This window comes from Anolis sagrei, chromosome X (genome assembly GCF_037176765.1).
Source record: "Anolis sagrei isolate rAnoSag1 chromosome X, rAnoSag1.mat, whole genome shotgun sequence".
NCBI lineage: Eukaryota > Metazoa > Chordata > Lepidosauria > Squamata > Dactyloidae > Anolis > Anolis sagrei.
In genome coordinates, this window is record NC_090034.1 from 44,357,623 (window position 1) to 44,501,801 (window position 144,179).

At 42.8% G+C, this 144,179-nt stretch overlaps 1 protein-coding gene and 1 long non-coding RNA gene across 4 annotated transcripts; one reads left to right on the forward strand and one right to left on the reverse strand.

Annotated features, from left to right (window-relative positions):
• Positions 1-17,059: 17,059 nt before the first annotated feature.
• On the reverse strand, positions 17,060-46,609 carry LOC137097889 (uncharacterized). Of its 2 annotated transcripts, none has more exons than XR_010910500.1 (3): positions 46,389-46,609; positions 21,152-21,273; positions 17,060-17,381 (listed from the first exon to the last, which is right to left on the reverse strand). It is a non-coding gene; the product is annotated as an uncharacterized lncRNA (long non-coding RNA). The 2 variants fall into 2 exon arrangements; XR_010910499.1 differs by having other exon boundaries at positions 21,173-21,273; positions 46,389-46,598.
• Positions 46,610-49,485: 2,876 nt separating this feature from the next.
• On the forward strand, positions 49,486-87,042 carry TBX3 (T-box transcription factor 3). 2 transcript variants are annotated; one of them, XM_060785452.2, is made up of 7 exons: positions 49,486-50,189; positions 55,255-55,522; positions 58,490-58,639; positions 64,961-65,037; positions 68,496-68,653; positions 72,637-73,238; positions 86,479-87,042. In XM_060785452.2, exons 1-7 carry the CDS (start codon positions 49,783-49,785, stop codon positions 86,950-86,952), a joined length of 2,136 nt encoding a protein of 711 aa, XP_060641435.2. In that variant the 5' UTR covers positions 49,486-49,782; the 3' UTR covers positions 86,953-87,042. The 2 variants fall into 2 exon arrangements, with proteins under 2 accessions (XP_060641435.2, XP_060641437.2); XM_060785454.2 differs by having other exon boundaries at positions 58,493-58,639.
• Positions 87,043-144,179: the final 57,137 nt, after the last annotated feature.

Here is a 144,179-nt window from a genome sequence, read left to right on the forward strand (position 1 = left end):
GGGCCGACCAAGGACAAGATGGATGGATAGTATCCTTGAAGTGGCTGGCTTGACTTTGAAGGAGCTGGGCGTAGCCACGGCTGACAGGGAGCTCTGGCGTGGGTTGGTCCATGAGCTCACCAAATGACTGAACGAATAAACAACAGGAGAACGCTTATTTTCATGTGGGATGGAATCTGTCAGATTCACTGGTGTTATACCGCTTTAGTGACATTAAAGAATGGGCGTTCCTATGGGTGGTCTCTAAATGCTCATTGACACGCCCTTTCTTGCCATGATCCTTTTACAGTAATTTTTAAAAATACGTTTATTTTCCAGAATTGTGCAGTTTCAAGAGATCACGACTTCACTGTTGTTGTATTTGGTCCTTTCTTGAAATCTTGCCTTTCCAAATTGCACCATATAACTAGTTTTTAAAATATTTTTTTCCCTTTTTGATTTCAGATTAGATGAAGTACTCGTGCCTGTCTAAGCCCAGTAACATCTTATAATAACTTGATTCTCCTTTACATTTTAGCAGACCACGGGACTTCAGACTTCTGCAATGTCAAAGTTCCCTCTTTTTAGAAAAAGGAAAAAATAAAGTGGAATGGGAGAGTACTGCGCTCACTCATATGATGGCTCAGAACTTGGATGATTTTGGTAGAAATCATTAAAAATAAGAGCATGTGATGGGGTTGGAAATATTATATGATTTCATTTCAAGCACAATGGGATGATACGTTACAGTAAGATGTTCTCTACCACTTTCCGTAACTCATGGGACGAGGTCCTTAGTGAACCACAAGCTAAACATGAGTCAACAGTGTGATGCAGCATCTTTAAAAGCCACTGCAATTCCAGGCCGCCTCAACAGAAATATAGCGTTCAAGGGAAGTCATAATCCCACTCTCGTAATCCCATAGCATTGAGCCACAGCAGTTCAAGTGGTGTCAAACTACATTAAATCCACGGTGTAGATGCACCCCTGGATCTCAGAAGTCCCAGGCTAAAGCTCAAACTATATCCCCTCTCCCTAAGAAGTTATGCAATGAGGAGGAAAGACTGATTTTATATTTTCAAGGGAATGGCTCTGTAGTAATGATTAGAGTTGTGCACAGAACTGTTTCCCTTCATTTCATCTGTTCTTTCATTACCTTTGGGAGTACATAACAGGTCACAGGAGGGCCCCTCCCGATACAAAAATCAGTTTGACACGAAAGCAAGCAGGAGCCGACCCTGGCTCCTCGCCTGCTGTTTGTGAGCACATGGCTCTCCATGCCTCCTTGCTTTGGAAAGAGAGAGAGGGAGAGTGTGTGCCATGCAGACCCAGAAAGGGTACGCACCTGCCTGCAGCTGAATGCCTCCTCTAGAGTAAGCATGAGAACTTGCATCCTTGCCTTGGAAAGAGTGTGTGTGTGTGTGTGTGTGGCATGCAGGCCTAGAAAGCACGTATACCTGCCTGCAGCCGAACGCTTCTCTAGAGTTGAAACAGGTAAGAAGCCTCCTTAAAGCATGCACCTGCTTGCAGCTGAGCACCTCTCCTCTAGAGTAAAACAGCTTTAATGTCAAACATGACAGGAAGGGGAGTCTGGGGAATCCCCCCCCCCATAATGGATCAATAGAAAATGGATCTTTTGGCACCCCAGAGCGAAAACAGATATCTGCCCTCCCAATTTTGGGAGGCTCCCAAAAAATGGATCGGGGTCCCCACCGAAAGCTGGGACACGAAATGGGTCAAGGTTTATCTCAAAAGCACAACCCTAGTAGTGATACGTCGTCTTGCCACAGGTTCCTTACTACCATGAATTCCCCTACAACCCAATCTGTAACAAAGTCTGCAAAAGACAATTTTCCCCTCTTCCTTTCATTCTGTTTATTAGACCAACTCCATTATGTCTTTGCATGTATTAAAGGTCATTTCGCCGAGCTTTTGTGCAACTGAAATAATATGGAGTCAAGAAAATGATGATTTTCATCATTATTATTATTTTATTGCCCACCTCTCCTTGTGGGTAATAATCTATGCAGTTCTGGCTCTTTGGAGGATGGGTGGAATAAGCATCAAGCAAACAATTCCATATATATGAGGGTTGGATGAAAAGTAATGCCTCCACCTTCGTAACTCCTCGACAGATGGCAGTACTGGTATGTGGCAGGTACTGGCTTGTTCAGTAGACTCTCCTCTAAAGTTCCATTTTGGTGGGAAGCCTTAGCATTGAACAGTTTTGTTGTTAGAGTACAAAGTATGGAACCCTGTGCAGATGGTCAGTCAATGCAACTTAAGCAACATGCAGTCATTGAATTCTTGACAACAGAAGGAGTCACCCCAAAGGAGATTCCTCAGAGAATGCAAGCTGTTTATTATGATTGTGTTGATGTGAGTACTGTGTGTCGTTGGGTGAGTAAGTTTAAAGATATTGAGGTGGGAACATCTGACTTGCGTGACAAACAAAGAGTTGGATGTCCTGTGACAGCAACCACTGAGTTTCACAAGCAAAAGTTTGACAGATTGATTCAGGACGATCGTCGTATCACTCAGAGAGAAATTTCAAGCATAATCAGCATTTCACAAGAACGTGTGGATCACATTATTGCTTTGCTTGGCTATCGGAAGATCTGTTCACAATGGGTACCCAGGATGCTGACACCTGAAATGAAAGTGCACAGATTCGAAACTTCAGAGACTGGATTTCACCACTGTACGACATCCTCCATACAGTCCAGATTTAGCACCGTATGACTTCCATCTGTTCCTGATAATGAAAGAAGATCTGCAGGGACATCATTAGGCTTCTGATGAAGAGATTGAGAAAACTGTGAGATGCAGATTGTGGAAACCGAGTGTCGACTTCGTCTGTGATGGCTTCAGAAAACTTGTTCATCGTTGACAGAAATGTATCCAATTATCTGGTGATTATGTGGAAAAGTGATTAGTGGTAGTTAAAGAGCACATTCTAAGGATTATTTCTGCATATGATTTATTAAAATATTCTCATGCAAACCCAAGTAATGAAGGTGGAGGTATTACTTTTCATTCAACCCACGTATGTCTCCCATTTAGTTCATGTTTTCAAAGTACAATATTCTTCCTCCTCCTGAAGTTTAGCGCAGAATGATTCTCACTGGTATCATAGGCCTCCTGCACCCTCTGGCAGGGAAAATGGGTCTTGTTTGCCTTTTCTTTTCCCCAATGACTTGATCTGGGATCAAGCCTTGACTTGCCCTCCCAGTTTAGTTGCTTTTTTTATGTATCATAGAATATAAGCCAGAGGGAGCAGCAGACACCCAACATGAGAATACAATGGATTTACCATGTAGTCCACGTGGCATCTTGAAGGTAAGTAAATGCCTTTGAGCATACAACCTTCTGGTGCATCTACATTGTAGAATTAATGCAGGTTGAACTGCCATGGCTCTAGTGATGGAATCCTGAGAGCTGTAGTATTACAAGGACTTTAGCCTTCCCTGCTAACTCTATGGTTAAGGTTAGGGTTAAAGCTAGGATGAGAGTTAATGTTGGGTAGAAGTACTTTTTTCTTGGCTTGTGAGGTCTTGAGCCTTCTCTGCTCAAGAATGCTGAGGCTTCATCAAACTACAACTCCCATGATTCCCTAGCCTTGAGCCATGGAAATTAGAGTGGCATCACACTGCATTCATTTAACAGTTGAAGCACCCCATGTTGGGTTTGTGACACCTCGTTTTGGGTTGACTTACTAGAGAATTAATCCATTTTAAATCCGGTTTCTGCCTCCTGCAGAATTCTAGGGTTTGTAGTTTAGTGAGGCTGTTAAAGGCTTCGCCCTAAATTAGAGAATTCTTCAGGAAGCAGCAACCAGATTTAAAGTGGATTCATTGTCTAGTGTGATAAGGTCTGACTTTATAAGAATGTTAAATTGTATTTTGATATCTGGCATTTACCATTTCATATTGTGTCCTAGACAGAGCTTGGGAATGTTGATGGTTGAACTACATCTCCCAGAAAGGCCTGCCAGCATGATGATTAACCACCTCTATCTAATCTATCCATCTCTAGTCCCTTTCTCCATGCTTAAAAAAAAAGACTGTGAAGCAATGATAGGGAGGATAAAGATGCTTATCCGATGCTAAGCTTTCCAAGACAAGAATGCATTTCTTAAGGGATGCCTTGATACTGGATCTATCTAGTTGAATTCAGATCAGAGCCTGGGAAAAATCCTTTATGGATTATGCTTCTCCAAATTCTCCAGCCAGTAGCTGCAGAGATCCTACACAATGTAGCCCAAATAACAAAAAGAGGGAGTATTTCCAAGTTCCAGCTGTATTACAACTTACCTGCCATCTGAGGTTCACATTTCTTGCATCTGTAGACTCTTTGAATTCATAAAATAAATGCATTGTTTATTCTTTCAGTGACCCTTCCGCACTACACAATTCTATCACCTTGATTGCCTATAGAAAGATGACATTTGTCAATAGGGGAGGCACTAGAATGTTGTTATTGTCGTCATCCTTAGAATAATAGAATAATAAAGTTGGAAGAGATCACATGAGTCATCTAGTCCAACCCCCTGCCATGCAGGAAAAGTACAATCAAAGCACCCCTGACAGATGGCCATCCAACCTCTGTTTAAAAGCTTCCAAGGAAGGGACTCCCACCACACTCTGAGGCAGTGAGTTCCACTACTGAACAGTTCTTCCTAATGTTCGGTGGAATCTCTTTTCCTGTAATTTGAACCCATTGCTTCTAGTCCTAGTTTCCAGGTCAACAGAAAACAAGTCTACTCCCTTTTCCTTATGGCATCCTTCCAAATATTAGTACATGGCTTTCATGTCTCCTCTCAGCCTTCTCTTCTGCAGGCTAAACAGAGCCAGTTCTTTAAGACACTCCTCAGAGGGATTATTCATGGTCTCAAGACCTTTGATCATTTTAGTTGCCCTCCTCGGGACACCTTCCAGCTTATCAATATCTCTTTTGAACTGTAGTGTCCAGTGAAATGCCAGAGTATTCCAGGTGAGGTCTAACCAAAGCAGAATAGAGATGCACCATGACTTCCCTCGATCTAGACACTAGATTCCTTTTGATGCAGCCAAAATCCATTGGCTTTTTTAGCTGCTGCATCACAGTATTGGCTCATGTTCAACTTGTTGTCCATGAAGACTCCAAGATCTTTCTCACATGGACTGTTGTCAAGCAAGATATTGCGCATCCTGTAACTCTGCATTTCATTTTTAATTCCTAAATGCTGTTGGGTGCAATGGGTTCCTGGGAGCTGTAGTTTGGGGAGGTCCCAGCAGTTGTGGTCAGGGAAAGGGAAAGATGTTGTCCTTTGATCTGTTGTTTTAATTTCTGTTAGATTCCAGTTTGTTTTGTAAGCCGCTCCGAGCCCTAGGGGAGTGGCGGCATATAAGTTTGAATAATAAATAAATAAATAAACTACAACTCCCAAGATCCAATTCAGTATGTCAGGGCAATTCAATTGGTGCCAGAACTGCATTCATTCTACAGTGAAGATGCACTTCAAGGGAAGGGCGAATCAGGTTGGGGTGTGTGGGGAGGGAGACAAGCCCTTAGGGAGACAGGAATGCCTTCATCTCCCCCCCCCCCAAAAAAAATCACCTCAGCCACCAAGAGGAACACAATTTCACTAAGCTGGATTCCTGGGGCATCTGGATAACATCTGTCAACAAGGTCAGGGAGGGGAAGGAGGGGAGGAAGGGGTGCTTCTCTCCCCCCCCCCCAATCTCTATGAGTGCCAAGAGCTAAATAGGAGAGAGAAAGGAGGCCAGAGGAGTCCCATAGCTTTCCCCAGGTGGGGCTCTTTCTACAGGTTTCAAAGGAGGGATGACTGACAAAGGGGTAGGGGGGACAGAGGCAGACTGGGGTGGAATAGGGTGCGTTCTCTTGAGAGTCAACAAAGCCACCAACAAAGCTAATAATTATTGTTATTATTATTATTATTATTGGTTGGTTGTGATTTATTTTTATGCCATTATGGATTTTTATTTTATTGTATTATTCGATGTGACTGATTATTATTATTATATTACTTATTATTTTAATTAATTATTTTATTATTTGATTTGATTATGTATTATTTTTTATTTTATTGTTTATTATGATTCAGTTTTATTATGTGGATGTTTGGTGTTCTTGTTTTAGGTTAGATATAAGTTATTGAATAGGTTACATTTTATTTAACTTTAGGTGTCATGTTATAATGTGTTTTTTTTAATGTTGGGTTCTTTTGTGTTGTGATGATTGTATTTGTTGTTGTATTGAGGCATTGAATGTTTTGCCTTTTCATTTGTTGGAATCCACCCAGAATCCCTTCAGGGAGGATATAAATAAAGTCTTATAATAATAATAATATTTATTTTTATCCAGTGCTCTCTTTTGATTGGACGATTGGATGGTGATTCGCTTTGATCTTTTATTATTTATGTATTTATTTTGGTGTTATTCTTTTCTTTTGTTTTCTTTTCTTAATTTTGGTTTTATCACTTGTTATCTGTCTGAATGTATCTTCCCCTATGAACCATCTTGTAGATTAAGATCTTCTGAGGAGGCCCTGCTCTTCATCCCGCCTCCTTTGCAGGTGTGATTGGTGGAGACGAAAGACAAGACCTTCTCAGTGGTGGCCCCTTGGCTGTGGAACTCCCTCCCCAGTGACACTAGATTGGCCCCCTGCCTCCTGGCCTTCAGAAGGAAAGTGAAAACATGGCTTTGGGATCAAGCCTTTGGAGAATAATTGTAGTGCAATAATAGATATGGATTAAGTGCAATGACCACTGGAGTGGCTCCGGATTACAGTTGTGGATGATGTGGTTTTAATAGTGAATGTAATGGGGGGGTTTTAATGTTTTAATGTTCATTAATTTTTAATTCTTAATTTAAATGTTTACTTTAATTGTATGTGGTGTTAAGGCAGTGTTTCTCAACCTTCCTAATGCCGCAACCCCTTAATACAGTTCCTCATGTTGTAGTGGCCCCTGACCATAAAATTATTTTATTTTTTGACTGTTATAAATCGTAATGTAAATACCTGATATGCAGGATGTATTTTCATTCACTGGACCAAACTTGGCATGGATACTCAATATGCCCAAATGTAAACGCTGGTGGAGTTTGGGGGAAATAGACTTGACACTTAGTAGTTGTTGTTGCTGGGATTTATAGTTCACCTACAACCAAAGAGCATTCTGAATCTCATTAATGATAGAATTTGGGCCAAACTTCCCACACAGAAGCTCCATGACCAACTGAAAATACTGTGTTTTCTGATGGTCTTTGGCAACCCCTCTGATACCGCCTTGTGACCCTCCCCCCCCCCAGGGGTCCCGACCCCCAGGTTGAATACTTGCCTATATGTAAAGCCACCTTGAGTCCCCATCGGGGTTGAGAAATAAATAGGGCAAATAAATAAATAAATAAATTATGATGTTATTTTATGTCTTCTAATGTGTTTGAATATTTTATTTTATTTTTTATTATTGTTGTTGTTTTTTGTTGGTTGGTTGGTTGGTTGACTTGTATCCTGCTTTGTTTCCCTGTTTCTTTGTATCCTGCTTTTGTCACATAGACCTGTCTACACTGTAGAATGATTGCAGTACTAGTTGAAGAAGGCCTTTCCCCTCCCTCTGCCCAAGAGGGCAAACTACAACTCCCAGGATCCCATAGCATTGAGCCCTGGCAGTTCAAGTGGCATTAAACTGAATTCATCCTAAGGTGTAGATGCACCCCAAGACTCAAGACTCTGCTGTTGCCTGAGGCTGCTGGGATTTAGAGTCCTAAATCCTCTCTCTCATTTTCCCTTCACTAGACTTACTGTTGAGTATTAAATCCAGGGTTTTAAGCACATAAAACTCACTCTTGATTACAGAAAAGACCAAAAAAATATTATATAGAGAGGAGAAAGCTTGGTTCCACTCTGACCACCAGAACTTTTGGGATTCTCTCATTATTAAGGTCTTGGGAAGGAAAAGCACAGAGCAGCAACAAGTAGAAGTCCCTGCCTTTTCACTGCCTCCCTTCACCGAGCAATGGTTTCCTCTACTAGTAAAGGGCTGCAGAGGCTTCTGCCCTGAGTGATTTATAGTCCTCCATCAACTGGCTTGGCTCCATGACCTTCCCCTGCTGTGCCCCCCCCCCCCCAAGACCATATTTCTTTTTTCCACTGGGACAGCGATCCAATCATTAGTGATAATGAGAATAGGGGTATTATTTAGTCTCGGTGAGAATGAGAATGTGGGCACCATACTATTACTACAACCAGTAGGACTTAGTCTTTTTATGATTATTACAGGAACAGAAATGCATCAGGAGGTTTCTTTGCAAGACACACCTCACACCGGGGACTCTCTGGGCTCTGTCTTCTCAAAAAGGTCTTATAGATATATATTTCAATTGGGACAGAGATCTATCCCAATCACTGCTGATTATAAGGACATATGGTGATTATCATTATTAATAGTACCATTAGCAGGCCTATGTATTGGGACCCCATGGCCCTGTATCCCCACCGTTCCCCTTCCCTTTACCTTTGATTTTGTTTTTGCTTTCCTTCCCTTCTCTTCCCTTTCTTTTCCTTCCCTTTCCTTCCCTTTTCCTTTCTTTCCCCCCTTTCCTTTCCTTTCCTTCACTCCCTTCCCTCCTTTTCCCTTTCCCTTTCTCTTTCCTTTCCCTTTCCCTTTTCTTTTCTTTATTCCCTTTCCTTCTTTTCCCTTTCTCTTTCCCTTTCTCTTTACTTCTCTTTCTTTTCCTTCACTTTCCTTTTCCCTTCATTTTCCCCTTTCCTTTCCTTTCTTTCCCTTCCTTCCCATCTCTTCCAATTCCCTTGCACTCCCTTCCCTTCCTTTCCCTTTCACTTCATTTCCTTCCCTTCCTTTTGTTCCCTTTCCCTTCTCTTCCCTTTCTTCCCTTCCCTTCTCTTTCCCTTTTCCTTCCTTCTCTCCCTTTCCTTCTCTTCCCTTTCCCTCTCTTCCCTCCTCTTTCCCCATTCCCTTCCTTCTCTCCCTTCCCTTCTCTTCCTTTGCCTTTCTTTTTCTTTCCTTCCCTTCTCTTCCATTTCCCTTTCCCTCCCTTCTCTTTTTTCCCTTCCCTTTCCCTTTCCCCCTTCCTATCCCTTCCTTTCCTTTCTCTTCACTTTCCCGTTCCCCTCCTTTCTCCACTTTCCTTTTCCTTTCCTTTCTTTCCCTTCGTTCTCTCCCTTCTCCTTCCTTCCCCTTCTCTTCCTTTCCCTTCCTTTCCCTTCCCCTTCCCGTTCCCTTCCTTTCTCCACTTTCCTTTTCCTTTCCTTTTTTCCTTTCCTTTCCTTCCCTTCGTTCTCTCCCTTCTCCTTCCTTTCCATTCCCCTTCCTTTCTCCACTTTCTTTTTCCTTTCCTTCTTTCCTTTCTTTCCCTTCGTTCTCTCCCTTCTCCTTCCTTTCCCTTCCTTTTCCTTGCCTTTCCCGTTCCCTTCCTTTCTCCACTTTCCTTATCCTTTCCTTTTTTTCCTTTCCTTCCCTTCGTTCTCTCCCTTCTTCTTCCTTTCCCTTCTCTTCCATTCCCTTCCTTTTCCTTCCCTTTCCCTTCCTTTCTCCCCTTTCCTTTTCCTTTCCTTCCCTTCCTTTCCCTTCTCTTCCGTTCCCTTTCCTCTCCTTTTGCGGCTAAGGCTACCTGTCTCCTCCTGGCAATTACCTATAACCTTTGGCTTCAAGCTTTGCTTCCTGCGCATATATCCATACGGACAGATAGAGATAGATCTGTATTTTAAAGGTCACATTTCCCAGCTTTGCTCCGGCTCCCCATCTCCCGAAGGCAATGCGTCAAGGGTGGGGGTGGGGTGGGGGGGTGTCTCAGAAGGCGACAAGAGCAGCCGAAACATCTTAATTGTTTCACGGGGCCTTTGTTTTTACCGAAGGGAAAGGGAGAAGAAAGAGATAAATCGGAGAGATATCGATCCTCGGAGGAGACCGGCAGGCGCTAAAAGCGAGATGCGAGAGATAGGAGTATCGCATTCCTTCCTGGGCGCAAATGGGGAAGGCCAGCCAGCAGCCTTTCCTTCATCTGGGAAGAGCAGCCTTCGCCGCACTGACTCAGGGCCAAAGGGGGGTCAAACTGGCGGGAGGCGACCCAGGCAGACAAGGCCCAGCTCTGCGAATGAAGTCGGGCCCTGCCCTTATCAGGGAAACCTTTTCTCTCCTCCCACCCACCCCCACACCTTGTGACATTCAAGGTATTTACAGCCCCCATCCCTCCTTATGCATGCCTTGGGTCTGCAGCAAGAGAGAAAAGTGGAGTGCAAATTCATTGAATAATAATAATAATAATAATAATAATAATGCCAAGACACCAAGGAAAATGTTTGAGTTGGGCTGTTATTTATAATATCAATATCAATATTTTTTTAAAAAATATTAACAATACATTATTATTATTATTATTATTATTATTAATTGAAGACACCAAAAATGTTTGGGTTGGGCTGTGTTATTTATAATATAAATATCAATATTTTTAAAAAATATTAATAATACATTATTATTATTATTATTATTATTATTAATTCCAAGACACCAAAAATGTTTGGGTTGGGCTGTGTTATTTATAATATAAATATCAATATTTTTAAAAATATTAATAATACATTATTATTATTATTATTATTAATTCCAAGACACCAAAAATGTTTGGGTTGGGCTGTGTTATTTATAATATTAATAATACATCATCATCATCACCACTATCATTATCATTATTATTACCAAGACACCAAGCAAAATGTTTGGGTTGGGCAGTGTTATTTATAATATTAATAATACATCATCATCATCATCATCACCACCACCAAGACACCAAGCAAAATGTTTGGGTTGGGCAGTGTTATTTATAATACAGGGTTAGTCAAAATGCATAGGCCAATAAGCCATTCAATTGAATGGCTTATTGGCCTATGCATTTTGACTAACCCTGTATTAATAATACATCATCATCATCACCACCACCATCATCATCATCATTATTACCAAGACACCAAGCAAAATCTTTGGCTTGGGCTGTGTTATTTATAATATTAATAATATTATTAATAATAATAATAATAATAATAATAATAACAATAATAATATATTACTACTACTACTACTACTACCCACCACACCAAGCAAAATGTTTGGGTTGGGCAGTGTTATTTATATTAATAATAATAATAATAATAATAATATATTATTATTATTATTCCAAGACACCAAGCAAAATGTTTGGGTTGGGCAATGTTATTTGTATCTGGGACATTGCAATAAATGATAAACTGACAGGAAACATAAAGGTAAAAAGAGATTATAAAAAAAAGATGATTTGGGGAAGAAAATTGATAGAATATGTATATGTAGAAGGTAAGGGGAACAAACCTGTAATAGAAACAACGGATTTTTGGAAATAAATATTGTAATTGGCTCGTCTTGGGTGAAGGGTCAGCACTGGGTGATTGGACAATATGTAATGAAGTGGGAGTATGTAATATTATAGGCATTAAGGCATACATGTTCTGTACAACTTGTTCAGGGGAAGTGATAAGTATAAGAATGTTTAAACACTGAATATGTTAAAACTCCAAGAAATAAAAGTTTAAAATAATAGTAATAATAATAATAATAATAATAATAATAATAATATTAATAATAATAATACATTATTAATAATAATACCAAGACACCAAGAAAAATCTTTGGGTTGTGCTGTGTTATTTATAATATCAATATCGATATTATTAACAATATTAATAGCACATTATTATTATTATTATTATTACCAAGACAGCAAGAAAAATGTTTGGGTTAGGCTGTATTATTAATAATATTAATATCAATATTATTAATAATATGAATAATACTAATATTATTATTAATACTATTAACAATATATTAATAATAAGACACCAAGAAAAATGTTTAGGGTTCGGCTGTGTTGTTATTTATAATATCAATGGTATTAATAATAATAATAATAACAACAACAACAATAACTTATTATTATTATTATTATTATTATTATTATTATTATTACCATACCCCAACAAAAAAAACCCTTTTCTTCTTGGTGTCTTGGTTTTTAGGCCTGTTTCTGGGACTATTTGAGGCACAGATTCCAAAAAAAGTTTCTGAGATAGGGCTATGGGGGGTGGGGGTGGGTAGCGACTGGCACATGGCACATGTTCCTGTCTCACAAACTAGGGAGAAACTGGTTCCATTTTTGGAATCAGGAGGTTAAATATACCTGGAAATAGGGCTAACATTTGAAACAGCAAAATGTGTGTGGGGCCAGTATAAGAATGATGATGATGATGGTAATAATAATAATAATAATAACCCCCCCCCCCCCCCCCCCGCTGTCGAGGAACGTGCCAATGCGAGGCCAACAAAGAGCCCTTTGGGGCAACAGACCTTTGCCCTCCTTGGCAGATTAATTGGGCCCAAGGGCTGGAGAGCATGCTTGACTAAGCCGGGCTTTTGTGAGGGTCCAATTGGAGGCTCCAAAGGGGGGGCTGGCCCCCCGAGCTGAGCCTCATTAGCTCATGGCCGACCCCATCCCGGATTGCGGCCCCTTAATCGAGGCTGACACCCACTGCCTGGCTCTCACGCAGCCCCTTGGCCCGCCCCGACGTTCACACGGGACAGTTATCGCGCGATGGTCCCGATCTGCCAGGGAATGTTGGAGCTGGCCACCTCCTGATCTAGAGTGCATCTACATTGCAGAATGAATGCAGTTATCCCACTTAGACTGCCATGGCTCAATGCTATATGGGATCCTGGGATGTATAGTTTCCCAAAGTCCTCAGCTTTCCCTGGGTACATCTACACTGAAGAGTGAATGCAGTTTGATCCCACTTGGACTGCCATGGCTCAATGCTATATGGAATGCTGGTATTTATAGTTTCCCAAGGTCTTGAACCTTCTCTAGGTGCATCTACACTGTAGAACGGATGCACCTTGACCCCACTTGAAGTGCCATGGATCAATGCTACATGGGATCCTGGGATGTATAGTTTCCCAAGGTATTGAGCTTCCTCTGGGTGCATCTACATTGTGGAATGGATCCAGCTTGACCCCACTTGAAGTGCCATGGCTCAGTGATACATGAGATCGTGGGATGTATAGTTTCCTAAGGTCTTGAGCCTCCCCTGGATACATCTACACTGCAGAGTGAATGTAGTTTGATCGCACTTGGACTGCCATGGCTCAATGCTATATGAAATGCTGGGATGTATAGTTTCCCAAGGTTTTGAGCCTCCTCTAAGTGCATCTACACTGTAGAATGGATGCAGCTTGACCCCACTCAAAGTGCCATGCAATAATGCTATATGGGGTCCTGGGATGTATAGTTTCCCAAGGTCTTGAGCCTCTTCTAGGTACATCTACACTGTAGAACGGATGTATTTTTGACCCCATTTAACCTGCCCTGTCTCAATGCGACGTGGGATCCTGGGAGTTGTAGTTTGGTGAGGCACCAGCAGGAAAAACTTGTGAAACTACAACTCCCAGGAACCCACAGCTGGTGGCAGTTGAAACTGCACCCTAAAGCAGACCTATAGCAGCAATTGCTTGATGGGAACGCTCAGGTAAATCCAGTTGCTTCAGTTAATTTGACTCCCATCGAGATTTAAAAAAGGAATTCGGCCAGGTTTTCTTTTCCTTTCCTTTCCCCCCTTCCCAACCTTTCTGGCCCGCAAACCTAAGAGGAGAATAATTTATTAGCTCTCAGGCCCATCAGAGGAATAAACATTGATTTTATTGACCTAATTATGGACCAAATGACCTCTTCCATCGATCAAGGAAAATGAACTTGGAGAAGAAAATACCCTTCTCCCCCTCCTTTCGCCATAAAGAGGAGGGGGAGCAAGGGAAAGGGTGGAAATTATGTAACTTTTGAGGAAAAAGGGGGGAGGGAAAAGGAGGAGGGAAGGAAAGGTGGAGAGAAGGAAGGAAAGAAAGAAGGGGGAAGGAAGGAGCAGAAGAATGAATTTCCTGAGACATTTGAAAGCCATGTTTAAAGTTATCTCAGGTAGAGAGTGGGGTGAGGAGAAGGATTTGAAAGACTGAATGTTTGAGGAAAAACAAGAGGAGGGAAAGAGGGAGAAAGAAAGGAAGGAGGGAGAAAGAAGGGAGGAGAATATTAGGCAGTAAGAAAAGAGGGAATTTCCTAACTCGTTTCAAAGCCTTTCTTGAAGTTTTCCCAGAAAGAAAGAAAGAACTTTTCTCATGAGGGGATGGGAAGAAGAATAGAAAGTGTATTTCTGAGGAAATGAAAGAGAAGGGAGAGAGAGAACAGAAAGAGAGAAAGTGAAGGGAGGGAGGAAGGGAGGGAGGGAAGGTCTTTCTTTCTCATAAGTGGGTGGGAAGAATAATAGAAAGTATATTTGTAAGGAAATTAAAGAGGAGAGAGGAAAGAAAGGGGAAAGGGAAAGGAAAGGGAGAGAAGGTCTTTCTTTATCGTAAAAGGGTGGGAAGAATAATAGAAAGTGTATTTTTAGAAAATGAAAGAGAAGGGGGGGAGAGAAAAGAAAGAGAAAAGAAAAAGGAAGGAAGGGCTTTTTCTCATGAAGGGGTGAGAGTGAGAGAAAGTGTATTTTTGAGGAAATTAAAGAGAAGGAAGAGAGAGAAAAGAAAGAGAAAAGGGAGGGAGGGAGGGGGGAGGGAGGGCTTTTTCTCATGAAAGGGTGAGAATGAGAGAAAGTGTATTTTTGAGGAAATGAAAGAGAAGGGAGAGAGAAAAAAGAGAGAGAGAAAGGGAAGAGAAAGGGAAAGGGAAGGGGGGAAGGCCTTTCTTTATCTTAAAAGAGTGGGAAGAATAATAGAAAGTGTATTTTTAGGAAATGAAAGAGAAGGGGGAGAGAGAGAGAAAAGAAAGAGAAAATGAAGAGAAAAGGAAGGAAGGAAGGAAGGAAGGAAGGAAGGAAAGGCTTTTTCTCATAAAGGGGTGAGAATGAGAGAAAGTGTAATTTTGAGGAAATGAAAGAGAAGGGAAAGAGAGAAAATGAGAGAGAGAGAAAAGAAAGAGGAGAGGGAGGGAGGAAGAACTTTTTTCTCGTGAAGGGTCAAGAAGAAAGATAAAAAGTGAATTTTTGAGGAAATGAAAGAGAAGGGAGAGAGGGAAAAGAAAGAGAGAAAGGGAAGGAAGGAAGGACTTTTTTCTCATTAAGAGGCAAGAAGAAGGATGGAAAGTATATTTTGAGGAAGTTGGAGTGGAGAGAGAACAGAAAATGATAGAAAGAATGAAAGGAAGGAGAAAGGAAGAAAGGAAGGAGAGAAAGAAAGAAAATACTTTTTGTCATGAAGGAGCGGGAAGAAGAATAGAAAGTGTATTTTTGAGGAAATGAAAGAGAAGGGAGAGAAGAAAGAGAGGCAGGAAGGAAGGAAGGGCTCTTCTCTTGAAGGGGTGAGGAGAAGGAAAGAAAGTGTATTTTTGAGGAAATGAAAGAGAAGGGGAGAGAGAGAAAAGAAAGAGAGGAAGGGAGGGGTGGCTTTCTTTCTCATCAAGGGGTGGGAAGAATAATAGAAACTGTATTTTTGAGGAAATGAAAGAGAAGAGAGAGAGAAAAGAAAGGGAAGGAAGGGCTTTTTTCGTGAAGGGGCAAGAAGGATGGAAAGTGTATTTTTGAAGTGAGAAGAGGGAGAGAGAAAAGAAGGAAGGAAGGAAGGAAGGAAGGAAGGAAGGAAGGAAGGAAGGAAGGAGAAGCTGTTAAAACGACGGAAGGTTTCCCATTTGTACTCTTCTTCAAACTGAAATCTAATGAAGAGGAAGCAGGCGGGGGAATGGAGGGGAGGGGAGGGGGAAATTGCATTGACATTGACTCCGTTTTGCAAACGCCATCTCCGCTGGTGGATTGAGATCCGGTGGGTCAATGGGGCTAAATGAGCATTCAATACACGGCTCCTTCCTTCCCCAGCCCCCTATTTCCGTCGGGAGAGGCACCTGGAGCCGGATGCGACAGGTCTGCCGATGGCATAGAGGGGGCCTCCTGGTCCTCTGCCCATGTATGGCGGATTGGAGAGGGTTTTCTGAGGCAGTGGATTTGCCAGCCCCTTCATCTGAAACGTCGCCTGGGATTGCTTGGCGGTATACCATCCAAAGACTAACCAGGGCTGACCCTGCTTAACTTCCAAAGTCTTTGTGGTATTTCAAAGCAGACAATCTTTCTAGTGGTAAGCGCTGTGGAATACAGCTGCTGCCTGGGAGTCTGCTGGAGTCTCCTTCTCTGGGATTTTTTTTTCTTTCAAGCAGAGGCTGGATGGCCATCTGTCGGGAGTACTTTGATTGTGTCTTCCTGCCTGGCAGAAAGGGGCTTGGGCTTGAATGGCCTTTGGAATAAATCCAACACAGATGGCAGGAATAAATACACCTCTTCAAAAAAAATCAAGGCACAAAATATTAAATAGCAACACCATATATTATTTATTTTACTGAAGACATGAGTTAGTTACAAGGTTCATACATTCCTGTCTTTGCAACGTTCGTCTGGGAAGAGTTGAGAAAGACAATAAGCTACTGGATTCCTTCCTTCCTTCTCTCTCTCCCTCCCTCCCTTCTTTCTTTCTTTTTCTCCCTCTTTTCCTTCCTTCCTTCCTTTTCTTCGTCCATTCTCTCTCTCTTTTCCTTCCTTCCTTCCTTCCTCACCCCTCCTTCCTTCCCCCTTCCTTTTCCCTCCCTTCCTCCATTTTTCTTTCTCTCTCCCCCTTTTCCTTCCTTCCTTCCTTCTTTCCCTCTTTTCCTTCCTTCCTTTCTTCCTTCCCTCCCTCCATTCTTTCTTTCTCTCCCTCTTTTCCTTCCTTCCTTCCCCCTTCTTTCCTTCCTTTCTTTTTCCCTCCCTCCCTCCCTCCCTCCATTCTTTCTTTCTCTCTCTCTCTCTCTCTCTTCCTTCCTTCCTTCCTTTTCCCTCCCTCCATTCTTTCTTTCTTTCTCTCCCTTCCTTCCTTCCTTCCTCCCCTTCCTTTTCCCTTCTTTCCTTCCTTCCTTTTTCCCTCCCTCCGTTATTTCCTTCTTTCTCTCCCTCTTTTCCTTCATTCCTTCCTTCCCTTCTTCCTTCCTTCCTTTCTTCAACAAATAAAAAAAACTTACAAAGTATTAAATAGCAGCACCATATATTATTTATTTCACTGAAGACATGAGTTAGTTACAAGGTTCATACATTCCTGTCTTTGCAACGATTGTCTGGGAAGAGTTGGGGAAGACAATAAGCTACTGGATTCCTTCTTTCTTTCTTTCCCTCTTTTCCTTCATTCCTTCCTTCCTCCCGCCTCCCTCCTTCTTTTCCCCTCCATTCTTCCTCCTTTCCTCCCTTTCTTATGGGAGAGGTGTCTTCCTGGGAAAACTTCAAGAATGGCTTTGAAACGAGCCAGGAAATTCCTTCTCCAGAAAAGCAACGAAGACGTCTTCATTCATTGACCTAATATACGAAATAGTAAATAATATTATATTTATATGCCGCTTAAAAATATATATTCATATATATATATATATATATATATATATATATGCCGCTTTTTATCATCATGATAATATTATAAGATTACATATATACATATATAATAGAAAAATACATTATATATATATATATATATATATATGCTGCTTTTTATAATCATGACAATATTATAAAATTCTATATAAATATATTATAAAATATTCAATATATATTTATATGCTGCTTTTTATAATCACGATAATATTATAAGATTCTATATATACAATATAAATTTATACATATATATCTATATACTTCTTATAAAATATTATAAGATTATACACACACACACATATAATACAAATATGCATTATATACCTATTTATAGGCCACTTTTATAAATAAAAAAATATTGAGCCTCTTGTGCTTCCTTTATTTTATCAGTTTTATACTTATTTAGACAATGTTTTTGTCTCTCTCTCTCTCTCTCTATATATATATATATGATATTATAAGATGGATATATATATATATGATATTATAAGATGGATATATATATATATGATATTATAAGATGGATATATATATATATGATATTATAAGATGGATATATATATATATATATATATATATATATATATATATATATACATTCTATATATTTAGAGGCTGCTTTTTTATAATCATGAGAATAAGATTAAAGACACACACATACCAGTAAGTATTATGTCATTGCTACTATAGAAATGCCTAAGATGTAAGTCCCACTGGGAATCCCTCCCCAAAAGTTTATTCTCTTTTATTTTCAATTGGGAACATTTGGAGGGGGGGGGGGGAGAGTTGTATCCCAGGTATGGGCAAACCCAGGCCCAGGGTCTGGATGCGCCCTTTGGGCTCTTTTCTCGGGCCCTCCTCTCTCTTACCATCCTATCATCCCTCCCTCTCTTTCTCCCTCCTTCCTTCCCTTCCACCCTTTCATCCTCCCTTCCCTCTTTCCTCCCTCCTTCCCTCCCTCTTTCTCCTTCCTTCCTTCCCTTCCACCCTTTTGTCCTTCCTTCTCTCTTCCCTCCCTCCTCCCTTCCCTTCCATCCTTTTGTCCTTCCTTTCCTCCCTCCTTCCCTCCCTCTTTCTCCTTCCTTCCTTTTTCTCTTTCCTTCCTTCTCCCTTTCCTTCACTCTCTCCATTCCTTTTCACCCTTCCTTCTTTCCATCCTTCTCCTCCACCCTCTCTTCCTTCCTTTCTTCTCTTTTTCCTTCCTCCTATCCTCCTGGGAAATGTTTACCTGAGAGAAGAGAAGGTAGAGAGGGTGAACAGGAGAACCATGATTCAAGACGTTAAAGGATGTCCTATTGAGGAGGAGGGGGAAAACTGACTTTCTGCTACTCTAGAGACCAGGGCACAAGGGAGCAATGGGTTCAAATGGCAGGGAAAGAGATTGGACGGAAAAGAGTAGGAAGAATTTCCTAGAGAGTGGCATAGGCTGCCTCTAGTGTGGTGGAGTCTCCTCCTCTGGAGGCTTTTCCGCAGAGGGTGTCTATTGGGAGTGCTTTGGTGGTGCTATACTGCATGGCAGGAGGTTGGACTGGATAGCCCTTGGGGGTCTCTTTCAGCTCTAGGATTCTATATCAGGAGTAGGCACTTGGACTTAGGCGATCCCCAAGATGGGTGTACTGGCGGTGAGTGAGTCCGGTGAGTGAGTCCGTAGGTGACTGTGGAGCCTTATTCTAGATCTGCGTGTTCTCCACAGTGAGGACATTGGTTTCCAGGTGGAAGGCGGTCCCAGCCGGGGTTGGCTTGATGGCCATGTTTCTCTCTTTTGCCCTCCATTCCTGCCTCTTCAAATTCTACAGCACTGCTGGTCACAGCTGACCTCCAAGGGGGAGGATTTCCCAGTTCTCAGTGTCTATGGCAGAGTTTTAAATGTTGGCTTTGAGTCCATCTTTAAATCTCTTTTCCTGCCCACCAACATTCCCTTTTCCGTTCTTGAGTTTGGAGTAGAGCAACTGCTTTGATACAAGGTGGTCGGGAATTGGACATGTGGCCAGTCCAGCAGGAGTTGCATGTGAACTCTATAGATAGTCACGTTTTGCAGTCATATAGCAGGGTTGGGAGTACAATAGCTTTATAAGCAAGCTCCTTGGTATCCCTACAGATGTCCTGGTCCTCAAACACTCTCTGCTTCATTTAGAAAAAAGCTGCACTCACAGAGCTCAGGCAGTGTTGTATTTCAGTGTCAATGTTGACTTTTGTGGAGAGATGGCTGCCAAGGTAGTGGAAATGGTCAACATTTTCTAACGTTATACCATTAAGCAGTATTTGTGGCATTGCAGATGGGTTGGTTCCATCTTGCTTCCAGTGTCATCGGTTGGGAGCAACCCCCAGCACCAATCGCTGCTTTGAGATCAGAGTGAAGAGTGGGGCCATGAAAGCAGTTCCATCTTACCTCCAGTGTCATCAGTTGGGAGCCCCCCCCCCCCAGCACCAATGCTGCTCTGAGATCAGAGAGGGGCCATGAAGGCAGTTCCATCTTGCCTCCAGTGTCATCAGTTGGAAGCCCCCCCCCCCTCCAGCACCAATGCTGCTCTGAGATCAGAGTGAAGAGAGGGGCCAGGAAGGCAGTTCCATCTTGCCTCCAGTGTCATCAATTGGGAGCCCCCCCCCCTCCAGTACCAATGCTGCTCTGAGATCAGAGTGAAGAGAGGGGCAAGGAAGGCAGTTCCATCTTGCCTTCAGTGTCATCAGTTGGGAGCCTGCCCCCCACCCCACCAATGTTGCTCTGAGATCAGAGTGAAGAGAGGGGCCAGGAAGGCAGTTCCATTTTGTCTCCTGCACTGTGCTCATAATATAATATAATATAATATAATATAATATAATATAATATAATATAATATAATATAATATATATTGTATATACATATAGTATTGATAATATTATAATGCAATACAATATACTAATAGTAATATATTATAATTATATATTTTATATTAAATGTAATATTACTAATAATATTACAGTATAATGTTATAGTACAATGTAATATATAATATTAATATTGTGCTATGGTAATAATATCCCCTTCGAGGTGAGAATGTTGTGAATAGTGGGTTGTTGTAGGTTTTTCCGGGCTATATGGCCATGTTTTAGAGGCATTTTCTCCTGACGTTTCGCCTGCATCTATGGCAAGCATCCTCAGAGGTAGTGATGTCTGTTGGAACTAGGAAAAAGGGTTTATATATCTGTGGAATGACCAAGGTAAGAAAATAAATAAATAAATTGGTTGGTGTTTGCTGGACTTTGAGAGGCCGAGCTTCTCCTATGCTTCTGCAAAGGTGTTTAGTGTGTCTTGCAGGTCTTCTTCTGAATGCACACAGAGACGTTGTCATCAGCATATTGAAGTTCTAGGGTCAGGAGTAGGCAATATGGGGTCTCATGGATACATGTTTTCTCTCCCATCCAACATCTCATCCTGACCAAAGCCAACCCGTTTGGGATCCAAACTTTTCCTTCACTTTCTGCCCCAGAAAGAGAAAAGGAAGGGGAGGAAAGGGCAGGGAGGGGGCTTAGGGAGAACCCCCTCCCTCCCTCCCAGCCAACCCACCCCCTCCAGCCCACCATGCAGCCCCCAAGTTACAAAGTTTGCCCATGCCTGGTCTATCCCAAAGAATAGACCAAAATGTGGACATATTCTTATTCAAATGCCTAAATATTGGGACCCTCTCCTTTTCTCTTCTATTTTTGCGGCTTTGGCTACCTGTCTGCTCCTGGCATTTACCTGGAAGCTTTCCATCCTTGGTTTCTTTGCCAACTTTTACCCGTTGGACCCCTCTATCCAGGGACATCCTTTGGGTCCAATCCGGATCCCCGAGGCCTTTTCTGCAAGGAGAAACAAAAGGAGAAGTCGAAGGAAGCGCTTTAGTGAACCAATACAGATCGTTTCTGCAAAGTACAATCCGGAAGGGAGAATCGGAGTGGTAACTGCATTCAGAGGGCAAATGGGAAAACTCTTGCTAAGTGCACCTTTGTGTGCAAAATATTCGCGACACTATAAAAAAATAGAAAAAATAATATAAAAAATATATAATTAATATAAATATATGATCTAGAAAGGCGATCTAAAATATGATATACATATAAAATGTGAAATAAATATAAAAATAATCTAAGAATATCTTAAAATAATCTAAATATAATACAGAAAGGAGATCTAAAATATGGCGTGGATGAAAAATGTGAAATGAACATAAAAATAATATATAAAATAATATGATAATATAAAATGTATAAATATATTAGAATAACATAAATAGATAAAATATATGACATACATCCAATATGAAAACAATAGAAAATATACAAGTAAAATCAAATTTGAAATAAATATACAAAGAGACAAGAAATGTAAAAAGACAAGTCATATAAAATGTGAAATAAATATAAAAATAATATATAAATAATATAATATATAAATATATTAAAATAATATAAAATTATGTAAAATTAATATAGACAAGAGAGACAGAAAGCGTGTGAGAGAGGGAGTCCGTCTATTATTATTATTATTATTATTATTATTAACCACAAGCTGAGAAGAAAGGGCTTGCAATCCTGCGTGGCCCTTTTTGCCTGCAATGAGTCTACACTGACATATAATCCAGTTCCAATCAGATAATTCAGATTTTATATGGCAGTGTAGAAGGGGCCAGAGTTTCTGGAAGCCCAAGGCTGGATATATACATTGCTCTATATCCCAGGATCTGATCCCAGGTTCTCTACTTATCCCAGATTATCTGGCAGTGTAGGAAGTTGTAGTTTGACAAAGTCTCAGCAAACTACACCTCCCAAGGATTCAAAGCACGGAAGTGAAAGTGGTGTCAAACCGCACTAACTCGACAGTTTAGACGCAAAAACAAAACAGAAAAACAACGAAGAAGAAGAAAACAAGTATCCAAACAGCGCGCACAGTCTTTTGTGTAACTTTGTGGAACAAAAAGTCCAACTTTAGTATTTTTACTTATTATGTTTTTTGTACAAAATTCAAGCCAACTCTCCCAGCTCTGTTTTCAAACTCTGCCTGAGGCTGGAAGGAGGAAAGCCTTGGACTAAACCTGTGCCCAATAAATATATAAACAGACGTCTTGTTTCATTCTAGTTTTATAACAATTATTTTAAAAACCGGATCAGAAAAAGCCTGCTGTTCGGGAATCCCATTCGTTCCTGGATCGACTCTCGAAGGAAGGAGAAGTTAAAGTTTGGGGAACAACAAAGGATTCCCCCAGGCAGTAAGAAGCCACACCTTGAAACTGCTAGGCCATTAAATGCTAATCAAGGAGGCCAATGGAAACATTCACACCTACCTCCAACAGACAAGAATTCTTTCTCCCACCCTGGACATTCCACAGATGTCCCACAAACCCAATTTTCCTAGTTTCCAACAGACCTCACAACCTCTGAGGATGCCTGCCATAGATGCAGGCGAAACGTCAGGAGAGAATGCTTCTAGAACATGGCCAGACAGCCTAAGAAACACAGAACAACCCAGTTTGGGGAAAGTCAGAAAGCCCCTTCCTGGCTTTGCCTCTTGGGAGGCATCATAGAATCATAGAGTTGGAAGAGACCTCATGGGTCATCCAGTCTATCCCTCTGCCAAGAAGCGGGAAAATTGCATTCAAAGCACCCCCTCTGTTTAAAAGCTTCCAAGGAAGGAGCCTCCACCACACTCTGGGGCAGAGAGTTCCACTGCTGAACGGCTCTCACAGTCAGGAAGTTTTTCCTCATGTTCAGATGGAATCTACTGTCTTGTATTCTCGAAGGCTTTCATGGCCGGAATCACTGGGTTGTTGTAGGTTTTTTCGGGCTATATGGCCATGGTCTAGAGGCATTCTCTCCTGACGTTTCGCCTGCATCTATGGCAAGCATTCTCAGAGGTAGTGAGACCATGGCCATATAGCCCGAAAAAACCTACAACTCCTTTCTTGTAGTTTGAAGCCATTGCTCTGCATCCTAGTCTCCAGGGCAGCAGAAACCAATCTTGCTCCCTCCTCCCTATGACTTCCTCTCACATATTTATACATGGCTACCATGTCTCCTCTCAGCCTTCTCTTCTTCAGGCTAAACATACCCAGCTCTTTAAACCGCTCCTCATAGGGCTTGTTCTCCAGACCCTTGATCATTTTAGTCGTCCAGCTTGTCAATATCTCTCTTCAATTGTGGTGCCCAGAATTGGACACAATATTCGAGATGTGGTCTAACTAAGGCAGAATAAAAGGGTAGCATGACTTCCCTGGATCTGGACACTAGACTCCTATTGATGCAGGCCAAAATCCCATTGGCTTTTTTTGCCACCGCATCACATTGTTGGCTCATGTTTAACTTGTTGTCTAGGAAGACCCCAAGATCTTTTTCACACGCTCTCGAGCCAGGCATTGTCCCCCATTCTGTATCTGTGCATTTCATTTTTTTTCTGCCTAAGTGGAGTATCTTGCGTCCGTTGTTTTGAACACCAAACAGGCTTTGTTTTGAAAACAACCCCCCAATAAAGTCGCATGCCCGACTCCATTGGCTTTGAAAGATCACCCATGCTTTTCAAATGAGAGAGAAAGGAAGGCTTCCCAACTCTGGGAGGTTTCTATATCTGGAGGGAAGGCTTGGCCCCAATCGTTTTTGGTAGAGAAGGCTCCAGATCGGGTCTAACTCCCAGGATCTCCTTCCCTCTGCTGTCTGAGCGGCTGGCTGCAGTGACTCCCAATCTAGTCGACCCGGTCCAACAAGGTCGACTGGCTTTGGTCAGGTTGGAAAGGCAAGGCTTTATCGGCTCTCCCATCGAGCTGGGTGCTTTGTTGGTGAAGTCGCACCACACCTCTCTTTCCCTTGGCCCCCAAGTCCTCTCCAAAAGAACCCCAACACACCTCAGAGCTGGGCCCAAAGCTCACACAGCAAATCCCGACAGGGAGAAACGTGCTGAGGCAATCTATCCACAGGAAATAATGCACAGTTCTAGGATGGGTTTGAAGAGATGCCCCGTTAAGGAAGGAAGCTTCCTTTCCTGCTAGGACACAGATTAGGGGGTTCAGATTGCAAGGAAAGGGATAGACTTCAACATTAGGAAGCACTTCCTGATCCTCGAAGCTTTTTGACGGTGCTTTGGGGTCTCCTTCAGTGGAGGTGGATGGCCATCTGTTGGGAGGGCTTGGATGGTGTCTTCCTGCATAGAAGGAGGCTGGACTGGATAGCCTGTGGGGTCTCTTCCAACTCTAAGATAGAATTATTATTATTATTATTATTATTATTATTATTATTATTATTGTTCAACCTTAGAGCTGGAAGAGAGTCTTGGAGTCTCCTCCAGTGGAGGAGGGTGGCAATCTGTTGGGAGGGCTTGGATGTTATCTTCCTGCATAAAAGGGGGCTGGACTGGATAGCCCGTGGGGTCTCTTCCAACTCTAGGATAGAATTGTTGTTGTTGTTGTTGTTGTTCTTCAGTCTTAGAGCTGGAAGAGAGTCTTGGAGTCTCCTTCAGTGGAGGTGGATGGCTATCTGTTGGGAGGGCTTGGATGGTGTCTTCCTGCATAGAAGGGGGCTGGGCTGGATAGCCTGTGGGGTCTCTTCCAACTCTAGGTTAGAATTATTATTATTATTATTATTATTATTATTATTATTATACCCCCAAGGGCAATCCAGTCCACACCCTTTCTATGCATTATTATTATTATTATTATTATTATTATTATTATTATTAAATCCTAGAACTGGAAGAGAGGCTTGGAGTCTCCTTCAATGCAGGTGGATGGCCATCTGTTGGGAGAGCTTGGGTGGTGTCTTCCTGCATAGAAGAGGGGTGGACTGGCTAGCCCGTCGGGTCTCTTCCAACTCTAGGATAGAATTATTATTAGTATTATTAGTATTATTATTAGAAGCCACAACAAGATGAGTCCACAGCAGACACTCTGCTGACTGTTGTATTGGATCACACGTCGGACACTTTCCAAGTGTCTAGGACTGTGTGATGTATCTGCGAATAATGCGTGCAGATCCCAGTAAGGTGGCCTTTTGCAGCTGGCAGATGGTAATCTTGTCAGCGCTGATTGTGTTTAAGTGCAGGCCAAGGTCTTTAGGCACTCCACCCAGTGTGCCGATCACCACTGGGACCACCTTGACTGACTTGTGCCAGAGTCTTCGCAGTTCGATCTTTAAATCCTCATATTGTGTCAGCTTTTCCAGTTGTTTCTCTTCAATCCTGCTGTCACCTGGGATTGCAACATCCACGATCCACACTTTATTATTATTATTATTATTATTATTATTATTATTATTAAATCCTAGAGCTGGAAGAGAGTCTTGGAATCTCCTTCAGTGCAGGTGGATGTCCAACTGTTGGGAGGGCTTAGATGGTGTCTTCCTGCATAGAAGGGGGCTGGACTGAATAGCCTGTGGGGTATCTTCCAACTCTAGGAGATGATGATGATTATTATTATTATTAGATCCCAAGGGCTAGCCAGTTCAGCCCCTGCCTATGCATTGTTGTTGTTGTCGTCGTCGTCGTCGTCGTCGTCGAGGGGTTTCATGGCCGGAATCACTGGGTTGCTGTGCGTTTTCCGGTCCGTCTGGCCATGTTCCAGAAGCATTCTCCCCTGACCTTTTGCCCACATCTATGGCAGGCATCCTCAGAAGTTGTGAGGTCTTATGGAAAGTAGGCAAGTGAGATTTGTATACCTGTGGAATAACATCCAGGGTAGGTAGGAGGAAGAACTCTTGTCTGAAGCAGGTGTGAAGGTTGCAACTGGCCACCTTGATTAGAACTAAATGGCCTTGCACCTTCAAAGTCTGGCTGCTTCCTGCCTGGGGGGAATCCTTGGTTGGGAGGTGTTAGCTGGCTTTGATGATTTCCTGTCTGGAATTCCCCTGTTTTTTTAGCTTTGTTTTTTTTTTTATTTACTGTCCTGATTTTAGAGTTTTTTAAAATACTGGTAGCCAGATTGTATTCCTTTTCATGGTGTCCTCCTTTCTGTTGAAATTGTCCACATGCTTATTGTGGATTTCAGTGGCTTCTCTGTGTAGTCTGACATGGTGGTTGTTAGCATGGTGGGGCATGTCTGTGTTCTCAAATAATATGCTATGTCCAGGTTGGTTCATCAGTTTCTTTACTATGGCTGACTTCTCTGGTTGAATCAGTCTGCAGTGCCTTTCATGTTCCTTGATTTGTGTTTGGGCGAGTTGGGTAGACTTGTTCACAGCTGCATGGTATACGGTAGACACCTGCAGAGGTGAGAGGATCCCTCTTGTTCTTTGCTGAAGGTAGCATTTGTTGGATTTCCTTAGTGAGTGTGTAGATAGTTTGTAGGTTGTGTTTCTCCCTCAGCTTCCCTATGCTGTCAGTGGTTCCCTTGCTGTATGAGAAGAACCCATTTCCTCTGGGTGGATCTTTGTCCTTACTCTCATGGCTTGTTCTTGGCCTGTTGGATGTTTTGTTTTGGGGCTCTGGTGATTGATGGATTCGAGCCCTCCCTATCCCAAAAGTGACCTTCTCTCAGAATCCACTTGGGCTGGGAGCTGTCCCACTCTGGGTCTTGCTTGCCCTGATGCTGTTCCTGAGCTCCTTGCCCAATAATGTCTCACTTCCAGACCACGGAGATGGTGCAGTGGTGGCCAGCAATGTCCTCCTGAATGCCATTGTGTTAGTGCAGTTATAGGCAAACCAGATCCGGGGCCAGATGGGGCTTGTTGGACTCTTTTTCTCAGGCCTGCCTCTCTCTCTCCATCCTATCCTATCCTATGATAACCTATGATATTCCTTCCTTCCTTCTCTCTCTTTCCTTCCTCCTTCCCTCCCTTTGTCTTTACTCTTGTGGCTTGTTCTTGGCCTTGCAGCTCTTCTAATGTCTGTGGTGGAGCATCCATTGGACTGTGTAGCCCAGTTGTAGATGGGGGTGAAATGTCAGGAGAGAATGCTACTGGAACATGACCATACAGCCCGGAAAACTCACAGCAACCCATTAGTATTATTAGTGAGGCTGGTGGGGACGGGAAGCAGAGCCTTCTCAGTGGTGGCCCCCCACCTGTGGAATTCACTCCCGGGGGAAATCAGAACAGCACCAACCCTCCTCTCCTTCAGGAGGAGGGTGAAGACATGGCTGTGGAACCAGGCCTTTGGGCAACCAGGCAATTAGACAATGACAACCAAATAAGACAATCAGATGTGTAAGATCGGCAGGATTGTCGAAATGGAACCAAAAACAGATCTTTGAGTTAATGTACACTGATGGATAGGAGGAAGATCCAGGTTTGTATTGTTTTACTGATTTTATCATTTTACTGATTTTATTGGATAATGTTGAATTGTGGGAATTTGTACTGTTATATTTTTGTGATGATTGTTTGTGTAGCAGGCGTCTAAGTGCGCCTTGCAGCTGTAAGCCGCCTGGGTCCCCTTCGGGGTGAGAAGGGCGGGGTACAAGAACCCCAAATAAATAAATAAATAAATAAATAAATATTATTATTAGTATTATTATTAGTATTATTAGTATTATTATTAGTATTACTAGCCGTCCCCTGCCACGCGTTGCTGTGTCCCAGTCTGTGTATATGTGTTTTGTGTGTGTGTATATGTGTATATGTGTGTGTGCATATATATGTGTGCTTTTGTGCATGCGTTGTAATGTATTTTTTGTTTTTTTGGCATTTTAAGTCTCTTCTGCTGTGTTTTTCAGTGTTTTTATGAGTGATGGTCACTCGTTGTCCTGATAGGTGTATTGTGTCCAAATTTCGTGTCAATTCGTCAAGTGGTTTTTGAGTTATGTTAATCCCACAAACGAACATTACATTTTATTTATATAGATTAGGATTATTCGAATTATTATTATTAGTGTTATTAGTATTCTATCCTAGAGTTGGAAGAGAGGCGAAGAAGAGGAGAGCTGTGTAGCTGGAAGGGAATGCCCATTCTATCCAGGGAAGGAGGTCAAACCTACCAAAGGGAGGGGGCTCCTGTCAATCAACCCCAGGGGCTGGGGCACCGTCCAGCTTGAACGCACGCCCTTCTTGTATCCGGAGACACGTTTTCTCAATTTGAGCGCCGTCTCCTTTACCTTCTTGGGTTTCAATTAGAGAGAGAGAAGGAAAAAAGGAACGAGAGAAGGAGGGGATGGTCTCCAAGCAAGGGAGAAAGAGAGAAAGCAAGGAAGAACCCCAGGGAGGGGAGGCTGGGAGATCGTAGCCAAGGGGGCGCTTTCGGGGTTCAAACCACCCCAAAATGTATCGTCGACGGCTTTCATGGCCTGAATCACTGGGTTGTTGTGTGTTTTCTGGGCTGTATGGCCATCTTCCAGAAGCATTCTCTCCTGACGTTTCGCCTGCATCTATGGCAGGTGTCAGGTATCTCAGGAGTCTTCTATGAAGGATGACGCAGAGAAGCACAAGGGGTGAAGATATCATATATCTTTATGGTTTGGAATACAAGAGTCTCGCACTGCTGGCCTCCTATCTAGGCCTAACTACGATGTCATAAATCACTCAAGAATCTTGGTGCCTGGAGGTTGCCCCTTTCCACATTCCAGAGCCCAGTTTTCCTCCCACCTTTGGGCAATTGAGTTTTATGGCTGGTTCATATGCCCTGTCCTCCCTTTTGGCCCATGGCCATGTGCTCTGTGTCAAAGTGGCTGAGCTAGAGATCATGACAGCAGGCAAACTCAGAGGTTGTAAGGTCCTCACAACTTCTGAGGATGCCTGCAATAGATGCAGGAGAAACGTCAGGAAAGAATGCTTCTGGAACATGGCCATACAGCACGGGAAAACACACAACAACCCACCCCCAAAATCTTTCAGGTCAAAAAATAAACGTGGTTTACTCATGAAGCTTAACTGGCTAACCAAATCCTCCCCCCCACCCCCAGCCCCCCCGCCAATGAGAAGCAAAAATTAGAGTCCCTCCAGAATTGCAAGCACATCTCAAAGCCAACCTTAAAAACTCTGGCATAGACACTGAGAACTGGGAAGCCCTGGCCCTTGAGCGCTCCAGCTGGAGTTCAGCTGTGACCAGCAGTGCTGTACAATTTGAAGAGACAGGAATGGAGGGCAAAAGAGAGAAGCCCAGTACAGCTATCTTGGAAGACAATTCTACTCTGACAACGAGGGATCGCCTAACGACAACAATGATAATTCACACTATCTTTACTAATCTTTCTACCAATTGCAATAGCAGCAATAGCTGTCATGGTGGAAGCCACCAAGTTGGTCTACCTGCAGCTGGGGGGGGGGGGGGGGGAGTGACCTGAATTGCAGGTGAAAACTGTGGAAACTGAGGTGTCTCCCACTGCTTAATCTAATCCAGCGTTTCTCAACCTTCCCCTTAATACAGTTCCTCATGTTGTGGTGACCCCCAACAATAACATTATTTTCGTTGCTACTTCATAAGTGCCATTTTGCTACTGTTATGAATCCTCTGATATGCAGGATGGATTTTCATTCACTGGACCAGATTTGGCACAAATATCCGATATGCCCAAATTTGAATACTGGTGAGGTTGGGGAGGGATTGATTTTGTCATTTGGGAGTTGTAATTGCTGGGATTTATAGTCCACCTAAAATCAAAGAGCTTCCTGAACTCCGCCAATGATGGGATTGAACCAAAGTTGCCACACAGAACTCCCATGACCAATAAAAAATACTGGAAGGGTTTGGTGGACATTGAGTTTGGGAGTTGTAGTTCACCTACACCCAGAGAGCACTGCGGACTCAAACAAAGATGGATCTAGACCAAACTTGGCATGAATACTCAACATGTCCAAATGTGAACACTGGTGGAGTTTGGAGAAAATAGACCATTTGGAAGTTGCAGTTGCTGGGATTTATAGTTTACCTACAATAAAAAGAACCTTCGAAGCCCACCATAGAATTGGGCCAAACTTCTTCTGATGGTCTCTGGCCACACCTCTGACACCCCCTTGCAATCCCCCCTCCCCCAGTCCCAGTCTGACCCCAGATTGAGAAACACTGATTAATCCAAGCCCTGCCAAGGAAACAATGGAACAAGAGCAAATAGAAGAAGCTGCGTCAGTGTTAGACCCTGGACTTCATATGAACAAGACTGTGTCTGATGACCAAGTGAAAGCTCAATGAGAGCAAAATCCACAGGCTCCATTGCCTGGATAATGTATCTCCTGTCAATAAGAAGATGTACCTAAGTTTTCAACCCAAATGGTTCAGCAGTTTTCCCTGGTTAGCCTACTCATTGCATGTACAACATGTGCTTTGTAAGTATGGTGTGGGGTTTGGAAGAGAAGTTGGGGGTAAAGGCGCTCATCAGAAGCTTGGTGCATGGGTTGCTGAACTATTTCTGCGATGGGAAAATGCAACAGAAGTTTTCAATAGACACCAACAAACAGAGTCCCATCAGAACAATTTGTGCTTGGCTGAAAACTTCTTGCTAATTCACAGTGGAAAATTTTAATTGGTCATGTGAAAAAGGAAATAAGAAGAAAGCATGAGAAATCAGAAAGAAACTTCTGCCACTTGTGGAAACTATTATCCTTTGTGGCCAAGAACTGGCTGAAAGAGGGAGCAATGATTCAGGACCCATTACCTCTGAATGGTAATGGTGGTATTTTAAGGCCTTGTTGAGATTTCATGCCAGATCAGGAAACAGAAGAAGCAAAGAAAAGAGGAAGGGGGGGGAGGATTTGGAGGAGAAATGGAGATAGTGGAGGGGGAGAAAGAAGTGGATGAGTGGAGAAGGAGGAGGAGGAGAAGGAGAGGAGGAGGAGAGGAGGAAAGAAGAAGAAAAATGGTAGAGGAAAATAAGGAAAAGAAGAAGGGGGGGAGGAGAAATAAGAGAACAAGGATAGCTAGAAGAAGAGGAGGAGGAGGAGGAGGAGGAGGAGGAGGAGGAGGAGGAAGAGGAGGATAAGGAGAAGAGGAAGAGGATGAGGATTGATAGAGGAAAAAGAAGAAGAAGGGGAAAGAGGGAAAGGAGGAAAAGAAAAACGGTAGAGAAAAGAAGAAAAATAAGGGGGAGGAGCAGAAGAAGAGGAGGAAAGTGGTGAAGGAGGAGAAAGAAGAGGAGGAGAAGGAGAAAGAAAAGGAGGAAGATGATAACTGTTATAAGAGAAAAAGATAAGGAAGAAGAAGGGTAGGAGAGGAAGAAGCTTGATAGAGGAGGAGGAGAAAAGATGATTGTTAGAAGAGGAAGGAAGAAGAGGAGGACAGTAAGAGGAGGATTGATAGAGGAAAAAGAAGAAAAGGGGGAGAAGAAGAGGATGAAAGAAGAAGAGGAGGAGAAAGAAGAGAAGGAGAAAGTAGAGGAGGAAGAGGATGATTGTTAGAAGAGAAAGAAGAATATAAGGAAGAAGAACAGTAGGAAGAGAAGAGGAAGAGATGGATTGATAGAGAAAAAAGAAGAAAAGGAGAAGGAGAGGATGAAAGAAGAGGAGAAGGTAGAGGAGGAAGAGGATGATTGTTAGAAGAGAGAGAAGAAGGTAAGGAAGAAGGATAGGAAGAGAAGAGGAAAAGGAGGTGGATTGTTAGAGGAAAAAGAAGAGAAACAAGAAGAAGGGGAGGAGAAGAGGAGGAAAGAGGAAGAGGAAGAGGAGAAAGAAGAGGAGGAGGACTGCTAGAAGAGAAATACAATAAGAAAGAAGAAATGGAGGAGAATGAGAAGAGGAGGAGGAGGAGGAGATGATGAAAGAAAAAGAGGAAGAGGAGAAAGAAGAGGAAGAAGACGAGGATTGTTAGAAGAGAAAGAAGAAGATAAGGCAGAAGGGGAGGGGAGAAGAGGAGGATGATGATTGGTTTAGGAAAAACAATAAAAATAAGAAGAAGTGGAGAAGGAGAAGAGGAGGAAAGAAGAAGTGGAAAAGGAGAAGAGAAAGAAGGGGGGAGGAGGAAAGAAGAAAATTGGTAGATGAAAAAGAAGAAAAATAAGTGGAGGTAGGAGAAGAAGAGGAAGATAGAAGGAGAAGAGAAGGAGGATTGCTGGAAGATAAGGAGGAAGAAGGGAAGGGGAAGGAGTAGATGAGGAGGAGTTGTTGTTTAACCCCCCCCCCTTAAAAAAAGAGATTATCTGCTTAATAGGAGGCTCCAGCTCTTTAGACAACATTAAAATCCTTCTGAAAATTTGGTGCCAGGGAATTGGTATGCTTTGGGGTTTGGGACAAATCTATTACCAGAAGGCTTCTGCTGGTATTTCTGCTGTAGATTCAAATGTCATTGGGCTGAACTGGAAGGACTCTGCGATGATGTGTGCTGGGTTTGAGTATTGGACCGCAACCCTGGGGTTCAAATCCCTACTGGGTCATGAAACCTGCTGGATGACCTTGGGCATGTCACAATCTCTTGGCCTCCAGGCATCTTCTGAATTAATCTTACCAAGGTCAGAGTCACCACAGAGCTGTAAGGGACTACCAGGGCCATCTAGACCAACCCCCTGCCAGGCAAAAATACACAATTCAAGCGCAGAAAGGACTTGAAGGCACACTAGAGCAACAACCAGGAGTGAGACGAGTGCACGCAAACTCTTTTCATGCTCATTATAAGAAACCCTGGTTTTGAGACATCAAAATGCATGTCTTTGTGATGGGTGTATAGACAGACACACATCTCGGAGTCAACTCAGCACACACAAATGCACAGGTCCCTTTATCTCATGGCTGGGTTATCCACCCCATGCTCCTCAGAGACTTCTACAAGTGAACTCATTCTGGATTGCAGCCCAAGACATTTTTGAAATGATGGTGAAATTCTTTGCAGAGTTTGCACATCATCATCATCATCATCATCATCATCATATTAATAATAGCTCTAATAGGCCTCTATCCTGCCCCCTCCCCCCAAAATGTCTTGTGGCCTGTTTAAAAGTGTGGAAAGATTAATTTCAGGGTGCATCTATTCTACACTGTAGAATGAGTGCAGTTGACCTCACTGGGTCAATGCTATGAAATCCTGGGAGTGGTCATTCTACAAGGTTAGTAGCCTTCTCTGCCATGCAATGCTGGTGGCTCACTAAACTACTACTCCCATTGTTCCGTAGCATTGTGCAAGAGCCAGTCAATTGAAATCAAACTGCATTCATTCTACCATCTTCAGGGTAAGCTTTCCTGGCCCAAAGCCTACTCAACTAGACAGAATCAGCTTCTTCTATGCTGCCATATAATCCAAAATATCAAAGCAGATAATTCACATGACCTAGTTTGAACTGGATTCTATGAGTCTACACTGCCATATAATCCAATTCAATGCAGATAATGTGGATTTTTATATGGCAGTGTAGAAGGGGGCTGCCTTCACTTTTGAAACAATGGATGGGGCTCACCAAGGCCAGATATAACTATAGATCTATTTATTTATTTGTTTGTTTTTTTGTTTATTTATTTATTTTTATTCCACTTTTCTCCCATGGGTGGGACTTAAAACAGCAAACAATGATTAAAATAACATAAATTACATGACACAAAAGTAACGTACAACTGATAAACAGATAGCACAATTACATAAACCATAGACAACAAAGTTAATAAATACAAGATGTTCCACTTAAATTCCCTGGGCTTCAGGCCACTGAGGTCGTCCATAAAAATATATATATTTAAAATCCTAAAGCTCTGTTTGTTTATGCCGTATATATGCCTCATTAATATGCCTTACCAGTCACAGCCTGAACATTTCCCATTGTAGGTTATTGGGAAAGGCCTGCTTCCACATGACGGTTCTGACCTGTGCACGAAAGGCTGATTTGATTGCACCTCTTTGGGAAGGGAGTTCCAGAGCTGCAGGGCCACCACCGAAAAGGCCATCTCTCTCATTCCCACCAACCGTGCTTGTGACAGCAGTGGGACCTCTCCTGATGATCTTAGGGCTTGTGTGGGATGGAGGAAATGTGGTCCGTCAAGTAGGCTGGGTTTTAGGGCTTTATAGACTAAAGACAGCACCTTGAATTGTGCTCAGAAACAAACTGGGAGCCAGTGTAGCTGCTTCAGGAGTGGAGTAGTTCTTTCCCTATATCCTGCCCCCATAAGCAGTCTGGCCACTGATCTTTGAACCAGTTGAAGTTTCTGAATGCTCTTCTGGGGCAGTCCCACATAGAACGCATTACAGTAATCTAGTCTGGATGTGATAAAGGCGTGTACTACCATGGCCAGATTGGTCTTTTCAAGGTCAGCACAACTGGCACACAGGTTTTAACTGTGCAAAGTCCCTCCGGGCCACTGCCAACACCTAAAGTTCCAGGGTCAGCGCTGAATCCAGGACTGCGAAACTATGCCTTCAGGGGGAGTGTGACCCCATGTAATACAGATTGCAGCCCAATACCCTGATCAGCCCTATGACTGACCATTAAGTACCTCTGTCTTGTCTGGATCCAGTGTCAACTTGTTTGTTCTCATCCAGTCCATCACAGCTGACAGACACCAGTTTGGGGTCAGAATGGCAACTTTGGCATCAGGTGGAAACAAGTAATAGAGTTGGGTGCCATTTCCATACAAATGGCACCGGGCCTCTGGATGATCTCTCCCAGCGGTTTCATGTAGATGTTAAACAACATGGGGGGCAGTATTGAACCCTGTGGGACCCCACAGGACAAATGCTATGGGGTTGAGCAGGAATCCCCCAGCACCACCTTCTGGATCCGACCCTCTAGGAAGGAACAGAACCACTGTAACACTGTGCCTCCAAGCCCCATTCCCACTAGGCAGTCCAGAAGGATACCATGGCTGATATTATCAAAAGCTACTGAGAGGTCTAAGAGAACCAGGAGAAGATCATTACGTAGATCATCCACCAAGGCAATCAATGCTGTCTCAATTCCATGGCCAGGCCTGAAACCAGACTGGGATGGATCTAGATAATCCATTTCATCTGGAGTTGCAAGGCCACCACATGTTCCAGAACCTTGCCCAAAAGGGGAAGATTTAACAGTGGCCTAACGTTGTTCATTATTGAGTGATCAAGGGGTGGCTTTTTCAAAATAGACCTTACAATCGGAGAGAGCTGAAAATATGGCTCTTCATGCAGGCCTTTGATAAAAGCTAAGACATTAGCTAAACTAGAGGACCAAACAAATTGATATTGACTAGCAATTGAACTTTACTTGTACTTTGGCTGTGGCTGAGATATTTAATGTGGCTGTATTGCCCATTTTGCTTTTTTTGAGTATTTTATTTAAATTGAGTTGAGTTTTATCTTTTGTAAGTGTTGTTTTGTTGTTAATTGATATTGTTATTGTTATAAATGTTGAGATGGTGATGGGATATAAAAAAGGGCCGCTTGACCAGGGACCACTCTCCAACATTAGTACCAAAAGAGTTACGAATCAGTTTTCAGTCAACTTTAGATTCACTTTCGTTCTTTGGGGTGTTGATTCAGAAAATTGCATTGGATAGACCACATCAGCTCTAGTTTCTGATGCAGAACATATGCCATCCAGTAGTCACCATCTGCTCACCCACAGAAAACCATATTTAACAATCTAGAGCTGATGTGGTCTATCCAATGCAATTTTCTGAATGGCACAAAAAAGAGTGGACCTGGAAGGCATTGAACAGGCTGTGCTTTGGTACCACGAGCTATCTTTAAGAAATGGGGCTACAAAGTGGCCGTCCTGAGTCCCCTCTCGGGGTGAGAAGGGCGGGTTACAAATGCAGGAAATAAATAAAGTGGAGTCCATGACATGTGAGTGCAGAGAAGAGAAAACCACAGATCACCTACTACAATGGAACCTGAGCCCTGCTGCATGCACAATGGAGGACCTTCTCACAGCGACATCAGAGGCACTCCAAGTGGCCAGTTGCTGGTCAAAGGACATTTAGCACAATGCCATTTTTTAAACTTTGTGTTTTTAAATGCATTTTAACTATACCCTCAACTTGTGATTAACTGCAAATATATTGTTTTATATGATTTAAAACTGTTTTAATGTATTTTATAACTATTTAAATATTTGGAATTGTACATATCCTATAGCTTCATATGGTTGCCTACTTGTAAGCCACCTTGAGTCCCCTCCAAGGTAGAGAAAGGCGGGGTAGAATTGCCATAAATAAATAAACTTGCTTCTGACACGATAAATAAACAGCACCCCAAATAACCCCAGGAACAGACCTAAAAACAAAGACAACAAGAAAAAATATATTTGGTTTGGTTGTTTTATTATCCATGGATTTTGTTAATGCTCAGCATAATAAGAGGGTTTCATGAGACCAGTAGCTCTTGTTGCAACGATGTAGTAACGGTGAGGTCGCGGACCATATTTTAGTTCTTGTGGTCCATGGACCACAGGTTTGGAACCATTGGTATAGACTCATATAATACCATGAAACTGCATTATATGGCAGCATAGATGCAGCCAGAGTAATAATGGGCCCCAGCCCAGCTAAGGACAGCTGCTGGATGTGAACTGAAATGACTGGGCTCTCCTTCAGAAGAAAAGGGCAAGCAGGCATGTGCCCGAGTGTTGTTCTGGATATAGCAAGGCCTCCCTGCCACCCACTTCCCCACCCAGATTGAGATCTGATCTCCCTCCTCGAAGATGCCTTGATATGTGTGAATGCCAGGGAGGGAGGGGAGAGGTAGAGGAGATCTGATCAGGTGCCACATTCCAGCCTTGGCTTCATATTCCTGTTCCTGGTGTGCCAAGTGTCAGTGCTGCTGCCTCTGGACCCATGGAGCTGTCCTTGGGTCGCTTCCTGCCCTTCCTGGCCGAACCTTAACTGACACAAGGAAGTCCCAGAGACCCCTGGCTCTGAGCTTCTGGAAGGAAAATGTGACACTGAGAGAAAGAAGGGGGGAAACACACACATAGCAACTCCTAACAGGGAAGGAGTCAGGCCTTGTTGGTTCCTTGCATCTGTTCAGTGCCGGGACTCACCTCCAAGCAGCGCCTCTCACTTACAACCTGTCCCAAGGCCAAAAAACAGCACCTGTTTCTTCCTAGCAGAGCTCATAAAATCTGACTTGGAAGACGCCCAGCGCTGGTGGGTTTGCTGGTTTCAGATGGGGAGACAGGCAGTGCGGGTGCCTTTTTTTTTTAATGAGGGAGATCACAAAAAGTGTGAGCTCCCTTTGGACCTGCCCCCTTCCTTCTCTTGAGCTCAGATGTCTGGCCATCTGTTCCTATATACATGTGTGTGTGTATGTATATGTATGTGTCTCTGTGTGTGTGTTGTGTATACACTAGCTTGGGTACCCGGCAGTGCCCAGGTTATTTGAAAAAGGCATTGTTTGTTTTGGGGTGTTCGGTAATATCATTTAGTTAATTAGTAACACTATTTATTAGGAAAAAAACCAGAATGTGATTTTGTTTTTTATGAATACTCCCATTAGAAAATACATAACGATGTGGGTGAACTACAATTCCCAGAATCATGGGTCAATCCACCCCAAACCAGGCCTGTGTGCACAGTTGGCCATGTTGAGTCTGTGTGCCAAGTTTGGTCCAGATCTGTCGTTGTCTAGGTTCAGTGCTCTCTGGATAAGGGTAAACTACCACTCCCAGATTTCCAGGGCAATCACCCCCAAACCCAGCCAGTATTTACAGTTGGCCATGTTGGGTCTGTGTGCCAAGTGTGGTCCAGATCCATCATCAGCTCGGTTGAGTGCTCTTGGGAAACAGGTGAACTACACCTCCCAAAATCAAAGTCATTTCCCCCAAATCCCTGCAGTATGTTCATTTGATCATGGGGCTTCTCTGTGGCAAGTTTGGTCCCAGTCCATTGTCGGACCTCCAGTCTGTTCAGTTGCTGATCAATGTCTCTGTGTTTGCTATGCACCATAGGAAAAGGTGAAGGGAGAGGCAGTGGACAGGGTCATGCGAATTCTACACAAGGAACCCTGGGATGCTTGCCTGTAGTGGAGGAAACACATCAAATCTAGGATGAAATTCTCAGCGAGTGAAAGCATTCCTTGGGTGGTGAAAGCATTCCTTGGGTGGTAGGCCGTAGACTTTGTGGAGGACATTGGCAGCGTTTGGGCTACATGTTCATGGTGCTAGCTATCACCAGCAATGTCAGTTGAGGGAGTGCCTTTGGAGGCTTCTCAGCACTTGGAACTATAGCTTGTTTGTGGAGGCCGGAGGCTGTCTGTGTAAGTGGACACCTCCACCACATACACATTTTTCACTTTCATTATGTGTATAGATAGATATAGTGGGCTTAATTGTCTGTTGTATTTTGTCCTCCTGAATTCATCCAGCCTAATGGAAGACTAAGGTGTGCATCTATGGACCCTTCCAGACAGACCCTATATTCCAGGATCTGATCCCAGGTTTTCTGCTTTAAATTGGATTATATGAATCCACACTGACAGATAATCTGGGATAAACAGAAAACCTGGGATCAGATCCTGTTTGGAAGGGCCTTATGCTACAGAATCCATGCAATTTGCCCCCACTTGAATGGCCAAGGCACACTACTATGGAATCCTGGGAGTTGTTGTTGGACAAGGCCTTCTCAGCCAAGATCATGGGGTCACTGTATCAAGCCATGGCAGCCACAGTGACAAAGAGCCCTGTAGCATCCTCACGGCAAACCAATTTATTATAGCCTGGAATGTTATCCACTTCTGATAGGGACATTGATGCAGCACACAAGAGTGAGTGGTATGCTGGGAGTATATAAACAAAGAGATAATGGGAAAATTCAGGGTAAGTAAGCCTAGAGGAACAGAAGAAGAAGTGAACTATAATTCTGGGCTCCAGGAATTGACTTTTGTGGACCACAGCTCCCAGCATTGGGGATTCTGGAGCTGAAGCCCAAAAGAGGCAGCTTTTCCATTCCCGGAACTGGTCCTGAGCTCTCATTGCCCTCCATGGTTGGTTAAGTTGCTTCCAGGATCCTTAGCTGAGGACTTCTGCTGGACCCTATGACTTTTAGAAAACTGGAGATGTAATTGATTGTCTCATCCAAGTCCTAAGCAGAGCTGGCCCTGCTTAGCTTCCAAGAACAGATGGTTTCTGGTGCCTTTTAGGGTATTTTGTTATGAAAGGAAGTCATTACATGTGTGGCAATCTGACCTGAAGAGATGGCGGTGGTGTCTCCAAAGGCTCTCTAGTTCTGCCTGAGGGCCCTTCCAGACAGGCCTTATATCCAAGTATCTGAGCCCAGGTTTTCTGTTTATCCCAAATTATCTGGCAGTGTGGACTCATATAATCCAGTTCAAAGCAGAAAACCTGGGATCAGTTCCTGGGATATATGGCCTGTCTGGAAAGGCCCTGAGAGGTATGATGGAACACAAACACCACCCTTGTAGTTTTAGCTTGGAGCTTTGAATACATTTTAAGGATTTTATTAATTTTTTAATGAATACCACAGATGTTTAATTCTATTTTAAGGTTTGTATATATTTTGGATTTTTCATTGTATGGAAGATGCTTTTAATGTGAGCCACTTGGAGTCTCCTTTGTGGAGAGAAAAAGCCGGGTATAAAATAATAATAATAATAATAATAATAATAATAATAATAATAATAATGTCTGTGGTATCTGCTGAGGTTTGGTCCCAGCACCCCTATGGATACGAAAAGCTAGGGGTGCTCAAGTCCCATTATGTACCAGTAAAGGATGTCCTGAATATTTACACAGGACAGGAAGGCAAGGCCATCTTAGCTCCATTGAGACCAAAGCCCCTTCCACACAGCTGCATAAAATCCCACATTATCTGCTTTGAACTGGGTTATATGGCTGTGTGGATTCAGATAACCCAGGGCCCTTCCACACAGCCCTATATCCCAGAATATCAAGGCAGAAAAAAACACAATATCTGCTTTGAACTGGGTTATCTGAGTCCATACTCGGATAATGTGGGATTTTCTGCCTTGATATTCTGGGATATAGGCTGTACGGAAGGGCCCTTTCCCCACAGCCCTGTACCCCAGGAAATCAAGGCAGGAAATCCCATTTGAGTGTGGACTCAAATAACCAAGTTCAAAGCAGATATTGTAGGATTTTTTGCCTTGATATTCTGGGATATAGGACTGTGTGGAAGGGCCCTGGATCCCGCTAAGAGCCCTTCCACACTGCCCCTTTATTCCAGGATCTAATCCCACATTTTCTGGGATTATTTGTTGTCTGGCAGATGGTACAGGGTGACAAAGACAAGGACAAACAGAGTGAAGGATAGTTTTTATCCTAGAGCTATGGCTATGTTGAACTCTGTGGTTTCGCATTGATGTGACATTGGAGGCTGTGTGGTGGCAGCGTGGAGGGATGAATGTGTTGTTTTGTGGTGTGTGCAGGGGGTGGGGTATGTAATTTCGTTGTGCAATAGCAAATACAGCTATTCTATTCTTATCCCAAGTTATCTGGCAGTGGGGACTCAGGGCCCTTCCCCACAGCCATGTAACCCAGGGCCCTTCCACACAGCCCTATATCCCAGAATACCAAGGCAGAAAATCCCACAATATCTGTTTTGAACTAGATAAGCTGAGTCCATACTGCCTTATATTTCAGTTCAAAGCAATTTCCTCCAACTTCTGGGAGTTGAAGGCCAGAAAGAATGGGAAGACAAGCTACTGCTGTAGGTCCACTACTTACAGGAGAGCACCACTTTTCACCCAGAGTGAGCCCTCCTCCTCCTCTCCTGATCCAAGGCAAGGGGCTGTTATCTCCCTTTGAAGAGTCTGGGAGACTTGGCTGGAGAGACTGGAGAGTCCAAGCTCAGCCTTATCTCCCGCCTGCCTCACACCTTTCTCTCTCTCCCTCCCTCTCTCTCTTTTGGTTCAACAAAACACATACACATGTGATGTGTTGATCTGATTGGGACTAAACCCCATCAGATCAGATCAGGCCCTCCAAGCCTTGGCCAATGTTTAACTCCGATGGCTCCTCTCTTCCTCCCCGGCTTCCTCCCCCCTTCGCCTTCCCCACTTGCAAATTAATCATCCAGCGCGCAGTCGGCGCCAGGGGAGATTTATCGCACTGGGGGGGGGGGGGGGAGAGGCGGCCTTCGCACCTCTCCCCCTTTGATCTCAGCTTAGCTCGGCCTCCCTTCTCCAGACCAGGCCAAAGCAGGGTCCCTTCACATTGGGGTTGGGGGTACAGCTGTAGGGCCCACGAGGATGAAGTGGGGAAACTGGAGGGGGCACAAAACCCGGTTGGCAAAACCGACTGGGCATACTTTGCTTTTTCCCTTTCTCTTTTTTTTTCTTTCCCTTGTCTTCTTTCTCTTCTTCACTCCCTTTCTTTCCTCCAAACCTTCTTTCCTTCTTTCCTTCTTCCCTCTTCTCCTTCCTCCTGATCCAATAATTTTCTTTATCTCAACTTTTCTCCTCTGTCTCTTCCTTTCTTTGCTGGTTGTTTTCCTTCTATTTCTCTTTCTCCTCCTCCTCTCCTCTTCTCCTCCTCCACCATCTCCATCTCCTCCATCTCCTTCTTCCCCTCTCCTTCATCCATCTCCCCTCCTCCATCTCCATCTCCTTCATCTTCTCCTCCATTTCCTCCTCCCCTCCTCCATCCCCATCTCCTCCTCCATCTCCTCCACCTTCTCCTTCTCCTCCAACTCCTACTCAATCTCCTCCATCTCCTCCTTCTCCTCCTTTCTCTCCCCTTCCTCCATCTCTTCATCTCCTTCATCTCCAACTCTTCCTCCTTCTCCCCTGCTCCACCCCCTCCTCCATCTCCATCTTCTCTTTCACCTCCATCTCCATGTCCTCCTGCATTTCCTCCACAATCTCCATCTCCTCCCCCTCCATCTCCTCCTCCTTCTCTCCTCCTCCATCCCCATCTCCTTCTCCTCCATCTCCTCCTTCATCTCCATCTCCTTCTTCTCCTCCTTCCCCTCCCCTCCTCCATGTCCTCCACCTTCACCTTCACCTCCTCCTCCTTCTCCCTTGCTCCATCCCCTCCTCCATCTCCATTTCCTCCTCTTCCTTCTCCCCTCCTCCATCCCGCCTCCATCTCCATTTCCTCCTTCTCAATCTCCTCCATCTCCTCTTTCTTCTTCCCCCTCCCCCCTCCATCTCCTCCTGCTCGTTCTCCTCCATCTCCATCTCGCCTTCCTCCATCTCTGTCTCCTCCTCCATCTTAATCTTCATCTCCTCCTCCTCCATCTCCTACTTCATCTCCTTCCTCCTCTTCCTCCTCCTCCTCAATTTCCTTCTCCATCTCCGTCTTCATTTCTATCCTACCTTTCTCCCCATAGGGACTCAAGGTCGCTAACAATAACATGACATCACTTTTTCCTCACTCTTTCCCCATCTCCTCTTCTTTAATTGGACTTCTACTCTCCTCTTTCTGCTCCTTCCTGACTTTTTTATTCCTCCCCCTCTTCCTTCCTCTTCTTCCTCCTGGTCATTTTCTTTGTCCCAGCTTTTCTCCTCTCTCTCTTACTTTCTATGCTGGATGTTTTCCTTCCATTTCTCTTTCTCTCCTTCCTCAACAACTTCTTATTCTTCTCCACTTTATTTCTATCTCTCCCCATAGGGACTCAAGGCCACTAACAATAACATGATACCACTTCTTCTCCACTCTTTCTCCGTCTCTTCTTCTTTGCTTGACTGACTGCTTTCTACTCTTGTCTTTCTGTTCCTTCCCTCCTTCTCTCACTTCCTTCTCGCCTTTCTTCCTCCCTCCTCTCTTTTCTTTCCTTCCGCTGGGTGAATTCAGAATTAAAACAGTTTGAGTCCACTTTAACTGCCACGGCCCAAGGCTACAGACTCGTGGAAGTGGTAGTTTTACAAGGTCTTTAACCTAAGAGTGAGAGTGCCTTGCCAAACTGCACACCCCAAGATTCAATGGCATAGAGCCGTGGCAGCTGAAGCGCTATCAATCTGCATTCATTCTGCAGTGTAGATGCGCCTTCCCTTCTTCCCCCTCCCCCTTTCTTTCTGCTCCTATCTTTCTTTTCTCATTTCTTCCTCCTCCTTTCTCCTCTTCCTCCCCTTTTGCTCTGCTTTCCCCTACTCCTTGGAAGGAGAGGGAAGAGGAAGAGGAGAAAGAAAAGGGAGGTGGGGAAGAAGGGAAGAAAAAAAAAGGAAGAAAGAAGCAGATATAAAGGCAGGAGGAAGAAAAGGAATGAAGGAGGAAAACGATACGGAAAGAGTGGAAGGGAGGGAAGGAGGGAGGAATAGAATGCAGCAGTCAAGCAAAGATGAGGAAGTAGAGAAAGAGAGAGGGAGAAGTAGAGAAGGGAGGAGGAAAGAAAAGGAAAGGAAGGGGAGGGGAAAAGGAAAGGAAAGGAAGGAAACCAACCCGGAAAGGAAGAGACAGAAGAAAGAAGTAGAGATAAAGAAGATGAACGCATCAGAAGGAAAGGAAAGTAAGAGAGAGGAAGGAAGGAAGGAAGGAAGGAAGGAAGGAAGGAAGGAAGGAAGGAAGGAAGGAAGGAAGGATGTTGAGCAAAGAAGAGGAAGCAAGCAGAGAAAAGTTTGGCAAAAGCCGAGGAAGGAGTATATGAGCCATAGAAAGAGAGATAGAGAGAAGAAAAACTTGGGGACCTTTGGAGACTAAAGTTTTCTTTCTTTTTTTTAGGGAAAAAACAAACGAGACATACGTTTCTCACTTCTTGGGTGAATATCTTCTCCTCTAAAGGGGAGAGAGCATCCATTTATTCACACCGGAAGCGGAAATTGGTTTTTGGAGGGATATTACATTCTCAGCCCAGGCTGGATCTAACTGGGCCGTATAATGCTGACATTCAAACTGCCTTACATGGAAAGGCGAAGCCATGTGGTGCGTCTGTACTGTCGAAATAAGGCGGGTTGACTCTCCCTGAATGGCCATGATTCAATGCTATGAAGTACTGTGACTTGCAGCCATGGCAGTTCAAGTGTCAAACTGAATTAATTCTAATAACATTATTATTATAATTACAATTAAAATGAATAATGTTATTAGAATTAATTATTATATAATAATTCTAATACTAATTATTAATCATTATGCATTCTACAACCATTATTCATTCTAATAACATTATTAATAATGTTATTAGAATTAATAATTGAAAATGTTTTTATTATTTTATGATTTTTCATACAGTTAGCAATGCATAACAGCACAGACCTTGACATCCTATAACTCACTGTAGATGACTATTTACAGTTTTGGAACAAAGTTTCAAGTTCTGTTTGTACTTTCCTTTTCAATATGGATCATTAGTTTCCTCTTGAATCCCACATATTGTTGTAATAATAATATCCTTTTATTATTAGAATAATAGTATTCTATCATCATTATTAGAATTAATAATAATAACACCTCATAAAGGGGAACAGGGCCAATCAGTCCCCTACCCCACCCCCACCAAAAAAAAGATTACTTGCTTGATTTGGAGAAGTTTCCCCTCTTTTCCCTCCCCTTCGATCGGTCTCCTGTGGGAGTTGTAGTTTTACAAGGTCTTTTCTGCCTCCCCTACATTACGAGGTGTAGTTTGAGGAGCCCTAGCTCTCTTTGGACAGAGAAAGTGCAAAACCTTTGCAAACTGCAACTGCCAGGATGCCAGAGCAGTTCAGGTGGGGGCCAAATCGCATTCATTCTACAGGGCAGCTGGAAGTGAGGCCCATTGGAGTCGAGGGGCTTTACTTCCAAGGGGAGAAAGAGGGCCTTAGGATGCTAGTCTCAGGCTGGCTGTTCTTGAAATAGTTCCTCTTGCGTGGGCTAATGTTTTCCCTTTCCTTCGGAGACTTTTGTTTTGCTGCATTCCCTTCTTTCTCTCTTTCTCCCGGATCTCTTCAAGGGGACTCAAGAAGAGATTTGGAGGAAAGCGACTCACTTTTCCTCGCCGACCCTTCCCCTCCCCTCCTGGCGCCAAAGGGCTCTTAGCCCCGGGCCTCCAGAAAATGCAACTGTCCCAAGAACTAATCGCGTTAAAGGTCCCACTCCTCTCTCAGACCTCTTTTCTGTAGGCTCCTGACACACTCACACACGCACGTGGGAATCATTCTACACGGGTCTTTCCGACCCAGAACCCTTCCTCGGCCTTTGATCCACCAAGGGAGCCCCCTCACCCTTGAGACCCCTAGGCGAAGGTCTCGAATTGAGCTAAAAACAGGAGATTATTATTATTAGCAATAATAATCCATTATGCCACCCTAGACCCATTAATCATCGCTTCCTCCCAACTGATGCCATCCTCCATATCTTATCAATTAAAATAAAGGCAATGTATTATTAATATTAATATTAGTAATATTAATAATAATAGTCCTCGACTCATTTCATGCCATCCTATACCCATTGCTCATTGCTGCCTCCCAACTCATGCCATCCTCCATATCTTGTATATCAATTGAGATAAAGGCAGGATAGTATTAATACTAATACTAATAATAATAATAATCGACCAATTTCATGCCATCCCAGACCCATTGCTCATCACTGCCTCCCAAGTCATGCCATCCTCCATATCTTGTATATCAATTGAGATAAAGGCAGGATAGTATTAATAATAATAATAATAATAATAATAATCGACCAATTTCATGCCATCCTAGACCCATTGCTCATTGCTGCCTCCCAACTCATGCCATCCTCCATATCTTGTATATCAATTGAGATAAAGGCAGGATAGTATTAATACTAATACTACTAATAATAATAATCGACCAATTTCATGCCATCCCAGACCCATTGCTCATCACTGCCTCCCAACTCATGCCATCCTCCATATCTTGTATATCAATTGAGATAAAGGCAGGATATTATCAATAAAAGTTATGGTAATAGTCCTAGACCCATTTCATGTCCTCCTCCATTCATTGCTTATTGCTGCCTCCCAATTTGTGCCCTCCTCGCTTTGGCATCCTCCGAAAGATCCCGTGTGACTGGCAGAAGATCACATCTCCCAAGTCCCCAGCCAGAAGGCACAAGTGCCCACCTCGCTTCTGCATGCCAAGGACTCATTCCCAGCAAACCACTTGGCAACTCTATAATATGCCCTGGCAGAAGGAGGGAGCGAGGACAGGAGCGGGGGGGGGGGGTTAGGGGCACCCAGTGAACACTTCCTGCCACCCTGGAGAAATAAGACCCTTCTAATGCTCCCGTGAGGCATTCCACGCGAGATTTTTGCCCACTCACCTCCGTGGATGTCTCTCTCTAGGCATCTTTGCGCTCTCTAAGGCAAGGCTCTCTGTTGGGAAAGTTGGGGGGGGGGGGGGAGAAAGAGAGAGAGAAAGAGAGAGAGAGAAATGCGAGCGCTCATCCTTCAAGGGGGGGAGAAGGAGGGGAAGGGAAAGCCCACCCGATCGTCCCATCCATCTGGAGGCAAAAGAAAAGAAAAGAGAGATCCTTGAACACATGCCCTTGAAGGAATGTTTTCTCTGAGTCTGCTTTTGGGACGCAATGCGAAATAGAAATCATTCTGATGATTAATTTGCTGTCGAGGTTGATGCACAGTTGAACACTTTTCCATTATTATTATTATTATTATTATTATTATTATTATTGTGGAAGGTTGAAGCACACAAGTGGGAAAGTGGGAGAAATACACGCGGGAGTGTGGAAGAAACTCTCCTCAACCTCCTTTTTCTCTCCTTCTGACTCTTTCTTCCAGGAGGCGAGGAAATGAAAACCCAGCCTAAGGAAATAATAATAATAATAATAATAATAATAATAATAATAAGTCAGCCTAAGCCATTTAGAATCCATATTCAAGGGGAATGTGTGCATCTTGGTCAGGCCCCTAGCCAGGATTTCGTTTGGGGGGGGGGGCTAAATTTTTTTCAGGTGGGGTTTCGGGGGGGGGGCTGAGTCTGAGTGAAAGAGGGTCTAGCCTAGCAAACCTTTTGTATCGTTACCCCAATACCCCCATGCATACGGGATATATTGAGTATGGTGATCAGATCATTATATGAATAAACATAACAGTTTAAATAATGCACCAGTAAGGCCTTTTCGCGAACCACCATGAGAATTTCGGGGGGGGGGGTGTGAAGCCCCTCAAGCCCCCCCCCCCCCACATGCCTGATCTTGGTGTTCTAACATAGTCCTTCACACCAAAATACTACTACAAAATAATAATAATAATAATAATAATAATAATAATAATAATAGGTCAGCCCGAGCCACTTAGGTCCCACGTTGTGTTCCAACACAGACCCCCACACCAAAATACTATTAATACTACTACTACTACTAATAATAATACCGTAATAATAACACTATGTAATATAACAATATAATGTAATAATAATATAATAATATAACAATACAATAATACAAAAAACCCACACCAACATACTACTACCACTAATAATAATACCGTAATAATAACACCATGTAACACGGTTTTTGTTCCTGGGTTAGAAATGTCATTTCCTAATTGGTTCTATCATAACATCATGGAAAAACGTTGATTCAACTGCACGAACTTTGTCTTCGCGGGACATCCTGCTCGAGCACATTTGGCTCTAGCTTTTCAACGACCATCTCGTTGAGTCTCTCAACCAATTCAGCCTCGTTTGGGGAAGTTCCCGGAGTGGAAAGGCTCCTTTCGAAGTCAAGACCGCTCAGTGAAACAGGAAAGAACACTTTCAAACCAGGAACAGATTTTTTTAAAACTTACACAATGTCATCATAATAATAGCTCAACCCGAGTCACTTATTTAAGGAGAATGCGTGCTTCTTGGTGTTCCAACACAGACCCCCCCCCCCCAATACCAAAATAATAATAATAGCTCAGCCCGAGCCAGGTGTATTTAATTTATTTAATGGGAATGTATGCTCCAATACACACCAAAAGAATAATAATAATAATAATAATAATAATAACAATAATATACCTCTAATATCCTAGGCCCTTGGGAACAGCCTCATATTCAGAGAGGAATCCCAGACACTTGGACGTAATAGTGCATGTGTGCTGTGTTGTTATGTAGATGCATCTATATAATATAATATAATATAATATAATATAATATAATATAATATAATATAATATAATATAATATAATATAATATAATAAGAAGAGACCCCCCACACCAAAATACTATTACTAATAATAGTTATACGCTAATAATAACACTATGTTTTTATTCCTGGGGTATAAATGTCATTTCCTAATTGGTTCTAATAGTGCAAGTGTGCTGGGTTGTTATGTATATGCATCTATATAATAATTATATTATATTAATAATGTAATAATTATATTATATTGTATCATATTAATATAATAATATACTTATATTGTTATATAATACAATAATAATAATAATAATAATAATAATAATAATAATAATAATAATAATAATAATAATGGATAACCAGGGGGGTGAGAGAAAGAAACTTCAACTCTGTTTGTAGAAAGTGTTGGAGAAGTTTCTTTCCCCCACTCCCTCCACTGCTGGGGGCTAATCTGGGGTTTCTTGGGCGCCCCCTAGAGGCGTCTGCTTTGGCGGCTCGCGCTGTTCCTCTCGCCTTCACTTGCTGCCTTTGGCTCTAGCAGCGGCGGCGGCTGTTCCCGGCTGTTCCCTCCCCTCGACCCCCTCCCTCGCCTCCTCCCCTCCCTCGCCTGTGCTCCTGTTGACATCTTCGCTGGGGCTCCGGCGGCGTGACCGCGTCCGACACCTTCTCTCTCTCTCTCTCTCTCCCTCTCTCTCTCTCTTTCCTTCCTTCCTCCCCCCACCCCAGAACTCGGCCGGGTTCCCCCTCCGCGCGAGCTGTCAAAACCACGCCTATGGAGCCACACAATTGGTCCGAAAGCGTCAAAGAGCCAATCAAGGATGCCGCCGCTGCCCTCCAACCTCACACGCGGCGGCCATACAATCCGGAGCGAGGCAGCGGCGGAGCGAGAGAGGCACGCGTTGACCCACGGCGAAGGAGCTCTCCTCCTGTGCCTCCTCGTCCCTCCTTCTCTCCCTTCTACTACTTCTTCTTCTTCGGCTCTCTTCCTCCGCCGGAGACGAAGGGAGCCAGCCAGAAGCAACCGCGCGGCCTTTTGGAAACGGCCAAGATCTTGACTGCTCCTCGCTTTTTCTTTTCTTCCCCTCTGCTTTGCGAGCGAGGCTCGAAAGGCAACAAGAGGGAAAGGAAGTTAAAGCAGGGCAAGGCTTCAAGTCGGGGAGGGGGAAACGGAAGCTTCGGGATCTGGAGAAGAGAGAGGCGAAGGAAGGAAGGAAAGGAAGGAAGGAGGGCAGGAAGGAGGAAGAGCTCTGCGACCAAAGAGAGAAGATTTGATCCAATTCCTTCGACTTTCCCCGAAGTCCCTGCGAGTGTGATGCCTTTGTCGCGGAGTGTTTCGGTTCTTTAAATCCGGGAGGAGGCTTGAAAGCGATTTGCCCAACTTGCCATGCTTTCCAGCCGGGACTTAAGTTCGAGTCCCGCGTTTGGGAGGTTGTAGGAAAGCTTCCTCCTCTTCCCCAGCCTGCCTCCTTCCTTCCCTCCTTCCTTCCTTCTTTGCGTCTTCGCTGCCTTCCTTCCCGCTTCTGCTGCGCCTCCTATGAGCCCCCGAGGCCGTCCTGGCGGGGCCTGCCCATGAGAGAGCCCGTGTGGTTGCCCCCCGGCTCCAGCATGGCCTACCACCCCTTCCTGCCCCACCGGGGCCCGGACTTCGCCATGAGCGCCGTCCTGGGCCACCCGCCGCCCTTCTTCCCGGCCCTGGCTTTGCCCCCCGGCGCCGCCACCGCCCTCTCCTTGCCCGGCGCCCTGGCCAAGCCCCTCATGGAACAGCTGGTGGGCGCCGCCGACGCCGGCATGCCCTTCTCGGCCCTGGGCAGCCAGGCCGCCGCCGCCGCCGCCCACCTCCGAGGGCCCCTCAAGAGCCTGGAGCCCGAGGAGGAGGCGCCCGTCGAGGACGACCCCAAAGTCCACCTGGAAGCCAAGGAGCTCTGGGAGCAGTTCCACAAGCGGGGCACCGAGATGGTCATCACCAAGTCCGGCAGGTAAGGCCCAGCCAGGGGCAGAGAGAGGTGCCGCTCAGCCCCAAACCTCACACCCACACTCACACCCCCTAAAGGTCCAGGTGGAAACTTCGAAATCCACCTAGCTAGCTACCCGTCTATTTAAAGGTCTAACTACCTTACCATGTATCTATCTATCTATCTATCTATCTATCTATCTATCTATCAGCATATTTATTTAAATATCTACCCAACTACCTACCTACCTACCTACCTACCTACCTATCTATCTACATGTCTATTTAAATATCTACCTAACCACCAACACATCTATCTACCTATCTATCTGTTTAAGGGTCTACCTACCTTCCTACATAGCTATCTGCATATCTATCTAAATATCTACCCAATTACCTACATATCTACCTACCTACCTACCTACATATTTAAATGTCTACCTACCTTCCTGCGTATCTATCTGCATATCTATTTAACTGCCTACATATCTACCTACCTACCTACATATTTAAATGTCAACCTACCTTCCTACATATCTACCTACCTACCTTCCAACACATTTAAATGTCTACCTGCCTACCTTCCTACATATCTATAGATATATCTATATATCTATCTACACGTCTATTTAAATATCTACCTAACCACCAACACATCTATCTACCTACCTACCTATCTATTTAAAGGTCTACCTACCTTCCTACACATCTATCTGCATATCTTTTTAAATATCTACCCAAATGCCTACATATCTATCTACCTAACTACCTACCTATTTAAATGTCCACTTACCTTCCTATCTATCTGTCTGTCTGTCTACCTATTTTAAATGTCTACCTATCTTCCTACATATCTATCTGTCTATTTAAATATCTACCTAACTACCTACATATCTACCTACCTATCTATAATAATAATAATAATAATAATAATAATAATTTTATTTTTACCCACCTCTCCCCAGGTGGGTTACAAAACAACTAAAAACATGAACATTGCAAAAATTCAACAAATATACATATTTCTATTTAAAAAATCCACACTAAAACTGCATTTCTATAAAATACATATTAAAATACACAAAGCCTTCCTTCCTTCCTACATATCTACCTACCTACCTCCATATCTATTTAAATATCTACCTAACTACCTACATATCAACCTACCTACATGTCTACCTACCTATTTAAATGCCTGCCTACCTTCCAACTTATTGATCTACATGTCTATTGAAATATCTACCTAACTACCTACCTGTCTACCTACATTTCTACCCACCTGTTTAAATGTCTACCTTCCTTCCTACATATCTACTGAAATATCTACTTAACTACCTACATATATACCTAGATACCTACCTGCCTACATATCTATCTTCCAACATATCTATCAATCATTTATTTACCTACTTATCTATTGAAATATCTACCTAACTACTTGTGTAAATAGGTGTGTATACCTACATATCTGTCATTTATCTACATACATATCTATTAAAATCTGTACCTACCTACTTACCTATCAAGCTATCTCTTTTATTTGTATTTCTTAACTGGCTTTCTATCCCGCCTTCTTCCCCATAGGACTTAAGGCGGCTAACAATAACGTGAATACAGAAATCATCACCATAAAGCACACAATTAAATATGTGTGCCATGGATATAAACTTAAAATACCGTATCTATCTATCCATCTATCTATGTATCTACATCTCTCTCTTGGTAGGAGCTTTCTAGCCCTTCTGGTTCTCCAATATTTTATTTTTTTTTGAAGGGGAGGGATCAGGGATTGACCTGGGAAAAGCCTGGCCTGGTTCACCCGAGGCCACTCCACCTGGTGCCTTTCCACCCGAGGAAACCCTGGGGGGGGGGGGTATCTCCCAAAGAAATCTGTCTCTCTCTCTCTATGGGATCTCTCTCTAAAAGTCATACATCTTGGGGGAGAGCTTGGAAGCCCTACCACCTCGCCATAGAACTTTCCAAGTTTTTTTTGGGGGGGGGGGGTTAACCTGGGAAGAGCACAGAGTGAGCAAGAGAGGGATGCCTTCCCGCGCATGCGCACTAGGACGCCCTCCTCTCCCCCTTCTCTTGGCTGGAAGGAGACACTTTGGCTGCAACCTGCCCTCTCGGGTGCCCAACCGGGTTGGAGAGCGAGTGTTTCCACGCTCATACATACACACACACGTATATGCACGTGTAGTCTCCTTCCATGTCAACATCCCCATGGAAAGTCTGCAGAAAGTCCACATTCAGGTTGAATGCCCTTCAAAAACTCCAGATAGTAGATAATATAATCTCCTCTCCAGATAATGTGTCCTTAAAATCTCCAGACTAAAGGCATTGAAAGATCTCCAGATAGTATAGCCTTGGAAAGTCTCCAGATTGTGTGCATCTGGAGACTTCTAAACAAAACACAAACCTCCTTATGTACTGTCCAAGGCTTTCATGGCCTTGGACAGTACACTGGGTTGTTGTGAGTTTTTCGGCCTGTATGGCCGTGTTCCAGAAGCATTCTCTCCTGACGTTTCGCTTGCATCTATGGCAAGCATCCTCAGAGGTTGTGAAGTCTACTTACCTTCCAGACCTCACAACCTCAGAGGATGCCTGCCTTAGATGCAGGCGAAACGTCAGGAGAGAATGCTTCTGGAATACGGCCACACAGCCCAGAAAACTCACCACAACCAAACCGCCAGATCTCATGCATCTAAACGTCTACAAATTGTATACATTGAAATACATCGGGGAGATAGGGCGGCCTATAAATAAATTATTATTATTATTATTATTATTATTATTATTATTACATGCATTGAAAACTCTCCAGATTTTATGCATGTAGCCTCCTCCAGGCGATCTGTCTCTATAAGAAACTCTCCAGACTGGAGGCCTTCGGTCTTTTCGGCACCGAAAAAGCTCCAGATGTTAGCTCAAGCCTCCAGATCTTAGCTCAAGGCTCCAGATAGTATACATCAAAAGCGTCCAGGTTTCTGGCATGGAGAATCCCCAGACGCCATGCATCTAAATGTCTCCAGATCTTCTGCAGGGAAACTCTCTCCAGAGAGGGAAAGTTCCCGGTTTTGTGCAGGCAAAGTCGCCGAAATCCTCAGACGAAATCTCTGCGCCTAAAACTCTCCAGATTGTATGTCTGGAAACTCCTATGATGCCTCCTAAACCCACCCCAAGGTTGTATTCCTATACAACCTGGGGGGGGGGGGGGAAGGAATCCCACGGCAATGAATGGGACGGGCCTCCCAAGAAAAAAGGGAGACAAGACAGAGGCGGCAAAGCTCCTTCAAACTCCCGAAAGGCCTGTTTCGGAAGCCTTTTTCCTTTTGGAAATTGGAACTTTACCCGCTGGAAATCTGCTCTGAAATCGCCCCTTTTTTTGTCCAAATCCTATCCCCAAAAGGGGGGGGGGACGTGTGCACTTTCCAACAAACAGGTTTAGAATCCACGTGGTTTGTACGTGTTTTTTGTTTGTTTGTTTTTTTGCGTGGTTTTCAGGCGAAACTCTGTTTGGGGCCCACAATTTGCAACCATTCTAAAAATAATGTATTCAGGCGAAACTCGGTTAGGGGCCCACGGTTTACAATCATTCTAATAATAATAGTAGTAGTAATAATTATGCATACATATATGTGTGTGTGTGTGTGTGTATAATTATTATTATATATTCAGGCGAAACTCTGTTTGGGGCCCACTGTTTGCAACCATAATAATAATAATAATAATAATAATAATACCAGCAACAACAAAAAAAACCAGGCACACACCACGTGTCATAACATAACATAATATAACAATGACATAATAATATGGTATAGTATAGTATAGTATAGTTTTATAATATAATATCACAATGACATTATGGTGTGGTGTGGTGTGGTGTGGTGTGGTATAGTGTGGTGTGGTGTGGTATTGTATGGTATGGTACAGTAATAGAATAGAATAGAATAGAATAGAATAGAATAGAATAGAATAATGGCATAATAATATGGTATAATATAGTATAGTATAATAATATAATATCACAATGACATTATAGTATGATGTATGGTATGGCATGGTATGGTATGGTATAGTATAATAATATCATATAACAATGGCATAATAATATGGTATGGTATAGTATAATAATATAATATCACGATGACATCATAATATGGTATGGTATATAATAATAATAATAATAATAATAATAATAATATAGTAATGTCATAATAAAATAATATAGTATCGTATAATAATATAATGTAATATAATATCACATTATGGTATGGTATATTATGGTACGGTATGGTATGTATAGTATGGTATGGTATAGTATAATAATATAATATCATGATGACATAATAATATGGTATAGTATAGTATAATAATAATATAATATAATATGGTAATGGCATAAAAATAATATAGTATAATAATATCGTGTAATATAATCTAATATATAATCATCGCTCAGATAAGTATCCAAAATTGCTTCTTTTGCTTCTCTTAAACCGCTTGAAAGTGTGTTCACTGTCCTTAAAGCGGGCCTTATCTTGAGAGGCCCTATTGCAACAAGGGACATTTCTCCTCTCCAATGTCTCCTTTCCCTGGTGGTTATTAACTTCTAAAACTACCCCACCCCCCAAAAAACACGAGGAAAATACACGCCGAACATTTCCGGAAACACGGCTCGGAAAGAGAGAAAGCAAAACAATCCAACTCCAACTCGTCCCTGAACCTTCGGGAGACTTTGGATCCTTGGGCAAAAGTTTCCCCAAGCAGGATCCGGTGGGATTATGGACTCTTTGTGCTTCTTTTCCCCCCTTTCCCTCCCCTTCTGTCTAATCTAGCTTCAAACTTCAAAGCAAGTCAGCAAACTCTTGAGAAGGAAATCCCTCGCTTTGGCTTGTTTGGGAGTCAGTTGGTTTCTTTCCCTCTCCTATTTGTTCAACATCCAGATGTCATAGGCTGGAGCGTTGATCTTGCCAGGGCTTCATTGTACGAGAAAGGAGAGGAAAAGATGGGGGAAAGTGGGGGGAAAGGGATGGGGAAAGGCTCCCTGTCTCCTCCTGATCTCCTTGCTTTCCGCCTCTCTGCAGGAGAATGTTTCCTCCCTTTAAAGTCCGCTGCACCGGCCTGGATAAGAAGGCCAAGTACATCTTGCTGATGGATATTGTGGCGGCCGACGATTGTCGCTACAAGTTCCACAATTCCCGCTGGATGGTGGCCGGGAAAGCCGACCCGGAGATGCCCAAAAGGATGTACATCCACCCGGACAGTCCGGCCACCGGCGAGCAGTGGATGTCCAAAGTGGTCACTTTCCACAAGCTCAAGCTGACTAACAACATTTCGGACAAGCACGGATTCGTAAGTGTTTTCAAATTATATTGGGAAAGGAAATCGGTATTATTTATTTTAGTATTATTATTATTATTATTATTATTATTAATAATAATAATAATAATTTGAAAGTGTTATTGTAAGGGAAAAGATAAAGGTTTCCCCCTGACATTAAGACCAGGGGGTTGGTGCATTATAAAACTTCATTATTATTATTATCAATAATAATAATAATAATAATTTGAAATTGTGTTATTATAAAACTTCATTATTATTAATAATTTGAAATTGTGTTATTATAAAACTTCATTATTATTATTACTAATAATAATTTGAAATTGTGTTATTATAAAACTTCATTATTAATAATAATAATAATAATTTGAAAGTGTGTTATTATAAAACTTCATAATAATAATAATATATTGTCGAAGGCTTTCTCCGCCGGAATCACTGGGGTGCTGTGCTGTTTCCGGGCTGTACGGCCAACGCGTTCTAGCAGCATTTTCTCCTGACCTTTCGCCTGCTTCTGTGGCTCTGAAGATGCGAAAGGTCAGGAGAAAATGCTGCTATAACTTGGCCATACAGCCCGGAAACCACACAACACCCCAATAATAATCGTACTTGGCTTTATTTTGTGTTATCTTACTTTACTGTTTTGTTCTGTTCTCTTTTACTGTACTTTTTATTTTATTTTATTACTGTATGTTACTATACTTTACTGTACTGTTCTGTTCTGTATTTTACTTTATTTTATTCTCCGCTGTGTTTCGGCCTTCCCGCCCAGCCGCCTTCCGCTGAGGCCTAAGCCACAGCGACATTCGCCTTGAGAGTTCCCAAAACTGTTTGGTTGGGGAAGGAGGGGGGCGAAGGAGGAGGGAGGGGAACCCCTGACCCCTTCTTTTGACCCCTTCTCTTGGCCTCTTGCTGTCTTTGCCCTCGCGGGTGTGTATCTACTGCCTCTCTTTTCGAGGGAGAAGCAGACGTTAGGGAGAGGGAGAATAATCGAAAAGACCCTTCGGGCTGTAAATCGAAACCGGCTCCCGATCTCTCCCTTTGCCCTCCTTTGGCCGAGCCCCCGTTTAGATGAAGGGCGGAAAAGATGGAAGAAAAGAACTCCCCCCAAAGAGTGTGTGTGTCTATAGCTATATCTGTGTGTAGGTCTGTATGTGTATATGCATACACACATATATCTGTATGTATATATATGTAATCTATATATGTGTGTGTGGTCTATATACCTATATATGTTATCTATATGTGATCTCTCTATATATGCATATATAATGGGATCTACACATGTGTCTGTGATATACATATATATGTGTGCATGCCCGATCTATATGTGTCTGTATGTGATATATATATAATAATCATATAAACCTATATATCATTTTATGTGAGATGTGTATTATATATGTGTGTGTGAGAGAGAAAGAGAGAGTGAGATATATAAATAAATAAAACAAAACAGTACAGTAAAACTGAACAGAACCAAACAGTAAAGTAAAATAAAACAAAATAAAATAAAGTGTGATTGTTATTGGGGTGTTGTGTGGTTTCCGGGCTGTCTGGCCATGTCTTAGCAGCATTTTCTCCTGACCTTTCGCATCTTCAGAGCCACAGAAGCAGGCGAAAGGTCAGGAGAAAATGCTGCTGGAAGGCTTTGGCCGTACAGCCCTGAAACAGCACAGCACCCCAGTGATTCCGGCAGGTTTTATACATAGATATAGATATGGATATATGGATATATAGATATGTGTGTGTGATGTATATGTATATGTATGTATATATCACTCACATACAAAGGAATCCTATTTAGATTAAGGAAGGAAAGAGGGGGGAAAGTTAGCACCACCCCCCAAAGAGGAATGTATGTTTATGTCTGTATGGGATATGCCTATCTGTCTGTCAATCCATCTATCTATCTAGTATCTATCTATCTATCTATCTATCTGCATGTGATATATGTCTGTATGCGATTATTTTATATATGTGTGTGTATTTATGTATATGTATATGTATACACACACACATACACACATACAAACAAATTCCATCAAGATGGAAAAGAGGGTGTCAGGAAACTCCTCAAAGTTTGTGTGTGTGTATGTATGTATGTGAGATAAATATGTGTGTGATATATGCAATATGTGTATATGGGATCTCTCTCTCCCTCTCCCAAGAACTTTAACTGAAGAACTCGGTCAGTGCCAACTGGGTCAATAGAAATAGAAAGTCCATAACTAACTAGTTGTCATAACTAAAACACGAGGGTGGGGTGGATATCGGCCGTGTAGTGTTCGTTACTTCTGAGTGCTAAAATCAAGCTAGATAGATAGATAGATAGATAGATAGATAGATAGATAGATAGATAGATAGATAGAGGGCAGGCGAGGAAAGCTGGGTGTGGAAACTGCTGCTTGAATTGAACTCCTGGAAACTAAGCCAAGTTGTGGGGGTTTCCCAAATCCTCCCAGAGCCCAGACTCCATTTTCTGCACCCTTGAACTTGCAAAATGGCAGGAAAGGAGTGTGAGGGGGGGGAAAAGGGTGGGGGGAGAGAGAGAAAGGAAGAGAGAGGGAGAGAGAGGGGGAAGCACTCATCTCCAATCCCAAATCCCCTCAGAGACAACTGTTTGACTTCCAAACAGACCTCCAAGTTGCCTCCCTAGATTGCAAATCCGGAACTTCCTTTCCAACTCTTGGCTCTTCTTTACTGACTAGAATCGGAGAGATGGAAAAAGTAACTTTGGCGGCCAAAGAATTGGCGCAAGGAGGTCACTAGTGCTGGCCCTTTCTTGGGAAAGAGGGAAGGAAGGAGAGGAGGAAAGGGAGAGAGAGTGTCATGGCATGCAGGTCTTCTCAGGAGTCCGAAAGAGACCTAGTGCAGGACATATAGGTTCGGAAGGAAGGAAAGAAGGCCAAGGCGGCGCTGGGGGGGAAACCGGCTGCTTTTTCCTGAGTCCAGCTCTCTTTTTTCCTGTGTCCCAAGCAGACCATCTTGAACTCCATGCACAAGTACCAGCCCCGGTTCCACATCGTCCGGGCCAACGACATCCTCAAGCTCCCTTACAGCACTTTCCGGACCTATGTGTTCCCGGAGACCGAGTTCATCGCCGTGACGGCTTACCAGAACGATAAGGTAAAAAGGGGGAAAGTGGATTGGGTGCCGCGTGGAAGCGGCCACGGCGGTCTCCTGCTTCGGATTGGTTCTAGAGGGGCCCATATGTCCTGCATCTCAAAAACCAGAGCTGATGGGGGGAAACTGGGGACATTTTTGGAATCAGCAGGTCAAATAGACCCAGAAACAGCGCTAGCGTTAAAGGTCCCTAAAATAGGTGTTCCATACTAATAATAATTGATGTTTATTAATATAATAATATTTATTAATATAATACTATATACAATATTATATATATAGTATAATTATATTATTATCATTATTTTATTATTTATTTATAATATATTTATTATTATATTAATGAATATAATTATATTAATAAATTCTATTATACAATATCACATATATATATAATATAATTATGATAATAACAATGATTATTATCATGTAAAAAGGTAAAGGTTTTCCCCTGACATTAAGTCCAGTCGTGTCCATGATTATTATGCTATATTATATTATATTATATTATATTATTAATAAATATTATTGTTATTATATTTGATACACAACAAGCTTAGTACACAACAAACAAGATCACTACCCTGGATTTTGTATTGGATCACATGTGGGATGATGATGATGATGATTATTATTAGACTGAAGAACTTAAGAGTGGTTAGAGTCCACCTCTTGGGAAAGAAAGTTGGAAGCACCTAAAATATGTGTTCCATAGTTGTTGTTGTTATTGTTGTTGTTGTTGTTGTTATTATTATTATATAATATAATTATTATAGTGATAAATATTGGTATATTAATAAGTATTATATTAATAAATATTCTTGTTATTATATTTGATACACAACAAGATTAGTACAAGGCAAACAAAATCACTGGAACAAAAACAACAACAACAACAATAATAATAATAAATATTATTAGACTGAAGATCTTAAGAGTGGTTCTGGCAGTAAGAGTCCACCTCTTGAGAAAGAAAGTTGGAGGCACCTAAAATATGTGTTCCATAGTAGTAGCAGTAATAATAATAATAATAATAATAAGACATTATTATTATAGTAATAAATATTGGTATATTAATAAGTATTATATTAATACATATTATTGTTATTATATTTGATACACAGCAAGTTTAGTACACAGCAAACAAGATCACTATGCTGGCTTTTGCATTGGCTCACACGTCGAACAATTATTATTATTATTACTATTAGTATTATTATTATTTGACATGCGTGGTTCTGGCATGTCAGAGTCCACCTCTTGGGAAAGTCGCCCAGCTCCAAGGTAAATCCTCCAACCTCCCCCCCCCCCACCCACCCCCGGTTGGCAACCCACGCGTCTCTGTTTCTTATTAACTTTCCCCTCTTGCTCTTAACGCGTTTGAGTTCATAATTGTTTGACCTGCGTGTGTGCGTGGAACCATCCCCAGCAAAAGGCACCAACTCTCTTCGAAGGAGGGTTTGCATTGGTTTTCAGAGACTATATGCCTCCAGAAAGGAACCCAAACCCACTTTAATATCCTTGGGAGTCTGGAGTCTCCGACATTTGTGGTCGTGGATTCAAGGGGATCGTGGACATTGCCAAAGTTTGTGGTTTGGTTGAAACTTTGGGGAAACTTGGCAGCGGTGTGCTTTGGCAAAGGGGGAGAGGCGGCTACATCATGCTGCTAGGTGGGTTTCCTCGCCTTGAAATCCATGGGATCCGGGGAGGCTGTCAGGGGATCAGGACCCATGGATTGGGGAGGATCCAAAAGTACTGTCTGTTGGGGGAGAAAATGTCACCAGCCGCAGGGAGAGAAAGGGTTAACAAATGGCCTTGACCGGATTATTATTACTAATATTAATAATATTAATAGTGTTATTAATAATAATAATGCAGCAAAGCCTATTTGTTAACCCTTTCTCGCCCTGCAGCTGGTTCAATTTTCAATGTCGAGTCATATCGACAATACAATATATTAATATTGTATTAATATATTATTAGTATTAATAATATACTAATATAATAATATATCATAATATGAAAAATAGAACCAGCTGCAGGGAGAGCAGCATATATTATTATAATAATGGCAGCACTAATATTATTATTCATGTCATGCCATATTATATCATATTACTGTATCAATATATTAGTATTAATAATATATTACTATATGTCATAACATGAATAATAATAATAATGCTGCTATTATTAATAATAAAAATCGCATTGATATTATAAATTATTATATTGTTACTATTATGATTTATTATAAATTATTAATATTATTTATAATGTTTTTTTCGTGTCAGGAGCGACTTAAGAAACTGCAAGTCGCTTCTGGTGTGAGAGAATTGGCCCAGGGGACGCCCGGATGTTTTGATGTTTTACCATCCTTGTGGGAGGCTTCTCTCACGTCCTGCATGGGGAGCCTCAGTCCTGCCAGCACAAGGGTTTAACCCATTTCGAGGGGGGGGGGCTATATATAATTTATAATATAATATAATTTTTATAATATGTATAATATTATATCTATAAATAATAATCCATTAATTAATAATAATCAATTTATTATTAATCCATTTATTCCTGCTTCTTGGCAGGGGGTTGGACTGGATGGCCCATGAGGTCTCTTCCAACTCTATGATTCTATTATTATTAATAATAATCCATTTATTAATAACCAGCCGTCCCCTGCCACTCTTGCTGTGGCCCAGTCTGTGTATATGTGATTTGTGTTTGTATGTATGTGTCTATGTGTATATAAATGTGGTTTTGCGCCTACGTTTTAATGGGGTTTTTTTGCCTTTTAAGTCTCTTTTGTTGTGTTTTTCTGTGTTTTTATGAGTGATGGTCACTCATTGGCCTGATAGGTGTATTGTGTCCAAATTTGGTGACAATTCGTCCAGTGGTTTTTCAGTTATGTTAATTCCACAAACGAATATTACATTGTTATTAATAACTAGCCGTCCCCTGCCAGCGTTGCTGTGGCCCTCATGGGGTTTCTGTGTGGGAGGTTTGGCCCAATTCTATCATTGGTGGGGTTCAGAATGCTCTGTGATTGTAGGTGAACTATAAATCCCAGCAACTGCAACTCCCAAATGTCAAGTTTCTATTTTCCCCCAAACTCCACCAGTGTTCACATTTGGGCATATTGAGTATTCCTGTAGAGTTTGGTTCACAGTGATCTCTGGATGTAGGTGAACTACACCTCCAAAACCAAAGGACACTGCCCACCAAACCCTTCCAGTATTTTCTATTGGTCGTGGGAGAACTGTGTGCCAAGTTTGGTTCAGTTCCATCGTTGGTGGGGTTCAGAATGCTCTTTGATTGTAGGTGAACTATAAATCCCAGCAACTACAACTCCCAAATGACAAAATCAGTTTTTTGAGTGAAGGACATACATTGGGTTGTTAGGTGTCTTGTGTCCAAATTTGGTGTCAAATCGTCCAGTGGTTTTTGAGTTCTGTTAATAATAATAATAATAATAATAATAATAATAATAATAATAATAATAATAATAATAATCCATTTATTACCCGCTTCTCCTTGCGACTCGGAAGAAAAATCCGAAAGGGCAAAGGAAGGCCCGCTGTTTGGCGACTTTCACCTCTCTAAGCATCACTTTTACTTCTTTCAGCCCCCAATCCACGCGTGTCCGGTTTTCATGGCGTGGGAGAGAGGTCTCGCGTGGATCTCTCTCCAAGCATTGGGGAGTTTGAGGCCGTACTAGAACGCAGGAAGGAAGAGTCTCTTCTTCCCACTTTGGAAGAAACTATCCACTTTGGGAATATATATATATATATATTTAGGGGAAAGCAAGATTAGATCTGGATCTGGTCCTTGAGGAGGAAGGCCAAAGGGATATTTTTTGGAAGGCAATTCCATCCAGCCTTTTTTAATGATCGCAAGAGGGAGACCGCCGTTTCTTTTGCGGTTTCCTGCGAGGAGGTCAAAGCGTTTCAAGGGGAGCCGAACTTTTCCTCGAGAGCCAGGGCCAGGCGTTCCAGTCATACTTTGGGAGAAAGCAGGAGGGAGGGGGAGAGAGAGAGAAGCCTCTCTACTTGGATTCGAAAGGGAAAAGGCAACCTTTTGGCTCCTGCTCGGGCTTTCGGGGTCTCCCCACGCCAAGCTCCGACGTAAGCGGGGTTCCTTTGGCTCGGCTCTTGGCTTTTTCTTGGCTTTGGACAGAGAAGCCGGCTGGACTCCGCTTTCCCTCCTTGGACGGCTCAGGAGAGCCACCCACTGGCTTGGCGCTCCATGCCGCTTTGCAAAGCCTGGCCCGCTTGACCAGCGCAGGAAGGAACGCAAGGGGAACGGCCCTGGCTCAAGGCAGTGGTCGCTTTGTCACATCAAGGAGGAGCTCCCTCTGTCAGCTCCAACTCCCCATGAAGGGACATGAGAGAAGCCTCTCACAAGGATGATAAAACATCAAAACATCCGGGCGTCCCCCTGGGTAACGTCCTTGCAGACGGCCAATTCTCTCACGCCAGAGGCGACTTGCAGTTTCTCAAGTCGCTCCTGACACGACCAAAAAAATTAATAAAAATAAAAATAAAATCTTGAGCTCTCTCTGCCAAAGAGTGTGGGTACCTCACCCAAGTACAACTCCCAAGAGCCCTGGCAGTTCAAGGGGTGCCACGCTGCCTTCATTTGGCAGAGTAGAACCAAGCAAAGGGTGCCTCTACACTCTAGACTTAACGCAGTTTGAGACTCTATGCTGTGGAATCCCAGTATCGATCACCCTTCTCTCCTTTAGGAAGAACCTCAAAACCTTCCTGTGTGAAACAGCTTTTAACTAATGTTGACAGGAGCCTGGAGCTGCCTTTTAATCATTTTCACTCTTTCTATGATTTTAGTTCTTTGGGAATTTGACTGGTTTATTATTATTTAATGCTAATTTTATGTCCTTTAGGACGGTGGGGGGTTTATTTGATGGACTTTTGTTTGATGGTGGTTTTTATATTTGTGTGTAGTTGCTGCTGAGTCTTTGGAGAAAGGCGGTGTAGACATGTCCCAAATAAAGAAATGCAATAATATAAGAGCTGTAGTATTGCAAAGTGTTTCATCTTTTGGGTTAGCCCAAAAAGTTAGGGTTAGGTTACAGATGGGGTTAGGGTTAAGGTTTGAGTTAGAATTAGGGTTAGAGTTAAAGGTTAGAATTAGAGTTAAAGTTGGAGTTAGAATTGGGGTTAGAGAAAAGGTTAGGCTTACACTTAGAGTTAGAATTGGGGTTAGAGTTAGAGTAAAGGTTAGAATTAGAATTAGGGTTAGAGTAAAGATTAGGGTTAGAGTTAAAATTAGAGTTAAAATAAGAATTAGGGTTAGAGTTAGAATTAGGGTTAGAGATAGAGTAAAGGTTAGAATTAGAATTAGGGTTAGAGTAAAGGTTAAGGTTAGAGTTAACGTTAGAGTTAGAATTATAATTAGGGTTAGAGTTAAAGTTAGAGTTAGAATTAGGGTTAGAGATAGAGTAAAGGTTAGATTTAGAATTAGAATTAAAATTAGGGTTAGAGTAAAGGTTAAGGTTAGAGTTAAAGTTAGAGTTAGAATTAGGGTTAGAGTTAGAATTAGAATTAGGGTTAGAGTTAAAGTTAGAATTAGGGTTAGAATTAGAGTAAAGGTTAAGTTTAGGTTTGGAATTAGAGCTATAGTTAGAGTTTGAAGTAAGAGTTAAGGTTAGGGTTAGAATTAAAGGTTAAGGTTAGAATTAGAGTTAAAGGTAGAGTTAGAATTAGGGTTAGAGTAAAGGTCAAGTTTAGGGTTAGAATTAGAGTTAGAGTTAGCTATGGTTAGGGTTAGAGCAAAGATTAAGGTTAGAATTAGAGTTAGATGTAAAGGTAGAGTTAGAATTTGGGTTAGAGTAAAGGTAAAGTTTAGGGTTAGAATTGGAGTCAAAGTTAGAGTTTGAATTGGAGTTAAGGCTATTGCTAGAATTAACGTTAGACGTTCAATTACTGTTAAAGGTGAGGTTTAGGATTAGAATTAGAGTTAAAGTTCGAATAAAGTGTATAAAGTTTTGCTATTTAATAGAGTTTGAATTAGGGTTAGAATTAAAGGCTAGGGTTAGAATTAGGGTTAGAGTTAGAGTGAAGGTTAGAGTCAGAGTTTGAATTAGTTTTAGAGTGAAGGCTATAGTTAGAATTATGTAAGCAGGAAGTGTTTTTCTTCCAACCAAATGGCTCAGGGAGCGTGGATGCCTCGCCACACTCCCAACTCCCAGGATAAATCCTAACATTGAGTCTTGGGTGAAAATCCGAAGTCTTCGGCTAAGTTTGCAAGAAAAGCAAAACACCCAAGACTCGGACTTTTCCGACTCTTGTTTTGTTGTCTCCTAAACAGATCACACAGTTAAAAATCGACAACAACCCTTTCGCCAAAGGCTTCCGGGACACAGGGAACGGGAGACGAGAGAAAAGGTAAACCATATCTATGTTAAGGAAAGTTTCAGTCCTGACTCGAATTTTCTCTGGTTTTGCAAAACTTTTTTTCGCTGGAGAGACCCGTTTGAACATTGGGCAGATTTGCTTTTGGTTTCTTTTTCTTTCTTCGTGCTTTTGGTTTCTTTTTCTTTCTTTTTTCTACTCTTCACTCCCACCTCAATTGTAGTCCTCAATGCTATGGGATCCTGGGATTTATAGTTTGTCCAGGCACGTTACTCTTTGGCCAAGAAATTTTAAGACCATGTCAAGCTACAAATCCCGGGATTAGAGTTGGAGATAATGCTAGATTTAGAATTCGGATTAGAGTTAAGATTAGGGTTAGACGTAGTTTTAAAGTTAACATTAGAATTAAGGTTAGAGACAGTTAAAGTTAAAGTTGGAGATAGAATTAGGGTTAAAGACAGGGTTAGAGTTAAAGTCAGGGTTAGATTTAGAGTTAAAGTTAAAATTAAGGTTACAGTTAGGATTAGAAACAGGGTGAGGGTTAAAGTAAGGGTTGGAATTAGGGTTAGAGTTAAGGTTAGAATTAATGTCAAAACTGGGATTAGAATTAGGGTTAGAAACAGGGTTAGAGTTACAGTTAGGGTTAGGGTCAGAGTTAGAATTAATGTCAGAGTCAAAACTGGGGTTAGAATTAGGGTTAGAGTTACAGTAAGGGTTAGAATTAAGGTTAGAATTAATCTTAGAGTCAAAATTGGGGTTAGAATTAGGGTTAGAGACAGGATTAGAGTTACAGTAAGGGTTAGAATTAGGGTTAGAATTAATCTTAGTCAAAATTGGGGTTAGAATTAGGGTTAGAGACAGGATTAGAGTTACAGTAAGGGTTAGAATTAGGGTTAGAGACAAGGTTAGAGTTACAGTTAGGGTTAGGGTTACAGTCAGAGTTAGAATTAATTATAGAGTCAAAATTGGGATTGGAATTGGTGTTTTAGAGACAGGGTTAGAGTTACATACAGTAAGGTTTAGAAATAGGGCCAGAGTCATAGTTTGGGTTAGATTTGGGGTTAGAGTTAGGGTTAAAGATTGAGTTAAAATTGGGATTAGCATTAGGGTTAGGTAGGTAGCGCTTGGAGCCACAGCAGTTGAAGTGGTGTCAAACTGCATTCACCTCATCCTGTAAATGTACCCCTTGTGTTTGCCTTCACTTTTGTCCAAACCCTGTTCTACATTCTCTGTGGAAATGTCGAATTATTACAAGGCTAAAATGATATATATATGGGGAATTAAAAGAAAGTAATGTTTTTGTGGTGTGAGGGGTGGGACATACTTGCATTGGGTACCAATGGTCTGCTGTTGTCTCCATGCTTTGGAGAAAGTCCTCCATTTGGCTCTGCCTACAGCTTGCCACCCAAGGGGGAAATCTTCCCTCCAAAGCCCTCAGGGCGATTGGAAGACACGTGTTTGTAATATGGCACAGAAAAGGAAATGCGGAACAGATAAAGGGGTGGGAAAGCTTGGGCGGTGGTTTCCCAACGTGATTTGGAGTTCCGAAGCCATTGCACTCCCTTGATCACAAGCACATTGGGATTGAAGTGCTTTCCAAGGAAGAAATGTGGCGGAACATCAGTTAGCAAAGGAAACAGAGGGCAGGAATCTGCTTCTGGCTTGCTTTCTTGTTTGGGATCGTGCCTTGGATTGCCTACAGATTGTGCAAGTCACCCTGAAATGCAAATGCGTTCAGTGCTCTGAGCGGATGGGGTTTCGTAATTCAAACAGGATTTCAAACCAATCCGCTGCCTTTGACAGTGAAGTGGAAGACATCTACACTGTTGAATTGACACGGTTTGGCACCAGTAGAGTCATTGGACCTGTAGTTTGGGGAGGTGCCAACACTCTTTGCCAGAGACAGCTACAGACCTTGCCAAACTCCAGCTTCTGGTAATAATAATAATAATAATAATAATAATAATAATAAATAATATTATTATTATTATTACCCACTTTATCTCTCCCGAAGGAGGCTCAAATTTAAAATATACCAACATGCAAACATTAAAACAGAATGAAACCTAATAGTATTATTAAAATTCACAGTTTAAATCCATGAAAACATATTCCAAGCCAAAAAGCATAGCACTGGTCATCTAGTGTTTTGGACTTCAGCTCCCAGCATGCCTTGGCCAATCATCAGGGATCCTGGGAGTTGAAGTCTGAGGCCACTTTGGAAGACACTGGGTTAGAATCAATGTCAAGAGTTAAGGTAAGGGTTAGAGTTAGGACTGGAGTTAGGGTTGAGTTAGGATTCGAATTAAAGTTTAGGTTAGAGTTAGATTTGGAGTTAAGGTTTAAAGTTAAGGTTCGAGTTAAAGGTAGAGTTAAACTGGAGTTAATAATAGTTTTAGGGTTAAAGTTAAAGTTGGATTTAAGGTTAGGATTAGCTGTAGAGGTAGGGACAGAGTTAAGGTTGGGGTTTGGTTTAAAGTTAGGGATAGAACTGGAGTTAAGGTTAGAGTTAAGGATAGGATTAGGGATAGTTAGAACTGGAGTTGGAGGTTAGAGTTGGAGTTAGATTTGGAGTTAAAGTTTGGTTTAGAGTTAGGGTTAGGGTTAGGAAAAGAGTGAAAGTTATGGATAGGGTTAGAATTGGAGTTAATATTCTAGTTAGAGTTAATATTAGGGATAGAATTAGATTTGCAGTTAAGTTTAGAGTTAAAATTAAAGTTAGGGACAGAGTTAGATTTAGAGTTAAAGTTAAGTTTAGAGTTAGGGTTAACGTTAGGGATAGAGTTAAAGTTATGGATAGAGTTAAAGTTGGGGATATAATTAGATTTGGAGTTAAGTTTAGACTTAGAGTTAAAGTTGGGGATAGAGTTAGATTTAGAGTTGGAGTTAAAGTTCGAGACAGAGTTAGATTTGGAGTTAAGGTTAGAGTTGGAGTTAAAGTTAAAGTTGGGGATAAAGTTAGATTTTGAGTAAAGTTTAGAGTTAGAGTTAAAATAGGGGATATAATTAGATTTGGAGTTAAGGTTAAAGTTATGGATAGAGTTAGATTTGAAGTTAGAGTTGGGGATAGAGTTGAAGTTAGGGATAGTAAGAATTGGAGTTAAGTTTAGAGTTAAAGGGGGATAGAATGAGTTTTGGAGTTAAGGTTAGAGTTAAAGTTAGGGATAGAGCTAGACTTGAAGTCAAGGTTAGAATTAAAGTTAGGGACAGAGTTAAAGTTAGGGATGGGGTTAGATTTGGATTTAAGGTTAGAGTTAGGGATAGAGTTAAAGTTGAGTTTAAAGTTAGGGTTCAAATTAGGGATAGTTAGATTTGGAGTTAAGGCTTGAGTTAGGGATAAAGTAGGGCTAGAGTTAGATTTGCAGTTAAGGCCAGAGTTCGGGGCTAGAGTTCGATTAGGACTTTAGGTGAGGGTAAGGGGTAGAGTTGGAAGGCGACTTCCCTCGCTTGGAAGGGGCCTTATTCCCGTGCTTCTTGCCTTGGCTCCTTAGGAAGCAGCTGACCCTCCAGTCCCTGCGTGTCTACGACGAGAGGCAGAAGAAGGAGGCCGGCACTTCGGACGAGTCTTCGAGCGAGCAGACGGCCTTCAAGTGCTTCGCCCAGTCCACCTCCCCCGCCATCTCTGCCGTGGGCACCTCCAACCTCAAGGGTGAGAGACACCCCCTCTTCATCTTTCCCAGGCTTTGCAGAACTGGTTTGGGCTGCAAGGCATCTGGCTGGGAGGGGGGACAGGGACGGAATGCAATGGGGGCGGGGGGGGGGCAGGAATTCGACCCAAAACGCAGCCAGACGCTGGAAACCCAAATCCACTCCTCCCCTGGCCTTTTCCTCCCCCCCCCCCCCCAGCCCACATCTGTATTTGAAGTGTAATTCGAAGCAAAGGAACAGAAACAGACTCCAGGGCAAAAGTTCAAAATGAAGACCGCGCCATTAATATTCATCTTGGAATGGCTTATTAAAAGTCTTTGGCCCTCAAGTCTCCGGGCTGCAAGGCAGGAAAAGGCAGAAAGGCTGGATCAATTCAGAGTCAAATTAATCCTCGATCGATTTTTCCTCCCTCCAGCCTTTCCTTTCCTTTCCTTCCTTCCTTCTTTTCTTCTTTCCTTGTAGTTCCTTTCCTTTCTTGTCCCTTCCCTTATTCTTTTCCTTTCCTTCCTTCCTTCTTTCTACTCTTCTTTCCTTCCCTTATTCTTTTCTTTCCCTTCCTTTCTTCCCACTTTCTTTTCTTCTTTCCCTTTCTTTCCTCTTTTTTCTGCTTTTTTGTCCCTTCCTTCCTTTGTCCCCCTTTCTTTTCCGTCCTTCCTTCTTTCCTTCCTTCTTTTCTTCTTTCCCTGTAGTTCCTTTCCTTTCTTGTCCCTTCCCTCTGTCATTTCTTTTCCTTCCTCCCTTCTTTCTACTCTTATTTCCTTCCCTTATTCTTTCCTTTTCCTTCCTTTCTTCCCACTTTCTTTTCTTTCCTCTTTTTTCTGCTTTTTTGGACCCTTCCTTCCTTTGTCCCCCCTTTCTTTTCCTTCTTTCCTACCTTCCTTCCCTCCTTCCTTTCCTTTTTCTTTTCTTTTCTTCTTTTCTGTCCCATCTTTCCTTCCCTCTTTCTTTTCTTTTCCTTCCTTCCCCTATTATTTCCTTTTCCTTCCTTTCTTCTCACTTTCTTTTCTTCTTTTCTTTTTTCCTTCATTCCCTCCCTCCTGCTTTCTTTTCTTTCCTTCCTTCCTTTCCTTTTTCTTTTCCTCTTTCCTGTCCCTTTCTTCTTTCGTTCCCCCCTCACTTTCTTTTCTTTTCCTTCCTTCCTTCCTTCCTTTTTTCCCTCCCTCCTTCCTTCCCTCTTTCTTTTCTTCTTTCCTGTCCCTCCCTTCCCACTCTTCCACTTACTTTTCTTTTCCTCCCTCCCCTTATTCTTTTCTTCTTTCATTTTCCTTCCTTTCTTCCCACTGTCCTTTCTTCTTTCCTTTCTGCTTTCCTGTCCCTTCCTTCCTTCCTTCGTTTTCTCCCTCCTGCTTTCTTTTCCCTCCTTCCTACCTTTCTTTCTTCCCTCTTTCCTTCTCTTTCCTTTCTTCTTTTCTGTCCCTTCCTTCCTTCTCTCCCTCCCACTTTCTTTTCCTTCCTACCTACCTTTCCTTCTTCCTTCTTTTCCTTTTCTTTTCTCCTTTCCATTTATGTCCTGTTCCTTCCTTGCTTCCCTCCCTCCTTTCCTTTCCCTTCCTCCCCTCGCTTTCTCTTCTTTTTCTTTCTTCTTTCCCTCTTTCCTTCCTTCTCTCTCAGAAGTCAGTTCAATGGAATGTACTCTCACGCAAGCTATGAACCCTATTAATTTTTTCATTGGGCTTTTAAAGGAGTAAGAGTTAGTTTGGCTTGTTCCTTCCCCTGAAACGTAGACCCCCTTCTACACTGCCACAGATTCTCTGCTTTGAAATGGATTATATGGCAGTGTAGACTCATATAATCCAGTTCAAAGCCGATAATGTGGAGGATGTGCGTTGATAATCTGGATTGTATGGCAGCCTTAGCTTCCAAAAGTTTCTGTTCAGGCTTTAGAAACAAGAGTTGAAACACCTAAAGAAAAAGTGTCCAATACTAGAGACAAGCCAGATCCCTTTCCCAACTTTTCTCCCACTGAAAAGCGGGAACCGTTCCAAGAACAGAAAGGATAAATTAAAACCTGAATAAATATTGTTTTAATATATATATTTGTGGAAATTAATGCTGTCCTTCCCCTGAACCTTACCTTTCCTCTCTTTTGGATTGAAAACATGTTCTTGGAACCATTTGAGTAGTAGCAGTAGTTGTGTTGTTGTTGTTATATTACTATTATTCTATTATCATATTATTATTATTTCCTAATGTTGGAAGCTGCTTTGGGTCTCAATCAAGAGAGGAAACCCTGGATAAGAATATATTTTATATTGGTGATTTTAAGTTGTATTATTTTTCCTAATGTTAGGACCCAGTTTGGGTCTCCATCCATGATGATGATGATGATGATGATGATAATTAATAAAGATTTAAAGTTGTAATTTATATAATAATATATTGTAGGTGTATATTGTATTTTTCTTAATATCATGCTATAATAATATAATATAATCATAAATTGTAGATATTAAATTGTATGTTTCTTAACATAAAACAATAATATAACAATTATATATTGCAGATTTGTATTTTACTTAATATAATATAGGATTTGTATTTTACTTAATATAATATAGGAAGAAGAAGATGTGTAACAAACTTTTGTCAAATTTTCTGTTCTTTCTTGTTTGGTTGTGCTCTCCTTACTTTGAAAGGAGTTGTTCAACTCCATAAACTCTTCGAGATGCTTATTGGAAAGCTAGAGCAAAATGTGCTAGAGCAGGATGTCCAAAGTTTGTGCAGTTGAATAAACTTTCCCATGTTGTTATGATAGAACCAATTAGGAAATGACATTTATAACCCAGGAATAAAAACCGTGTTACATAGTGTACATAGGGTATTATTATTATTATTATTAGTAGTAGTAGCAGTATTTTGGTGTGGGGTCATATATTATTATTATTATTATTATTATTATTATTATTATTATTATTTAATTATATAGATACATGTACATAACAACATAACACACCTGCACTATTAGGTCCAAGTGTCTGGGATTCCTCTCTGAATCTCAGGCTCTTCCCAAGGGTCTAGGATATTAGAGGTATCATATTGTTGTTACTATTATTATTATTATTATTATTATTATTATTACTATTATTATCCTAGACCCTTGGGAAGACCCCAATATTCAGTATATTATTATTATATTAAAAGGAGCCCCCAGTTGCACAGTGGGTTAAATCCTTGTGTCAGCAGGACCAAAGACCGATAGGTCGATAGGTCGGAGGTTCCAATATGGGAGAGAGTGGATGAGCTCCCTCTGTCAGCTCCAGCTCCCCATGCGGGGACATGAGAGAAGCCTCCCACAAGGATGGTAAAACATCAAAACATCCTGGCGTCGCCTGCCTGGGCAATGTCCTTGCAGACGGCCAATTCTCTCACACCAGAAGCGACTTGCAGTTTCTCAAGTCACTCCTGACATAATAATGATAATGATGATGATGATGATGATGATGATGATGATATAGATACATGTATATAGCAATACAGCACACATGCTCTATTAGTTCCAAGTGTTTGGAATTAATCTCTGAATATAGGGCTGTTTCCAAGTACCTAGGATATTAGAGGTATTTATTATTACATTATATTATTATATAGACGTTTACATAGGAACACAGGACAAATGCACTATTCGGTCTAAGTGTTTGGGTTTCGTCTCTGAATATTGGCCTCTTCCCAAGGGCCTAGAATATTAGAAGTATATTATATTATTATATTAATATTAATACGAATATTATATTATTATTTTGCTGGGTGTTATGACTCGGACTGAGCTATTATGATGATGATATTATGTAATTTTTTTAAAAAAATACTCTGTTCCTGGTTTGAAAGTGTTCTTTCCTGTTTCATTGCGAGGCCCTGACTTTGAAAGGAGTTGCTCTACTCCAGGAACTTCCCCAAAACTAGGGTGAATTGGTTGAGATGTTCATTGAAAAGCTATATGTCCCGCGAAAACAAAGCTTCCTAAACTTCGGGTTTTCTGCTTTTCAGACCTGGGCGGCAGCGACGGGGAGAGCGACTCGGAGAGCAAAGAGGACCTCTCGGAGGCCAGCGACGCCGGGAAGATCTCCACCACCACGGCTTCCTCGGGCGGGGAGACCCGGGAGAAGGGCAGCCCCGCCAAGGCCTCCTCCTCCTCCTCCTCTTTCTTCGGCGTCTCCAAAGCGGCGCCGGACTCCCGGCACAGCCCGGCCACGATCTCCTCCAGCACGCGGGGCCTGGGGGCCGAGGAGGCGCGCACGCCGCCGCTGAAAGAGCCCTGCCCGCCTCCGCTGGCGCTGCCGAGCGAAAGCACCGCCGCCGCTTCTGTTGCCGCCCCGACTCACTTGCCCGCCTTGGCCGCCTTTCCACCCAGCCTGGGCAGCCCGCCCTTCTTCGGCCCGCTGGGCAACGGGCCGCCGCCGCTGCTGCTGCACCCGGGCCAGTTCGCCATGGGAGGGGCCTTCTCCGGCATGGCCCCGCTCCTGGCTACCGTCTCCGGCGCCTCCGCCCTGCCCGGCCTCGACAGCTCCGCAGCCATGGTCACCGCCGCCGCCAACGCCGCCGCCGCCGCCCTCCCCTTCCACCTCCAGCAGCACGTCCTGGCCTCGCAGGTGAGGAGCCACCGGCAGGGCACCGGGCCCCTGCCATTGCCTGCCCAGCCCACCCAACAGAGGGCCAGCCAGGCTGTCCGAGAATGAAAGGGTCCCCAAGTCCAGCCCCCTTTCACTATGAAGGGAGACACCATCCGAGCCTTCCAAACAAAGGACCATCCAGTCTGTCCTAAACTGATACATTCCTGGAGTTGGAAGGGACCCCAAGGGCCATCCAGTCTAGCAGAGAGACACCACCCGAGCCCTCCCAACAAAGGACCATCCATTCTGTCCTAGAATGATACAATCCTGGAGATGGAGGGGCCCCCAAGGGCCATCCAGTCTAGCCCTCTGCCACCATGCAGGGAGACACAATGCGAGTCCAACCAACAAAGGACCATCCAGTCTGTCCTAAAATGATAGGATCCTGGAGTTAGAAGGGACCCCAAGGGCCATCCAGTCAAGCCCTCAGGGAGACACAATCTCAGCCCACCCAACAGAGGGCCATCCAGACTGTCCTAGAATGAAACAATCCTGGAGTTGGAAGGGACCCCAAGGGCCATTCAGTCTAACCCTCTGCCACTTTGCAGGGAGACAACATCCGAGCCCTCCCAACAGAGGGCCATGCAGACTGTCCTAGAATGATACAGTCCTGGAGTTGGAAGGGACCCCAAGGGCCATCCAGTCTAGCAGAGAGACACCACCCGAGCCCTCCCAACAAAGGACCATCCATTCTGTCCTAGAATGATACAATCCTGGAGATGGAGGGGACCCCAAGGGTCATCCAGTCTAGCCATCTCTCACTATGCAGGGAGACACAATCTGAGCCCACCCAACAGAGGGCCATCCAGACTGTCCTAAAATGATAGGATCCTGGAGTTGGAAGGGACCCCAAGGGCCATCCAGTCTAGCCCTCTGCCACTATGCAGGGAGACAACATCCGAGCCCTCCCAACAGAGGGCCATCCAGACTGTCCTAGAATGATACAATCCTGGAGTTGGAAGGGACCCTAAGGGCCATCCAGTCTAGCCCTCTGCCACTATGCAGGGAGACAACATCCAAACCCTCCCAACAGAGGGCCATCCAGACTGTCGTAGAATCATACAATCCTGGAGTTGGAAGGGACCCCAAGGGCCATCCAGTCTAGCCCTCTGCCACTATGCAGGGAGACACCATCCGAGCCCTCCCAACAGAGGGCCATACAGACTGTCCTAGAATGATGCAATCCTGGAGTTGGAAGGGACCTCAAGGGCCATCCAATATAGCCCTCTGCCACTATGCAGAGAGACAACATCCGAGCCCTCCCAACAGAGAGCCATACAGACTGTCCTAGAATGATACAGTCCTGGAGTTGGAAGGGACCCAAGGGCCATTCAGTCTAACCCTTTGCCACTATGCAAGGAGACACAATCTGAGCCCACCCAACAGGGGGCCAACCAGACTGTCCTAGAATGATGCAATCTTGGAGTTGGAAGGGACCCCAAGGGCCATCCAGTCTAGCCCTCTGCCACTATGCAGGGAGACAACATCCGAGCCCTCCCAACAGAGGGCCATACAGACTTTCCTAGAATGATATAATCCTGGAGTTGGAAGGGACCCCAAGGGCCATCCAATCTAGCCCTCTGCCACTATGCAGGGAGACAACATCTGAGCCCTCACAACAGAGGGCCATCCAAACTGTCGTAGAATGATACAATCCTGGAGTTGGAAGGGACCTCAAGGGCCGTCCAGTCTCTGAAACACATCCAGAGGATAAGATTTCATTATTACTATCATTATTATATCATCCTAGATTTGGAAGGGACCCCCAGGGCCAGCCAGCCCAGCCAGTATTCAGGAAGACACGATCCAAGCCTCCCAACAAAGGACCATCCAGTCTATCATAGAATGATACAGTCCTAGAGCTGGAAGGAACTCTAAATCCAGCCCCCTTCCGCTATGCAGGGGGACACCATCCGAGCCCTCCTAACAGAGGACCATCCAGTCCGTCATAGAATGATACAATCCTGGAGTTTGAAGGGACCCCAAGGGCCATCCAGTCCAGTCCCTTTCCACTATGCACAAGGACACAATTTGGGGTCTCTCAATCCTAGAGTTGGAAGGGACTCCAAACCCCTTTCCACTGTGTAGAGAGACTTCATTCCAGCCCTCCCAAGGGCCATCCAGTCCAGCCCCCTTCCACAATGCAGGGGGGCACCATCCGAGCCCACCCAACAGAGGGCCATCCGGACTTTCCTAGAATGATACAATCCTAGAGTTGGAAGGGACCCCAAGGGCCACCCAGTTCAGCCCCCTTCCACTATGCAGGGAGGCACCATCCGAGCCCACCCAACAGAGGAACATCCGGACTATCATACAATGATATCATTATGCAGGGAGACACCATCCCAGCCCTCCCAACAAAGGGACATCCACACTGTCCTAGAATGATACAATCCTAGTTGGAAAGGGACCCCAAGGGCCATACAGTCCAACCCTCTTCCACTATGCAGGGAGGCACCATCTGAGCCCACCCAAAAGAGGGCCATCCAGACTGTCCTAGAATGATACAATCCTAGAGTTGGAAGGGACCCCAAGGGCCATCCAGTCCAGCCCTCTTCCACTATGCAGGGAGGCACCATCTGAGCCCACCCAAAAGAGGGCCATCCAGACTGTCCTAGAATGATACAATCCTAGAGTTGGAAGGGACCCCAAGGGCCATTCAGTCCAGCCCTCTTCCACTATGCAGGGAGGCACCATCTGAGCCCACCCAAAAGAGGGCCATCCAGACTGTCCTAGAATGATACAATCCTAGATTTGGAAGGGACCCCAAGGGCCATCCAGTCCAGCCCCCTTCCACAATGCAGGGGGGCACCATCCGAGCCCACCCAACAGAGGGCCATCCAGACTGTCCTAGAATGATACAATCCTAGAGTCGGAAGGGACCCCAAGGGCCACCCAGTTCAGCCCCCTTCCACTATGCAGGGAGGCACCATCCGAGCCCACCCAACAGAGGGACATCCGGACTATCATACAATGATATCATTATGCAGGGGGACACCATCCCAGCCCTCCCAACAAAGGGGCATCCACACTGTCCTAGAATGATACAATCCTAGTTGGAAAGGGACCCCAAGGGCCATCCAGTCCAGCCCCCTTCCACTATGCAGGGAGACACAATCCGCACTCACCCAACAGAGGGACACCCAGTCTTTCCTAGAATGATATAATCCTAGAGTGGGAAGGGACCCCCAGCCCAGCCCCCTTGTGCTATGAAGGGTGACACCATTCAAGCCATTTCAACAAAAGACCATCCAGTCTGTCCTAGAATGATACAATCCTGCAGTTGGAACGGACCCCCAGGGCCATCCAGTCTAGCCCCCTTCCACTATGCAGGAAGACACAATCCTAGCTCACCTAACAAAGGACACCCAGACTGTCCTAGATTGAAAGAATCCTAGAGTTGGAAGGGACCCCAAGTCCAGTCCCCACTCCACTATGCAGGGAGATACAATCTGAGCCCACCCAACAGAGGGCCATCCTGATGGTCCTAGAATGATATAATCCTGGAATTGGAAGGGACCCCAAGGGTCATCCAGTCTAGCCCCCTTGCACTATGCAGGGAGACATCACCCAGCCCTTCCAACAGTGTGCCATTCAGCATCTACTTAAAGACATCCAGAGGATAAGATTTCATTATTACTATGATTATTATACCATCCCAGATTTGGAAGGGACCCCCAGGGCCATCTAGTCTAGCCACTATGCAGGGAGACACCATCTAAGCCCTCCTAACACAGGGTAATCCACACTGTCCTAGAATTATATCGCTCTAAAATTGGAAGGGACCAAAAGGGCCATTCAGTCCAGCCTCCTTCCACAATGCAGAAAGCCCCCTCCTCCTCCTCCAAGTTGTTGATAGTTTTTATTATACTGATACAATCCTAGAGTTGGAAGGGACCCCCAGGGCCATTCAGTCCAGCCCACTTCTATACAGAAAGTCACTAACCAATCCCCTCCAACAGAGGGCCACCCAGCCTCTGTTAAAAAAACAACAGAAAACTAAATCACTATTATTATTCTACCATCCTAAAGTTGGAGGAGACCTCGATGCCCATCCAGTCCAGTGCCCTTCTGCCAGGAAAGCCACAATTCGAGCCCTCCCAACAGAGAACCATTGAGACTATCCTAGAATGATTCAATCCTAAAGTTGGAAGGGACCCCCAAGGCCATCTTCCACTATGCAGGGAGACACCATCTGAGCCCTCCTAACAGAGGGCCATCCACACTGTCCGATAATGATACAATCCCAAAGTTGGGAGGGACCCCAGTGCCATCCAGTCCAACCCCCCCTCCACTACATAGCGAGAGACCATCCGAGCCCTCCTAACAGAGGGCCATCCACACTGTCCTAGAATGATACCATCCTAAAGTTGGAATGGACCCCAAGGGCCATCCAGCCCAGACCCCTTCCACTATGCAGGGAGACACAATCCAAGCCCTCCTAACAGAGGGCTATCCACGCTGTCTTAGAATGATACCACCCTAAAGTTGGAAGGGACCCTCAAGGGCCATCCCAGCCTCCTTTCATTATGCAGGAAGACTCAATAAAATTTCACCCGACAGCCATCCAGCCTCTACTAAGACCTCTAGAGAAGGAAACCCCATCATCATAATCATCATCAAAGTTGTTGATTATGGTTTTTATTATACTGATAAAATCCTAGAGTTGGAAGGATCCCCAAGGGTCATCCACTCCAGCCCTCTTCTGCTATGCAAGAAGGGTCGAGGTGAAAATTGAACTCAATAAAGATGCTAAGCTGCCTAGGAGTAGGCTATACCCCATGTCGGTGAAGGAGATGGAGGAGCTGAGGAAGTACATTGATAAGAACTTAGCACGAGGGTTCATAGTACCGTCTGAATCCCCATTGGGGGCCCCAGTGCTATTTAGGCACAAAAAGGACGGCTCGTTGAGGTTGTGTGTGGACTATAGGGGGCTGAACGCAGTAAGCACGACCAACAATTACCCATTGCCTCTTACCCATTGCCTCTAACCAAGTCGAGACTGTCACGGGTGTTTACATCGCCCAAACACTCCTGACAGATGGCTGTCCAGCTTCTGCTTAAACCCCTACATAGAAAGAGACTTGATCATTATTTTATTATTTTACCATCCTAGAGTTGGAAGAGACCCCTAGGCCATTCAGTCCAACCCTGACCATCAAAGTCCTTCTGACAGATGGCCATCCAGCCTCTGCTTTAAAAACCCCAGAGATGAAGACTCCCTCTTTAAAAATTATTATTATTATTATTATTATTATTATCACATTTTAGAGTGGGAGAGACCCCAAGGACCATCCAGCCCCTCCTTAAAAACCTCCAGAGAAAGTAACTTTATCATCATGATCATTATTATTATTAATTGTGATGATTATGATTTTTATTATACTGATACAATCCTAGAGTGGGAATGGGCCTCAAGGGCCATCCAGTCCAGCCCCTTCTATTCAGGAAGACACCATCCAAGCCTTCTTGGTAGATAACCATCCAGTGCCTGCTTAAACACCTACAAAGAAGGAGACTCTTTTATTTATTTATTACTAGCTTGGGTACCCGGTGGTGCCCGGGTTATTTGAGAAATGCATTGCTTGTTTTGGGGTGTTTTGGGGTGTTAGGTAATATCATTTAGTTAATTAGTAACATTATGTATTAGAAAAAAGACAGTCTTTGATTTTGTATTTTATTAATGCTTCCATTAGAAAAGAGGTAACGATGTGGGTGAACTACAGTTCCCAGAATCGTGGGTCAATCCTCCCCAAACCAGGCCTGTATGCACAGCTGGCCATGTTGGGTCAGTGTCAAGCGTGGACCCTATCCGTCATTGGCTGGGTTCAGTACTGTCTGAATAAGGGTGAATTACAACACCCATATGCCAAGTCAATCACTCCAAACCCTGCCAGTATTTACAGTTGGTCATGTTGGGTCTGTGTGCCAATTTTAGTCCAGATCCAATGTCGGATGAGTTCAGTGTTCTCTGGGTGCAGGTGGACTACAACTTCCAATTATCCAAGTCAATTCCCACAAATCCCTGCTGTATGCTCAGTTGGTCATGGGGCTTCTCTGTGGCAAGTTTGGTCCTGGTCCATTGTCGGGGGGGGGGGGGGGGGGTCACAGTTTCTCTGGATGCAAGTGAACTAAAACTCACGAGGGCAATCACCCCCAAACTCTTATGGCAGAAAGAGGTTGGACTGAATGGCCCTTGGAGGTCTCTTCCTACTTTAGGATTCTGTTGTTGTTGTTGTTGTTACTACTATTATTAAGCAGAGGCTGAAAGGCCATCTGTCAGGAGTATTTTGATTGTGCTTTTCTCTTATGGAAGACAGAGTTTGGATTGAATGGCCCTCGGAGGTCTCTTCCTACTTTAGGATTCTGTTGTTGTTGTTGTTATTATTATTATTATTATTATTATTATTATTATTAAACAGAGGCTGAATGGCCATCCATCAGGAGTATTTTGATTGTGTTTATCCCTTATGGCAGAACGGGGTCAGACTGAATGGCTCTTGGAGAAGTCTTCCTATTTTAGGATGCTATTGTTGTTGTTGTTGCTGCTATTATTATTATTATTATTATTATTATTATTATTAAGCAGAGGCTGAATGGGCATCTGTCAAGAGTGTTTTAATTGTGCTGTTCTTTTATGGCAGAAGGAGGTTGTACTTGGAAGTCTCTTCCTACCTTAGGATTCTATTATTATTATTATTATTATTATTATTATTATTATTAAGCAGAGGCTGAATGGCCATCTGTCAGGAATGTTTTGATTGTGCTTTTCACTTCTTGAAAAAAGAGGTAGGACTGGATGGCCCTTGTAGGTCTCTTCCTACTTTAGGATTCTATTATTGTTATCATTATTAAGCAAAGGTTGAATGGCCATCTGTCAGGAGTGTTTTGGTTGTGCTTTTCCCTTATGGCAGAAGGAGGTTGGACTGGATGGCCCTTGCAGGCATCTTCCTATTTTACTATTCTATATTATTATTATTACTATTATTAAGCAGAGGCTGAATGGCCATCTGTCAGGAGTCCTTTTCCCTTATTGCAGAAGGAGGTTGGACTGGATGGCCCCTGGAAGTCTCTTCATACTTTAGGATTCTATTATTATCATTATCATTATCATTATTATTAAGCAGAGGCTGAATGGCCATTTTTCAGGAGTGTTTTGATTGTGCTGTTCCCCTATTGCAGAAGGAGGTTTGACTGGATGGCCCTTGGAGGTCTCTTCCTATTTTAGGATTATTAAACAGAGGCTTAATGGCCATCTGTCAGGAGTGTTTTGAATGTGCTTTTCCCTTATGGCAGAAGGAGGTTGGATTGAATGGCCCTTGGAGGTATCTTCCTATTTTACTATTCTATATTACTATTACTACTACTACTACTACTACTACTACTATTAAGCAGAGGCTGAATGGCCATCTGCCAGGAATGTTTTTCCCTTACTGCAGAAGGAGGTTGGACTGGATGGCCCCTGGAGGTCTCTACATACTTTAAGATTCTATTATTATTATTATTATTATTATTATTATTATTAATATTATTATTATTATTATTATTATTAAGCAGATGCTGAATGGCAATCTGTCAGGAGTGTTTTGATTGTGCTTTCCCCTTATGGCAGAAGGATGGTGGACTGGATGGCCCTTGGAGGTCTCTTCCTACTTTAGGATTCTATTATTATTATCACTATACCTCAGAGGCTGAACGGCCATCTATCAGTAGTGTTTTGATTGTGCTTTTCCCTTATGGCAGAAGGAGGTTGGACTGGATGACCCTTGGAGGAGTCTTCCTATTTTAGTATTCTATATTATTATTATTATTATTATTATTATTATTATTATTATTACTATTACTGAATGGTCATCTGTCAGGAGTGCTTTTCACTTATTGCAGAAGGAGGTTGGATTGGATGGCCCTTGGAGGACTCTTCCTACTTTAGGATTCTATTATTATTATTATTATTATTATTATTATTATTATTATTATTAAGCAGAGGCTGAATGGCCACCTGTCAGGATGTTCCCTTATGGCAGAAGGAGGTTGGACTGGATGGCTCTTGGAAGTCTCTTCCTACTTTAGGATTCTATCATCATCATCATCATCATCACCATCATCATCATTATTATTATTAAGCAGAGGCTGAATGACCATTTGTCAGGAGTGTTTTGATTGTGCTGTTCCCATATGGCAGAAGGAGGTTTGACTGGGTGGCCCTTGGAGGTCTCTCCCTTTTTTAGGATTATTAAACAGAGACTTAATGGCCATCTGTCAGGAGTGTTTTGATTGTGCTTTTCCCTTATGGCAGAAGGAAGCTGGACAGAATGGCCCTTGGATGTCTCTTCCTGCTTTAGGATTATGTTGTTGTTGTTGTTTTTCACTTAGGCGATCTCTCCTAGTCTGAGGATGATGATCCTCCAAGTGTAGTGTCTTGCCGGTGGGTCCATAGGTGGCTGTGGAGACCTATTCTTGATCCGCATGTTCTTCTACACTAAGGACATAAATTTCCAGGTGGAAGGCATTTCCAGTCAGGATTGGCTTGACGCGCCTTCTTCTTAGCACATTTTCCCCTTTCACCCTCCATTCATGCTTTTTCAAATTCCACATCACTGCTGGTCACAGCTGACCTCCACTTAGAACACTCAAGGGGCCAGGGCTTCCCAGTTCTCGGTATCTATGCCACAGTTTTTAAGGTTGGCTTTAAGCCTATCTTTAAATCTCTTTTTCTATCCACTGACATTACCTTTCCCATTCTTGAGTTGGGATATAGTAACTGCTTTGGGAGACTGTGATTGGGTATTTAGACAACGTGGCCAGTCCAATGGAGTTGATGGCGTAGGTGCATCGCTTCAATGCTGGTGGTCTTTGCTTCTTCCAGCACGCTAACCTTTGTCCGCAATGCTGATGGAATGTTCCAGGCGTTGAGTGTGATGTCTGTAGACAGTCCACATTTTGCAGGCATATGGCAGGGTTGGGAGGACAACAGCTTTATAAGCAAGCACCTTGGACTCCTTACGGATGTCCTGATCTTCAAACACTCTCTGCTTCATTTCAAAAAATGCTGCACTCGCAGAGCTCAGGCGGTGTTGTATTTCAGTATCAATGTTAACTTTAGTGGAGAGGTGGCTGCCAAGGTAGCAGAAATGGTCAACATTTTCTAATGTTACTCCATTAAGCTATATCTCTGGTATTGCAAGAGGGATTGCCTAGTGACTGCTGGAAGAGCACTTTGGTTTTCTCGATGTTCAGTGATAGGCCAAGCTTCTTGTATGCTTCTGCAAAGGTGTTTAGAGTGGCTTGTAGGTCTTCTTCTGAATGCTCACAGACTACATTGTCATCAGCATATTGGAGTTCTATAATGGATGTTGTTGTGACCTTGGTTTTGGCTTTCAATCTGCTGAGGTTAAACAGCTTGCCATTTGTCTGATAGATTATTTCCACGCTGGTTTGGCACCTGATTCCACCTTAAATGAGTCACTTTGGGAGCCATTGCTATCCAAGACTGTTGCCATAATGTCATCATGGAGGAGCCACAGGATGTTCACAATTTTTTCAGGGCACCCGATTTTTTGAGGATAGTCCAGAGAGCATTGTGATTTACTGTATCAAATGCCTTTGCAAGGTCAGTGAATGCCATGTACAGAGGTTGAATTTGTTCCCTTCATTTTTCTTGGAGCTGTCGTGCAGTGAAGATCATGTCCACTGTTCCTCTGGAGGGGTGGAAGCTGTTCTGGGATTCTGGGAGGGTGTCTTCCGAAACAGGTAGAAAGCGGTTTGCAAGGATTCTTGTGAGCATTTTCCCAGTGGAGGTTAGAAGGAAGATACCTCGATAGTTTCTGCAGTCTGTTCTTTCCCCCTTTTTTTAAAAAGGGTGATGATGGTGGCATCTTTGAAATCTGCTGGGATTTTCTTGGTCACCCACACTTTTTCAATGTGCTGGTGGAGTTGTTGTGTCAGCTCAGGTCCACCCTCTTTAAAGATTTCAGCAGGGATCCCATCAGGTCCGCTGGTTTTGTTTGTTTGCTTGCTTGTTTGTTTGTTTGTTTATTTGTGTTGTTGTTGTTGTTGACTGATGGCATTGCTGACTTCCTCCAAACTAGGCAGAGCTGCATGCTTTTTCCTGGTTTGTTGTTGCGGGATTTGTGAGAGAACCTCTTCGGCCACGTTGGAGCTGTGATTCAGGAGGCTGTGGTAGTGGTCTTTCCAATGTAGTGCAATTGATTCTTTGTCTTTCAAAAGTTTGGTTCCATCTGATGAGCGTAGAGGGTGTAGGCCATGATTTCTTGGTCCAGAGATGATCTTTGTGGCTTTAAAAAAAATCCCTGAAGATCCTGGATGTCTGCCAGGTGTTGGAGTTCTTCAGTCTTTTTTGGCCACCAGATGGTCTTGAGTTCTCTGGTCCTTCTTTGGACCTCAGCTTTTGCACTAGAGTAGATCTTTTACTTAGCAGCGCAGTTGGTGTCTCTCTGCCATGTTTGGAAGGCTTTCCTTTTCTTATTAATTAACTGCTGGATCTCCTCGTAATTTTCATTAAACCAGTCTTGATCTTTTTTAGTTTGGTATCCAATGGTTTCTTCCCAGGCTGTGATGATGGAAGTCTTTCATTTATTCCAATGTTCCTCAATATTTTCAGGGTGTTTTATGGGTAGATGATCCTTTAGTATTGTCTGGAGAAGGGCTCTTTTGGAGGGTTCTTGGAGGGCTTAGGTGTTTATTTTTTGTCCTCGATGGATTGTCACCTTGTCATGGTGAGGGGGTTTGCATGTTCCAATGAACCTGCAGGCATAACCACCGGAGTCATGTACTCCAGGAGGGGCCACAGGGGAGGATCCATACCAAGAACAATTATTATTAAGCAGAAGCTGAATGGCCATCTGTCATGAGTGTTTTGATTGTGCTTTTCCCTTATGGCAGAAGGAGGTTGGACTGGCTGGCCCTTGGAGGACTCTCCCTACTTTAGAATTCTATTGTTGTTATTATTGTTATTATTATTATTATTATTATTATTATTATTATTATTATTATTATTTAGCAGAGGTGGAATGGCCATCCTTCAGGAGTGTTTTGATTGTGCTTTTCCCTTATGGCAGAAGGAGGTTGGGCTGGATGGCCCTTGGAGATCTCTTCCTACTTTAGGATTCTATTATTATCATTATCATTATTAAGCAGAGGCTTAATGGCCACCTGTCAGCAGTGTTTTGATTGTGCTTTTCCCATATGGCAGAAGGATGTTGGACTAGATGGCGCTTGGGGTTCTCTTCTACTTTAGGATTCTATTGTTTTTCTTGTTGTTGTTGTTATTATTTAGCAGAGGCTAAATGGCCATCCTTCAGGAGTGTTTTGATTGTGCTTTTCCCTTATGGCAGAAGGAGGTTGGACTGGAAGGCCCTTGGTGGTGTCTTCCTATTTTAGAATTCTATTATTGTCATTATTATTATTATTATTATTATTAATGGCCATCTGTCAGGAGTGTTTTGATTGTGCTTTTCCCTTATGGCAGAAGAAGGTTAAGAAGGTTGGACTGTTTGGTCCAGAGCTGTCATTCGTGTGTGTGTGTGGGGGGGGGGGGGGAATCTTTGGTCTGTGGAACTCAGATATGAATGGTTGAAGGTACCGCAAATCCCATCATCCGTTGTCCATACTCCCCCAAACATATATATATATATATTTATGATTTATCACTCTGCTTTAATTATGTTTAATTGGTATCAACAAAAATACATCCTGCATATCAGATATTTGCATTACAATTCATAGGTAAAGGTAAAGGTTTTCCTCTGACATCAAGTCCAGTCATGTCAGACTCTGGGGGTTGGTGCTCATCTCATTTTCTAAGCTGAAGAGCCGCCGTTGTCCGTAGACACTTCCAAGGTCACATGGCTGACATTACCGTCCCGCCGGAGCAGTACCTATTGATCTACTCACATTTGCATGTTTTCTGCCAGTGTAGACTGTTAGGTTGGCAGAAGCTGAGGTTAAGTGGGAGCTCATACCGCTCCCCAGATTCAAACCTGCAATCTTTTGGTCAGCAAGTTCAGCAGCTCAGCAGTTTAACCCACTGCGCCACCGGGGGCTGCTGCGTAAGAGTAGCAAAACAACAGTTTATGAAGTAGCAATTAATCAAATTTTATGGTTGGGGGTCACCACAACATGAGGAACTCTTATCAAGGGTTTGCTGCATTAAAAAGGTTGAGAAGCACTGGTGTAGTCTCCCAAAAGGGGGGGGGGGCAGGATTGCATTGATTCTAGAGTGCAGAACAGGCATGGGAAAACTCCCCCCCCCCCCCCAGGTGTTTTGGACTTCAACTCACACAATTCCTAACAGTGTCAGGCCCCTTCCTTTTTCCCCTCAGCCGCTTAAGCTGATGAAGGGGGAAAGAAATGGGTCCGAGGCAGTTAGGCAGCCGCAGGAAAGGACCCGAAGCAGTTACGCATCCTCAGGAAAGGGCCTGAGGCACTTAGGCATCCTTAGGAAAAGGTCTGAGGTAGTTAGGCATCCTCAGGAGAGGGCCTGAGGCAATTAGGCATCCCCAGGAAAGAGTCTGAGGTACTTAGGCATCCTCAGGTAAAAGCCTGTGGCAGTTAGGGATCCTCAGGAAAGAGTCTGAGATAGTTAGGCATCCTCAGGAAAGGGCCTGAGGCAGTTAGGCATCCCCAGCAAAGGGCCTGAGGCAGTTAGGCATCCCCAAAAAAGGGTCTGAGTCAGGCAGCCCCAGGAAAGGGCCCGGGGCAGTTAGGCAGCCTCAGGAAAGGGCCTGGGGCAGTTAGGCAGCCTCAGGAAAGGGCCTGGGGCAGTTAGGCAGCCTTAGGAAATGGCCTGAGGCAGTTAGGCAACCTCAGGAAAGGGCCTGAGGCAGTTATGCATCCTTAGGAAAGGGTGTCTGAGGTAGGCATCTTCAGGAGAGGGCCTGAGGCAGTTAGGCATCCCCGGGAAAGGGTCTGAGGCAGTTAGGCATCCCCAGGAAAGGGCCCGAGGCAGTTAGGCATCCCCACAAAAGGGTCTGAGGCAGGTAGGCATCTTCAAGAGAGGGCCTGAGGCAGTTAGGCATCCCCAGGAAAGGGTCTGAGGTACTTAGGCATCCTCAGGAAAGGACCTGGGGCAAGTAGGAACTGTGGGAGTTGAAATCCAAAACACCTGGAGGGCCGAAGTTTGCCCACGCCTGGTTCAGAGGTTCCCAACTGTATCCCACCGCCAGCATGGCCCTAACCGGTGTCTTGTCTTTCCTTGCAGGGCTTGGCTATGTCTCCCTTCGGCGGCCTGTTCCCCTACCCGTACAGCTACATGGCCGCCGCTGCCACCGCCGCCGCCGCAGCAGCTTCCTCCTCGTCGTCAACGTCGTCGCCCTCGTCGGGCGCCGGGAGCCCCGTCCACCGGCACCCGTTCCTCTCGGCGGTGCGTCCCCGCCTGCGCTACAGCCCCTACTCGCTCCCGGGGCCCCTGCCGGACAGCAGCGGCTTGCTGGCCCCCGCCTTGCCGGCGTCCTTGGGGCTGTTGGGGGAAGGCAAGGCCTTGGGGGTCCCGCCTTGCCCGGGGGGCCCCTCCGCCTTGGAGGCCGCCGCCTCCTCCGCCGCCTCCTCCTCCGGCTCCTCACTCTCCCTCTCGCCCAAAGCGGACAAGGAAGGCGCCAGCGAGCTCCAGAGCATCCAGCGCTTAGTCAGCGGCTTGGAAGCCAAGCAGGACCGAGAGAGGAGCGGGTCGCCTTAAGGCGGGAAGGAAAGAAGGAAGGAAGGAAAGGACCCCCCGCCCCCCAAAAGGAGAGAAAGAAGGCCGTATTCCTTTCTCACCTCTGTGGCCCCCTTTTGGCGTGAAAGGAAAGGGGGACCCCCTTGCAAGCTGCTATTTTTTTTAAAGGGGGGAGAGTTGGTAACCTCTAGAGGAGTGTATTGGGGCCCCACTAACCCCCCCCCTCCCTTTTTCACAATCCCTCTCTCAAAGGACTTTTGCCTTTTCCCTGTTTTGTTTTCAATCCAAAACCAAGACAATATACACATGTTTTCTTTTGAGGAAAAGAATTTTTGACTCTGATTTTCCTTTTTTTAAAAAAATAATGAAAAAATAGCAAAAACGTTTATCTTTGGTCCCATCCACACTGCCTTTATAATGCGGATTGAACTGCTTTCTATCCTCAGTATAGACCTGGCATAGGCAAACTTGGGACCTCCAGGTGTTTTGGACTTCAACTCCCACAATTCCGAATTGTGGAAGTTGAAGTCCAAAAACACCTGGAGGTCCCAAGTTTACTCATACTTGGTGTAGACGCATATAATCCAGTTCCATGCAGTCTAAGTCTTCATGAGTCACATAAGTCTACACTGAGCTTAGAATGAGAAATCCAAAACCAAGACATTTATCTGATGGAGGAAAAAAAGTCCCTTTGTCTTTGGCCACCTCTACACTGCTATATAATGCAGTATAACTGCATGGAAGTGGATTGTATGAGCCTATATTGCCATGTAATGCAGTTCAATCCACCCCAGGCTGCATTATATGGTAGAGGCCTTCCTTTTGAGCTCCAGGGTTTGTTGTTATTTTAACTCTCAAATTGAGGCTGGATCTACACTGTCATGGGGAGGGGGGAGGGGGGGTATAAAGAAATAGAATAATAGAATGCAGTTTAACTGCATCAAATGAAGTTATAGGGTAGTATGGGCTCATATCAATCCGTTCAATGTATTATCTGGCAGTGTAGACTCATACAATCCAGTTCAATGCATCATATGGCATTGTGGACACATACAACCCAGCTCAATGCATTATCTGGCAGTGTAGACTCATACAATCCAGTTCAATGCATCATATGGCATTGTGGACTCACACAATCCAGATCAATGCATTATCTGGCAATGTAGACTCACATAACTCAGTTCAATGCATCATGACAGTGTAGACTCATACAATCCAGCTTAATGCATTATCTGGCAGTGTAGGCTAGCATAGTTCAATTCAATGCATGATATGGCATTGTGGACCCATACAACCCAGTTGAATTTATTATATGGCAGTGAAGACTCATACAAACCAGTTCAGTGCATTATCTGGCAGTGAAGACTCACATAATTCAGTTCAATGCATCTTATAACAGTGTAGACTCATACAATCCAGCTCAATTAATTATCTGGCAGTGTAGACTCATGTCATCCAGTTCAGTTCATTATCTGACAGTGAAGACTTATATCTTCCAGTTCTATGCATCATATGGCAGTGTAGACTCACATAATTCAGTTCAATGCGTCTTATGGCAGTGTAGACTCATACAATCTAGTTCAATGCATTATCTGGCAGTGTAGACTCATACAACCCAGCTCAATGCATTACCCGAGAGTGTAGAGGCAAAAGCGGGCTCCTCTCAACCACTTTTGTGGGGCAGAAAGAAGCGACTGTCCCCTTTGAAACGCTCCCCAATGGCTGCTCTGTGCCTTTCTGTTGCAGTCCCCTTGTTCTGTCTATTATTTTTGTGAGAGTTTGGTCGTTGCTTTTGTCGTGGTTGAAATGCTTGCTGGAAGGGGACGTTTCCAAAACATATATTCCCTCCTCCTTCTCCACTGCTTTCCTCTACCCCCCCCCCTCCCCAAACAGAGGGGTCTCTCTCTCTCTCTCTCCCCTTCCAAGAGGGCCACGTTTGGATTATGATTCTTTTTGACCTAGAAAACAGAATGGAGACAAAAAGTGGACGCTGTGGATCTGCGGTGTGGGTCGGGGGACAGTATTTATAGCACGGATGACTTGTAAATAAGGGGCGTCTGGAGACTCGGGAACTAATTTCTTGCGCTTTTTTTGTTTGTGTGTGTTTTTTTCCTCCCTCTAATTTATTGATCCTTGTATATATGTCTGTAAATATACGGAGGTTGGTTTCGGAGTCAGTTTCATTTCAAAGTCAAGAATGGAAAGTCGGGAAAAGGAAGCCCCACCGTTGCCCCAAAACTAGTCAAACAACACACACCAAACTCCACCCTGGAAAGAAAAAGAAAAAAAAAGGAGAATGGCTTTTCCACCTTCATTGTCATGTCATTGAAATTTTATTTGGGGGTGGGAGGGAGGGAGGGGGGAGCATGCAGAATACAGTAAAATAAAATAAAATGGGGGGGAGGGGGGAGGACAGCCTGGACATCCGAGGATTGTACCATAGTGTTATTGTGAAACTCTCCCTTATTCTACGACCACCGTTGGGTAGAAATGATTCAATAAATATCTTAATGAAAGACCAAAAGTGATTTATTGATTCTTCATTTATTTTTTATTTATTGGAGTCGGGCTCCTGGTTGTCTCCTTCCTTTGCCAGTAAGTCAGGCCTGATGAGCCTCTTATATTATTATTAACCGTATTATTAATAGGAATATAAGTATTGTTAATAATATTACTGACATTAAGATTCTTATTAAGTGAAATACTATTGTTAATACCCCACTTTCTCTCTCTTGGTTTTGAGTGCCATGGCATCTTGAGAGCTATACTTTTGCAAAGTCCTGGGGGTTGTAGTTTTATAAGGTCCTGGGAGTTGTAGTTGTACAAAGTCCTGGGGGTTGTAGTTTTGCAAAGTTCTGGGGGTTGTAGATTTATAAGGTCCTGGGAGTTGTGATTGTACATAGTCTTGGGAGTTGTAGTTTTGCAAAGTCCTGAGGGGTTGTAGTTTTAAAAAGTTCTGGGGGTTGTAGCTTTATAAGTTCCTTGGAGTTGTGGTTGTACAGAGTCTTGGGAGGTTATAGTTTTGAAAAGTTCTGGGGGTTGTAGCTTTATAAGTTCCTTGGAGTTGTGGTTGTACAGAGTCTTGGGAGTTGTAGTTTTGCAAAGGCCTGGGGATTGTATTTTTGCAAAGTCCTGGGGTTGTAGCTTTATAAGGTCCTGGGAGTTGTAGTTGTACAAAGTGTTGGGAGCTGTAGTTTGGCAAAGTTCCGGTGGTTGTAGTTTTATAAATTCCCAGGAGTTGTAATTTTGCAAAGTCTTGGGCCTTCTCTGCCCAAGAGAGCGACTGTCACTCCAAACTACAATTCCCAGGATGCCATGGCATTGCCTAATACGGTGTCCATCCACATTGGACAGTGTCTGTTTGACTCGAAGCCGCTCCAAAATGAAAACAATTCAACCTAGGAGTCAGGCTAGATGTATACTGCCCAATAATGCAGTGTAGACCCATGTGATATGGTGTGGATTGCACTGAACTGCATCATACGGGTCTGCACTATTCGTATAATGCCCTTCAAACTGCATTATCTGGCAGTGTAGATCCATCTGGAGTTTAAAAGCACTTAAAAATGTTAAAACCATTAACACCCTATACACGTCCTCTCTGGCTTCTTCTTCAAGACGCTCTTTTTTTCTAAACCAACCTGGATCAAAAGATCTTCCTAGCCAACTCTCTCTCTACCTACCTATCACACCATTGTTCCTTATCTGTTCAAGCTCACATTGGAAAAGCCAACTCTCCCTATGTATTTGAAAGCGAATTGTTCGACTTGCAAATAGATGCAAATAAATTTGAATTATGCAAATTGGAGGCACACTCCATCACCTCTTTATGTAAAAGGAAGGGGCGGGCAACCCTAAATGTATCGCTGGGAGTTAATTGGGGTTGACTACCAGTTTAATATTATCCATATTAATAATATTAAACTATTAATAATAATAATAATAATAATAATACAATCATGATCATTTCCCAGGTTAGACTTGATGATGATGATGATGATGATGATGATCATCATCATCATGATCATCTCCCAGGTTAGCTTGTTAATATCATCATCATCATCATCTCCCAGTTTAATATTAATAACAATAATGATAACCCAAATTAGCCTGCTAATAATAATAATAATAATAATAATAATAATAATAATATCCCAGAATAATAATAATATCCCAGATTAACCTATTAATCATCATAATCAGGTTAGCCTGTTAATAATAATAATAATAATATCCCAGATTAACCCATTAATCATCATCCTCAGGTTAGCCTGCTCATCATCATCATCATCATATCCCAGATTAACCTATTATTCATCATCCTCAGGTTAGCCTATTAATAATCATGCATGTTCTCATATTTATTTATATTCCATTTTTATCTCTTGATTAAGACGCTGAGCAGATGCAATTTAAAACCCACAACATAAAAACATTAAAATAGAAATAATAATAATAATAATAATAATAATAATAATAATAATATCCTTTCCCCTAATCTGACAATCCTAAATACACTTAGCTGGACATTTAATAGAATTGAATCCCAGTTAAGCATGACTACAACTACTACTAACAATAATAATAATATTAATAATCATCCCAGGTTAGTCTAAGTAAGTAAAGTAAGTAATATTAATAATAATAATAATAATAATAATAATAATAATAATAGCATTTTCCTTAATCTGGAACTCAAGGCTACTAATTATTATTAATAATATTCATCATCATCATCCCAGGTTAGTCTAATAACAGTAATTATAGTAATAATAGTAATAATAACATAAAATCGCATGGCTAAAAACTGGCATGGCTAAAAACTGGGACATATATATAAGGATTATAACCCACATTGAACGTTTGTTGGCGTTGTTCCCAGCCAAGCGGAGCCTGGTTTGCCTTAACGCGGGAGAAAACCTGGCAAATACAGTGTGAACGCCGATTCTAACCGGCTTCTGTTCCTCATCTAGTGTTTTCTTCCCCATTTCCAGAGAAGAAAAGACTTTTAGAGTAACTTGGAGGAAGGGGAAATCCTCTGATATCAGGGAATTAATGGCGTGGGGCATAGAAAGGGATCCCTTCCGGGCTTCGGGGAAGAAAGGGATCCCTTCCGGGCTTCGGGGAAGAAAGGGATCCCTTCCTCCATCTTCTTCGAACTTTTCTGCAATTCATAAAATGGATCCCAGAGCAGCGCGCCGTTGAGAATTCCCATCAATGGGGATTAGAACGTTCGGCGCCTACCAATCAGCGCCGAAAGGCCGAGGTCCACCCCTCCTGATTGGGCGGCGGCGAGGCCTCTGAAGGTCACTTTTCTACCATTTATTTTTATGAATGGGCGCCGCAGAGTAGCCGAGTTCGCCTGATGGAAACGCGCCAGGCCCTCGCCGCCCGCAAGGTTGAAAAAATAAAAGAAAGTCAAAACAATCCACCCACCCAGCGTCGTCGCGGAGGCGATTTAACTCCAGCCAGCTGTAAATAGTATCAAGGCGAATAGTATCTCCATAGGCTGTAGAGCTTGGACGGGAAATCCAACTCTGGGGTGTTTTTTTTTTTTTTTTAAAGGAAGCACATCTGGTCATTAAATTCAAGTTTCCCCCTGAATCGTACCAGTTCATATAGAATTCTTGGCTTCTTTGGCTTCTCCTTCCCCACCCTCTCTTGGGAATATAAAAGAGGAGCTTTAGATCTCAACCAGAGGAGCCTTTGAAACAAATATTACTGGCTTATATATAGTGCATTGACACTTTAGAATGAGTGCAGTCTGACGTCACATAAACTACCTTGGCTCTATACTATGGAATCCTGGCATTTATTATTATTATTATTGCTAGATTTATTGAGTGATTACTGTTGTTTTCTATTATTATTATTATTATTATTATTATTGATATAGGGTGCATTGACACTTTCGAAAGAGTGCGATTTGACGTCACATGAACTACCTTGGCTTTATACTATGGAATCCTGGCATTTTTATTATTATTATTATTATTATTATTGGTAGATTTTTGAGTTATTACTGTTGCTTTCTATTATTATTGTTGTTATTATTATTATTATTATTATTATTATTATTATTATTATAGGGTGCACTGACACTTTAGAATGAGTGCAGTTTGACATCACATGAACTACCTTGGCTTTATACTATGGAATCCTGGCATTATTATTATTATTATTATTATTATTGCTAGATTTTTTGAGTTATTACTGTTGCTTTCTATTATTATTGTTGTTGTTGTTGTTATTATTATTATTATTATTATTATTATTATTATTATTATTATTATTATAGATATAGGGTGCATTGACACTTCAGAATGAGTGCAGTTTGACATCACATGAACTACCTTGGCTTTATACTATGGAATCCTAGCATTTAATATTATTATTATTATTATTATTATTATTATTGCTGCTAGATTTATTGAGTTATTACTGTTGTTTTCTATTATTATAAATAAAATAATATTATTAATAATATTATAGATATAGGGTGCATTGACACCTTAGAATGAGTGCAATTTGATGCCAATTGAACCACCCTGGCTTTATACTATGGAATGCTATAGAAGTTTGTCAAACTCAATTATTGGTAGCTATTATCACAGTATGTCACAGCAAATGAGATCTATATGCTGGATTTCGTATCACAAAATCACAAGTCGAACACTTCCCAAGCGTCTAGGACTGCTGCTGCTGCTGCTGCTGCTGCTGCTGCTGCTGCTGCTGCTGCTGCTGCTGCTGCTGCTGCTGCTGCTGCTGCTGCTGCTGCTGCTCCTCCTCCTCCTCCTCCTCCTCCTCCTCCTCCTCCTCCTCCTCCTCCTCCTCCTCTCTGTAGAATGCATGCTGTTTGGCGCTACTTGTACTGCCCTGGCTCCATGCTATGGAATCCTAGGAGCTAATATTATTATTGTTATTAATATTATTATTAGATTTATTGAATGATTACTGTTGTTTTCTTTTAATAATAATAATAATAATAATAATAATAATAATAAATCAATTTATATTTTATACAAATATTAAAATAGAATTAAACCAACCAGTCAATTTAAATCCCTGTAAACCACTTCACATAGTCTGGTGAGGTACCCGCATTTTTTGGCCGAGAAGGCTCAAGGCCTTATGAAACTACAACTCCCAGGATGCCATATAGCGCAAGTGTTCTCAAACTGCATTATTAGACTGTGTAGAAGGTGCACCAAAGGACCCTGAGAAGGAAGAAATGCCTCCAAACAGATCTCTCTGCAGAGAAAAGGGAAGGGTAAGGCGTTCCAGAGAGAAAGGGTGCCTCGAGGCCATCCAGTCAAGCCCTGGCAACCTGATTGTCAGGCCAGAAAGAGGTAGACTCATTGGAACGAGCGAATCTGTGGATTTCAGGGTCTGCTTGGGTTAGGATCAACCAAGAACTTCTCAACTGAATTTGTTACAGAGCAAAGAAAAGGCCGGCAGAAGTCGGGAATATGAAGAAACAGACACACATTTGACAGTGTTTTGAACATTCTCTCTGTGTGTACATATGGACATAGAGATATTCCTAACTCCATGCTGCCAAGGAGAGCTGCATGGGGCTAGCTCTTCGACTTGTGACGTCATTCTATGTTGATCTTTATACTTTTATAGGTTTTTAAGCTGGGCACCACAACTGAAGAGAGATATTAACAAGCTGGAATGTGTCCAGAGGAGGGTGACTAAAATGATCAAGGGTCTGGAGAACAAGCCCTATGAGGAGCAGCTTAAGGAGCTGGGCATGTTTAGCCTGAAGAAGAGACGGCTGAGAGGAGATATGATAGCCATGTATAAATATGTGAGAGGAAGCCACAGGGAGGAGGGAGCAAGCTTGTTTTCTGCTTCCCTGGAGACAATGGCTTCAAACTACAAGAAAGGAGATTCCATCTGAACATGAGGAAGAACTTCCTGACTGTGAGAGCCGTTCAGCAGTGGAACTCTCTGCCCCGGAGTGTGGTGGAGGCTCCTTCTTTGGAAGCTTTTAAACAGAGGCTGGATGGCCATCTGTCAGGGGTGCTTTGAATGCAATATTCCTGCTTCTTGGCAAGGGGTTGGACTGGTTGGCCCATGAGGTCTCTTCCAACTCTTTGATTCTATGATTCTATGATTCTATGAGTGGGTCTTTGGGGCCACAGGCCTTGGAGGAAAAGCAGGGCACAATAAACAATTTTATTTCTAGTCTAACTACTCATTGAGGACTGGAGACTTGATGACACAAGAAACTTGTGCAGTCCAGGGATCAAACTCACTCTATATATAATGCATATATACGATGCACACAAACTAACATATACTTCACATCTTTCTCTCTCTCTCTATAATGCATATCTATCCATCTATATATGGGGTACAAAATAACATATGCATATCTCTATCTATCTCCCATTCCCACCAAGTCCATCAATCCAGCTTTGCAGGAGTTTTTAAATAAAAGGTTGTTTTTTTAAATATATATATATAAGTGAACATATTATCTATATCTTTTTCCAATAAAAGTTTTTTTAAAAAGGAACTAGCACATACTTAACATTAGATAGATAGATAGATAGATAGATAGAGAGAGTTATAACTATATATAAAGTTATAACTCTACTAATAATAATGTATACATCCACTCCCACCAAGTCCATTAATCCAGCTTTGAGGGAGTTTTAGTTTTTGAATAAAATATTTAAAAATAAACCAACATATTATCTATATCTATATCTACACATACACATACAGTTAAAATAATAATAATAAAATAATATTATCTATCTATCTCCAGTTCCACCACATTCATCAATCCAGCTTTGAGAGGGTTTCAAAGTTTTCGAACAAAAGTTTCACAAATAAAAATAAAGTCACACACACACAGAGTAATAATAATATAGTTGTATAGTTATTATAAAATATTGTCTATCTATCTCCCACCAAGTAACAGTTATAGTTATATAGTTATAATAAAAACAGTATTATCTTTATTATCTCAACTTCTGGAAAGCCCATCAATACAATATATAGTTATAATTATAGTTATAATAAACAATTAGTATTATCTATCTACACTATCGATCTATCTATCAATGGTTATGGTTATGGTTATAGTTCAGTTACAGTTACAATAAACAAATAGTATTGTTTATCTATCTCCACTTCCAGCAAGTCCATGAATACAATATATGGTTATGGTTATAGAGATGGTTAGTTATAATTATAGTTACAGTTGCAGTTACAATAAACAAATAGTATTATCTATCTAGCTCCACTTCCAGCAAGTCCATGAATACAATATATGAGTATGGGTATGGTTATGGTTATAGTTTTAGTTCAGTTACAGTTACAGTTACAATAAACCAATAGTATTATCTATTTATCTATCTAGCTCCACTTCCAGCAAGTCCATGAATACATGGTTATGATTATGGTTATAGTTATGGTTATGGTTATAGTTATAGTTCAGTTAAGTTACAACAGATAAATAGCATTATCTATCTATCTATCTATCTATCTATCTATCTATCTCCACTTCCAGCAAGTCCATGAATACAATATATGGTTATAGTTATTGTTATAGTTACAGTTAGGATTATAGTTATTGCTATAGTTACAGTTACAATGAACAAATAGTATTGTCTATCTATTGCTCTATCTCCACTTCCAGCAAGTCCATGAATACAATATATGATTATGGTTATAGTTACAGTTATAGTTACAATGAACAAATAGTATTGTCTATCGATCTATCTCCACTTCCAGCAAGTCCATGAATACAATATATGGTTATGGTTATAGTTATAGTTCAGTTACAGTTACAATAAACAAATAGTATTGTCTATCTATCGCTCTATCTCCACTTCCAGGAAGTCCATGAGTACAATATATGGTTATGGTTATAGTTATTCTTATAGTTACAGTTACAGTTATGGTTATAGTGGTTAGTTATAGTTACAGTTATAGTTACAATGAACAAATAATATTCTCTATCACTCTATCTCCACTTCCAGCAAGTCCATGAATACAGGATATAGTTATGGTTATAGTTATTCTTATAGTTACAGTTACAGTTACAATAAATAAATAAATAGTATTGTCTATGTATTGATCTATCTATCTCCACTTCCAGCAAGTCCATGAATACAATATATTATTATGGTTATAGTTACAGTTATAGTTACAATGAACAAATCATATTGTCTATGTATCGCTGTATCTCCACTTCCAGCAAGTCCATGAATACAATATATGGTTATGGTTATTGTTATAGTTAGTTATAGTTACAATGAACAAATCGTATTATCTATGTATCGATCTAACTCCACTTCCAGCAAGTCCATGAATACAATATATGGTTATGGTTATAGTTATAGTTACAGTTACAATAAACAAATATTATTGTCTATGTATCGATCTATCACCACGCCCAGCAAGTCCATGAATACAATATATGGTTATAGTTATAGTTCAGTTACAATTACAATAAACAAATAGTATTGTCTATGTATCGCTCTATCTCCACTTCCAGCAAGTCCATGAATGCAATATATGGTTATAGTTATAGTTACAGTTACAGTTACAATAAACAAATATTATTGTCTATGTATCGATCTATCACCACTTCCAGCAAGTCCATGAATACAATATATGGTTATGGTTATAGTTATTGTTATAGTTATACTTACAGTTACGCTTATGGTTATAGTTACAATGAACAAATAGTATTGTCTATGTATCGCTCTATCTCCACTTCCAGCAAGTCCATGAATACAATGTATGATTATGGTTATAGTTACAGTTATAGTTACAATGAACAAATAGTATTGTCTATGTATCGCTCTATCTCCACTTCCAGCAAGTCCATGAATACAATATATGGTTATGGTTATTGTTATAGTTACAGTTACAGTTACGGCTATGGCTATAGTTATAGTTACAGTCATAGTTACAATGAACAAATAGTATTGTCTATGTATCGCTCTATCTCCACTTCCAGCAAGTCCATGAATACAATATATGGTTATGGTTACTGTTATAGTTACAGTTACAGCTACGGCTATGGCTATAGTTATTGTTATAGTTACAGTCATAGTTACAATGAACAAATAGTATTGTCTATGTATCGCTCTATCTCCACTTCCAGCAAGTCCATGAATACAATATAAGGTTATGGTTATTGTTATAGTTACAGTTACAGTTACGGCTATGGCTATAGTTATTGTTATAGTTACAGTCATAGTTACAATGAACAAATAGTATTGTCTATATATTGCTCTATCTCCACTTCCAGCAAGTCCATGAATACAATATATGGTTATGGTTATTGTTATAGTTACAGTTACAGTTATGGCTATGGCTATAGTTATTGTTATAGTTACAGTCATAGTTACAATGAACAAATAGTATTGTCTATATATTGCTCTATCTCCACTTCCAGCAAGTCCATGAATACAATATATGGTTATGGTTATTGTTATAGTTACAGTTACAGTTACGGCTATGGCTATAGTTATTGTTATAGTTACAGTCATAGTTACAATGAACAAATAGTATTGTCTATGTATTGCTCTATCTCCACTTCCAGCAAGTCCATGAATACAATATATGGTTATGGTTATAGTTATAGTTCAGTTATAGTTACAATAAACAAATAGTATTGTCTACGTATTGCTCTATCTCCACTTCCAGCAAGTCCATGAATACAACTGAATTTTTGCTGTTCGTATTTGTTGTGAACTGCTGTGAGTCGCCTTCGGGCTGAGAACAGCGGTATATAAGTAAGGTAAATAAATAAATAAATAAATAAATATATGGTTATGGTTATAGTTATAGTTACAGTTACGGTTATAGTTATTGCTATAGTTACAGTTACAATAAAATAGTTTTCTCTCTCTCTATATATATATATCAATTAATACAACCTATAAATTATACTTGTTATAGAGTTATAGTTATAATAAACAAATAGTTTGGTCTATGTATCTATCTCCACCAAGTCCATCAATCCAGCTTTGCGGGAGTTTCAAATCTTGTCGAATTTCACATAAATTTCACATAAGTTTCACATAAATAAACAACTACATGTATGTATCTGTATTCCAAAACCCAAGCCCTGAAGGGAGGCTTCCGTGGCGGCGCTTTGCCTCTTTCCCTCTCCCTCTCCCTCCAGTCCCGTTAATGAGTAACTGGGGTGGCGCTGGCCGGCCTGGCGCCTCCTCGGCCCGGGCTCCGCGCTGGCTTTATGGCTCTGGCAGGCAAGCCCCGACCAGGCAGAGGGACGCAGAGCGGAGGTGCAGCGCCACCTACCGGCCGGGGCTGGCATGGCAGGAGGAGGAATTGCCCCCACAAACACGCACCGTGCAGAAAACGTCAAGATCTTGTCAAACTCCAGCTCCCAGGCATCTCATAGCATCGAGCTAGCGCAAGTGGTGTCAAACTGCCATTATTCTACAGTGTACACTCACCCCCCCCCCTCTTCCTACAGTGAAAGCAAGCCAGTCCTCCTCCCCAGCTGATAAGATGCATGAGTAAATTGAACTTTATTGACTCCTCTCTGTCTCTGTTGACCTTCCCTATCAGGAGAAGCCCTAATCGCCTCTTCCTGCCTTCAAATGCCAGGTGCCTTAATAACCTTGATGGTGCCAATGGTTATTAACGCCATGCGAAATAACACAATCATGAGATAATATATTTGCAGCAATCATACTTGGCCCTCTTGGTCCCATTCATAAGGCGCCTCTTGTCTCCTGGAAATTGCTTCTGACCTTTGCATCAGCAATAAACAGGCAAATATCCCTCGAAACAGCCATCGAAGAGCTCGGTGGGTCTACATTATAGAATGAGTGTGCAGTTTGATGCCACTTTATGCAATGCCATGGTATCTTGGGAGCTGTTGTTAGGGAAGACAGTTGCACTTTATAAAACTACAACTCCAGGGACTTTGCCAAACTACAACCCCCAGTGATTTGCCAAACTACAACTCCTGGGGCTTTGCAAAACTACACCTTTCAGGACAACTCCAGGGACTTTGCCAAACTACAACTCCCAGTGATTTGCAAAACTACAACTCTCTAGGTTTTGCAGGACTACAATTTCCAGGGCTTTTGGAAAACTAACAACCCAGGGTGTTGCGAAACTACACCTCTCTGGGCTTTGCAAAACTACAACTCCTGGGCTTTGCAAAACTACAACTCCCAGGGCTTTGCAAAACTGTAACCCCCAGGGTTTTTGCAAAACTATAACTCCCAGGGCTTTGCAAAACTGTCATCGAACATAAGGACCCCTGCTTTCAAACTGATTTAGCCACCGCCAGTTGCAGCAGGAAGTTCCGCAGTTCAAAATTTGCTCCATCAAATAACTGATCTGGACTCCCAACTGAGGCATCACACCAGCTGCAGTTCCAGCAGAAGCCTTTCTCTCTCTAATCTCCCCTTGGCCACTTTGTAACAAGACCCTAATAACATTGTGTCTTTTAACTAAACTTTCAGCCCTCTGCATGATACATTGTGTTCCTTTCTACCTCCAATCTATAAACCTACACTTCCCTGAGTGGTGAAGCCTCGCAGGCTCGGCCGGAACACTTGAGTGGCGTCCGGGGAGCAAGGAACAGCAGTTCTTTAAACTGCGAATACTGGGGACTGCCAGGTTTCCGTATCTGCGGCTTAACCGATCTCTTCTGGACCAAATAATTTTAAGACTGCTATCTCACTTTGCACTCAAATGACCCCTGGGCCCTCAAATTCACCTTTTGCCTTATCCAAGCAACCCTAGTGTGAGCCATAGGCACTTTGCGGTCTCACGGATTCACAAATTTGATGTGCAAGAAGTGCCACATATGGTGCCAGCTGACCCCGGAATTCCCTTTTGTGTTGCCCTGAACCCCAGGCCTTTGTTGGCCTTTCTGATCAATTTTTATGAATTTGATTCTTTTTTATGAATGAACCTCTTTTTTATGAATGGACTTTGACCAATCGATGCCTCTATGAACCCCATGTTTCCCTTCATAACTCCTGGTGACTAGGGACTCCTCTTCCTCTGTCCTGCATGACCCCAAATGCCCTTGTGCCTCTGTCCTTAGTGTGTTAGGGGTCCCCCCCCCCCAAGTCCTTTTCCTGCAAGGGACTCCTGGAGACTCCAAAATCCCTTCTTTTTCCTTGACTTCTGCATGGTGAGGGTCCCCAGATTGCTCCCTGAGCCCCAATCTGTATGTTTTCCCCAGATCTTCATAGGATAAGGCCTCTGCAAGTACAGGTCCCCCTGACTCCTGTGGATCCTGATGTGTACCTATCTATAATTGTACGTATTATTAATGATTTCATATGATTCATATGTATGTCTGTATAAAACATAAAGCAAGGTGACCATTTAATGAATTCTGGCCAGCATTTCCTGACCCATGTGCCACAAGTCGCCCTGGGTCTTCACTTTGTTCAATGGACTTTCAAACATTTCACAATATGGACAATAGGTAAATGGCCCCCTTTTCTCAAGCCTCGGAGGATCAAGAGTCAGGCCACTTGCGAACTGGGAAACCTTTTGGACTCTTTAATCACTCTTCACAAAGGACATTTCCTCTCTGCGAGGAGACAGGAATGTCACAGATATCCCAACAATGACATTTCTCCTCTGGGGATGCTTGCCATAGATGCAGGCGAAACGTCAGGAGAAATGCCTCTAGAACATGGCCATATAGCCCAAAAAAAACCCACAAGAACTGAATGACATTTCTCCTTCTCAGAAGACTGGATCAGCTGATCCCATCATGGGCATTGATACTGTAGGACTCCAGTAGGCTGGCTCTGGATCACTAGACCAGCTTAAGCAAAGATGTTGTTTCAACCCTTCATATCAATAGCCAGATCTGGCTAGAGGGCCCATGGCAATCACCCAGATCATTTACACAATAGGCCTGGGAAGGGCCAACCATAATTCTATTATTTGACTCATTATTTCCTTGCTTGTACTATTGGCTGAGCTTAATTCAAACATGAAAACTGTATAAAGTGTGTAATTTCTTGCATTGGGGCATGCCAGCTTCTTCAGCAGATTATTACGGCCATTATCCTCTTCCAGCTAGAACAGAAAGTAAACCTCAGTGGCCTTTGCTTCATCCTGAGGAGACTTTTATTGGGAAAAGGGGAAATGTTCATTGGCATTTATTTTTGCTTGCCAGGCAGGCGGACCCTCTTTATTGCCCTCCACCAGTCCCTGCCCTTGGAAGGACCCTACCAAATTCTGTTCGGCTTCAAAACTACAACCCACAGAGCTTTGCAAAACTACAACCCCCAGGACTTTGCAAAACTACAACTCTTGGGAATTTGCAAAATGACAACTCCCGGGGCTTTGCAAATCTGCAACCCCCAGAGCTTTGCAAAACTACAACCCCTGGGACTTTGCAAAGCTACAACTCATGGGGCTTTGTGAAACTAAAATTCTGGGGGCTTTGCAAAACTAGAACTCCCAGGACTTTGCAAAAGTACAATTCCCAAGGCTTTGAAAAACTACAACTCCTGGGGCTTTGCAAAACTACAACCCCCGGGGCTTTGCAAAACTACAACTCACGGGGTTTTGCAAAACTACAACTCTGAGAGCTATGCAAAACTACCAGGCTTTTTCTCAAGGCGGGTCATAACATAATCAAAATAATAAAAGATATAATGATGGACAGGGTACTTCGCAAGGTCTTTTGCCTTCTCTGCCCAAGAGGGCTGGTGTCTTTCCAAACTACAACTCTCACAATTCCATAGCATTGAGCTATGGCAGTTCAGGTGTTCTCAAACTGCATTCATTCTACACTCTAGATGCACCCTATGCTGACCCATTTCGAATGATCTTTGGTGGCATCCTGAGAAAATCCCCCAATTTGATTGTACAGGGATTGGAAAACCAAGGAGCGATCTCTCCCTATTGAAGTATAAAATCAGGAGACCCAAGTTGGGATCTGTAGTTCAGGAGGATGAAGTTGTTTCCTTTTTCTCATTTCTCAGCTCCTTAATTGCGCAAAATCCTTCCAGTGAAAATACTGGACCACCAAATCATCTCATAAACACCTCCATATTGCTTATGGGCAATAATAAGTTAACTTTCCCCTTTCCAGATAAAGAAAAAAAATGGAATTTTGAACAACTGTTTTCAAGCCCTGGATGGTGGAATCCATGGATACAGAGGAATGCGTTGGGATATATGGGTTATAGGAAAGCATCTGTTTGTCAAAGTCTAATCTTGGGATCCAATGAAAGGCACTTTAGAGAAGATTCACCAAAGCTGCTATTATTATTATTATTATTATTATTATTATTATTATTATTTCATTTGATACACAACAAGATCACCATGCTGGCTTGGATTTAAAGATTGAACTGCAAAGACTCTGGCATAAGTCAGGAAAGGTGGTCCCAGTGGTGATCGCACACCGGGTGCAGTGCCTAAAGACCTTGGCTTGCACTTAAACACCATCGGGCCTGACAAAATTACCATCTCTCAGCTGCAAAAGGCCACCCCACTCGAATCTGCTGATACACTCGAATATTTGCTGATACATCACACAGTCCTAGACACTTGGGAAGTGTCCAACATGTGATTCAATAAACACCCAGCATAGTTGTTATTTATTTATTTATTTATTTACATTTTTAAAAATCCCGATCTTCTCTACCTCTGTAGAGGGACTCAGACCGACTGACAGCAAGGATTCAATGCTAACAGTAAAAATCCAAAACATCATACATCGACAGTAAATTAACAAATACATATCGGATAAAATTACATAAAAGCCTTTTGCCAAGATAAAAACATGTCCAACTCAGTCTGTATATTCAGTGCGTATATTGTGGTCAATAACTTTGGTCAATTACTGGTCTCAGCCATCATTCTGCAAAAGCCTTGTTTCACAGCCAGGTTTTCACTAGCTTCCTAAAGGTCAGGAGGGAGGGGGCAGATCTAATTTCATTCGGGAGGGTATTATTATTATTATTAATTACTACTACTATCATAATCATCATCATTACCCACCTCTCCTTGTGTCCCGGACCCTGTCTTACCCCCCAAAATGAATTGGATAGCATTTTTCCCTATAACCCTTCAAAGTTATCAAAGTTCAGCAAACTCTCAGTGCTCCTGTTGGCTTCATCCTTAACTAATGGGGGGAAAAAACCTAAGTGAAGCCCAATATGAGAGACCCTCAGCCCCCAATGGCTGAGTTGTGTGACCATATCTAAGGTGTTCTTCTATTGCCATCTGCTGGCTATGCTGCTGAAACACTACATCTGGAAAATCCGCTCTCTTCCATCTCCCCCCATACAGGGGTGGAGAGATTACCTTTCACAACAGAAATAATGTAATTGCAATATCGGGTGCCCAGGGCCACCCCATCAGATACGACAGCTCCAGGGCCAGATCCTGAGAACATCTTCATTGATAACAACCAATCTCTGGTTACATTCTGTGCAAGTCATAGAATCACAGATGGAAGAGACCTTGTGGGCCATCCAGTCCAACCCCATTCTGCCAAGAAGCAGGACAACAGTATTCAAGGCACCCCCCACCCCACAGATAGCCATCCAGCCTCTGTTTAAAAGCCTCCAAAGAAGGAGCCTCCACCACTCTCTGGGGCAGAGAGTGCCACTGATGAACAGCACTCACAGTCTGGAAGTTCTTCCTAATGTTCAGATGGGATCTCCATTCTTGTAGTTTGAAGTCATTGTTCTGCGTCCTAGTCTCCAGGGAAGCAGAAAACAAGCTTGCTCCCTCCTCCTTATGACTTCCTTTCACATATTTATACATGGCTATCATGTCTCCTCTCAGCCTTCTCTTCTGCAGGCAAAACATGCCCAGCTCTTTAAGCTGCTCCTCATAGGGCTTGTTCTCCAGACCCTTGATCATTTTAGTCACCCTCTTCCTCTGAACACATTCCAGCTTGTCAACCTCTCCTTTCAGTTGCGGTGCCCAGAATGGGACACAGTGTGATTCCAGGTGTGGTCTGGCCAAGGCAGAATAGAGGGGTAGCATGACTTCCCTGCAACTAGGCACTAGACTCCTATTTACGCAGGCCAAAATCCCATTAGCTTTTTTAGCTGCCACATTGAATTGTTGGCTCATGTTCACCTTCCTGTCCATGAGGACTCCAAGATCTTTTTCACTCATATTGCCAAGCCAGGCATTGTCTCCCATTCTGTATCTTTGCATTTCATTTCTTCTGCCTATGTGGAGTATCTTGCATTTGTCCCTGTTGAACTTCATTTTATTAGTTTTGGCCCATCATCTCTCTAATCTGTTAAGATGGTTTTGAATTCTGCTCCTGTCTTCTGGAGTATTAGCTATATTTCCCAATTTGGTGTCATCTGCAAACTTGATGATGGTGCTCTACCCTTTATCCAAGTAATTAAAAAAGATATTGAACAGAACTGGGCCCAGGATGGAACCCTGCTGATGGCACTCCACTCATCACTTCTTTCCAGGATGAAGAGGAAGCATTGGTGAGCACTTTCTGTATTCATTCGCTTAACCAATAACAGATCCAGCTAATCATAGTTTTGGCTAGCCCACACTTTACTAGTTTGTTTTACTATAAGTTCATGGGGGACCTTGTCAAAGGAAGGCCTTCCTGAAATCCAGATACGCTCCATCCACAGAATTCCCTGCATCTGCCCAGCTTGTAACTCTATCGGAAAAAAGAGATCAGATTAGTCTGGCATGACTTGTTTTTGATAAATCCATGTTGACTATTAGTGATGACCACGTTCACTTCCATAGGGTTTGCAGACCACTTCCTTAATGATATTTTACAGAATCTTGCCCTGTATTGATGTGAGGCTGACCACATGCCTTTTTTCCTTCTTGAAGGAACCACGTTTGCCCTCCTCCAGTTCCTTCAATCTGCTGAGACTTGCCCCGTTTTCCAAGGACTCTCAAAGAGTGATTGCCAGTGGTTCTGAAATGACTTCCTCTAGTTCCTTCAATACTCTTGGATGTAGTTGATCTGGCCCTGGGAACTTGAATTTGTTTAGAGCAGCCAGGTATTCCTGGATGACTTGTTTCCCTGTTTGAGGTTGGATTTTCCCTAATCCAGTGGTTCTCAAGCTTCCTAAGGCGGCGAGCTCCTAATACAGCTCCTCATGTTGTGGTGACCCCAACCATAAAATTGTTTTCATTACTACTTCATAATTGCCATTTTGCTACTGTTATGAATCATCATGTTAATATCTGATATGCAGGATGTATTTTATGCACTGAACCAAATTTGGCACAAATACCCGATACGCCCAAATTTGAATACTTGTGGGCTTGTGGGGGATTGATTTTGTCATTTGGAAGTTGTAGTTGCTGGGATTTATAGTTCACCTACAATCCAAGAGCATTCTGGACTCCATAAAGGATGGAATTGAACCAAACTTGGTACACAGAACTCCCACGACCAACAGAAGATACTCAAAGGGTTTGGTGGGCATTGACCTTGAGTTTTGGAGGTGTAGTTCACCTACATCCAGAGAGCGCTGTGGACTCAAACAATGATGGATCTGGACCAAACTTGGTACAAATACTCAATATGCCCAATGTGAACACTGGTGGATTTGAGGAAATAGACTTCGGCATTTGGGAGTTGTAGTTGCTTGGATTTATAGTTCACCTATAATCAAAGAGCATTCTGAACCCCACTTACTTCCCAGACAGAACCTCCATGACCACAGAAAATACTGTGTTCTCTGATGGTCTTTGGTGACCCTTCTGGCACTCCCTTGTGACCCCCCCCCCCCGGGGTCCTGACCCCCAGGTTGAGAAACACTGCCCTAATCTTTCATCCAATCCATGTTGCTGAAGTTGGGGATGGCGTTCTTTTTGTGAGAAGACTGAGGCAACATAGACCTTAGATCAGAATGACCACATTTAGTTTACATATTGCTCATGCCTCTTTTGTCTGTGTAGTTCTGGAATCCTATAAAACCCTGCTACTTGGAATAAACTTTATCTCGATCAATACTGTGAGTAGGTCAGATTGAAAGCAGTGTTGGACTTGGTGGATCCTTTGGCCCAGATTGTTGCTTGTTGTCTGTTTACCTTCCTCAGTTTCAGGGCTCATCCCCTATCTAGAAGGATGCTGTGGGATTTCAATTCTACTCTACAATACAATATAATAGGATCTCCCTGACTACTCTCCCTGCTCATTTCTTGAGGAGCAAGGTTGCCAAGCAAGTATCCCACACCTTCACCGATGGTTTCAGTGGAATGTCATTGCCACAAAGAGACAATCCCCAAAGAGATGTGTCATGGATTCACACCACTGCAGTAAGTGTGAATCTGTTCCAGGTCCCAGCTCAGACTTTTAACAATGCTGTTCTTCCTAGGTCTCCTGCCTTTTTGATCATTATGTAGAAAAGGAAATGGCTTCCTTATCACACTGAAATTAACTTATTAAACCATTAAAAAGGATAGGAGCCCTGTCACTTCTTTTACCAGATGACTGTGCACATGGATGTTACAGAGTTTAAGAAAATATGGATTTGAGCTATCTCCTGGGAGCCTTTCTGAACGAAATGAAGTAAATTTAGTTCCTCCATGGAGTGTGGACTGACGTTGCCTATGTAAAGGAGTAGCCAGGATGCCAGTTACGCCTGTGTTTAGATGCTCTTTATACCATATTTCATCACATAATAGTCATCAATGCATAATAGTCGCAGTGTGCCAAAAATGGTATGTTTGTTTTCCTCGCATAATAGTCACACCCCCCTGTTTGATTCTGATTTTCCTTTCCTTCTTTCTCCAAAGGCAAGACAGTTAACATATTACAAAATGGAAGTCTCTGAAGCTTGGTCTTCTCTCCTTTCTTCTTCCGCCGAGATAAAGTAGACGTTTTAAAAACCTGAAATGGAAGTCTCGGAAACTCGGATCATCCCTTCTTCCTCCTTTCTCAAAAGAACTTCATTCCAGGTTTTGTAAACCACCTTAAAGTCTTGGAAGAAGGAGGAAGGGAGGAGGAGAGAAGTGAGGAGCTTCAGAGATATCAATTTTACAGTTTTTAAACTGTTTTGCATTTGGAGAAAGAAAGTTTTGTTTTTTAAAGAAACAGACAAACAGAAGCCGAGCTGTTTGTTTGAGGCTGGATCATCCCTCTCCTCCCCCCCCCCCCCCACTTTCAGAGGTAAGGCACTTTATTATTTAAAGAAATCAACAGTTTTTTTCTTCACGTAATAGTCAAGTGTGACGATTATGTGATGAAATAGAGTAAGTTGGCCATGCCTTCCCATTGGCCTTTAGGGATCATTGAACTCTGGTTCTTGGATCTCATGAGGGATATTAGAGCAAGAGCATTGCCTTGACATTTTTCATGTGTGCCCACATGTGTGTGTACTTTTTTCTTTCCTTAACATATTTTTATTATGCTATAAACACAAATCAACAAGCCAAATTCCAAGTGTTACATGTATAAATCCTGAATAATTCAACAAATATTAAAGACATTATGCTAATTTACACTGGTGTAGATTACATTTTTCCCAGCCTCCCTCCCTCTCCCTCCCTCCTCAACCACAGTATATTTCTCCTAATTTTGCAGATCCAGCCATATTAAAGTCCTGTATTTTTTTCTTTGATGTGATCGTTGGCTCCTCCATTTTCCACCCAGTTGAAGTAGGCCTTCCATCTATTTGTAATGACTTTTTTTTGGTCCATTCTTGGTGCTTGCTTAGTCATAATTCCCGTAATGTCTAATAGCACTTGATCATACATATAATCATTCTAATTACTTAATGTCCCTTTCGATTTGTCTTTCCATCCTCTAGTAATTACCACATGTGCTGCTCTTATTTGTTACCTTAAATAACTCCTGGCAATTGATTTTTATACTCAGATGATCCAACCTTTTTCTTTTTTTTCTTTTTCTTTCCTTAACATATTTTATTATGCTATAAACACAAATCAACAAGCCAAATTCCAAGTGTGTGTGTGTACCTGTATATACACATGACTGTATGTTGCTAACCATACTGTGTGATGGATACTCTTCTTTCTTTCCCCTCTTAGCCTTCAGCAGAAGCTGTCCCTAGATCTGAAATCTTAGCTATGGGACTGTTCCTGACCTACCAGCACAAGGTCTGGCATCTCAGCCTTTGGGGTTTTCCAGTATCTAGAAAACATTGCCCTTTGCTAGACCAGCTGGCCTGGTTTCGGTGGTGGAACGGGGTCATTTAAGTCCCTTTCTCTGTAAGCAGGAGGCTCAGCCTGGAGAAGAGAATGTTGAAAGGCCATAGAATAACCATCTTCAAATACCCAAAGGGCATTTTCCTGTGGAAAATGAGTTGCTATCATTATAGTGATGATGTTGTCAAGCCACAAAAACCTCCCTGCCCCTGGAAGATTTATAGCTCATCAAAGACTCCATAATAAATATATGATTTTTCTTTTATTTTCTAACCTTTTCTGGACTATTGTGAGTTCAAGTCATTAGGAGACTAGGAGCAAACCAGCAGCAGCTTCACCCCTCCTCGCAAGACTGTATTGTTTCTAACCCTTTAATAAATTGTATCTATTTTCCTTGATTTTCTGTGTAACTTGTATCTTTCTGTGTAGTGTATCTATTTCTCATATATATATATATATATATATATATATATATATATATATATTTACAAAACACAATGAAGATGTAGCCCAAAGACAGTCAACTCTCCAGAACCCTACCAAGATATGCCCTTGAGAACAGGAAAGATGGGCAAACCTTCTAGCCATTTCCCAAGCCAGTTAATCATCAAATCCATTATTCATGTTTATGCAAAATTGTTTGTCTAATTATATGGTTCACGTGAAGCTGAGGGTTTGCTGTCCACAGAAACATAAGCTCAGAGTATGTGCATTTGTTAAACCTGATTGCTCACGATGATCACCTTTTGTTCAAGGAGCCTTGCACCTTTGTTTTCAGAAGCTCCTATCTTTGTTCATTACGGAGCTGGACAGTTGAGCTAATCAAAAGCTCATTAACATTTCACTGAAATTTTCTCTTCGGATTATGCCCACTCCCAGGGGGGCATCATATCAGCCTATTGGTCCTTCAACCAGCCAATCCCTTGCCATCATTTCCCCACCAAACTCCCAGTCAGTCAGGGTGTGGATCCAAACTGGATCCTCTCAGCTAATCTGGGAAGGGAGTGCGAGTTTTGAATAGCTGTCAAACTGTATAAGGCATCTTGCTTTCTCTGTATGTTTTGAAGAATACACTTGTACTTATATCCCTTTTGGCCAAATTGAATTAAACCTCTGTGGTTTGTCTTCAATCTGATGAGTTGTTTCTCTGTCCTGGCCCATTTGGTTTAGCATACGTTCGCCAGGCATGGACCCTTTTATCTGCGGTCCTAGTTCTCCACTACAATGATACTCAGTGCTACTTCATCTTCTCATCAGAGTCAGATATATCTGTGTAGGAGCGATGCCAAGGCCTGGATGCTGGAAGAGGCCAAGGAAATGGAGCAGAACACTGTACATATGGAAGTGCTGTGGATTGCTAATATCCAGGAACGAGAACTGGACAAGGAACCTAGCTGGGCTAGGGATGTTTTCAACATGAAGGAGTGAATAGGTCAGCTTGGAAGTAGTCCTAGATCCATCCCAAGTGGATCCCTTGGCTCAGAAAGTTTCAGGACAATCGAGAGTCTTTCCTAGACAAGAAGTTAGCTATTCAGAGTAGTTTATGAAATGTCCAGATTAGACAAGAGTAGGACCCCCCCCCCCCCCCACACACACACCTTTTCAATATCCATAGGAGAGCTGTTTTTGGATTTTGCATAACCACAGACAACAGCAAACCCTATCTAAATCAGTGGATCTCAACCTGCTGGTTCTCAGATGCTTTGGCCTTCAAGTCTCAGAAATCCTAACAGCTGGTAAACTGGCTGGAATTTCTGGGAGTTGTAAGCCAAAACACCTGGGGACCCAGTGGTAGAGAACCACAGATCTAAATGAAGAACATTTGGCCCAAGACTACCTATAGAGTCACACCGGAGGACTCAGAAAATGCTTAGAGAGGACGTATTTTATTGGGAGTGAATAAATGAAAGCATAGATACCTGGGGGGTTGTACGAAATATATTGTAAGGTGCTATACACTTGGCTGCTTTTGAAGACGGTTTGCAGTTAGTGCAAAGTGCATCATCTGGGGTCCTTTCATCTATATACTTTAATAGTAGCAACACTGCTGTAAAGACGCCATGCAATGAAACCAAAGAATGTCGCGTATAACACACGTTAGTTACATAGCTACCTTACCTCTGAGCAAAAAGACTCGCCCTTCCTACATCACGTGCATGCAGAGTGACGTGAAGAACTGAGCCTTGTATTAGCTTGCTGACTAAAGTAAGTGTTCTCACGATGTTTTTGAAACAAGAACAACGGAGTTGGATAATAATCAAATGTGCCATGGGTCGTAAAGCACAACAGTGTCATCAAGGTCTTCAAGAGGCTTGCAGGGAATCTGCATTGCCTTACAGAACAGAGGCAAGGTGGGTAAAAACCTTCAACAAAGGATGCCAAAATGTGGCAGACATGCATCAGCCAGGTCGTCCTAGTGTCAGCGAACTGGAAGTGAATGCTGTTGCCGCACTTGTAGACAGTTATCGATGCCATACGATTCATGAGTTGGCCCGAAACACAGGATTTGCGCATACGATTGTGCTCCACCTTCTGAAGGAATGCCTGGGCATGAGAACCATTTCTTCATAATGGGTTCCACATCATTTGATGGAAATGCACAAATGGCTATGATATGATGCTGCTCGTACCCACTTGAAGTGCTATGAGCGCGAAGGAGAGGCTTTCTTACACTGTATCATCACACTGGATGAGACTTGGGCCAGATCGTACCAGCCAGAACTGGTACGATCGAATAAATGGAGTCATTACGGGTCACTATGAAGTTTGAAATTTCATCAGAACTCCAGTAATGTGAAAGTTATGGCGATTCTCATGTATGACTGTGCTGGTGTCATCCTAACGCACACCGTTTCCCCACATCAGACCATTAATGCGCAGTACTACTGCTCATTTTTGGAACACCATCTCAGACCAGCTTTAAGAAAAAATGGCGACACTTTCTGAAGAACGCCCATATCATTTTGCATGACAATGCTTGGCCACATGCAGTGCAAGCTGTGGCTGATTTGCTCAATTGATGGGGCTGTGAAGTGCTGTACCATCCACCATACTCCCCAAACATAAGCCCTTGTGACTTTGACTTTATTTCTAAGGTGAAAGAACCACTTTGTGGCATTCACTTCAGAACTGTTCCAGAGATTCTTGAGGCAGTAGACCACTCCATTCGAACTATCAAGAGAACAGGCACTGCAACAGGTGTCCTACGATTTCCACATCATTGGAAACGGGTTGTGCACAATGCTAGCAGCTATATTGAAGGATGGTAAAACTTGGTGGCATGCATCACTTTTGTATTATATGTAAATAAATAGTTGTCACTATTAAAGTTCCAACCCTCGTAAATAAAAATGTAATGTTCATTTGTGGGATTAACATAACTCAAAAACCACAGGATGAATTGACACCAAATATGGACACAATACACGTATCAGGCCAATGAGTGGCCATCACTCATAAAAACACTGAAAAACACAGCAGAAGAGACTTAAAAAGCAAAGAAACAAAAAATACATTACAACGCATGCTCAAAACCACACACACACAGGCATGTAGCCGGGAAGGGGGGGGGCTTGGGGGGCTTGGGGGGCTTCAGCCCCCCCCCCCACCGAAATTCTCAGAGTTGTCCACAAGAAGGCCTTACTGGTATTATTATTTAAACTGTTGTTTATTCATATCATGATCTGATCACCATGCTCTACATATCACGTATGCATGGGGATATTGGGATAATGATACAAAAGGTGTGGTATGGCAGATCCTCAGCACACCCCCCCCCCCCCGAATCAAACTCAGCCCCCCCCCCCCCGGATCAAACTCAGCCCCCCCCCCCCCCCCTGAATAAAAATCCTGGCTACGGGCCTGCACACACAAATACACACACACACACACATAAGCAAAGACACATATACACAAATATATACACACATATATACACACACAAAACACATATACACAGACTGGGCCACAGCAACGCATGGCAGGGAACAGCTAGTATATAAAAAAAGACCAGGAGAAACGGAGCAGGCACTACACTCCGATCTCAACCTACATCTTCCATCTTTGCAGAGGTGAGAGGTGTTCATTTGACCATGTTTACACCTTCAAGAGCTTTCTCTCTCTCTCTCTCTCTCTCTCTCTCTCTCATCTTCTCATCCCTCGTCAAACAGCATGTAGGCTCATGTCCTTGCATACATAAATAGCCCTATAAACAAAGGCGGAAGCACCTTCTACCTGCCTGGAAACACCTGTGGCAAGTTCAGGGAGACGGTTGCAGCAGGAGGAGTGAGTCACCCAACCAAGGAGTTCTCCAGGGGAACGAGGGAAGGAAACAGTTGTCCTACTTTTTCTCCCAACTGCTCATTCACTCCAAAGTCCCATTGTCCCCTTTCAACAGAGGCAGGCTCTCATTAAGAAGCAGGGATTGTTTGTGTGTGCATAAAGGGGAAACTGCTGCTTTTCAAGGAACTGGACCCTATTACACAGCCGTGAGAAAGATCCTTCATTCAATTTCCTCCCTCCCTCCCTTTTTCCTTCCAAAAAATAATTACCCTCCCCTCCAAAAAAGGGAATGCATGGCCCATGGAAGTCAAGAGATTGACTGAAGACATCTCAAACTTTTCTTTCTCTGCATATTTGTGTATTCACAACTCCAGCAATTTCAGCAATTGATCTGATTAATTTATTCATTTATTTATGACATTTATATGCCGCCCTTCTCACCCCAAAGGGGACTCAGAGCGGCTTACAAGTTATATGTAAATACAATATATTATTACTAGCTTTCCCTTGCCACGCGTTGCTGTGGCCCAGTCTGGTGATCTGAAAATAAAGTAATGAGAAAATGTTGGTTTCTAATATATGTAATTCCTTTATGCTTGTGAGTAAACAGTATTTCTTGTTGTTTCTTTGTCAGTGTTGATGTGGAGATTGTCTGGTTTGTCTTCTCTGGAATATGCAACATATCATAGTCCTTCTTTAAGGGTCTCTTTCAAATCTATGATACTATCTCTCTCTCTCTGTGTGTGTGTGAATCATATATATCTATCTATATTTATGACTGGATGGTTCTTTGTCAGGAGGACTTTGATTACAGGTCCATCATTGTTTGAGTCCACAGCACTCTCAGGATGTAGGTGTACTACAACTCCCAAACTCAAGGTCAATGCCCACCAAACCCTTTTTGTCTTTTCTGTTGGTCATGGGAGTCCTGTATGCCATGTTTGGTTCAATTCCATCATTGCTGGAGTTCAGAATGGTCTTTGATTGTAGATGAACTATAAATCCCAGCAACTACAACTCCCAAATGACAAAATCAATTTTTTTGAGTGAAGGACATTGGGTTGTTAGGTGTATGCTGTCCAAATTTGGTGTCAGTTTGTCCAGTGGTTTTTGAGTTATGTTAATCCCACAAACGAACATTACCTTTTTATTTATATAGATTAACAGCATCTATGCAATGTAACACAAAACTTACAGGAGCAGCAGTGGCGCAATGGGTTAAACCCTTGTGCCAGCTGACCTGCTGGCCTGAAGGTTGGGTTGCTGATCTGAAGGTTGCTGGTTCGAATCCACAAGACAGGGTGATCTCCCATCCGTCAGCTCTAGCTTGTGGGGACATGAGAGAAGCCTCCCAGCAGGATGATAACACATCCAGACGTCTCCTGGGCAAGGTCTCTTTAGACAGCCAGTTCTCTCATGCCAGAAGCAACTTGCAGTATGTTCTTAACTCGCTTCTGACACGATTACCCCCCCCCCCCACCACAAACACACACACAAAACTAGTATTTGTAGTATAATACATTGCATATTTTTCCATGTATGTGTTGATCTTTTGGAAAAGTCCATTCAGTGGGGCCTCGGTATCCACCGCATAGTGGATTCCAGGGGCCTCAATGTTCATAGGTGCTCATCCCGCTTTATACAATGCTTCGAAACACAGAGTCCCTTATATAAAATGGTCACATTGCTTTCAGGAATTCGGCAGGGAATAGCTCCAAGCCATGGATGCGGAATCTGTGGACACAAAGATATGTTTTTATTATATATTTTAAATCAGTTTTAATGAATTTTAACTGTGAAGTTTTAAATAACAATAAGATTAATAATAATACTTTATTTGTACCCCACCTCATCTCCACAAGGAACTTGGGGCAGCTCACAACGTGCTTAAATACAGTGAAATACATTAAAAATAAAATAAATAATTAATAACACATCAAACCAATAGAAAAATAAACATGATAAACCAAAACACAAGTAAACAGCATTAACAATAAAATTATAAAATGTTAGTTAAAACACCATCATTCCTATGATGTAAAAGTTTTTTTTTAATATCATTGATATTTAATTCTGTTTTAATGTTTCTTTATTTGTAGATTTTATATGGTATTGAAATGCTTTTTATGTGAGCCACTTTGAGCCTCCTTTGTGGTGAGAAGGCCATCGGGAAAACACAGTATAGTCTGTTGGTCATGGGGATTCTGTGTGAAAAGTTTGGCCCAAATCTATTGTTGGTGGGGTTCAGAATGCTCTTTGACTGTAGGTGAACTATAAATCTGCATATGCATGTATTTGACTAAGTTTCTGTGGGATCACTACTTGTGTGCGTGTGTGTTAAGGGAAAACCACCTGGTCAATCACAATTCATAGTTGGGTAATTAGAACAATCAAGGACAACAAGCTTGAACCACTCCCTGAATGGGGTATAACTTGAGGAATATATTGGGACTTACTGAATTGCTTGCTTCAGAACTTACTCAGAGTAAGTTCCTGGCTGAGAGCCTACTATGCTTCTCTCCTCGCACCATTGAATGAAGAAGAAATCTCCAAAGAAGATGCATAAATTTAATGTAAAGAATTTTGTGTGAGTTTGTTGCTCCAGATGGACTGAGTTATTTCGAAACTGGAGGTCTTGTGTTTTTGAAGCTCCTTGTTTAATTTTCTCCTTGACTCTGCTACTTAAGAGTAAACTTTGATTTTCTCATTTTCTTGACTCGTATTTGCTCATTGTGGATGCACAAAAGGGCTAGATAAGTCTGGACAGGACTGCATGCATTTTGTTCTTTCACAAACCTGTAACAAATCCCAGCAACTACAACTCCGAAATGTCTAGTCTATTTTCCCCAAACTCGCCCAGTGGTTGCATTTGGGCATATTGAGTATCTGTTCCAAGTTTGGTCCAGATCCATTATTGTTTAAGTCCACAGTGCTCTCTGGATGTAGGTGAACAACAACTCCAAAACTCAAGGTCAATGCCCACCAGACCATCCCTGTATTTTCTGTTGCTCATGGGAGTTCTGTGTGCCAAGTTTGGTTCAATTCCATCATTGGTGGTGTTCGGAATGCTCCTTGATTGTAGGTGAACTATAAATCCCAGCAACTACAACTCCCAAATGACAAAATCAACCCCCCACAAGCCCACCAGCATTCAAATTTGAGCATATTGGGTATTTGTGCAAAATTTGGTCCAGGGAATGAAAATACATCCTGCATATCAGATATTTACATTACAATTCATAACAGGAGTAAAATTACAGTTCTGAAGTCACAAGGAAAATAATGTCATGGTTGGGGGTCACAACAACATGAGGAGCTGTATTAAGGGGTTGTGGCATTAGGAAGGTTGAGAACACTGGTTTAAACAAACAGACAGAAAACAATAATAGTAATAATAATAGGTGGCTGGTATGTATGTTTGTGCCTATTTTTCCCAGAGACGAAGGCTGGTCAGCTGGTGCAGAGGCAGAAATGCACTGGGTTTTTTCAAAGAAGGAATTCAGACCGAATGGAAGCATATGGAGGCCAGTCTCAAAGCAGTCTGGCTATTTGAAAGCATGCAGGATGCAACTGCGTCCGGTGTCTGCTCAAAGGTCCCACGGGAGGCAAAGGCTCTTGGGCTGGAGACCCAATGATGCTAATGATGGTCTTTATTTCTATCCCACGTTTCTCACCATAGGGACTCAAGGGACACTAAAGAGGTGGTCCGACATCGCCCAGACAGCCAATTTCCCCTCTTCTGCCCCTCTTTTCAAAAAGACAGCTTTTGCTTTTGCTTTCAGGTATCCTCAGCCTCACTTGGGCATCTCTCTTGTTCCCAAATTAGATCCTGCACTGTCTGTCAAACAAAAAAGCCAAGGAGGTCAGGGAAGAGAAAGCCAGGGAAAGCAAGGAGCAGATCTATCCCATTTCTTTTGAACAGAACCCAGGGCTAATTAGAAGGAGGGAAGACAAGCACTCGAACCCAAGCAGGTCCTTGGGCCAAACAAAAGGGAGGAAAAGGTGGCCCCCTGAAAGACTAAGAAAGACCAAGAGCTGCTGTGCCTGTGTTTTTATTCTCTCTTCCTCTTTGAGAAGAAGCCCTTTGCAACAAAACGGAAGCAAAGGAAGAATGCCCGCCAGGCCTTTTATTCTGGCCCTGGGCTCAGGAGAAGGATACAATCTATGGAGAAGATGGCCACTTCAGGCAGACTGGGGCTTCCACAGAACAAAACTTAATTAGGGGATGAAGCAAGGCCATTGGAGAGTAAAGCGGGGCAAGGAGGGGGTCAGGGGGGCCACAAACACACAGAGGCCTGTGTTGGAAAGTTGGACAAATGCCGTCTCCACTCAATGCTACCTTTCTCCAAATGTGGCAACATAGAATAATAGACTCCTCGAGCTGGGAGAGACCCCCCACCCAGCACTATCAGTTCCAAACCCATTCGGCTACCCAGGAAGGCACAACCCAAGCCTTCCTGTGAAGACAGAGGGCCATCCAGTTTCTGCTTCAGAACCTCCACTGGAATCCCAGGTAGCCGCATATTCCACTGGAGGAAGTTGGCCATAGACACACAGTGGGAGGCCTACAAAAAGTGCTACAATATCACATGATATAATAAAGTAAATATTGGGATATCTTGATCAAGGACTGAGCTATTGCCATTCACATAAGCCAAAGGAGTCCCTGCTGCAGGTGCTATCTACCACCATCTTGTGGCGCAGGGAGGAATAGCAACCTTTGCTTTTCCAAATTCCTAAAGTAAAGGTAAAAGTTTTCCCCTGACATTAAGTACAGTCGTGTCTGACTCTGGGAGTGGTGCTCATCTCCATTTCTAAGCTGAAGAGCCAGCATTGTCAGTAGATACCTCCAAGAACATGTGGCCGGCATGACTGTATGGAACTCCATTACCTTCCCGCAGGAGCGGTACCTATTGATCTACTCACATTTGCATGTTTTTGAACTGCTAGGTTGGCAGAAAATTCCTAGCTGATCAGAAAATTAAAAATATCCAGCGGGACCTTGGCATCAGCTGAGGTTTGGTTCCAGGACTCCATGTGGCTAACAGAATCCATGGATGCTCAAGTCTCATTATAGACAGCAGTGCCAGAAAATATTCATATAAAATGGCACAATCCATATTTGTTTTTTGGAATATTTTCAAGACATGGATGCAGATTCCGTGGATATGGAGTGCCGTACTGCTATTTGTGGCTCGTAGCTAATAAATATGGCTGTGAGAAGGACATTGATTTAATTCAACTCCAGAGATACTAAGGTGGCATGTACACTGTGTAGAATGAATGCAGTTGAATGAACTGCTGTGTCTCAACTACAACTCCCAGGACTTCATAGTATTAAGCCATGGCAGTTAAAGTGGTTTCAAACTCCATTATTTATGCAGTGTAGATGCAACCTAGGCCAGCATGTTTGCAGATGGTTGAGCTTCTTAGGGCTTGACCAACCATTCAGGAAAATGAGGCAACTACTTCAGGCCGAAGGTACAAGGAGACAGCTGCCTTGCTCCCACTTTGAGAGACAGATCGGATATAAACATCCCTGAGATTGGGAGCAAACAATGCCGAAGATCATTCCAAAGTACTTTGCAACATGTTTTTGGATGCTTCTCAATTTGTATCATAGCCTTTTTTCTTGTCTGAACTTGACTTTTGATGAAGTTGGCAGCAAAAGGTTTCTCAGCACACTTTGGCTCCCTTTATACCCCCCCCCCCCCAACAATTTGTGAATGAATTCATGTGCCTGAAAGCCTCTTTGGGAGGGATAAACAGGCATTTCTTGCTTCATCCCTTCTCTCTTTGACATTTGGGCAACAAGACAGAATGGAGCCGAAGCAACCAAAAACTAAGTGTGGATCTACACCAGGCATGGGCAAACTTTCTAACTTGGGGGCCCTCATGCTAGCATTCCCTACTTGGAGGACTGGCTGCCTGGTGAAGGAAGGAAGGATGGAAGAGAAGGAGGAAGGAAAGAGAAAAGGAAGGAAGGACAAAAGGGAGGAAGGGAAGGAAGGATGGAAGGAGAAAGAGGGAAAGAGGGAAGGAAAGACAAAAGGGAAGGGAGGGAGGGAGGAGGGAAGGAAGGAAGGGAAGGATAAAGGAAAAAGGGAAGGAAGGATGAAAGGGAGGATGGGAGAAAGAGGAAGAGAGGGAAAGAAAGAGCAAAGAGGGAAGGAAGGAAAGACAAAAGGGAAGGAAGGATGAAAGGGTGGAAGGGAAGGATGGAAGGAAGGTAGAGAAAGAAGGAAGGATAAAGGAAAGAGAAGGAAGGAAAGACAAAAGGGAAGGCAGGAGAAAGAGAGAGGCGGAGGAAAGAGGCTAGGAAGGAGGAACGAAAAGGTGGAAGGGAAGGATGGAAGGAGAGGGAAGGGAGGGAGGTAAGAAGGAAGAAAAACAAAAGGGAGGGAAGGACGAAAGGGTGGAAGGGAAGAATAGAAGGAAGGGAAGGAGAAAGAAAAGAGAGAAGGAAGGAAGGACAAAAGGATGGGAAGGAATGGAGGGAGGGAGAAAGAGGGGAGAGAGGAAAGAGAGAAGGAAGGATAGACAAAGTAGAATAAAGAAAGGAAGGAAGGAGAACGAGGGAGAGAGGGAAGGAAGGATTAAAGGGTGGAAGGGAGGGAGGGAGGGAGAAAGGGAGTTAAGGGAGGGAGGGAAGGAGGAAGGAAAGAGGAAGAAAGGATGAAAGGGTGGAAGGGAAGGAGAAAGAGGGAGGGAAGCAAGAAGGAAAGAGAGAAGGAAGGATAGGATGGTGAGAAAGAGGAGGGCCTGAGAAAAGAGCCCAAAGGGCCTCATTTGGCCCCTGGGCCTGGGTTTACCCATACCTTATCTACACTGTCAAATGAATGCAGTTTGGCCCCGCTAGAACTTCCATGGCTGAATTCTATTTAATCCTGAGAGTTGTAGTGTTCCTCACCTAACTATAACTCCTAGGATTCTATAGACCAGTAGTTAGTCCGCAAGAACTAAAATATAGTCTGAGAAATATTTAAATGTTTAAACCTTTATTCATTTTAATGAATCTGTTGCTATGTGGGCGGTGCCAGCGAGTAGGACATCAGATGAGCGTGGGAGGCCGGGGGGAGGGCAAGCGATCGATGTCACGTGTCACGTACTCATGCCACCCAGCATCAGTCAATCACACACATTCTTTTGTCTTGCTTGACTGTGTTGGTGATTGTTTTGCTGTTCAGTGATTTGACGGCTCAAATAGTTTTACTGACTGTGAATCCTCAATATTCATATTAATTTTTGACTTATTTAATTATGATTGAAATGAATTTCAATTGTTATGAAAAAGACAATATAGCTTTTGTTGGTTACGCTTATACCTTTGGTACTAATTTTGGAGAGGCTGCCAAAGAAATCCAGGAAGAGCTCACTGAATTTCAAAATGATAGAAACTGCAAGGATGCATTTGAATTTGATTCTCTTGAGTAGTTTTGAAGTTAAAAAAGCAATTTTTAATACTAAAATTTGAGGAATCACCTTGCGCTATCTTATGTTCTTATCCACAACTTATTTATGCAAACAAGGGTTTTCTGCTTTGCTGGTAGTTAAAAACAAGTCCAGGAATCGATTGAAAGTAAGTGATGATATGCGTGTAGCTTTGAGCAATGATATTAGCCCCAGGATTACCTAACTTGTAAAGAAGATGCAAGCTCAAACATCACATTGATCCAAACCAATTTTAATTTTCTATCAAAAATGCTCTTTTTTATATATTGCAATAGTATTCTTAATTCATGTTACTAGGAAGTTTAATGAATCTATATAAATAAAAATGTAATGTTCGTTTGTGGGATTAACATAATTCAAAAACCACTGGACGAATTGACACAAAATATGGACACTATACACCTATCAGGGAACGAGTGACCTTCACTCATAAAAACACTGAAAAACACAGTGCAAGGGACTTAAAAAGCCAAAAAAAAAAAAAAAGCAAAAAGACACTACAGCACATGTGCAAAATGACTCCCTCTGGCAAACAAAATACACAATAGCATATCCACACTCTTCCGGACTACAGCTCCCAGCATCCCCTAGACCAGGCCCTTTAGGAGAGGGGGATGATCTAAATGCACTGCTTCCAAGCTGAAAGTTTTCTTCTCCGTGGATTTCTTTGAGAGCACCCCAATCCCTGCATATTTCCAGTTTCCTATTTCTGGACTGCAACTCCCAGCAATCCTCTAGATCAGGGGTCCTCAAACTAAGGCCCGGGGGCTGAATACGGCCCTCCAAGGTCATTTACCTGGCCCTCGCTCAGGATCAACCTAAGTCTGAAATTACTTGAAAGCACACAACAACAACAACAATCCTATCTCATCAGCCAAAAATAGGCCCACACTTCCCATTGAAAGACTAATGTTTTTATTTGTTAAAATTGTTCTTCATTTTAATTATTGTGTTGTTTTAAGTGTTTTTTCCCCATTACAAATAAGATATCTGCAGTGTGCATAAGAATTCATTCTTTTTTTTAAAAAAAAATATTTATTTATTTATTTATTTATTTGGGGCTTTTATATCCCATCCTTTCTCAACCTCTGCAGAGGGACTCAGGATGGCCCTCCAACAGTTTGAGGGACTGTGACCTGGCCCTCTGTTTAAAAAGTTTGAGGACCCCTTCTCTAGATAGATAAGATAGATAGATTAGATAGAGATAGTTAGGTAGATAGATTGATCAGGAGGACTTCTGGGAGCTGCAGTCCAAGAATAGGTAGAGAAGGAAGAAAGGAGAGAAAGAGGAAGGGAAAGAAAAGTGGGGAGGAAGGGAAGAGAAAGAAAAGGAAGAAAGGAGAGAATGAAAGAAAAAAAGAGAAGGAAGGAAAGAGTGGAGGGAGGAAGGAGAGAAAGAAAGGAGGAAAAAAAGGGAGGGAAGGTGGCCACAACAAGCCGTGGCGGGTACAGCTAATATGTTATAAGTTTGGATGAAAGTTTATTTTTAGATTAACACAGTTTATTATTCTTGAACCTTGTGGTTCCTGCTAACAACAAAAAACCAAAGTGGTCCCTGGTCAAAAGAAAGATTGGGAGCCACTGCCATAGATTGAGCTATAGCAGTTCAAGTGGGACCAAACCACATTACATCTACAGTATAGATGCATCCCTAATTAACACCTATTTGTCCCATTTGCCTCTTAATTGCTGCCCAACACTGTCCATGGCCCACTGTCACGTATGCCAATTTCAGCGAGAGTTGATCAGAAGAAGGAAACTTATTGGTTGATGCTCTTTTGCAAAAAAAAACCCTCTTGGGTGTGCCATGGCTGAATGCTATGGCATCCTGGGAGTTTCAGTAATACAGCCTTCCTGGCTAAAAAGTGCCAAACCACAACACTTAGGATTCCATAGCATTCAGCCATGGTCAATCAACTGGTTTCAAACCACATTCATTCCACAGTGTAGAAATATCCTGAGAGTTTGGCCGTGACCAGCCTTGGGCATCAAAATGGGAGGAGGAAAAAAGAAAAGAAAATTCAAGTATGAGCTACCACAGATACATAGAATCATAGAATCAAAGAGTTGGAAGAGACCTCATGGGCCATCCAGACCAACCCCCTGCCAAGAAGCAGGAATATTGCATTCAAATCACCCCTGACAGATGGCCATCCAGCCTCTGTTTAAAAGCTTCCAAAGAAGGAGCCTCCACCACACTCCAGGGCAGAGAGTTCCACTGCTGAACGGCTCTCACAGTCAGGAAGTTCTTCCTCATGTTCAGATGGAATCTCCTCTCTTGTAGTTTGAAGCCATTGTTCCACGTCCTAGTCTCCAGGGAAGCAGAAAACATCAAAATATGGTTCACTCCTCTACCTTTGATTTGCTGCTTACTTTTGGGTTCCCAGTCCTAACACTGTCAGGATGCATCACCAGAGCCGAAGCAAGAGGCAAAGATAAGATAGAGCTCTGGACAGAAGCATTGGATGTGGGAGGATGGGGCGGAGGGAATAAGTTTTAGAGGTTTACACAAGTGCATCTGCAGGCATTCAGAGGCAAGGCTGATTGCAAAGCATCCAATTAAAAAAGACAAACCCACATCCCGTCTCATTGAAATCTGAATTTGCTTCCGAATTCTCACACTCAAAGCTCCCCCCCTCCCGCATACTTTAATTTTATTCCCCTCCCTCTCCCAGTTTCTGAAAATAGCAACAGCCTTTTCCTTCCAAGACAGTCTTCATGGTCCTGTAGCCCTAGGCATTTTTAAATGCAGTGCTAACCATCTAGATTCAAAGAACGAAACATTGTGTGGGGAGAGGGTGTGTGTAAAGATGACATATAAACAATGAAAGGACAAGAATTAAATTTTAGTACAAGTGTTCAAATTGTTCATACGGAGTATTAGAATAGCTAGCTTTCCCTCCCAATTTGGTGTCATCTGCACACTTGATCAACATACCCTCTAAGCTTTCACCATTAATTAATATGAATATGAACAATTACTGTTAACCTTTTGACCAGAAGTTGATGCATGCTGTTGGTGTGGGCTCGGCCTCCCAGATAGTTTTGGGAAACCCTTTGGATATTGAAGGCCAACTCTACTTAGCTACAGAGCAAAGATGTTAAGAAACCTTATTGGTGGATTGTGAAGATGCCAAAGAAGACATCAATTGGGTCCCAATTTACTTTGGGCCCCATTGGGCCTTGGTCTTGTTGTTCATTGGTCACTTGGTCATATTCTCCATTGTTCCATAATGGCAATGTTCAGTAAGGAGCTGCTATTACATTGCTACATAGAAGAACTGGCCAAGGGTTCCGTTGGACATGGATATGATGGGCCTTCTCAATTTCCATTCCTGCAGAGGTAGGTCCTCCTATAAAGACATGACTCAAGATTCCAGCCAACTTCTCCAACTTCAGTCACCAGCTACTAGGACACCCAGGGACATAATAATACTAATAATAAACTTTATACCCCGCCACCATCTCCCAAATGGGGACTCGGAGCGGCTTACATGAGGCCAAACCCAAACAACATGTTACAGCAAAATAAAACCAGAACATAAACAAAAAGCAACATAATCAAAATTACATAGAAAAAAATATAAACACAGTAACAAAATAACATTCCAATAAACACAATCACGATAACAGTGGGCGGGCCACGTGTACAGGATAAAATGATTAAAAAACTCTAATGAGATAAAAATAGGAGCAGGTTATTTGCAGGGAGCTCATAAAAACACACAGGATTGTGGAACGAAACTTCCCATTTGGAGGGTGTGTACACCAGTGGCAGAAGCGTTGAGGGGAGCAATAGTGTCATGTTGTGCACCTACTCACCAAAGGCACACTGGAAGAGCCAGGTTTTAAGGTTCTTTTTGAACGTTTCTAGTGAAGGGGCTTTCCTGATCTCTCCAGGTAATGAGTTCCAGAGTCGGGGAGCCAGAGAGGAGAAGGTTCTCTCCCTTGTACCCACAAGACGAGCTTGTGAGATTGGTAGGGGCAAAAGGAGGGCCTCCCCCCGAGGATCGAAGGGCCCAGGTTGGTACATGGAGAAAGATATGGTCACGGTGGGTCCCAAACCGTTTAGGGCTTTGTAGGTGATAACCTGTATTTTCTGAATTGGGACTAGAAAATAAACAGCAGCCAGTGGAGCTCCTTAAACATGGGGGTCGATCGCTCCCTATAACTAGCCCCAGTTATTAATCTGGCTGCCGAACGTTGGACAAGTTGTAGTTTCCGGGCCATCTTCAAAGTAGCCCCACATAGAGTGCATTACAGTAATCCAGTCTAGAGGTAACTAAGGCGTGGACCACCATGGGCAAATCAGACTTCACGACATATGGTTGCAGCTGGCGCACGAGTTTTAACTGTGCGAAGGCCCTCCACCGCCGACACCTGTGCATCAAGCGTCAGCGCTGAGTCCAGGAGGACCCCCAAGGTGCGGACCTGTGACTTCAGGGGGAGTGCAACCCCATCCAGCACAGGTTGCCACCCAATCAGATGGGCGACTGACCTGGAGGACCTCTATCTTGCCAGGATTGATTCTCAGCTTGTTTGTCCTCATCCAGATCGTCACAGTGGACAGGCAGTGGTCCAGTATCCGAGGGGCTTCCTTGGAATCTGGTGGAAAAGAGTAGTGGAGTTGGGTGTCATCTGCGTAGATGTGGCACCGCACTCCAAAACTCTGGATGACCTCTCCCAGCTGTTTCATGTAGATGTTAAAAGCATGGGAGACAAAATAGAACCTTGTGGGACCCCACAGGTCAATGGCCAGGGGTCTGAGCAGGAGTCCCCCAGCTTCACCAACTGGGAATGACCCTCCAGGAAGGACCGGAGCCACAGCAAAACCATGCCCCCGAGTCCCATCCCAGCGAGTCTTCCCAGAAGGATACCATGATTGATGGTATTGAAAGCCACTGAGATATCCAAGAGAACGAGCAGGGTCACACTCCTCCTGTCCAGTTCCCTGCGAAGGTCATCCACCAAGGCGACCAAAGCCGTCTTGGTACTGTGCCCAAGCCTCAAGCCAGACTGTGAACAATCCAGAAAATCGGTGTCATTGAGGAATCCCCGGAGCTGCGAGGCAACCACATGCTCCAGAACCTTGCCCAGAAAGGGGAGGTTGGAAATTGGTCTGTAGCTGTTACACACAGTCAGGTCAAGGAAGGTCTTCTTTAATAAAGGTTTTACCACCGCCTGCTTAAGGCAGGTCGAGAATTTCCCCTGACCCAATGAAGCATTTATTATTGCAACAAACCATTCCAACAACCCCTCTCTGGACAGCTTCACTAGCCAGGAAGAGCAAGGATCCAGAGTGCAAGTGGTCGCCCTCACTGTCCCAAGGATCCCCTCCAAGTCATCAGGAAGAACAAGACGGAAAGAATCCCATCAAATCGGACAGACAGGTGCCTCGGTTACCTCATCTGGCACTGCGTTTAAACCAGAGTCCATCTCAAGGTGTATCTGAGCAACTTTGCCTGCGAAATGGTGCACGAAATTGCTGCACCGAGTTGCCGAGTTTTTAGGAAGCTCCCCAACCTCAGGAGGTTGGTGGAGCTCCCCCATGACTCGGAACAACTCTGACGGCCTATTTGCTGCACACGCTATGTGAGCAGTCGAGAATACTTTCCTGTCTGCTTGCAAAGTCGCGGAATAAGTCCTAATAGCGGCTTTAGCCCATGCTTGGTCAGATACATTGTGAGATTTCCTCCAGATGCCCTCTAGACTCCTCCTCCAGTGCTTCATCACAGCCAGCTCCTCGGTGAACCAAGGAGTCAGTGTGACTCTACGCAATGAGAGGGGATGTTCAGGAGCGATCGTGTCAATCACCCTGGTCATCTCACTATTATAGTGATCAACAAGGGCATTAACAGGATTGTCAGTCTCCAAGACAGGAAGATCCCCAAGAAACTTCAGGAGTCCTTCTGGATTCATCAGCCTCCTGGGGCGGGCCATCTTAAAGGGTCCACCACCCCTGTGGAGGTTAGAGGGCACGGCTAATCTTAAGCAGATCAGATGATGGTCAGACCATGACAATGGAAGAATATTTTGCTCTTCCACTCTGACTGTCCCACCATCCACAATAAAAACAAGGTCCAGCGTGTGTCCCGCCTGATGTGTGGGGCCAGATATTACCTGAGTCAGCCCCGTGGTTGTCATGGCAACCATGAAATCCTGAGCTGCACCTGTCAATGTGGTCTCGGCATGAATATTAAAGTCTCCCAAAACTATAAGTTGTTGGGAACCTAAGGCCGAATTTGAGACCACTTCTGCTAGCTCAGACAGAGAAACTGCCGGGTTGCGGGGTGGACGGTACACCAGCAGGATCCCCAGGCTATCTCGAGCTCCCACCTTCAAGTAGACACATTCAAACCTCGAGGATTGCGGAACAGTGCATCTGATCAGGGCGATGGACTGCTGAAAGATTACCACAACCCCTCCTCCCCATCACCCGGACCTAGCTTGCTGATGCACCCCGAAGCCCAGTGGACAGAACTGGGTGAGATTTACCCCACCCAGTTTGTCCAACCACGTCTCAGTGATGCACCCCAAATCCGCCCCCTCATCCAGGATCAAATCCTGAATGACAGAAGTCTTCCCGGTGATGGATCTGGTATTCAGGAGCAGGATCTTAAGTCCGGGGGGTCTGTCATGGAGACTACCACACCTATCCTTCTCCAGGGTCGCAAGAACTCTGTTGCGCTTCTCTCTGGGTATAGAGTGACCGGTCTTCCTCCTTCCCCATATCACCTGAATGGCTCCCAACCCACTTGAAACCCCTCCCCCCTGGTGGATAGGCTGAGTGAAACTATGTTCTGAGGGGGTCAGTCAGCTCTCCAGAAAAGGAGAGCCACCTAGTGAGGTCATCTGGCTAGGGAGAGAAGATATCTCCAAGGAGGCAATAGGTCCTCTTCGAGGAGAAGATGGGGCAATGCTGAAAGGGAATAGGGAAAAGGCAGAACTACTTAATGCCTTCTTTGCCTCGGTCTTCTTACAAAAAGAAAGTCATCTTCAACCTCAGCAAGATGGAGTGGATGAGGGATTAGAGAAAATCCAACCCCAAATTGGGAAACAAGTCATCCAGGAATACCTGGCCACTCTAAATGAGTTAAAGTCCCCAGGGCCAGATCAGCTACACCCGAGAGTATTGAAGGAACTAGTGGAAGTCATTTCAGAACCATTGGCAATCATCTTTTAGAGTTCTTGGAGAACGGGAGAAGTTCCAGCAGATTGGAGGAGGGCCTATTTGGTCCCAATCTTCAAGAAGGGAAAAAAGGATGACCCAAACAATTACCGCCCGGTCAGCCTCACGTCGATACCACGCAAGATTCTGGAAAAATTGTTAAGGAAGCGGTCTGCAAACACTTAAAAACAAATGCGGTCATCGCTAATAGTCAACATGGATTTATCAAAAACAAGTCATGCCAGACTAATCTGATCTCTTTTTTCAATAGAGTTACAAGCTGGGTAGATGTGGGGAATGCTGTGGATGTAGCGTACCTGGATTTCAGTAAGGCCTTCGATAAGGTCCCCCATGACCTTCTGGCAAACAAACTAATCCAATGTGGGCTAGGCAAAACTACGGTGAGGTGGATCTGTAATTGGTTAAATGGACGAACCCAGAGGGTGCTCACCAATGCTTCCTCTTCACCCTGGAAAGAAGTGACGAGTGGAGTGCCGCAGGGTTCCGTCCTGGGCCCGGTCCTGTTCAACATCTTTATTAATGACTTGGATGAAGGGTTAGGAGGCATGATCATCAAGTTTGCAGATGACACCAAATTGGGAGGGATAGCCAATACTCCAGAGAACAGGAGCAGGATTCAAAACAATCTTGACAGATTAGAGAGATGGGCCAAAACTAACAAAATGAAGTTCAACAGAGACAAATGCAAGATACTCCACTTAGGCAGGAAAAACGAAATGCAAAGATACAGAATGGGGGACGCCTAGCTCAAGAGCAGTATGTGTGAAAAAGATCTTGGAGTCCTAATGGACAACAAGTTAAACATGAGCCAACAATGTGATGTTGCAGCAAAGAAGCCAATGGGATTTTGGTCTGCATCAATAGGAGCATAGTGTCTAGATCTAGGGAAGTAATACTACCCCTCTATTCCGCCTTGGTTAGACCACACCTGGAATATTGTGTCCAATTCTGGGCACCACAATTAAAGAGAGATGTTGACAAGCTGGAATGTGTCCAGAGGAGGGCGACTAAAATGATCAAGGGTCTGGAGAACAAGCTCTATGAGGAGCGGCTTAAAGAGCTGGGCATGTTTAGCCTGAAGAAGAAAAGGCTGAGAGGAGATATGATAACCATGTATAAATATGTGAGAGGAAGTCACAGACAGGAGGGAGCAAGCTTGTTTTCTGCTTCCCTGGAGACTAGGACGTAGAACAATGTCTTCAAACTACAAGAAAGGAGTTTCCATGTGAACATGAGGAAGAACTTCCTGACTGTGAGAGCCGTGCAGCAGTGGAACTCTCTGCCCTGGAGTGTGGTGGAGGCTCCTTCTTTGGAAGTTTTTAAACCTCCTTCTTTGGAAGTTTTTAAACCTCTAGATGGCCATCTGTCGGGGGTGCTTTGAATGCAATATTCCTGCTTCTTGGCAGGGGGTTGACTGGATGGCCCATGAGGTCTCTTCCAACTCCATGATTTTATGATTCTATGATCTGGCGTGGAAAGGGGGCTAAACAAGGGAAGCATTTGTGGGTGGGATTGGGAGTTAGGACAGGCAGGAATGGAAATTAGAGAGGGAGTCTCAAAAAGGAACTCTCTGGGAGGAGAGGGGGGATAACGGATGGGCTTTCTACCCTATTGCTAGGGGTGATTTGATTCTGCAACTTCGACCTCAGCCCAGAGACCAAAGGGCGAATCAATGGATCTACTACCACCCTTCTAAAAATGATGCCACCTCCAGTGCCAAAAAAAGGTGAGCCAAGTCCTTCTTCCTCATCCAGGTCTTCTCATCTCTACTGACAAAAGTTCTTAGAAGAACCTTCATCTTGTTCCAAGCCAAGGCAAATTCCTTCCTGCTGATGTGTTGCTTTTCTCATCGCAATTACTGCCACACAAGCTGAATATCACCACCTCGGGGGATGTTTGAGGGCTCTGAAAAGATCTCTCTTGTTTCTTAGGAGGGAACCTGTGCAGGTGGAAGAACTGACTCCATCTCCATGTCTTGTGCCTGCTGTGCTTAGTGCTTTTGTTTGCTACAGAGGCTCTAAAAGATCTGACAATCCTAGTTTTCTCCCATATTTGAACTTCATGAACCCCTCTTCCCTTGAAACCTCAACCCAATTCAACAATACACTCAACCCAATTCTTTCTTGTGTCATAGAATCATAGAATCATAGAATCAAAGAGTTGGAAGAGAACTCATGGGCCATCCAGTCCAACCCCCTGCCAAGAAGCAGGAATATTGCATTCAAATCACCCCTGACAAATGGCCATCCAGCCTCTGCTTAAAAGCTTCCAAAGAAGGAGCCTCCACCACACTCCGGGGCAGAGAGTTCCACTGCTGAACGGCTCTCACAGTCAGGAAGTTCTTCCTAATGTTCAGATGGAATCTCCTCTCTTGTAGTTTGAAGCCATTGTTCCGCGTCCTAGTCTCCAAGGAAGCAGAAAACAAGCTTGCTCCCTCCTCCCTGTGGCTTCCTCTCACATATTTATACATGGCTATCATATCTCCTCTCAGCCTTCTCTTCTTCAGGCTAAACATGCCCAGTTCCCTAAGCCGCTCCTCATAGGGCTTGTTCTCCAGACCCTTGATCATTTTAGTCGCCCTCCTCTGGACACATTCCAGCTTGTCAATATCTCTCTTGAATTGTGGTGCCCAGAATTGGACACAATATTCCAGATGTGGTCTAACCAAAGCAGAATAGAGGGGTAGCATTACTTCCTTAGATCTAGACACTATGCTCCTATTGATGCAGGCCAAAATCCCATTGGCTTTTTTTGCCGCCACATCACATTGTTGGCTCATGTTTAACTTGTTGTCCACGAGGACTCCAAGATCTTTTTCACACGTACTGCTCTCGAGCCAGGCGTCCCCTGTTCTGTATCTTTGCATTTCATTTTTTCTGCCAAAGTGGAGTATCTTGCATTTGTCTCTGTTGAACTTCATTTTGTTAGTTTTGGCCCATCTCTCTAATCTGTCAAGATCGTTTTGAATTCTGCTCCTGTCCTCTGGACTATTGGCTATCCCTCCCAATTTGGTGTCGTCTGCAAACTTGATGATCATGCCTTCTAGCCCTTCATCTAAGTCGTTAATAAAGATGTTGAACAGGACCGGGCCCAGGACAGAACCCTGCGGCACTCCACTTGTCACTTCTTTCCAAGATGAAGAGGAAGCATTAGTGAGCACTCTCTGTGTTCGTCCACTTAACCAATTCAAGAATGTCTGTACCCAGGACTAATGATACAACCTGCCCAACTAATGATGGATTGTAATTGACTTCAGTGTTGGTCAGTAGGGAGCAATAATTGGAGATACACTGAAGCATGGACTTGATGGGATCTCACAATTTATCCAACTCCTGCCAGTTTAGGAAATCTGCACTGCTAGACAGATTCCATCTCTATTTAAAAACCTTCAAAAGAACTGAGATCACCACCTTGTAAGGTAGTCCTTACCATTATCAAGCAGCTCTTACCATCAGAAGTTCTTCCTAATCCTTTCCTATATCAATTAGCTTGGATCCTACCAGTAGAAGCACCAGGAAATCAGCTTGCTCCATCTTCCCTCAGACACTCCATCAGATATTTGAAAACATCTCTTTAAAAAAAACATACTCGTGTTCTCATGGGGCTTGGTTTCAAGACCATCTTAGTCATGGTTCTCTGGTTCTAGCTTGTCCTATGACATTTAAAGGGTCACACATTCATTTCTAGGTATCTTTGGTCTGCTGAGGAATCCAGAGTTAAATAGATAACATCTATACCAAACTGGCACAATCCAAATGCTTTAAACTTGAATTCCTGACATTCCTAATCACTGGCTATGTTATTGAACCCTAATGGGAGCTGGCGCCTAAACCGTTGGGAAAACACCAGAACTAGGAAGACTATTAGAGATCAGCATTTCTCAAGCAGAGATCGTCTTGGCTGTGGAACCCTGGGAACTACAGTCCAAACCAGGGAATTCGCCACACATTCCTTTTATCTCAGGGTTGTCTGCAGAGAAGGGAATGTCAGATTTTGGCAGCCAGCCTTCAAACACACCTGGCAGGCTGGGTCGGATTCCTCTACGGTTTGGATCTTTTGCTGTGATCATATGGAGGCACGCTTAAGGAGGAGTAAATGCTGCTGAAAGGAACGAGACTTTGTTCTGGATAGAGATGAACAAGACCGGAAGGGAAGAAAATGTAGTTTCCTTGGCAGGGCTGGCTTTAGGACTTTTCAGATAAGGTAACAGTCTCTAAAATATGGGCCTCAAAAGGACCCCAAAATCACATCTTCAGGAGGTCCAATTATCTTCGTCTTCCTCTCCCATGTTCTCCTCTTTTTTCTCCTCTTCTCCTCCTTCTCACCTCTCTTTTCTTCTTTTTCTCTCTTCCTTCTCCTCCTCTTGTGCTTCTCCTCCTCTTTCTCCTCTCTCCCTCCTTCTCTTCCTCCAGTTCTTCTTTCCCTCCCTCTTTCCCTCCCTATCTTCTTTTCTTCCTCCTCCTTTCCTCCTCTTGTTCTAGGTATCCTCTTCCTCTTCTGCTCTTCTCTCTCTTCCTTCGCTTCCACCTTTTCCTCTCCTCCATCCTTCTCCTCACCTTTGGAAGCAGAACCATTCAATTCCCATAAAACACATCCCTGGTCCTGAGCGGTGAAGCAGAGTTGTGCATATCCCACTGTTGCGCATGGGTGCACACCTTGCATTTCTTTTCTCTCTCTGTTCGGTTGGGCATCTGGGTCTGCAAAGGGGGCCTCAGTTCATTTGCACAGGTAATGTGTAACTCTATGGGGGGGGGGTGGAGATTTATGCTGCACACTCCTACTGTCGGATTTCAGCCAAACATTGCTGTTGGCAACTCTGAGTGCCAAATTTAGGTCTCCTTTTGTGCATATCTCTAAGGTTTCCCACTGGAGGGCTTGTTTCACATGCCAGCTCCATAAAACCTTGATGTTGGGCCAAGAGGAACCCTCTGTGGGACCAAATCCAACCCGCTTAGGTCCCAGCTGTACAGAAATTGGCATAAATAACCTAGCGCAAGACAAGACAAAACAAGACAACTAACACACCCAAGGCCCATGGTAGGGAAATCCTCACCCATTTTCTTCTTTAAGGAAAGTGGTGAATGATTTGAACAATTTTTCTCACCACTGCAACAGTGTCTTTGAAAACTATACATGTTTGGAAGCCTGTTTGCAACTGGGGACTTGTTGTGTGAAAAAAATGTGTATAATTGTTTTGTGCAGAAAAAGCCCGTTTCACACCAGAAACAATACTGTTCTATGCAGAAAGATTTTTTAATTGTTTTGCACAGAGAATCCTTTTTTTCTGCAGAAAAGCTGTTTTGTGCACAAAACAATTACCGGTGAATATTGGGCTGAATAATTCCTGAACTGCCAAGATTTCCACAAATAGTCTGCTTATCTTCTTCCTTGGGAATATTTATTTATTTATTTATTTTGGACATTTGTATCCCATCTTATCTCAACCTCTGCAGAGGGACTCAGGGCGGCTAACAAACCGGCACCCCGTGGTGCCCACAACCAAAACATGAATATACAATTTAAATAACAATATAGCCATAAAACAGTATAAAACAGTATAAAGACAATCAAACAGTCAACAGTCACCGGTTTAAGTCATCGTCCAAGGAGCAGTCAGTCAGTTCCACAAAATCTGTCACGTCAGCAGGTTAACCTAATCTACAAAGGCCTGATGCCATAGACAGGATTTCACTTGTTTCCGAAAGGTCGAGAAGGATGTAGCAGATCTAATTTCACTTGGGAGGGAGTTTCACAGCCAAGGGGCCACCACAGAAAAGGCCCTGTCCCTTGTCCCCACCAAATGCGATTGCGATAATGGGGGGACAACGAGCAGGGTCTCCCTGGATGATCTCAGGGCCCTAAGTGGATCATAGCAGGAGATACGTTTGGACAAGTAAACTGGGCCAGAACTGTTTAGGTTCTTCATTCGCCCCAACTAAGGGTGCAGCTACACTGTCGAATTCTGGGTTGCTGTGAGTTTCCAGGCTATATGGCTGTGTACTAGAAGAATACTTCTCGAACATGTCCATACAGCCCTGAGAACTCACAACAACTCAGTGAGTTTGGCCAGCAACACACTATAAAATTAATTTTTGATATTTCTTGAACTGCCATGGCTCAAGGCTCTGGAATCATGGGAGTTTTAGTTTCACAAGCTCATTCACTTTCTCTACCAAGAGTGCTAGTGCCCCACCCAACTTAATTCAATACCTTGCTTGGTTCAGGTCGAAATTGTCATTTGCTCCGTAGCATGCATAGATGAATGTAGGAAATGGGTTTAATTCAGGAATCTTGTATGTTGCCCACCTCGAAGGATGCCTAGGGGAATCTAAACCTCAGCCAGCTTCGATCTACTGGCCAGGGGTTCAAAAGGGAACTGTATAAAAGGGTCAGTCTTGGACCATAATGGGTGCATCGGAGAGACATCCCATGCTTTGCACGCAGAGTTTGGAATTGTACAAGCCTCCCCCCCTCCCAGCCTAGAAGGCAGTCCATTAATTGATCGCATGTATTGTGATGCCATGAACTTAGGGCCGCCGGCTCCGAAGACTCCGCTTGCTTCCTGCCACTTGACCTCCAGGAAAAATTCCATTAAGTCACAGTTGTTAGCTCACTTTCAAGGCCTCCAGAGAGGACTATGCAATTACCTGCTGGCCCCATTTGAACAAAATGCCTGACCCCGGCCAGTGAAGAAGGGTTCCAGGGCAGGAGAGACAAACCGCCCTGGCGGGCTCCAGATGCCTTGCCATTCAGCCTCAGATGTAAGGAGACAAAGCTCAGATCAGGCACCAACATGGAGAATCAGTTTCCCTGCTGAGAGACAAACCTTGGGACTTTGGAACTCAAGCTGTGGGGCGAACAATGGGAGGTCATTGGAATGAGCCGTCTGCCCGGGGAAAGCAAAGGGTATTAATGGGTGTATCTAATATGTCTGCGTGTAATACTAATAATATTAATCCCAATAATAATAATAATAATAATAATAATACATCAGATAAAATGTGTATTACTACTACTGCTAAAATATATTAATAATATTAATGTATTTAATAAATAACAAATACCAAATAATTATTGTTAATAATAATAATATTAAAAATAAAACAAAATGTATTGTTTGATGTATTTTATTTTGATGTAATTGTTTATATGTTCTGTGTAGGCATTGAATGTTTGCCATATGTATTGGAGTCTCTTCAGGGAGATACGGCGGTTTACAAATGAAGTATTATTATCATTATTATTATTATTATTAGTAGTAGTAGTAGTAGTACACAGCAAACAAGATCACTATGCTGGTTATTGTATTGGATCACACGTTGGACATTTCTCAAGTGTCTAGGGCTATGTGATGTATCGGTGAATAATGCATGCAGATCCCAGTAGGGTGGCCTTTGCAGCTGACAGATGGTAATTTTGTCAGCGCCGATTGTGTTTAAGTGCAGACCAAGGTGTTTAGGCACTGTACCCAGTGTGCCGATCACCACTGGGACCACCTTGACTGGCTTGTGCCAGAATCTTTGCAGTTCGATCTTTAAATCCTAGTATTGTGTCAGCTTTTCCAGTTGTTTCTCTTTGATCCTGCTGTCGCCAGGATTGCAACGTTGACGAACCATACTTGTTTTTTAACACCAAGTTAAATTATTATGATTATGATTTGTTACCTGCTTCTCCTCACAGCCTGAGGCAGGCTACACCACAGTTAAAACCTGAAGATAAAACACAATACCATTCAAATACATATTTTAAAATACATGGAACAAAAACTGTGTGTGTATACGTGTAGTGGACCCGTATGTTGACTAATGTATCCACTGTAATGTATCCACTAGGCCTGGGTAACAACGGAAAAATTTGTTTCTAAAATCGATTCGTTTTTTGGTGGGTTTTGCGTTTCATTATTTAAAATAATTACAAAATTTTCCTTTAAAAAAGTTTGATATTTACGAAATTTCGTAAATGTGAAAAAAATTACAAAACAATAATGAATCGATTTCCGAAACAATAACGAATCGATTCGTTAATGGCGGACGCGACCGCGCAATACGCTAAAAAACCTCCAAATGGGACAGGGGGAACTTCTGAAGCTTAATTAAACCAAAAACAACTATAAAAACCCTTAGAAAACCAAAAATAACTATAAAACTTGCCCCAGACATGCGGAAAAAATAACGAAACGACCTCAAAACGATAACGAAATGAATACAATAACGAAATACAAAACATTTACGAAACGATTTAAAAATTCGTTTTTTAAAAAATTGCTCCAGACTGGTTCGTTATCGTTTTGTAATTGAAAAATTAACGAATTTTTTAACGAATTACGAATTAACGAAACGAAACCGCCCAGCCCTAGTATCCACTGTTGATAATGTAGTTTTAAAATGTAATTTTAATTGTTTTTATTTGTATTTTAAATGTTGTACTCGTGAGTCAAATATTTTTTTTTTAAGTATTCAGATGTATAGGCATTAGCCTTGTTTTTAAATTTATCGTATTGTGTCATGTCATTGTTAGTTGCCTTGAGTCCCTATGGGGAGAAAGGCAGGATAAATATAAAGTAAATAATAATAATAATAATAATAATAATAATAATACATTTTTTCTGTAATTTTGACTTGATCATCTTGTTGCACAGGGGGTCTCCCTGGGAGGCAAGGACACAGAGGAGGAACCAGACCAAACATAATCAGAAATCCTCAATGGTGGAGTAATGTCATACGTTCCATTGTTGGTGGTGGTTGGTGGTGGTAGACCTGGCAGTTGGTGATGGAAGGGTTAATGTAAGTCTTGATTCTAAAGGGCTGAGTAGTTTGTTAGTAACAGTTTACAGGTAAAAGCAATTAAGGATGGAGGTGTGCAGGAGATGGGTTGCAGCTGGGTGTTACTGGATTTAAGGAGCTAACTTTGAGACTTATCTTTGGGAGAAAAGTATTTGTTGCATTTTGGTGGTGGATGTTGTTGGTTTTTCCCCCAGGTCTGTTGGATTTTCGGTGTCCTGACCTGTTTTCTGTAATCTTGGAATCCCTGAACCTTGAACCTTTGGACTGGCTTTTGACTATGGTGTACTCTTGATTCCTGGACTCTGTTATTGAACTCTCGGCATTTGACCTTTGGACTGGACCCTTTTTACTATAAAGTTATTTGTGCTATCAGTTTTGTTTATTCTGTAGCTGTGTGCTATCTTTGTGTTTTATATTTTGGACTATAAAAACAGCCAGCAAGTAAGTGCTGTTTTAATTAAACTGTTTGTTTAAACTGGGAGTTTTGATTCATCTCTACCTAAACAAGGTAGAGCCCTAGCAACGTGACAAGTATGCAGATGATAATATGGTACATGTTACAATGGCTGTGAAGCTAAAACTAAGATCACAATAATGTCTGTTATAGAACTCCAGTACGCTGATGATAATGTAGTCTGTGCCCATTCAGAAGATGACTGTCAAGCCACTCTAAACACCTTTGCAGAAGCATATGAAAAGTTTGGCTTCTCACTGAACCCTGAGAAAACCAAAGTGGTCTATTGGCAGGTACCAACCAATCCCTCTGCAATCCCAGAAATACAGCTCAATGGTGTAATGTTAGAAAATGTTGACCTATCTGAAATACAACACCGTCGAGCTCTGCGAGTGCAGCATTTTGCCGAATGAAGCAGAAAGTATTTGAGGATCGGGGCATCTGTAGGGACACCAAGATGCTTGTTTATAAAGCTATTGTCCTCGCAACTCTATTATAGGCCTGCAAAATGTGAACCGTTTACAAACTCTTAACATCTGGAAAAATTCCATCAGTGTTGCCTCCGGAAAATCCTGCAAATTTCTTGGAAAGATAGGCGGACAAATGTCAGCATGCTGAAAAAGCAAAGACCACCAGCACTGAAGCGATGATCCTCCGCCATCAGCTTCACTGGACTGAATGCCACGTTGTCTGAATGCCCGATCACCATCTCCCAAAGCAGTTACTCTACTCTCAACTCAAGAACAGAAATCAGAATGTTGCCAAATTCTTAATAATGAGGACCTTACAAAATAGTTCCTGATTTTTTCTTCTTTTCTCTCTCTCTCATACCAAACGTATGAATGCCAACCCACCCGGAGGTCATATCCCTCTAGAGTTAGCAATTTTTCCTTCTTTAAATTCATCCAAACAAGAGTGCATGCGTCATGGTAAAGTTTTAAGTCCAGGAATCCAAAGCCTCCTCTAATTTTTTTAATCTGTCAAAACTGTGTTTTACTCTGGGGTTTTTCCCCTTCCATATAAATTTTAGGAGGTCTTTGTTCCATTCTTTAAATGTATTAATATTATGAATAATTGGTATATTTTGGAACAAACAAAGCAATTTTGGTAAAAATATTCATTTTTACCAAAGCTTTCCTACCCAGGAGGGAGAGTTTTAGTGTTTTCCATTTTTCCAAATCTTTCCTTATTTGGCTCCAGACTCTTTCATAGTTGTTTGTTAGACGTTGACCATTTTTTGACGTGATCCATATTCCTAAATAGTTTATTTTTGTAGCAGTTTGTAGACCCGTTGTTTTGCTTAATTCTTCTTGCTTCATCTTTCCCATATTTTTGGTTAGAATCATTGTCTTTTTTTCTGTTTAATCTGAAACCCACCAAATTTCTGAATTCTTCTATCTTTTGTAACCAATTAGTCAAGTTTAGAGATGGATTTTCAATTATTCCTATTATGTCATCTGTAAAAGCTCTCGCCTTACATTTTTGTTTTCCAATTGCTGTACCTTTTTGTATTTTTGTGCTCTTTTATGCTTTTTAGAAGTAGTTCTAATGACATAATAAAAATAAGAGGGGAAACGGGACATCCTTGCAGACAGCCAATTTTCTCGAACCAGAAGGACTTGCAGTTTCTCAAGTCACTCCTGACATGAAAAAAAAAATTGAAATTCAGAAGGCAGAGAGCAGCAAAGAGAGAAATATAAAGAGATAACTAGTGAAATTAAGTAAGTAGGTAAGGTAGTTGTTTTCTGAGAATGAGGGTTTACTTTTTGTTTGTGGGGATTACCATTATTATTTATTTCTGAAATGGAGGAGAAAAAAAAGCTAAAGGGTGACTCAAAAAGATTCAAGAGAGAGGCCAAGAAGCCAAGCCAAGCCAAAACATCAAGCTGAGAGTGAGCGGTAGTGGCAAGGTAAGGCAAGGCAATTGGACTGAAGCATGAGGACCCAACTGAGAGCAATGGAGGTGGTTGTCCACAATTTGCATAAGACACGTCACAGCGTTCTTCTACTCCTACTGGCCCAACAGGCAGGGCTCACAGGGAAACCCTATGCAAGGAGCACGCGGTAACCTCTTTGCGTACCGTGTGCTTCTGAAAAGGGCAGGAGGAGCCATGATTGGCTGCTACATGGTCCTATTATGGATGAAAAAATGTAACGACTGGGCCATTGCCATTACAGCCACCTGACCAAGCTGAAGAAGCCTAAGAAGCCAAAGGAAAATGGCTAAAATATATCCGTGCACAAGTCTAGAAGATACGTGTCAATATATCAAGCCAACAGTTTTTGGGACTGCCTTCTATCTGGAAAACGATGTCCTCACTGGAGAAGAACATGTGAATCAAGAATTGGTCTCTACAGTCACCTACAGATCCACCACAAAGACCTTACGTTTGGAAGGCAATCATACTCAGCTACAAGTGATAGCCTATAATGATGACTTCTGCTGGAGCTTCTCACCAATTTGAGCCCTATATTCCACCTCTGCCAGGTGTATCCATTCATTTCTGCCAGCAGAGGGCATTCCAATATTATCTTGAGGGTTGTTTGTTTCCTTGAGATGGGGTTTTCCCCCAGTTTATCAACAATATTAGGGTATTTATGCACAGTACCTATCCTAAAACAAAATATCCCATACTAAAAAAGCATTGCAATGGATTTGTCATGGCATCATTGCAAGTTGGAGGCAACTTCAAGGTACACAATAAGAAGCCAGGTATGATCCCGAAAGTGAGATTCTCACTTTTCCATCAGAAGGTGGCAGTGGAGGCAAAGATCACTTCAACAGTCAGTAATGCAAGTAAGCTCACCGTTGCTGGCTGTCTAGCTGCTTTAGTGCTAGCCTATGTGCCACCAGAGCAAATCCTTCTTTCAGCCAATATTAACAAAGGTGGGCATTGTGTGATACCAGTCAGACATTCTTATCTACAACCCTTTTTGCCCATCCCTGTTGGTATATTGCTTTAAATCTAACCCAAGAAGCATTAGGATCCAGCCCTACAAGATAGAAGAGAAAGATCTTCCCCTGCCTATCATAATGATTGAATACAGATATGATGCCATGATGTGCCGGGTTTCCATAGACCTCCAATGGGATGCCAGGTGGAGCAAATGGTTCCGGTCCAATCCAATCCAATAGGCCTTTATTGGCATATATAACAAGACAGTATAAATACAGTATAAATTATAGGAAAAGGGAACTTCACATTTGCTACACGTTTGGTTTACAGCAGTGTTTCTCAACCTAGTGGTTGGGACCCTTGGGGTGGGGGGTCACGAGGAGGTTTCAGAGGGGTTGCCAAAAACCATCGGAAAACATATTTCTGATGGTCTTAGGAATCCCTTTGGCATAGTCATTTCGGTTCACAGTGCTCTCTGGATGTAGGTCAACTACCATACACCTCCCCTAAATCACTGTCAATTCGTCCCAAATCCCTCCAGTATTTTCTGTTGGTCATGGGGGTTCGTGTGGGAAGTTTGGCCCAATTCTATCATTAGTGGGGTTCAGAATGCTCTTTGCTTGTAGGTGAGCTATATATAAAACACAACAACTACAACTCCCAAATGTCAAGGTCTATTTTCCCCAAACTCTACTAGTGTTCACATTTGAGCATACTGAGTATTTGTGCCAAGTTTGGTTCAGATCTATCATTGTTTGAGTCCACAGTGCTCTTTGGATGTAGGTGAACTACAACTCCAAAACTCAAGGTCAATGCCCACCAAACCCTTCCAGTATTTTCTGTTGGTATGCCAAGTTTGATTCTATTCCATCGTTGGTGGAGCTCAGAATGCTCTTTGATTGTAAATTAACTATAGATCCCAGCAACTACAACTCCCAAATGACATAATCAATCCCCCCAACCCCACCTGTATTCACATTTGGGCATATCAGGTATTTGTGTCAAATTTGGTCCAGCGAATGAAAATAATAATAATAATAATAATAATAATAATAATAATAATAATAATAATAATAATAATCTTTATTTGTACCCCACCACCATCTCCCCAAAGGAGACTCGGGGTGGCTAACATGAGTCCAAGCCCAAACAATTACAACAAATCAAAATAAAAAATACATACAGCCAATAATAACATCAAATAAATATAAACAAAACAAGTTAAAACAAAATCAAAAACAAGAAATGAAATAGATTAATAAAAATGTGTACATCCCGCACTTCAGATATTTACATTACGATTAATAACCATAGCAAAATTACAGTTATGAAGTAGCAACGAAAATAATGTTATGGTTGGGGGTCACCACAACATGAGGAACTGTATTAAGGGGTCGCAGCATTAGGAAGGTTGAGAAACACTGGTTTACAAACTTCATTTGGGTTCCTTGCCACTGAAAGGCAACGGTTAAAATTTTGGCAGTTTAAAAGCATAATTACTTTGTCTGGGTCAGTATGATTTTTCAAAGAATCTCTAATTTGTGGTAGTATGCTAGATCTTAGTTCCTGGTAAAGTGGGCAGTACAGAAGAAAATGCGGGGTGGAGTCCAGCTGTCCTGTGCTGCAGGGACAAAGCCTCTTATCGCTAGGTAGACCGTTGAGTTTTCCTCTATGGAGCAGAGATGGCATAATATTAAATCTAGCCAGCATTTGGGCTCTCCTGTATGAGGGGTTAGTGAGTGCTGCAATATAAAAGGCTGGGTTTCTCTCTATGAATGGAATTGCCATGTTCATATGTGAACAGGTGCAATTGGTGTAGATGAGAGACAGGGCCTTCTCAATGGTGGCCCCTTGGCTGTGGAACTCCCTCCCCGGGGATATTAGATCAACCCCCTCCCTCCTGACCTTCCACAAGACTCTGAAAATGTGGCTTTGTGACCAAACCTTTAAAGAACTTGTGCAATAGATAGACTTGGAACAATGTGCAATAACCATTGCAACAGCCTGGATTACGCTTGTGAATTATATGTTTAACTCTGAATGTATTGTTTTTAAATGTTTTGATTGATTTAATATACTTGTTAATTCTATTTTAATATTTATTTAAGTGTACATTGTGTTTTAAGGTGTGTAAAGTCGCCTTGAGTCCCCTCTGGGGTGTGAAAGGTGGAGTAGAAATGTCGTAAATAAAGAAATAAATAAAGCTGAGCTGATCCATTGACCCAAATCAGAAATGGGGCTCATGGGGTTCTGTCGTCAGATTGAAACCCCCCTCGACTCTATCCAGTCTAGTGAATGACACGAGATGCTGGAAGTTAGAGTTCATCAACATGTGACATATGATTTCCATACATAGCTAAAGGGTGCATTTACACTGTTTAATGAATGCAGTTTGATCCCACTTCCACTGCCATGGCTCAAAGCCATGAAGTGATGGGAGTTTTAGTTTCATAAGGTCTTTAGACCTCTACCCAAGAATGCTGATGCCTCAGCAAACACAACTTGCATGAATCCATCGCACTGAGGCAAGGCAGTTCAGGTAGTAACACACTGCATTAATTCTTTGCTGTAGATTCTATGAGGGTCATGTTGCTTGAAACCTCTGAGGTTGGCTCTACACTGCAATATAATGCAGCTCCAAACTGCATTATATGGTCAATGTAGATGCATATAATGCAGTTTAACCGCATCAAACTGCGTTATATGGCAGTGTAGATCCAGCCTGAGTCAGACGTATCGCCTGCTGTCTTGCTTTCTGAATCCACTACCTAACATTGCTTTGCCATAAAGACGGCTTCTTTCTGATGTATTTATTTATTTATTTATTTATTTAGTACACTTGTATACCGCTAATATCTCAGCCTGTGCGGCGACTCATTGCGGTTTACAACATATTTAAAAATACAATATTCACTTTAAAAATATAAAATAAAATATAAAAATACATACATATACATACATAGTATTGGGCCACCAATACAGACCGGAACATCTCATAGTTAAAGTCGTAATCCAATTCGTTATCCTTGATTGCTAGTCCATGATCAAAACATCATCACATCGGAATTAGTTGAAAACTTGCTTTGTTCTTAAACCGCTATTGTGTACATTAAGAACAAATGTACACTTTGTTCTTAAACCGCTATTGGTTGGGACTCAAGGTTGTTCTGCAAAGTACCCAGGCAGTGGCAGTCTTTGGATTTGAAAGTCAAAATTTGATGATTTTTTTTGTCATGTCAGGAACGATTTGAGAAAACTGCAAGTTGCTTCTGGTGTGAGAGAATTGGCCGTCTGCAAGGACGTTGCCCAGGGAATGACCGGATGTTTTGATGTTTACCATCCTTGTGGGAGGCTTTTCTCATGTCCCTGCATGGGGAGCTGAAGCTGACAGAGGGAGCTCATCCACACTCTCCCTGGATTCGAACCTGTGGCTTGTTGGTCTTCAGTCCTGCTGGCACAAGAGTTTAACCCATTGCGCCACCGGGGGCTCCTAGCTTTGATGATGAGCAGATTGATTCTGTCCATTGGAAGAAGAAAATGTAGTTCTCCCCCAACCCAGATGGTTCAAAGCATGGATTGATCATTTAGGCACCAGAGAGCCAGAAGAGGGGATTTCAGTAGGGTTGGTTGACATGAGAAGCAACAACTGCGACAATCCCCTCTTCTACACAAAAGGTACAGGAGTCCTCTCCAGTTTTCAATCTGACTGCGATCATAGAAAAACTGGAGTGCCTAGTCCTTTCTACCTTACAGAGATGCATCTTAACTAAGCAAGACCTATGATCATCCAAGGAATGGGTTCCAAGACAGGCCTTAAGTCCAGAGTCTAAAAGGTCCTAACTGTTTGGAAGAGATGTCACAAAGCGTTCATGATTCCTAAAGTTTGTACTCTCTGCTGCTGAAAATCAAGGGCATTCCAACAGATCAACAGAGGTGAACTGAATCTTCTAGTTGTCAAGATTCAGTTGCCCAACTAATTCTGATTGACCCCCCTTTATTTCAAAAAAGCTTAATTGACACCGACAGGTTGCTGATCTCCTCTGGACCCCAAAACCACAGGGGGCTGGAGG

Excerpts from the sequence above, each read along its gene's own strand:
- TBX3 (XM_060785452.2), top strand. The coding sequence starts at position 49,783 with ATGAGAGAGCCCGTGTGGTTGCCCCCCGGCTCCAGCATGGCCTACCAC. Across the intron at positions 50,190-55,254 it reads GTCATCACCAAGTCCGGCAG|GAGAATGTTTCCTCCCTTTA; the intron begins GTAAGGCCCAGC and ends GCCTCTCTGCAG. Across the intron at positions 68,654-72,636 it reads GGGCACCTCCAACCTCAAGG|ACCTGGGCGGCAGCGACGGG; the intron begins GTGAGAGACACC and ends TCTGCTTTTCAG.